Source organism: Hemicordylus capensis, chromosome 2 (genome assembly GCF_027244095.1).
Source record: "Hemicordylus capensis ecotype Gifberg chromosome 2, rHemCap1.1.pri, whole genome shotgun sequence".
Lineage (NCBI taxonomy): Eukaryota > Metazoa > Chordata > Lepidosauria > Squamata > Cordylidae > Hemicordylus > Hemicordylus capensis.
Window position 1 is genome coordinate 132,434,836 of NC_069658.1, and position 144,179 is coordinate 132,579,014.

Here is a 144,179-nt window from a genome sequence, read left to right on the forward strand (position 1 = left end):
AATTAAAACAACCAACCAACCAGTACAGGAACAATAATTGAAAAGTTCAGTTGGGAAGAGTAAAAATACAAAACAAACAAGCTTCCTAGCCTTCTCTTCCAAGCCCTAGCAGGTTCAAGTAGGACCAGCTCCCTCACTGCTATCTTTGCTAGCAGTTTCAGCTGGACTCCACCCTGCTGGTGTTCCAGTCTTCCAGCTCACACAAGGCTCAGCAGCACTCACAGAGCTCTTGTCTCCCTCCGATCTCCCCCCGCCCCCGCACTCCTAGTTGTTCAACCCTCCTTTTTATCCAGTTCCAAAGGGATAAATCAACCAGTCAAGGAGTTTTCCCCCTCAGGCAGCCAGTACCTTCTGTTTCTGCCTGGAGACAACCAATCACAACATATTGTAACTTTCCCTCCATAAGTCTACAGTCAACAACTTTTACCTCAGACTTGGCCTTACCTCTTTTACCTTAGAGGTTGCTACCTTTAACCCCTGCAGTGCAGAGCCTGGAGTAGACACAAAACAAACTAAAGAAACCATAACACATAATGGGAAGAAGTTATTCCTTCACACTTTGTTTTTTTGTTCTAAATGAGGTAACTTTTAATTGCGTCACAGTTGATGTGGTTGAAACGTGGTACATCCTGGAAGTCTTTTGAAATCTGGATGCAGCTCTTCCTGATCTTGCTATGTATATGTGACATGCAAAATATTCATATATCCATTTCTCATGCATGGTGGCTTCCCTACATGGGTTCCCAACGTAGCACTGTCCAAAGACAGTCAAAATGAATAGAAAAAATGAAGATGTGTAATGAATCCTCATAGGGATTCACTGAGGAAAAGTTATTATACACCAAAGAATCCAAACACTTGAAAAATAGTGACCACAGATTTTGCTCCATAACTCCACTTCTACAAGGCCTAGAGCTTAGCTTTTTTACAAAAAATGAAAGCTTGGAATCTGGGGAAATTAATAGGAGGAATCCAAATCTTGAATCAATTCTAATCGAATCTGGCACTATTCGATTTAGACCCAAATCACCTGAATCAGCTAGATTTGTACCTGAATCGATTCACACATCCCTAACCTTTTCACACAATGTATAATCAACCTATGGAAATCTCTGCCACAAGATGTGGTGACAACCAACAGCCTGGATTGCTTTAAGAGAGTTTTAGATAAATTCATGGAGGACAGGTCTATCAATGGCTACTAGTCTGAGGGCTATAGGTCACCTCCAGCCTCAGAAGCAATATGCCTCTAAATACCAATTGCAGGGGAGTAGCAGTAGGAGAGAGGGCATGCCCTCAGTTCTTGTCTGTGGGCTTTCCAGAGACATCTGGTGGGCCACAGTGTAAAGCAGTGTACAGGCTTCAAGGCCTACTCGGAGGTCTCTCTGGAAGTCCCATCAGCTGAGAGGCAGGGAGAGAAAGCTCTGTAGTTTGCAGGCCTTGCCGATCCTAGGCCTTGCCGATCAGCCGGAGCTGGAGGCAAGTGGCTGAGGGGCCCTGGGGCTGGGCAGGTGGGCAGTGGGGTGGGGTTGGCAGGAACTGGCGTGGCACCCCCACCTCAGTGGCGCCTAGGGCACGTGCCCTGCCTGCCCCCCCCCCAGTTCCGCCTATGCACAGCCTTGAGGTTATCTGAGGGAGTGGTAAGGTATGAGGCTACAACTGTAATTAAGAATGGAAGATGAAAACTAATGTGCTCGGCTTTTTGCCAGTCACTTGGCATTGTTGAAAACATGCCTGTGTCCCATGATTCCATTGACATTGTCAAGAGACAGCATAATCTGTATCCCCTTCTCTCTAGCTCAGCAAAGGAAATTATCCTTGATATAGAAGCTATGGAATCAGATTATGTACACCGTTGTTGGGTACCCTGCACATGGCAGGGCAAAACTGTAATCCACTATACTGCAGGAATTTAATTCCAAGTAGGCCCAAAATATTTCACTTCCAGCTAGTAGGTGGATATTGGAGGTGGAAATGATATGCCTAGTTTCAAGTCATCCAAGAGATACTGAGGACAATGGGACTACTCATGGGTATATGTATATTTTGCATTTTAATGGCAAAACTCCCATTAAATTTCAGATATTCATCAAACGTATCATTACAAAATATCTTTGCTGCACAAGCTATACAGAACCCATTGCTGTCACAGGCATTATATAAATCGATTTCCATTTCAAATACATCAGAACTCTGGGGCAACTTTATCATTACAAAGACCTGAGATAAATGTGACATTATTTTAGGTTGTTTTTCATTGATTTTGATGTCTTCAAAACCAAACTCATAGGCATGATAATTAACAGTTTGATAATATGTAATAAGCAGGAGTTGTGGGGCTATATGTGTATATGTCCATGTTTGGCACAATCATGTTCTGAGGCATCCTCTCTAATAAAACGCTTGGTGTCCGTCCGTGGACGGACACCAAGCGTGCGTTCGTGCCTGGCCTGTTCTGGGCATGCGCGAAGCGCATGGCCAAAACAGGGCAAGGGAGGCACGAAAGGCAGGACCCGGCGGCCATCTTGGGCGGCCAGAAGTGGCCGCCCCGAAGAAGCCGGAGAAGCGGTGGCGGGGGAAACTGACCGAGGCAGCGGCAGAGCCGCCGCCTCGGCTGAAAGAGACAGAGGTCGGGGGCGGAGCGGAGGCCATGCAACTTTTAAAAAAATCGCTCCCGCGGCCGACGCCGCCGACCGCCCACGCACCCTCCCAGCTGCCGAGTCCCCCTTACCCTGGCCGACTGCTGTCGGCCGAAGACAGCCCTTAATTTAAGAGGCAGAGAGGAGCTCGCAAGCAGAGCTCCTCTCCGTGCAAAGCCTCTTGCCGAACTGCCGCTTTGGGCGCTTGCCCTTGCGCCCAAAGCGGCAGTTCGGCAAGAGGCTTTGCACGGAGAGGAGCTCTGCTTGCGAGCTCCTCTCTGCCTCTTAAATTAAGGACTTCCTTCGGCCGACAGCAGCCGGCCAGGGTAAGGGGGACTCGGCAGCTGGGAGGGTGCGTGGGCGGTCGGCTGCGGAAGCAATTTTAAAAAAAGTTACATGGCCTCCGCTCCGCCCCCGGTCCCGGCCTCCGTCTCCCCAGCCTGGCGGGGGCAAGTCCCTGGGCCGATTTGGCCCTTAAAGGTAGGGCGGGGGACACAAAGGAGCTGGGAGGGCAGCCGGACGGCGGAGGGAGGGGGAATGGCGGCGGGGGGCCAGGAGTGCCGTTACTAGCGCCCGTTATTCAATGGGCCAAAATTCACTTGTTCAGTATAATTGACTCAAGTGTGAGGAATGGAGGCACTGCTTTGGAGTGGCTTCAGTCCTTTCTTATGGGGAGGATCCAGAAGGTGGTGCTGGGAGACTACTACTTGACTCCTTAGCATTGATCTGTGGGGTCCGGGAGGGTTCAGTTTTGTCTCCCATGCTGTTTAACATCTGTATGAAACTGCTGGGAGACGTTTCATCCAGGGACTTGGACTGAGTTGTCAGCAATATGCAGACGACTCTCTCTCTCTCTCTCTCCTTAACATGTGATGCTAAGGAGGCAGTGATGTTCTGAATTGGGGGCTGGAGGCAGAGATGGGCTGGATGTGGCCTAGTAAACTGAAATTTAATCCAGACAGGATGGAGGTGCTGTTAGTCAGTAGGAGAGCCAATCAGGATGAAGGGATTTGTCTGGTTCCGGATGGAGTTGCATTCCCCTTGAAAGAGCAAGTGCACAGCTTGGGAGTACTGCTGTACCCAACTCTACGTTTGGATGCTCAGGTGGAGGTGATGGCCAAAAGTGCCTTTGCACAGCTTTGGCTAGTGTGCCAGCTGCATCCCTTTCTCGAGAAGACCGGTCTGGCCACAGTTACCCATGCCTTAGTCACGTCGCTGCTAGATTACTGTAAAACACTCTATGTGGGACTGCCCTTGAAGAATATTCAGAAACTGCAGCTAGTGCAAAATGCGGCAGCTAGGATTTTATCCAGAGCTGCCCATTGGGACCATATTACGTCCATTCTGAAAGAGCTGCCCTGGCTACCAATTTTGTTTCTGGGTCCAGTTCAAGGTGCTGGTTTTGACCCTTGATGGTTTGGGCCCTGGATCTCTGAAGGACCACTTGCTCTCAAGGGTTTCTGCCTGCTTGACAAGATCATCGGAGGGGCTCTACTCTGCATGCCAACTGTGAGGGAGGCTTGGCTGTCAAGCATGTGGGACAAGGTCTTCTTGGTCATTACCCTCAGGCTTTGGAATGCTCTCCCAGTTGCCATCCACTTCTCAGTCGCCATCACAATTTTTCGAAAACAAGTAGAAATGTGACTCTTCCAATACCACAGTAAGCTTTTCAGATTTCAGATGGGTAATGTATTCTAATGTATTCTTGACTGACATATTTCAGCATCCATGCACATTTCGATACTGGGGTAAGCTTTTTGTATGGGTAACATTTTCCAATGTACAGGACTATAATTTCTCATTACTCTTTAAGATTTTAGTATTTTTCAGTAGTGTTTTTGGATGGACTGGGTCATAATTTTTCATTACACTTGTCAGATTTCAGTTTCTCCCCATGCTCATTCAAGCTTTTTAGATGGGTAATGTTTTATGATAGACAAGACTGAATTTTTTTATTAACCTGCCAGATTTCTGTACTGAGGTAAACTTTTCTGTTTGGTGTTGTTTTAGGATGTACTATACCATACATTTTCATTACTCTGTCAGATTCCCATACCAAGGTAAACTTTTCTGATGGGTACTGTTTTCTGATGCACTGGACTCTAACTTTTCATAAACCTGTCAGATTTAAATATTGGGATACATTTTTCTGATGGGTAATGTTTTCTAATGGACTGGACCATAATTTTCATTGCTCTGTCAGGGTAAGGGCAATGGAGAGACTGAGCATGCTCTTTTCTTGCCCGCTCTCCAGGCATTTCACAACACTTTAAATTTGCCTTAATAAACACATATTTCTTTTTAAAAACATATTAAAATAAATACATATTTCAGAGCTATTTGGGTGCCAAATAACACAAGCAACAACATCTGATGCTTTGCTATCCTAATTTACATATTATGTAATTTACATATTATGTAAATTATCTGGCAAATAATTTGCATACTATGAAATTATTTTGTGAATACTTTGCATGTTATGCAAATTAACTGAGGCACTGTTCAGTTTACTTGTGTCTGCTCTGGACATCTACCACAACAGTTGGTAAGGATCTTTCTACCTGACCATTTCATGCAGCATTAAACACTATATTCCTACACTTTCTATTATATCTGTTCAGTTTTTAATCTTGTGTGATTACCATGGCTGTGTGCAGTAATGTCATGGATTTTTCACCAACTGCAGACTGCCATATTTTCCAGTACCCAAATATGCTATTTATTGGGGAAGTTACCCAATTAAATCTAACTAGCTGGGCCGGGCGCAGAGCATCTGCACCTCTAGTTTACCACAACCATTTTTTCTCTTCCTCTCCCACCCACCTGCCGCTGCTTATTTTCCTGGCCGCCTGCCGTCCTGCCGGCTGCCTCCGCCCACTGGCTGGCCACCTCCCGCCAGCCGCCGCCTGCCTTCGCTGTTTTCTCCCCCGTCTGCATCGATATCCAGGCAGCTGCTTGCAAAATATTGTGAGAGCTGCCACACATGGGATTAATGACAGGTATGCCTTAGACAAAACTGATACTAGGAATCAAGGCTTTCAGTATGCTTAAGCCTTGTCACCATTTACATCCTGAAATGTAACACATAAAATGTAACACCAAAACAACTCATTTTGATTTAGAATACTTTAATGTCATTCACCCATAGCAAAACTTGAAAACTGTTACATAAAAATAACCCCCAACAACAGAACTCAAAAACATGGATTATGAACACCTAAGTACTCTTGAGAAGTGTACTTAATACTGTTTATTTTATTTTTATATTTATATAATTTATAATTTTATATTGATATAATTTATTTATCCAATTTCTACACCCCAAACTCATGTCTCTGGGCTGTTGAATATACTGAAGGAAATACAGCCTATTAGCAAACTCCCTGTCCTTTTCCCTGTGCAGAGGGGAGGGAGAATTAGGGATGTGCACGAATTGTCTTGGGCACCGGCGGGGGTAGTACTTTAAGGGCGGGGTAGGGTGTACTCACCCCCCCGCCGCGTTCTCCCACCAGTGCTCTGTAAATTTCAAGCCCCTCGGGGCGACAGCGTTCCTCCCTGCCACCCCGTTCCCCCCGTCGGCCGGAAGTGGCCGGAAGTGGCGAGAGCGCAGGGAGGAACGCTGCCGCCCCGAGGGGCTTGAAATTTACAGAGCGCCGGCGGGGAAAACGCAGGGGGGGGTGAGTACACCCTCCCCCACCCTTAAAGTACTACCCCCGCCGGTGCTGAAACACCGAAAACCGCCCCAGTGCCGAAACGTTTCAGAGGCTTTTACAATGGCCTCCGAAACGTTTCGGGCACATGCCTAGGGAGAATACATGGTGACTTACAACAAAAAATACATATGGAAAATACATGAGCACTGCACTGCTTGACATATTAATAGCAGCAATAGAATAAAATGTACTGAGCTTTTCAATTAAGTTTGCAATCTTATACCCACTTTCCTGGGATAAATTTTCATTAAAACTAATGGAGTAGGCATGTATATCGGATTGCAATACAGGAAGTTAGAAAGCTGTGGGGAAAGCGTAACAAATTACAATTTGTCCCTGTATTTGGGCCAACTTGGACTCCACTATTTCTGCAAAGTCTATGAAGGGGGTGTCCAGCAATCCCTCTTGCAATATTAGATTGGATCAGTTTCAATCTGATTCCTGAGGATGTGGACAAGCTGCTTGGGGCAGTGTGGCCTACCACTTGTTCTCTGGACCCTTGCCTGACTTGGCTGCTTTTATCTAGCACGGAGATTGTTGGAGGTGGCCTAAATATCATAAATACATCACTGAGGGTGGGTAGGTTGCCTTCTTGTTTGAAGGAGGCAATTGTTAGGCCGCTGCTTAAGAAGCCTACCATAGATCCTTTAGTGATGGATAGTTATAGGCAGTCTCCAATCTCCCTTGGTTGGGCAAGGTGATTGAGGGTGGTGGCTGACCAGCTTCAGGCAGTTTTGGAGGGAACTGATTATCTAGTCTCATTTCAAACTGGCTTTAGAGGGGCTATGGGGTTGAGTCCGCCTTGGTCAGCCTGATGGATGACCTTTAAGGGGAATTGACAGAGGGAGTGTGACTCGGGTCTTTTTTGGCTCTCTTGGCGGCGTTTGGTACCCTCGACCATGGTATCCTTCTGGATCACCTGGGGTAATTGGGGATAGGAGGCACTGCTTTGCAGTGGTTCCTCTCCTATCTCTCAGGCAGATTCCAGATGGTGGAGCTTGGTGACAGTTCCTCTTTAAAACAGGAGCTATTATATGGAGTCCCTCAGGGCTCCATTCTATCACCAATGCTTTTTAATACCTATGTGAAACCGCTGGGTGAGATCAACAGATTTGGTTCAGGGTGTTATCAGTATGTTGATGACACCCAAATCTACATCTCTTCATCATGAGGAAATGGAATACATTCCCTAAATGCCTGCCTACAGGCAGTAATGGGCTGGATGAGGGGTAGCAAATTGAAACTGAATCCAAGCAAGATGGAGGTGCTCATTGTAGGGCTCAATTCCTGTGCTGGATGGGGTTACACTCTCCAGGAAGGAACAGGTGCTGTACGCAGCTTGGGGGTACTCCTGGACCCAGGCCTCACCCTAATATCTCAGGTGGAGGCTATGGCCAGGAGTGCTTTCTGTGAGCTTTGGCTGATTCGAGAGCTGTGTCTATTCCTTGAAGAGGATGACCTCAAAATAGTGGTGCATGAGCTGTTAACCTCCAGGCTTGACTACTGCAATGCACTCTACATGGTGCTCCTTTTGTACGTAGTTCAGAAACTTCAGTTAGTTCAAAGTGTGGGAGCCAGATTGGTCTCAGGGGCAACCCGGAGAGACCATATTATGCCTGTTTTAAAACAGTTACACTGGCTGCCTATATGTTTCCATGCAAAATACAAAGTGATGGTTATTACCGTTAAAACCCTGAACGGCTTGGGTCCAGCCTGTCTTAGAGAGCACCTTCTTCTGTATGTTCCCCATCGCAGGTTAAGGTAATCTGGAGAGGTCCGTCCCCAGTTACCACCAGTATGTCTGGTGGCAACTCAGAACTGGGCCTTTTCTATGGCTTCTCCTGCCCTATGGAATGCACTCCCAGCAGAAATCTGTAGTTTGAGTTCATTGTTGGCTTTCAGGAAAACCCTTAAAACCTATCTGTTTGGCCTAGCCTTCAGCGTTTTTAAATTGTTTTAACTTTTTAAATTGTTAATGTTTTTATGCTGTTTTTAAATTGTTCTGTAATGATTGTTTTAAAACAGATTTTATGGTCTTTATATTGTTTCATAATGATAGTTTTTAAGGGGATTGATTTGTGGGTTTTGTTTTTGTTGTTGTGCACAGTCCAGAGCTGTTTGGATAAGGCAATAGATAAATAAATAATAAATACAATGCCGGTAATTAGTACTTGCTTTATCCTTTCGATGTAAATTAAAAGCAGCCTGCCTCCAGGCAACTCCTGCTTAAAAAAACCAAAACAAAACAACAAAACCTTTCAGCCTAGCTCGTCAGAAAATAGTGACTGCTTTCCTAACTGGAAAGGAGTTTTGCTCCTAACTCCACTTCTGGAAGGGCTAAAACTTAGCTTAAAATGAAGAAGTGGAAAGAAAGCTGGGAATCCAGGTGAAATTCCCAGCTATTCCAGGGATTTGGCAACTCTAGCACAGAGCATAGGAGAGAACACCTAGCTTCACCTAGCTCTCTGTTGGTTCCACCTTCATAGGTGCTGTATTACAATATTAGAGGCTTTAAAAAGCATATGTAATTCTTCTTGGGGAAATATTATTAAGTTTAATTATCAAAAGGAAGGCTGTGTGCCCAGGCGGCGAAGCCCCAAATATTTTAAGTACCTAGCAATGCCTCTGTTGTTTAGTATTGTGCCTCTATGAGTAGAAGGAAACTGACCCTGTGAAAATGGGTAAGATGCTGCCCCCTTCCTCTCTCCCCACTTCTTCATCCACATTTGACATTTACTTAACAGAAGTATCTTCTGAGATTCTGCTTATTTGTGTGAGCACAACTTGCACTGCACCACTGTAAATGCACTAAATCCCTATATGCCTGCCTACAGACATATTGCCTATTTACACTGGTACGGTGTAATCCGTCCAGTGTAATCCGTCCGTCCTTCCTTCCCGCTCGCGGTGACTCAATCCCTGGCTTGAACCCACCGCCCCGCTTCCAGTGTAAATAGGCAATATGTACAACTGTCCCATCTAGTTCTCTATATCCCCGATGAAAGATAAAATCGAGACATGGTGAAAGTGGCCCGAAGGAATGAACAAGTACACATGACGGAGTTCCGAAAAAAAGAAATAACCCATCCATATTTATCACGGAAGAGTAGTAATGTAACGTTAGAGAGCTGTGTCCTATTCTGCACAAAAGGTCGGGCGGGGTGCTTGGTTCGCGTTGCAATAGCCACTATGTAGCGATGAGGTTTCTGCTTTCTTGGGCACCGTGTGCGATAGATCTGTGACTGAAAGCTTTGGAGCGGGGGTGTTTTGCCTTGTGCTGTTGTAACCACAGATGGGGGACTTCTGTTACTGGTCTTATGATGGAGTACTCGTTGTAGAGAAACAGGCAGCCCCCAAGAGACTAATAGGAAAGGTCTTAGGAAAGCACGGAGGGAGTTTCTCCGACAATGGCCACATCAGAGAAAACTCTGTGGAGCTGCGTGTGGAGCGAGCTTGGCTAACACATCCCGAAAGGCGGGAAATCTTATCCCGCGCCCACCTCCACGGCTCCGGCTCGCTCGCTGCTGTGGTCCCGCCATCCATCGGCGCGCGCTGCCACCCCAGCCGCTCTGTCCCGCGAGGTGAAAGAGGATCGCCGCCGCCTCCCCTCTTTTCTTTCGATAATTAATGACATAATCGCTCTCTCGCTCCGTCCGTCCTTCCTTCCCGCTCGCGGTGACTCAATCCCTGGCTTGAACCCACCGCCCCGCTTCTCCTCCCCCGCACATCTTTTCACTTCTTTCGCCGCCCCCCAACACTCCCACACCTCGACCCCCTCAGAGTCGCCTCAGACAACCAAGGGGCGGGGCTTCCTGGCGGAGGATGTCGTCGTCAGAGGCAGCAGCGAAGGGAAACGGGGAGGGAGGAGGGAGGTGTGGCCTCAGAGGGTGACAGCCGCGGGGCGGGGCCCAGGGAGCTTGTCAGCGCGAGGCCAGGCCGTTTGGTTCATCAGTGAGTGGAGGAGTGCGCGCGGGACTGAGCGAGTGGCTGCAGCAACCGCGAGCTTCGGAATCCAGAGGAAGCACCAGCGAGAGGGCAGGAGCTGAAGAGAAGGAGAGCCCCCGCAGCCGCCGCCAAGCGAGGAGCGGCCTGGGCCGGCGGCGAGGAAAAAGGAGGGGGGGGGAAGGAAGGAAGGAAAGAAGGCGGGCGCCTGTGCGAGGGGCTACGTGAGGGCAGCCGGCGAGTGGGTGGGGCCTCGCTCGCTGTATCTTCGCCGCCGCGGCTGCTGGTTGGAGGAAGCCTCTTCCTTCTTCTCTCTCCTCCGCCCGCTGACGACCCCTTGCGCTTCTCCCTTCCCTGTGACCCGGCGGGGATGGCGGTGCTGGATCTGGCCCTGGAGGGACTCGCCATCTTCGGGCTCAGCCTCTTCGTGATGCTGTGGCTCATGCACTTCATGTCCATCATCTACACGTAAGTGAGGCCGCTCAGCCTGCTACCCCACCCTGACCCCCGCCCTCACACAACACACACACACACACACACAGGTGAGAAGGAAATGGGGGCGAGTCTCCTCCCCCTCTTCATCAGCTTCCCTGCTTTTTGGCCCTATTGCCCTCTGGCCCTCTGTGGGAGCTTTTAGGTGAGGCACCTGCCTTGCCTTGCCTTGCCCCACCCACAGCCCAGATAAGGTACGAATGCTGGCCCATTGCACCCAGAGGCTGACGCAGGCATGCCCCCCCCCATTGCCTCACCAGGCTTGTGTTTGTACACTGCCCTTCCTTCCTCCCCCGTGCCACCCTAACCAACAAGCACGCATATATATATACATACCAGCCAGCTTTCTGTCCTCCAGCCCCGCTACAGCCTCTGTACTGCACCGATTAACCTGCCCTCATGCTTAGTGTGGCTGCGAGCAAGGTGTCCAACCATGGTAAACACACCCTTTGCGAACAGACAGAAGGAACGAGTTGTGAAGCACTTTGCTCAGTGCTATAGCATTGATGATGATGGTAATGATCCTTGCTCCCCTCCCAACTTGTTTGTCATCTCATTCTGATGTTGTAATGCACATTTTTGGACCTGTCCCTTACAGCTTTCATCCAGATGTCTGGATAGTCCAGTACACTGCATCTTTCCTTCACTGGAATATTATTATTTTTATTGATTGATTGATTTGATTTGATTTGATTTGATTTCTATACCGCCCTTCCAAAAATGGCTCAGAGCAGTTTACACAGAGAAATAATAAATAAATAAAATGAATCCCTGTCCCCAAAGGGCTCACAATCTAAAAAGAATCATCAGATAGACCCCAGCAACAGTAACTGGAGGTACTGTGCTGTGGGTGGATAGGGCCAGTTATTCTCTCCCTGCTAAATAAAGAGAATCACCACATTAAAAGGTGCCTCTTTGCCAAGTTAGCAAGGGACAGGGTGTGTGTGTGGTTAGGGATCACAAACCTGAGCATAACATTGCAGCAAGGCTTATTCTTATGTGAATCTTGAACCGATGCTAAACTGTGTATGCTAAACTGTGTATGATCTTTACGTACTCACCTTTCATACATATGGGAGCCCATGTACTCTGTATTATATACCATCAGAACTCAACCTTAAGTCTGCCCCCCACCAATAATATATTGATGCATACACTGTTGTGCTATTTTATTTACTTTTTTTATCCGGTCCTTCCTCCAAGGAGCTTGGGATGGTGCACACATACCTCTCATCTTTGAAGTAAGGACTTTAGCTGGCTGATTACTTGTTTTTCCTTAGATTAGTATTTAGATTAATATTGCAGTGGGTATATGTTCCTCAGACAAAAATATAAAACTGCGTAATACAGAGTGAAGTGTACAAGGCATAGTGACATGATTACTACAGTTGTTTTTAAATCTTCAGTGGATTCATTGTGGGTGCTTTTAAGGAGACGCAGGTATCTGTGTCTTCTGGAACACAGGAATATGTTATCCTGATGTTCCTGCTTCAGTTTGTGCCAACAACATTTGACATGATGCATATGATTTTAAAGTAGGATAAAACATTACATACGTCTGGGTTTTGTTATAATGGATGGGAAAGTAAATGTTTGTTGAAATAATGATATTAAGCTCTTGGGAAGAGAGAAGATTTTCTAGGTAAGGTGTGTGTGCTCTTTGTCCTCTGGTACAGTGACTGTTGTTTGCTGCACAGTGCGTATGCAGACCTACCTGAAGTGGGGAGAGTGGATGCCCAGGGCCCCTCATGCTATAGCACAGCAACAGAAACGCTTCTGATTCTGGTGGGTTGAAACAGTAATGATTCATCATGAGGTGGGGGGAAACTCTGAGAAGGTGAAGGTATGTAGGAAAAAGAATTGAGAGCGCGACCACTCTTTGGTACAGTGTTTTTCCTCTTAAGAAATCTGGCTTCTCACTTATGCTGATCGCTGATAACTTCCTGAGTTACAAAGAACACAATGCAGAGTGTGATGAAACTAACTCAATGTCGGTAGACTTCTCTTTTTTTAAAAAAGTGTCATTTTGGTATCTTATTTAGAAACATTTCTATATGTACACGTTTACAAGAGAGAGGCAATAGTCTTATAACTTATCATATCAGTTGATAAGTGATTATGAAATACAGCTTTCCTACCACGATTCATTGTCATGAATCCTCCCAAGCATAGGTGTAGTACACCACACTCCTCTGCATCCTGTTGTCTTAACTATTCTGTCATAGCAGAATACTTCCTACTTGTAGAATAAAAACTGTCAAGCAATTTTGCATATTGGAAAAATGCTCTGAAAGACAGTAAGACTATAGTTGTAAAATGACTGTAGAGTGCCATTTAAGACTTTTAGACTAAACAATTTATGTTAACATACAGACAAAAGGAAATAATTCCTTCTCCTGTTAGTATTTATGTTAAACATAGCAGACTAAGTTATTACACTTTGAAAAGAAAAACCCCTTCAGATATCTTTGGGACCCAGTAGCATGCAATACGTGAATAAGGCCTTATTTCCACTACAGAAATAGGCATGAGTTGTCAAATCATCCACCACACAAGTGAGCATGCTGCTTGCTCCTCTCAGAGCTGCATGTTTGAGGTTTCATTGAGTGCTCTTTTTTAAAAAACATTTTATATCCCGCTCTTCCTCCAAGGAGCCCAGAGTGGTGTACTACATACTTAAGTTTTCTCTTCACAACAACCCTGTGAAGTAGGTTAGGCTAAGAGAGAAGTGACTAGCTCAGAGTCTATGTCTATAGCACAGACTTTTGTCTATATAGCAACTTAAGCCATACATGGTTGTTATACGAGGCACGTAACTACTAGCATGATAGGTGGACTGATTGTGCAAGATAGGAAAATAAGCATATACATGAGTATATATATATGCTGTTGTATGCCTGAGTATCTGTGTCCACCTTTTGTCTCTAATAATTGGCTTTCAAGAAATGTTAGCACTGTGGTCCTGTCAGACAGCAGTTTCATTGCAGAGTTTGTCATATGGCTTAAAATCAAACAAAGCTACTCCTACTCCTTTTTTTTTTTAAGTCCACAAAGAAGCAACTTGTGTACAATGTTTCAGGAAACAACTTGTTGCAGTGATGCTTATAGCCAGCTTCAGCCATCATAAAGATTGTATCTAATATGTAACTTGAATAGCGTCTGGATAATTCATAGCATAGCAGCCTGGAATGAGAAAGTAGATCTCTCTCTCTCTCTCATGGAGAGAGAGAGAGAGAGAGAGTTTTTATATTTATATCCCGCTTTTCCTCCAAGGAGCCCAGAGCAGTGTACTACATACTTGAGTTTCTCTTTCACAACAACCCTGTGAAGTAGGTTAGGCTGAGAGAGAAGTGACTGGCCCAGAGTCACCCAACTAGTATCATGGCTGAATGGGGATTTGAACTGGGGTTTCCCCGGTCCTAGTCTGGGGAAACACTCATATCCAATGTATAAGCCATATGGGCCACTTGAGCAAAATGGGTTTGTGCTTTACAGAGAAGTTGGCAACTAATGACTTTGGATGCTTTCTGCATATTTATTGTACAGTAGGCCTATTAGGGTTGTCGTAATCTATATATTTATATGCTTTCAGGTTTGACTTGATTTAAATCACTTCACAGGACTCAATTTTAATGATGTAAATCACTAGTCAGGAAGATTCTGTTTAATCATAATTTTCTAGTAAAAGCACATTGTTGTCTAATATAACTTTAATACATATTCAGAGATGTAGATTTCATTTTTAGAAAGTAGGTACACACTTCTCACAATGCTGTTTCATTTGGGCAACCAGGCCTTGCATTTCTTTGTTGCATTGTTTGCATTTTGCACACATGCCTGTCTTACGCACAAGTACAGGAACTTCACTAAATATTCCCAAGTGCATTCTCTCTTACGGCCTGCTGCCGTTATAGGGGTTTCCCTATAACAATGGAGGATACATTGGGGAAAGGTTCCTCAGGGCTGTATGAATATGTTCTGTTCACTTTTGGTTTCACTTTCTTTTCCCCTCCCTTATCCTCCTCTCCCTCGCGTCTATACCATCCCCCCAAATCCTCTTGACCTTCTTTGTCTTTGCACTTTTAGAGGCGTATGTGTAAGGGCTTGACAGTGTGCCTGTATGTGCTGTTTGTATACCACCTGCAGAATAAGATTGGCCAGGTCTGTTATCTCTCATCTGCATATATTGTTGTTAACAGGTTCATATAATAAGAAGTCATGTTTAATATTCATGATGTCTTTGAGCTAGATTCTTTTTTATGATGAATAAAATAAAATCTGATTTTTTTGACTTTTTAATAAAACCATCTATTTTTATCAACTCTGTGTCCTTTCCACTCACTTAATAAAACACTCATACTAAGTAAACTAGAGTATACTTAAGTGGGCAAAAATATGGCATATAACTACTAGCAAACAGCAAGTTATTCAGGATTTAAGATCCTGCCAACCAAGCCAGTTTGTTGTAAACCACCCAGAGACATGGGTTTTGTGCAGTATGTTGTACAAATATACTAGATAGATAAATAATAAAATGTCTTGGCATCAAACAAGAAGTTACTTTAAGTGCAGCTCTGGATGCTGTACTCCTTTTTTTTTTTTTTTTTTTGTAAAATGCATGTACCCGGGCATGCAAACCAGACTGGAACAATGGTAGGTGGGGTAAGGGGGGACTTTAACACTTTGCCCTCTGTGACCTCAATTCAAAACACAGCTTGTGTGCATGCAATTTCTTTTGGCTGGTTGGTGCCAGTGGAATTTTCCCCCAATGGAAATAGCATTTGTGGGGGTTCACAATCTGGATCTGGGCTGTGGTGGGGAAAGAATCTAAAGTACCCCTATCCCTGGTCCACGGTTCCAATTTGTTTTGCATGTCTCCATCTGCACTGTTTATAAAGAAAAAGAAAACTGCAGGATCATTAGATGCATTTAAAATAGCTTCTAGTTTAACTCTTGGTCTGGTGGCTAAAGGTCGTGGGGGAAAGAGACCAACTTTATATTTGGGGGCAGCAAGTTCTATAGGCTTGGGATCATGATAGGGAATATACTTTCCTGTGTGCCAGCCAATCATATCTCCAATGGTGATGTGATACAGAGCGGAGTATCTGTATCATTTTATTCCAATTACCTAAGTGGATCGGCAGAATAATTTAAATGAAGTAATCGGCATTTGTAATTGGTCAGGAAGCCCATGTGGCTGTTAGGCCTGTGCTGTAGCATGGCTGAATCTAAATAATTTGCACCACCCCCTTGGTACTAGGAGATAGCAGTTGCCTCTGTGCATTACTGTGTGAGGGCTCCTTTATGGACAGCGAAGTCACATACTACCCTAGTGATGGCTGGGGATGGTGTGTGCAGCCTGGCAATGGTATGGACTGGAAATTCTGAGGAGGGGGTTGTCCTTTCAAGCGCTTATCCCAAATTGTATTTCATCTTATTAGGATTCAACTGTGCCGAAGCACAGGCCTAGTGGGTGGAGTTTTATGGTTCAAACAGCTGGCTCTGATTAAAACTGTAGCTGCTGCATTTTGGATTAGTTGAAGTTTCTAAAAACTCTTCAAAAGCAGCCCTAAGTGCAGGGAGCTGATCCAGTTAGGGCCTTCATCCTGCTCCCCCCACTGCAAATGCTTTTAGTAGATAGCATAGTAATTTGTTCCCCTGGGCAGTCCCCCCACCACACACACACACACACACACACACACACACACACACACTCACTCGTCTTCCCCCTCTCCCTTCCCCTGAGTAATCCAATCTTTTATTAAGGCATGGGGTTGAAATGGCAAAGAAGTAAACTTAAGTTAGACATTGGAAGGAATGTGATCATGGCCAGATTCTTTTGCTGCAGGAATAGGCACACCTGGTGCATGAGCCTAAACTACACAAAAGCACTCCTGGCCACAGCTGCTACCTGATCATCCAAAAGTACTCCCAAGTCAAAAACCTGATTTTTCAGGTGGAGTGCAACTCTGTCCAAAACAGGGTGTATTACTATCCCAGAATTAGCTCTTACTGACCAGAAGCACACTTATCTTGTCTGGATGATGTATAGTTTTGATCTTGACATCTTACAAGTATCCATGTATTTGAGTCCTTTTAGTTTTAAATTAACATGTTTGAATGAATTGTTTTCTCTTTAAGCAGTGTGATAAGGACTCTGCTTGTTGGCAGCATAAATGCTTATCTGCAAGCCCAGTTTTTAAAAGCATGTTATCTTATACCACAGGATACTGTTCAATTTGAAATAGATTGTTCTTGTATGGAATTCATTCTGTGCTAAGAGGTAGCAAAATTGTACATTGTATGATAAACTAACTGATAATGGCTTGAGTAATGTCTAAATCAAGGCATTCGTGGCAGGTAAACCCAAAAGAAAGCTAAGGACTAAAGCCCTTAACAGATCCTTGGCAGAAGTGGACATGCTGCTTTGCACCAAGGTCTCTTTGTGCACACTGATTAGTATTGTGAGCTCTGCTCATCTGAGGTACAAGGGAGCAGGGATTGAACCCATCTCTCCCCCTTCAAACAAGTGAACATAGATGCTAGAACTGACTACACTGAATGTATGTGGGTGGGTGTGTAAATCTCATCCAGTGCGGATCTCTGTGAGCAAACCCCAACTTCTTTTAAATGAAAAGCAGTCACCAGAGGCTGCAGTCTTAAGTAGAATGTGTTGGGATGGAGTGGTTTTCCTAAAAACTACAGCGGGGATAACTTTGATACTAACCCTACTACAAGATTTGGGGCTGAGGATCACTTACAAACAGTTGAAGCTGAACCCCATATGAACATTACAATTTATAGGTGCAGTGCTCAGTACAGAGCACAAAAAATTGCTAAGAAAATCAGCCAGGATTGTATGAGTGATTTTTGGCTGCTGGGGGGAAATGGCCTGTCAGGAAATGGTTAAGCATACCCATTCCCTCCTCCATGAGGCTCTTCACAGTTGCTTTTAGTGGGGTGAGGGGAATTAGGAAAACATATATACAACTGCATGTAGTCTACGTATGGGTTGCTCTTACACTTTCTATTTATATTTGTTACTGTACAGTCAGTGTTGTGGGGTAACAGTTATTAATACCAAAAAGAGTGGATGTCCATATACATCTACAAGTGATCACTTATTTAAAGTATTTGAAAATAGGCTTAAGAATGGATCAAAATGTCAGAATGGCCTTTCTTTGAGTAGAACTCTGTACTAATTTCTAAGAGTTGGGAAAGACGATGGCTTTCTTCCGTGATTTATCATAATGTGCAGCTAGGCACACTTGTGCCATGTGAAATACATTTTTTTGTTCAGTTGGGCATGAGGTTTAATAGGAGTTAGACTGTTTCTTAAAAATAAATAGACGACTAAAAGGAAAAATACTATTTTCCCTTTTAATCTTCATAACCTTACCTAATAGTGTATTACTGGGCTAGTTTACTGATTGGCCAAAGGCATTTATTTGGAACTCTTCATGCAGTACATGTAGATGCACAACCATTGTATAGAAGTCCAAAACAAGCACAGAAAAGAACAATTTCTTATTTTCCTTTCCCTCTTTCCTGCTCTTCTTTCTGGTTACAGAAAGGGCAGCAGGCAGGGGATGGATGGTGTGCTGGTGGCAGTGTGTACTGTAGAATAACAACAAATACACTTAGAATAAACCCTAAGGCAACTGGGTTAAGCTTCCCAAATGTTTTAAAGCGTTTTAAAAATCTTCTTGTAATTAGACATTTGTTACATATTGAAAGAAGTATCCCATCAATAATTAAGCTTTCCTTTTTGTGTATGTGGGGGGTTGGGATTCATAAACCCTTTAATATACCTGTATCACAACTGTGCATATCTAGACAGAGATACTGTATGTTTGTGCATAATCTCTCTCTAAGGTGGAACTTGCAGATAACTCCCTGCTTTTACTCACAGTTACTTTTGAATCCTGCTTAACACAGCTGCTTGTATTGGGCTGCTTGTATAGCCGCCTAATAAGTAGCAATCTAGTAGAAACACACAAGGAATTTTCAGCCCAATTCTAGACTCATGGCATCTGATTTTAAATTGTTGCTCTTGGTGCTTATCCTGTGCAGCACCTGACCACAGAATTGGTTGCACATTTCCCAATGTGGTGGGATGCTTTGTCCGCATTTTGGGAGCTAATCTCTCCTTCTTTATTAGTGCAGTAGCAGCAATGGTGGTAGCTGGCACTGCTAATGCCAGGAAGAAGCTTTTTTTGGTAAAGAGGTGGTGAAGGAAGGTGGCTCTTCTGTAGTCTGCACTACACCATCGTAAGGTTTGGAAATATAGTCCTTCTCACCAACCTAAAGCATTGCTGAAAACCTCTAATACTTAACTGTTTCTAGCTCTTCATTGCCTTTCTGAAACTATGGTTCCTCAACCTAAATTGAGAGCCAACGTTGTATCGTGGTTAGAGTGCTGGACTAGGACTGGGGAGTCCCGAGTTCAAATCCCCATTCAGCCATGAAAACTAGCTGGGTGACTCTGGGCCAGTCACTTCTCTCTCAGCCTAACCTACTTCACAGGGTTGTTGTGAAAGAGAAACTCAAGTATGTAGTACACCGCTCTGGGCTCCTTGGAGGAAGATCGGGATATAATAATAATAATAATTTAATTACTGCACATGAGATCTTACTTGAGATGAATGTAAATAACTTGAGGTGAGTAAACACTACTTCCAGTCCAGGTGACCAACAAAGACAATTATGTGTTGTTTCCTTTGTAAGGGGGTTTCACTACCCTCTTTGCAGAAAAGGGGAAACAACCTGTTGGGCAGGCTTCCTAACAGAGTTCTGTTTTAGAGAGAGCTCTGTTCTGGAGGGGGTTGGTGGAGCTGTGTTTCATTTCCATAAGTGTGAAAGAAATAGTTAAGCAAGGCCTGTCTAGAACATTGTCCCTCAGTTCTAAAGGCTACCTCCTGAACACTTTAGTCTTGAAGGATTTGCCTCTCTTCCTTGTGGATGTTGGGGAGTAGTCCCACATGTTGCCTGCAGAACCGAACTGTTAACACAATGTGCTCACTGGCTGGACTTTTATGCCTTTTCTGTCCTTGTAATGGAAACATCAAAAGGGTGCAGAATGATCCTTTAAGATCCACTTGTTCATCTGACCAGGCAAATAGAGAGGGGCTGACTCTTTTGCTTATTTTTCCATCTCTCTCTCCCTGCTAGAATAAAAAGGGGTGTGGGGGAAAGGACTCCAGCAGGCCTGGATGACTGATTTTTGTGTCTCTGCCTGAGTAAAAGAATGGAAGCCTATACCCAGTCACCACAGCAATGTTCTTCACTAATGTTGGGTGCCCCTCCTTCCTGGATCATAGGGTCTAGTAAGAGGCATATTTCATGTTCTCTTGTACAGTTTCCATATCCTTCTGACAAGGGGAAGAGTATTAGGTTCTGCTCTGGGTGGTTTGGGCTGGGGTGGGGAGGCAAGGTGGGAAGGAATGCCAGTGTGGTGAGGGGAAAGAGTTGTTGGAAGCTCAGTGAATCCGGGAGTGGGAGAACAATTCTCCACTGTTTGCAAGGCTTCAGTAATTTTACTTTTTGGACTTGTTTATATAACTTAGATTATTGGCTTCTTGTATCACAAGATCCTATTATTGGCTGTTCAGGTAGCCATCCACTAGGTTTCCTTAAATCCATCTTTGAAATATTGCTGCTAGTCACTTATTCTCCCCTACTCCCATTTGTACTCAGGGCTTTATTTAAGATGAGGCTTAGTTATTGAAGTTATTAGAACTTCATAGAATGACTTTGAGCATATGCATTGTCTTTTCTTCTCATGGCCAAAGAACCAGAGGTAGCTGCCTCCATGACCCTGGAATTAGGGAGCAGAGTTTCCATGTTCAAGACTGGAGTTTCCAGGTGAATATCAAGTCTTGCACCTTTTAATCATGTGTGCTTGGGGCTAAAGTGCATGTGATGTAGAAGACTTGGGGCCGACTCTCTCAATATCTGTTTTGGGGTTTTTTTTAACACTTTAAAGCAGCTATGTTGGGCTCCAGTTTTGATCACAACAGTGGTCCTGGAGAGGGAATGGTTTTAGCCATTCAGACCTTAAGGAGTGAATTGCCTTAACCCCTGAAACTGATATTAGCTCCAGAGCAGGAAACATGCAGGCATGATAAGGGTACTTATTCCAATGTTGCTATAACCTGTCTGTCCTTCCACTTTCTGTAAGCCACCCCGCCCCCATTAAAAATACCCCAGTGCTAGCAGTGTTGAGTTTTATGATAATTATGACTATTATTATGACAATGTTGGGTTTTATGCTATTATTATTATGCTAGTATGACTTCATTAAAAAAAAACTTGCTATCTTTTTTAACCAATATATTTTAAATTATTACAATAAGCAGGGGGAGGTAAAAGGATTTCCTCCAGAAATTTGCTGTCTGGAGTTAGAAAAAGGGATTGAAAATGGAATGACCCTTTCAGGTTTCACACATGCCTTCCCCCAAATGGGAGCATAGGAAACTGCCTTATATCGCGTCAGACCATTGGTCCATCTAGCTTAGTATTGTCGACTACACTGGCTGGTAGTAGCTCATCTAGGTTTTAGGCAGGAGTATTTCCCAGCCCTACCTGAAGATGCCAGGAATTGAACCTGTGACCTTCTGCATGCAGGGCAGATGCTCTGTCACTGAGCTATGGCCCCATCCCCAACTCACCAGAATATCAGTAGGAAACACAGCATCTTGTGACCAATGTTTTTGAGATGGAGCACAAGTGGCGGAGAACAGGACACAGCATAGAGTCCATTTTAAGGTTTATGTGGAGGTGGTGCGTGCGGCAAAAAACAATTCTGGTCTGCCTGCATTGCTTCTGCAGGTTCACATCCAGCAGATCTGTCCTGGGTTGTGAGGAGTCTGATTCAGGCTCATTCCAATTCTAACCAACCCCCGGGGACTTTGTTCTGCTGCAATGCTTTTAATGGGTTCTTTGCAGACAAAATCTCTTGTATTCGGGCTGACTTGGACTCCACTGTTTCTGCAGAGCCTATTAAGGTGGTGTCCAGCAATCTTTCTTGCAATATTAGATTGGATCAGTTTCAACCTGTGATGCCTGATGACGTGGACAAGCTGCTTGGGGCAGTGCAGCCTACCACTTGTTCTCTGGACCCTTGCCCGACTTGGCTGCTTCTATCTAGTAGGGAAATTGTTGGAGATGGCCTAGTTAATATAGTTAACTCTTCGCTGAGGAACGGCACGATGCCTCCTTATTTGAAGGAGGCAATGATTAGACCACTTCTTAAGAAGATTTCCCTAGATCCTTCAGTGATGCATAGTTATAGGCCTGTCTCCAATCTCCCATGGTTGGGCATGGTGATTGACAGAGTGGTGGCTAACCAGCTTCAGGTAGTTTTGGAGGAAACCAGTTATCTAGACGCATTTCAAACTGGCTTTAGAGCGGGCTATGTGGTTGAGTCTGCCTTGGTCAGCCTGATGGATGACCTTTACCATGGAATCGACAGAGGGAGTGTGACTGTTGGTTCTTTTTAATCTCTCGGTGGCATTTGATATAATTGACCATTGTATTCTTCTGGATCGCCTGGGGGAAATGGGGATAGGAGGCACTGCTTTGCAGTGGTTCCGCTCCTATCTCTCAGGCAGATTCCAGATGGTGGAGTTTTGTGACATTTCCTCTTTAAAATGGGAGCTATTATATGTAGACTCTCAGGGCTCCATTCTGTCACCAATGCTTTTTAACATTTACATGAAACCGCTCGGTGAGATCAACAGGAGATTTGATGCAGGGTGTTATCAGTATCCTGATGACACTCAAATCTATTTCTTCTCATCATCATCATGATGAAATGGAATTCATTCCCTAAACGCCTGCTTATGGGCAGTAATGGGTTGGATGAGGGATAACAAACTGAAGCTGAATCCAAGCAAGACGGAGGTGCTCATTTTGGTGGATTGGAATTTAAGGGATGAATTAGATCTTACTATGCTGGATGGGGTTATACTCCTCTAGAAGGAACAGGTACGCAGCTTGGGAGTACTCTTGGATCCTGGCCTCACCCTAGCATCTCAGGTGGAGCCTATGGCCAGAAGCACATTCTATCAACTTCAGTTGATTCGACAGCTGCGTTCATTCCTTGAAGAGAATAAACTTGAAACAGTGGTGCATGAGCTGGTAACCTCCAGGCTCGACTACTGCAATGCGTTCTACATGGGTCTGCCTTTGTATGGAGTTTGGAAACTTCAGTTTGTTCGAAATGTGGCAGCCAGATTGGTCTCTGGGGCAACCTGGAGAGACCATATTATGCCTGTCTTAAAACAGTTGCACTGCCTGCCGATGTGTTTCCGGGAAAAATACAAAGTGCTGGTTATTACCTTTAAAGCACTGAACGGCTTGGATCCGGGCTACCTTAGAGTGCGCCTTCTTCGGTATGATTTCCATCGCTCGTTGAGGTAATCTGGAGAGGTCCGTCTCCAGTTACCACTGGTACGTCTGGTGGCGACTCGAAACCGGGCCTTTTCTGCAGCTGCTCCTGGCCTATGGAATGCACCCCCGGCAGATATCCACAGTTTAGACTCGCTGTCGGCCTTTAAGAGATCACTAAAAACTTACTTGTTTGGCCTGGCCTTCCAAAGTTTGTAAATTTTTTTTTTAACAGTTTTTAAATTGGTTTTAAATGGTGCTTTTAAATTGTTTTTATTTATATTGTTTTTAGCACTGTGTTTTAAATGGTTTGTGTTTTTAGGTCTTTTTAAATTTGTTGTACACCTCCCAGAGCCTTTGGATGGGACAGTTTATAAATGTAATAAATAAATGTGTTGCAGTCTTAGTCAGTTGTGTTGAGATTTTAAATTTTAAAAAAGCGATATCGACCACAGTATTGGGTAAGCAGTTTTGTCCCTTTACCTCCCCCTTTTTAATTGCTGATGAAGAGAGATTACTTTGCTGGTTAGGGGCTTGGGGCTATTCCCACTGATTCTTCCAGCTTGTCTTCTGGTAAACGTAGCTGATGACAACCACGAATTATATAAACACTCAAATAGAAGTATTTTTGATGCCTTTAGTCTTTTCTAAAGAGGAGTGAGTAGGCTAGTTTAGTACAGATAGCAACCTACCCATTAATATTGGGTACTTTGAAAACTATAGGCAGAATCCATACTAAGTTTCATTGAAATCAGTGGGATATGTTAATGACTAACATGTCTGCTTTATTTCACTGCTACTTGGTCCTTATTAACTTAGCCTGGATCCTGCCCACTGATTTCTTTTAAATGTGTGATTCTATTCTAAATTTGTTGACAATCATTGTTGAGATACTTTCCTTTCACATTTCTCTTGCAGTTTTAGAACTGTAAATCATCACTTTAATCCACTATGTCTCATGGCCTGTCATGCAAGACAAATTTGCTAGTAAGCAGCATTTAACAAAATGTATAACAACAGTATTCTAGTTAGGCAGTGGGAATAGAGTGCAGATAAGATGTGGTCACAAATTTTATTTTAAATTTATTCAACCTCTTCATCTATTCAAGCAGCTCACAAAAAATATAAACTGTAAAATAATAAAAACAAACCCAGTATTAAAGCCATACTTAACTGAAGGAACGTGAAGCAGACATGCACATCTTTTCAAAGCTCCACTTCAGTTTTCAAATGCCTACCCAGGCAAATGAGTCTTCTTTCTAAAATCTGCTTTAGTTCATCCTGGAGCTAATTCCAAAGGAAGCTACTATTGTAAAGGCTATGCTCCTCCCTGATGCAGCCCTGATTGTCTTGGGTATCAGAACTTTAATCAGGGCCTTACCTGATGATTGAAGGCTGTGAAATTGAGCCAGTACTTGTACTAAACAAGCGCTTCCTTCAAATACCTCTTCATTATTTTAAAATGTGAAGTATATTGTGAATATTAATGTGTGTTGCTCAACTGTCATTGTCCTTTATAATTTTCTTTTAAAAAAAGAAAGAAAGAAATCACCACACATTTAGTAAAGTGGGCCAAAATGAAACTTGGAACAAAAATAGTTGATATAATGATCTAATAAAAGTATGACTTGGATATCTGTTTTCTTTTCCATCTGTCTGCACCCAAATAAACAAAAATGTTTCTCTCTTACAGAAGAAAAATATCTGTCCTTGATGGTTTGATTTATTTTCTGTTTCATTTGAGGAAAAATGACAGGTATGCTATGTGAAGGATGGCATGATGGCTACTTTACAGAGTCATTTTAATGGTACTTCTCCATTGTGCTGGGTCATCAGCTGAGTACTACTGTTGCGGAACGGCTTAAAACAATGTCCAGGCAGTTGTGCAGCACTGCTTCCATTGGAAACAATGTAAGTAGTGCTGTGCAGCTGCCCAGAAGCTGTGTTAACTTTTCCACAGCTGCCCTGTCATGCAACACTGTCAGGGCTGCCTTTTGCATTGTGCAGCAGCCCCAGCTGGTCCCTTACACTGATGTGCTGTGCAGAATGTCAGCCAATACTGAGGTGCTACTAGAATGAGTCTTCAAAGAGTCTCAGGCTTGCATGCTCCTCTCTCACCTCACTTGCCTTCCTGGTTTGAGGGAAATTGTAGTTTGTCACTTTGTCCAGTCCAGCAAATCATGGTTTTTGCTCATCATGCAAACTAAGATTAGGAACGGTGGTTTGATTCTACTTCAGATTCTTATTTTCAGGGCAAGCACAGTTACAAGTTTGGAGAAAATGGCAGGTATTCCTTAAACCAGGATTCTCCACGTGGAAGTTGAGGAGGGTGTGTCTCAATTTTATAACATAGGGATGTGCGTGCGCACACACACATATGCATGTATGTGTAAGAATACTGTTGGTAGTACAGTATGTTGGTAGTATCCAGAGAAAGTTAGTCATGATTAAATCCTATTGATTTCAACGAGTTGTTAGTTGTGAACATGGTGGACTGATTTAGATAAAGGCAATTTTAAATCCCACCGTCCTAGTCCTGCTATGCTGCCTCATTGTGACAGGGCGGGGGGTGTTCCTGGGAGGGATGAGAGAAGTTAGCCAGGAGATATACTTGCAGTAGGGTCACCCAAGGCAGGAAGGTCATGCCAGCTGCCCAGCTAAAGAAAGCAAACTCCTATATTGGGCAGCAGCGATATAGGAAGGTGCTGGAGGTGGACGATCACTTCAGTGACAACAACAAAGGCATCATTTCATACTGTGTGGGAGAAGGCAATGGTAAACCACTTCTGTATTTTACCAAGAAAACCACATGGATAGACAAGATAGAATGATTGTCAATGTAGTGCCGAATGATGGGCCCTTCTGGTCGGATGGTACTCAACATAGAGCCCCTGGTGGCGCAGTGGTAAAACTGCCGCCCTGTAACCAGAAGGTTACAAGTTCGATCCTGACCAGGGGCTCAAGGTTGACTCAGCCTTCCATCCTTCCGAGGTCGGTAAAATGAGTACCCAGAATGTTGGGGGCAATATGCTAAATCATTGTAAACCGCTTAGAGAACTCCGGATATAGAGCTGTATATAAATGTAAGTGCTATTGCTATTGCTAACATGCTACTGAGGAAGAGCTGAAGATCTCTGAGTACCGATGGTGTTTATGACATGGTTAGATTAAAGCCTTTTGGACATCTAGCGACTGATGTTGTCATGCGGGAAAAGAAAATCTGAAGCTGCAAAGACCGAATTACAATGGGAACGTGGAACATAAGAAGCATGAATATGGGAAAGCTCGACACAGTGATAGATGAAATGAATCGACTACAGATTGACATCTTGGTCATCAGTGAATTAAAATGGACTAGAATAGAACACTTTCAGTCAGAAAATCATACCGTTTACTACTCACCAAAAACAAAGAAGGAATAGTGTTGCTTTCATAGTCAGGAAGGATATAGCAATGACAGTACTTGGATACAATGCGATCAGTGACCGACTAATATCAATTAGATTTCATGGACAACCCTTTTAACATGACAGTTTTTCAAGTCTATGTCCCAATGACTGATGCAGAAGAAGAGGAAGTTGATGAGTTTTATGCTCAAGTTCAGCCTGAAATTGACAGAACATGCAAGCAAGATGTGCTGCTGTTGGTTGGAGACTGGAATGCCAAAGTTGGAAATGGTAAGGAGAAAAACACAGCCTGACTGTATGGCCTAGGAAACAGAAATGAAGCAGGAGAATGACTTATTAGTTTCTGCCAAGCCAATAATCTGCTAACAGATTCTTCAACAACCAAAGTGGCGCCCAGATACATGGACATCACCAGATGGAGTACACAGAAATCAAATTGATTACATTATTGGTGCAAGGAGGTGGAAGAGCTCAGTTATAACAGAAAAGATGTTGCCGGGTGCCAACTGTGGAACAGATCACGAACTGCTCATGTGCAAGTTCCAAGTCAAGCTAAAGCAGAAAAACAAAGCTATCCAGCTTCCACAATACAATCTTGAGAATGTACCCACTATTTTCAAGGAGAACATGAGGAACCACTTTGAAGTTCTGAACCTCATTGATAGGGGACCAGAGGAACTGTGGAATGAAGTCAGAAGTTATTAAGGAGAAATGTGAAAAGAGACTGCCAATCCAAGAAACAGAAGAAAGCAAAATGGATGTCAGAACAGACAGTGGAAATTGCCAAGAAGAGGAGAGAAGCCAAAGTCAAGAAAGATAAATACTTCACAAAGGAACTTAATATGGAATTTCAGAAAGCTGTTAGAAGAGACGAGGAACACTACTACAATGATATCTGTAAAGACCTTGAGGATGGAAATAGACATGGAAAAACAAGGCAAGTTTTCCAAAAGATTTCTGAACTCAGAGGGAGGGTTCCAACCCCAAATTGGTATGTTAAGGGATGCCAAAGGACAGGAAGTAACTGATTCAGAGAAGATCAAACAGAGATGGAAGGAGTATACTGAAAATCTGTACAGCAGGGATGTCAACATCCAAGATACTCTAGAACAGGGATTCTCAACGTTGTGTCTCCAGATGTTATTGGACTTCAACTCCCACAATCCCCAGGCCCAGTGGCCTTTGGCTGGGGATTATGGGAGTTGAAGTCCAATAACATCTGGAGACACAACGTTGAGAATCCCTGCTCTAGAAGATATTCCCTACTTGCAATAACCTCTAGTTCTGGAAGATGAAGTCGGATCATTACCAAGTTGGAAGGCTACAGGAATTGATGGAATAGCTACAGAAATATGGCATTTATTGATTAAATCTGGAGAAAAACTAGATTTAAATCGAGTTTCACACTGACACTTCTTCACATATTCGGGCAAATCTGAACACTAAATATGCTCATTTACAATTCAGTTGTGCATTTGCAACATCTAGGGGCTATGCTTTGTGTAATTGTCCATATAACTTGATTTTTGCTTATTGAGGAAATACCTCGTTATTCAATTGGTACCTCCCAATAAGCAGTTTTCTTTATAAAGTTTCATTCCAGCTACTGGGGCCTGCATCTCCTTCTTATTGCACTGCTTACACTTGATACATTTTCTTTATATATATATTTTAAAAAAACAAAAACCAGGGAAAAATGTCTTCAAATTACTTCCTGCTAGGGTCTCTTTTGTGCCCAGGCATGACAACTTTTCTGTGGCAAAGTGTGTGGGGGCAATATAGGACATGTGAACTGAATACTTTTAATTGCACTGTTTCTACCACTCCATTTCCTTTATTATCCAGTCTCCTAACTCCTCTTACTGCTCTTGGCCCAGCTGCCTCACATAAGGACAATGCAGCAATCGTATCCAGGCTTTGTCTTTGCACATGTATCTTTAGTCTGCTTAGAAACAGAGTCTGAAAGCCCAGAATTTTCTAGAAGCAAGTGCAGGTAGTTACTAGGCAGTCTAAAGAGATTTTCATGAGATAAATGAATGCCCTTGTTTGATTGGTAGGTAACTCAATGTGTGTGGTAAAGAATCATTAATTCATTATAACTACAACTCTTTTACATGAGAATTTGAAATATTTTTAACATCTATTTTTATTCACTTTGCTTGTGAATACCATAAGTCCGATTAATTTCAATGGTAGTAAGCCATGACTGATATGATCCTATGGGATTAGCACAAGAACTAAAATCTACTGTATTTACATGAATCCAAGTTTAGATTTTCTCCCCAAGTTTTTAAATATTAGAAATCAGGAGGTCATATTAAATTCAGAGTCCTGTTGCTTTCCAGTAAATGCAGCTATAACTTGTTAATCTCTACTTTTTAAAGGGGGGAGCCTTAAATTCAGAATCTTCTTCAATTCAGGTAAATATGGTTCATTTCGTAGTTTTTTGCCATTGGACTGGTTTACCCATCATGACTGCTATGTTCATTTCAAGAGTGTGTAAGGTTGCTTATTGGCTCATAGCCAGGTTATGTTCACATTTGGGTAGAATAGTTCCCTTTTGTGCAGACTCTGAACATACTTTCTCCTTAGTTTTGAGCTCACAGTTGATACCTCAATACTAAAGCTATACATGTTGGAGAAAGAAGGGATTCACAGGTTTAGGCTTAGCTCACTAGACAGCCATTATTTGTGCCCTCCTCCAGTCCCCTCTCTTCTCTCAGATCTTTTCCTGGCACACAGGTAGAGGCCTTAGGAGAGAAGTGGGTCTTCTACCATTTGTAGTGGAATATGGAGACTAGGGATGTGAAAAACATTTTGAGCTTGAAACGGGCCATTCTAGTGCTCCTAGCTCGAAACAAAACACCCTTAAAACAAAGGGCCTGTTTTGAGCTTGAAATAAAGCAACCTCCTTTTCGAATCGAAACGTTTTGAGGGCAGTTGTTCCAGGGAGAGCTGGTCTACTGATTGGGGTCAGCGGGTAAACCAGTCCTCCAAGATGGGCTGACATGCTAAGTCCAGAGTGGAGGCCTGGTCTACCCACCATGTGAAGCAGGCGGACCAGGGCTGCATCCTGGACCTAGCAAGTTGGCCCACCTTGGAGGACTGGTCTACTAGGTAGACCAGTTGTCCGAGGCAGGCCAACGTACTAAGTCCATCAGAGGACTGGTCTACCTGCTGCGTGAGGCGGGTAGACCAGGCCTCCACTCTGGACTTAGCATGTCAGCTCACCTTGGAGAACTGGTTTACCTGCCAACCCCAATCAGTAGATCAGCTCTCCCTGGCAAAACAGCCCTCAAATGGCACTCAAAACATTCGAAATGATTTGATTTGAAATGGGGGTTGCTTTGTTTCAAGCTCGAAACAGGCCCTTTATTTTAAGGGCATTTTGTTTCAAGTACTGTATGTTATGGGCATCTCCCCATTTGAGGCACTTGCTGATTTTCAAAAGAAATATATTTCAACAAATAGAAATATCTGAGAGATATGTATACTTGCTAAGAAAGGTTACTAAAGTTCACATAGTATGCTGCCACGTGTGCAAAATAATTGGTTTGACTTTGGACTGTGGCTATCATAATATTTAGAATGGTGCAAAGTGCATGACTTTTTCAGTTAAGCAGTTAAAGAAGAGGGGAATCTGGATCCAGAATGCAGCATGGTGGGAAGATTTATTTAGTTCTTTGCTCCCATCACAGTCCCAGTTAGGATCTGCCCGATTCCTCGGCTGCTGTTTTATGGGAAGAAACACACACAAGCACACCAAGCCCAAACTAATATAAGGGAGGGCTTACGTAGGAACATAGGAAACTGCCATATACTGAGTCAGACCATTGGTCTATCTAGCTCAGTATTGTCTTCACAGACTGGCAGTGGCTTCTCCAAGGTTGCAGGCAGGAATCTCTCTCAGCCCTATCTTGGAGAAGCCAGGGAGGGAACTTGAAACTTGCTCTTCCCAGAGCAGCTTCATCCCCTGAGGGGAATATCTTGCAGTGCTCACACATCAAGTCTCCCATTCATATGCAACCAGGGTACACCCTGCTTAGCTATGGGGACAAGTCATGCTTGCTACCACAAGACCAGCTCTCCTCTCCTTGGGCTTGACAAATCATGGGGACTGGAAAGCCATGGTGCCTAGATTAGGATACTCAGAGGTAGAGTTATTTAATAAAATCATTTTGTCCCATGCAGCCCTCCTTCTGTTCCAAGTATGTTTCTTGTAAAGGAGATAAAGAGAAGCCCAAAGTCTGGTAATTTTTTCAAGTGTCCACTGTCTGGCTCCTAAATTTTTGAGCTAACTCCCTGATCCAAAGAAAATTCATCCAGGCCTAATGTAATGTGTGATTTGAACCTTTTATAATGGTACTAGTATTTTTCAGCCCGTTAAAAAAACGGGCGCTAGTTGCCTTCTCCGCCCTCCCACGCCGCCTCCTCCCGCCCGGGCCTTCCACCTCCCACTGTGGTTTTGGGTGGGGGGGGGGCCACCACGGTGGTTTTGGTTTGGGTGGGTGGGGGTCCTCCGCGGTGGTTTTGGTTTGGGTGGGGGGGTCCTCTTTCCCCCTCCCGGCTTCGGCGGCACTGCCAGGCCTCGGCCACGGCTTCGCTGCTGCCTCGGCCGGCTTCCTCCGCTGCCTCTTCCCCCTGCCCGGCTTCGGCAGTGTGGCCAGGCCTCAGCCATGGCTCCACCGCCGCCTCGGCAGCGCCGCATCTTTTGGCCGAGGCCGCGGCTCCGCCCGCGCATGCCCAGAACAGCCGAGGGAGACACGGACGCACGCCAGGCACTTTATTATATAGGATTATGACTTGTGTGCACAGTGAACTCCATATAGCTAAGAACTGTCTCATTACAACAGAAAGGTAGAAGTTTTCCTAATGCTTAGGTAATTCAAGCAGTCTCAATGAATCTTTCTGTGGACCTCATGGTCCTTGCAGTGCTTTGGATTGGGGTTATGATTGTTCAAATGGTGTGCAAAATGTGAAGTTGTAGTACTACAGAAAAGCACAGCAGAAGAGTATATTATTCCAAATAAGCAATCTTCATTATTACTCTGGTTTATCAGAAGTCTTGTTTGTTTTGCTTTTTGGTCAAAAGGCTCCCAAGGTGACTTACAAACATATATGAGAGAGAGGCGCACACAAAGACTGACATTGAAACTAACTCAGCACTGGTGCTACAAGGGAAGGGTGATTTTATTTATTTTTTGCTGCTTTCCTTTTTCCTCTGAAGCACAGAAAGACTGGAAATATCAGGCTTTGCCTAGCTCTACAGAGCTAGCAATGTATATAACTCTAGGTAGGCTGTGGAAACTTTAGGGTGGGGTGGGGGGAGTACAATTGTAAACTTCTTTTAATTGTATATACCATCTGCTTCACTAGTGTTCCATGCACCTCTGTACACAATAATGTTCTACTTCATGTTTTAAGGAAAATTCAATACTTGTTTTATGATGCAGTTAAAAACTGAAGGCATCTGATTCATGACCACTCCCAAAATGTGGTTGAGCTTGTTCTATAGGTTTACTGGCCTCTGTACTTGCAACTCAAATAGAGAGCCAGAACTTCATAGTCAGTTTTTTTATTTTGTAAAATCTGTGAATATGTTTGTTTTGGTATAAAATGCAGTATAGGTGTTAGATCAATTAAACGCATGCTTCGTATCTTCAGTGTTGTCACTTAATCACTCTCCCTCCACCAAAAGAAACAACACTGTGTTCATTTTACAAAGTATTTTACAAATCTAATCTCATGGATGTTCAGGCAGGGACTCTGATCTGCAGAATGCTGCCTGAGCAACTTAAACTGGAAAGCAAAAGCCTCCTTCATCACTGGTTTGTTCTCCAGGTTGGTAGCAGCTGGGGACAGAAGTATTTGGACCCATGCATTCATTCCTTTTATCACCCAGTCCTGAAGTGCAACCTGATGGGGGAGCGGAGGTACCAAGACACTGTTCCTCATGTGATCCGAAGTTACACAAGCAATGCATACTTATTGCATGTAGACCCCATGCAGCAGTTATTTTACCTCATCTACAGAAATACAGAAAGCTATTCGTGCATACTTATTAGATCCAGAAGAAGAAAACGTAACTGTAATATAATGCTACAGCAAGCAAACTGAAGAATTAAATATGAATATTTCATGATCGCAGTCTTGGTATTTTCTAAATAGTGTTTTTGTTTTCAGGCGTCTTCATCTCAACAAGAAAGCAACAGACAAACAACCATATAGCAAGCTTCCAGGTGTTTCACTTCTGAAGCCTCTAAAGGGTGTTGATCCGAATCTCATCAACAATTTGGAAACCTTCTTTGAGCTGGATTATCCAAAAGTATGTATCAACTTTTTAAAAAAAAGAATCTACTTAAGCTTGCCTCATGATCTTTCTCTCTTGCCTAACAGAATATTGTAGTGTCTCATATCAGAGGACATGTATATTGACTCCCCGCTGCCCACCGTAACTATTTTTTTGTATGCTGCTGTTGGTCACTGTACAAAAACAATAACAGATATGCTTAAATGTCCTCACTAGTTGCTAGTTCATTTCTGAGCACAGCTCAGGATGCTGGCTGCAACTTGTGAAGCTCTGTACATCTTGGGACCTGGGCATCTGAACGAACACACACTCTCACATGAACCTGCCCACATATTTAAATCACTTTCAGAGTTTCCTTTTTCAGGTTGCCCTGACTTCTTTGTAAGGCAGGTGATTGGAGATGAGATGATAAGCACTCTCTGAGGATTTTTTCCGACCGGTTATGAATCCACCTGTGATATTACTATCTAGCCCACGGTTTAACAGTCTGCTAACCAAAATATCATGAAGAACTTTTCCAAACATTTTTCTGAAATTGAGATAAACTACAGCCACAGCATTTTCACAATCCACTAAGCTAGTAACCAGGTGTTTTTGTGTGTGTTTGTTTTTAAAGACAAGACTAGTCTGGCAGGATTTATCCTTGACAAATCTATGCTGGCTTCTGCTAAATCACAGAGTTGTCAAAATCCTTACAACTAACTGCTGTATAAGTGTTATAGTATCTTCCCCTGTATCAAAATCTGATTGATTGGTCTGTAGTTTCGCACATCCTTTTCTTTCCCCGTTTTGAAGATTGGGAAAACATTAGCCTATCTCAGGCCTTGAGGCACCTTACCTATGTTCCAGGATTTCTCAAAGATGATAGACAGAGGTTCTGAGAGTACATCAGCAAAATCTTTTAGTGTCCTAGGATGCAGTTCTTTTGGGTCTAAAGACTTGGAACTCATTTAAAGTAGATTGGTGTCTCCTGATTAACTCCTTATGAGATTGCTTTTGTGAGATTGCATGCAGTACCCATTTTGGGAGAAGACTGGTGCAAAATAGGAGTTGAACAGTTTTGCCTTCTCTCTGCCATTGGTTAATGTTTCACCATCCTTACTGAGCATCGGCCCTAACATTTCCTTTTTCTTCTTCGGAACATACCTTAAAAAGCCCTTCTCATAATTTTGTTTCATAATTTAAAAACCCTTAACATTATGATGATTGATTAATTGTGGGTATCTTCCAGTCATTTTGAGCCCTGTAGGTCCGGATTGGGAAGAAAGTGTGATGGTTGGGCAAAATGTGTGATAGTTATAGCCCCGAACTCTTACATAGATCAGGTACATAGTTCAGTTTTAGGATTGATCCTTTAAATGTGTCCTACCAAAAAACCTTCAGGAAATGTTGCAGTAAACATTTAACTTGAGGACTGGAGGTTATTACCTACAAGAAAAAAATATGCACAGATTATGTAATTCCTGGGGTGCTGCTAGTTTTGCCTCAAGGCCCACTTGTTTCAATCTGTACAAGCCTTCAGTTCTCTGAAATCCTTGGAGGTAAACATAAAACGTTCATACTTTGAAGTTATTGACCTTTCAGAAATGGACTCTTGTTAGAGAAAGCAACTTGCTAGGATTTTTTTCAAGGCTACATTAGTGTGTTAAATTACAAGTTAGGGGTTTCGTATAATTAATGTTGTTCAGTTACTGTCACACAAACTTTACATGATGAAGAAGACGATGCATCGTTTAAGAGTTTAACTCGAAACAGTTACAGATAGTCCATATCATTGTGACTTGTTTGGCAGGAGGCAGGCAGTAGTGTTTTTCCAGAGAGTTAATAGCAGTTTGAAAGGGGATTGCCATTTGTGGTGTGTACACTTCTCTCACTATTGCTACCGAATGACCAAACAAAAGTTTCAGGTTTTTATATGCTTTCTTATCTTGCTGAATAATGCTGATATCCAGTATGGAGAGAGAACTGTTTCTAAGTTCCAGGTGATAAATTTCCTTTTGGTAGTTTTTCTTTTCAGCAACACCCCCTCACCCCACCCCCATTTTTTTTTTGCATCTGGCAGAAACTGAGATGTTCAAGTATCTTTGGCTGCAGCAGCTTGCTATCTGATCTCTAATATGGGGTATATGTGTTAAAATTATTTGAATAAAACTAAGGCATCTTCTGTGTGTGTGTATACAATTTTGTGTGTTCAGTTGTTCCCAATGCATTTACATACTCTTAAAGTCAAGCAAGTTTAGACTTTATAATAACATACATATTGCATATATTTCCAGAAACTTTACATCTCTTTGCCTGTTATATAGGCATTGTTTCTGGAAAGATCCTCTTCATGAGCACAATGAAAACTAATAGGAGTGTTGCAAGACTAACTTAAGTTCATTTCAGTGGGATTGACAAAGATGTTCAGTGAATTCTGTTTCTACAACCATAACTATATATGTATTTGTACACTTATAAAGAAATGAATATGTTAGATGAATCCCTGAGAAGTACATTAGTATGTAAACTCGTAGATGTGGAAAGTGACCTCCCAGAATTTCTGCATGTGTGTACATTGTTGTCTTACCATACTTTAACTCTGCCAACTTTTGAACTGTAGCTTGTTGGCCAAGTGCACTGATTCACATCCATAGTCTTGTTATGGTTTAAATCAATAAATCTGTTCTAAATGAACTCCACTCACTGGGAATTCCTCTGGACTTGCTAATTTATGCAGCATATATAGTGATAAAATGCTTCCTGGAATTTTAGGCATTACTTCACTAGACTTTAATTTTATTATCTGTGCTACAGATGCTTTATTCTCTTTGTTCCACATGGGAATTGCTTGTCGTTTTGCACTTCTTTTCTTTCTAATTTCGCTCTAGGGTCTTCTCTTTTTGTGTAAAGCTTGCAGGTGCAGAGACTGGCTTGTTTCCTAAGAGGAAAGGGGAAACGCTCTAGTGCAGTGAAGAACTAAGTTAAATGCCCAACATGGTAGCAGCAGCATCGTTGTAGAGAACTGGCAGTAGCTCTTCCAGTGTTGCTGTATTTATTCCCATTGTAATGAATAGGAAAAAAACTCTTGTTATACTGGTATCGCTAACCGGAAGGTTCACGACAGTGACTCTGCTGCTTCCAGGTCTGCAGAAGTGCCACTACAAGTTGTACCAGCTCATCTGGAACTGCTCATCATGTTGGCTGTTAAGTATAGTATGAGAAGCCCTAAATGCAGCCACTTCAGCAGCATTTTATGTAGCCAGAATTCTAGACGAAACACAACCATTTAGGCACAGTAATGCCTGTGTAGTTATGATGAGGTGTAAAAACTGCATTCTGCCATTGTAAGCCCTAAGCCCTCTGTTGGCCACAAAATCCAAACCCTTCTGCCCAGTCCATGTGACATTTTGGCAGGGAGCAGTTGTGTGAAAAGTGCCACCAAATTTCATACAGACTTGAGAAATTCCTTCTTAGGGTTGAAAATTGATTTCTAAGAAGTTTGTTTCACCTTTTGGCAATTGATATTCAACCAAGTAACCTACCTTTCTTATTCTCTCCTCTCTTTTTAAAAACATATTTTTAAAAAATCAGGTCAATAGTGAAATGCTTTTTTTGTGTGTGGGGTGGGGCGGGAATCTGTTGAGTTATGTCTTTGAAATTCCTGTTAAAACAGGGTAATCAACTTAGCATCCATATCACAGCACATGTCAAATGGCCTGGTTGATTCTTCCTGGCAGCAATCTTTCTTTCAATAAAAATGGCTACCTGCCTTTCTGCTTAACTGTGGACCAACTGAGCTACCATAGCAAGCTTAGCAGTGCATCTAATTTTGACTCTTGTTCAGAGCAGATATTTGTGTCTGCAGCAGCTGCCAAACAACATAGTCCTTTGAATGTTTACTCCACTGTAAGATCTATTGATCAACATGATGCACAGCCCTTTATCATTGGAAGGAGGACTGCAGGTCCCCAAGAAGCCTTCAGTGTCTCTGCATTGAAGGCTTCTTTCTGTGTGGACTGAATGGGGAGTAGGAGGGGGAACAATTTTCATGTCTCTTCCCTACCTCCAAATGCCTTCTCCAGTTGTATAAATCTGTTACTGAGGGCTGTGTGACATTGCAGTATAGCATTGCTACACTATTGATAGACTGCATTTATCTCAATCTCATAAACCCCGTGTCATGTTTTACTCTGACCACTCATATGCAAACCTTTGAGATGGAATACATTGTAGGATCATTGTAATGCTTTCCACATTGTATGTTCCCATCAGATATTGAGAGGTAGACTGCCTGTGCAGGTTGCATTTGGCTAATACCTCTTGGTGTCCCATGAATTCTATCTAAAGGATTAATCTCCATTTTCTAATAGATTATTTTATTTTATTTATTTATTTATCTATCAAATGTGTACACCACCCCAAACCTTCATCTCTGGGAGGTTAACAATAGCATAAAACAAGTTTAAAACATATACAAAAACTTAAAACAATTTAACAATTTAAAAATAAACCAGAGATTAAAACCTAAAAAATTTAGGAAACTGAGAAAGCTTGGGCGAAAAGATGGGTTTTCAGGTGTTTTTTGAAAATTGCCAGAGATGGGGAGAATCGTATCTCAGCAGGGAGCACATTCCACAATCTCGGGGCAGTGGCCGAGAAGGCCCATCTCTGTGTAGCCACCAAACAAGTTGACAGTAACTGGAGATGGACCTCCTCAGATGACCTCAGTGGGCAGTAGGGCTTGTAGTGAAGAAGACGCTCTTTTAGATACCCAGGGCCTAAGCCATTTAGGGCTTTGTAAGTTATAACTAGCACTTTGTATTTTCTCTGGAAACCTATTGGCAGCCAGTAAACTTTACTCCATCAGTAAAGGAGTAATGTGGTCTCTCCGAGATGACCCAGAGACCAACCTGGCTGCCGCATTCTGACCAACTGAAGTTTCCGGGCTATGTACAAAGGCAGCCCCACATAGAGCACATTACAGAAGTCAAGTCTGGCAGTCACTAACAGATTTGAGGTCACTGTTTTGAGGTCACTGATCTCGAGAAACGGGCTTAGCTGGCGTGTCAGCCAGAGCTGATAGAAAGCACCCCTGGCCACCACTGGAAGTACTCCCAGACTGCAAACCTGTTCCTTCTGGGGAAGTGTGACCCCATCTAAAACAGTTAGATCACAATCGTCTCCATAGAGTTCTGACTCCGCATAGTAAGTACCTCCGTCTTATCTGGATTCAGCTTCAGTTTATTCTCCCTAATCCAGCCCATTACTGCTTCCAGGCAGGCATTTAGGGAGGATATGCCAGCTCCTGAAGAGGTTGACATGGAGAAGTAGATCTGGGTGTCATCAGCATACTGGTAATACCCAGCTCCAAATCCCCTGATGATCTCTCCCAGCAGTTTCATGTAGATGTTAAAAAGCATTGGAGAAAGTGGGGCACCATACTTAAGCTCAGATTTCGAAGAGCAATAATTCCAATCAACACCATCTGGAATCTGTCTGAGAGGTAGGAGTGGAACCACTGTAAAACAGTGCCTCCCACCCCCAACACCCTCAGATGTACCAGAAGGATACTATGGTTGATAGTATTGAAAGCCTCTGAGAGATCCAAAAGGACCAACAGAGTCACCCTTCCTCTGTCAATTCCCAATTGGAGATCATCCATCAGGCTGACCAAGGCAGTCTCCACCCCAAAGCCCGCCCGAAAACCAGTTTGAAATGGGTCTAGATATTCAGTTTCCTCCAAGACTGCCTGGAGCTGAGAGGCCACCACCCTCTCAATTACCTTGCCCAGCCATGGGAGGTTGGAAACAGGCCTATAACTGCTCAACTCTGAGGGCTCTAATGCAGGCTTCTTTAGAAGAGGTCTGAAGATTGTCTCCTTAAGACAAGGAGGCATCCTGCCCTCCTTCAGAGAAGCATTTATGATTTCCACCAGGCCGCCTACAACAGCCTACTTGCTAGATAGAACAAGCCATGTTGGACAAGGGTCAAGAGAACAAGTGATAGGCCTCACTGCTCCAAGCAGCTTTTCCACATCCTCAGGAGTCACAAACTGAAACCGATCCAGTCAAATCACATAAGAGGAGTTGTTGGGCACCTCCAGTTCTGACATCAAATTAATTGTGGAGTCTCTATCTAGGTCAGCCCGAATCTGAGATATTTTATCTGCGAAAAACTCTTTAAACACATTGCAGCGGGTAACTGATGACTCCAAATTCTGGTTCAAGGGAGCGGGGGGCAAATACTAGTCCCCTCACAACCCTGAACAATTCTGGACGTGAACTCGCAGAGGCAATACGGACAGAAAAGATCCACCTCTTTGCCGCACGTATTGCCTGAGCATAGATCTTTAAATGTGCTCTATGTCACAATCTGTCGGATTCAAGTTGAGTCTTTTTCCACTTGTGCTCCAGTCGCCTACTTTGCCACTTCAGCCCCTGTAGATCTTCCGTATACCAAGGGGCCAATTTTGAAGCGGGTTGGAGGGGATGCTTGGGAGCAATTGTGTCTACTGCCCTCGTGAGCAAGTTGTTCCAATTCTCAACCAGGGCATCAACAGGATCACTGGCAAAGTCAACATTGAATCCCTCCAGTGCTTCTTGGAATCTTAGTGGATCCAACAACCTCTTCGGGTGGACCATTCTAATAGGCCCCTCGCCCCTGCAGAGGTGAGAAGTGGTTGTAAGTCCAACCTTAACCAGGTGGTGGTCTGTCCATGACAATGGGGAAATCACAAGAGTCCCCACCCACGGAACACCACCCTGATCAGAGTGAAAGACCAAATCAAGTGTGTGACCTGCAATATGCGTCAGTCCAGAGACTACGTGGGATAGGCCCATAGTTGTCATGGCACTATGAACTCCTGAGCTACCCTGGACAGATTGGTCCCGAAATGAACATTGAAGTCCCCCAGCACCAAGAGTCTGGGAGACTCCAACGCGAGTTCTGCGACCAAGTCCGTGAGCTCAGTAAGGGATTCCGCTGGGCAGTGGGGTGATTAGTACACCAACAGAAATCTCAGTCTATCCCTGGTCCCCAAACTCAAGTATACACATTCAATATGGTCCGATACCCGAACAGGGACCCTGGTACGGGAGCTGTTATCCTTATAGACCATAGCAACTCTACCTTCCCGCCCACATTCCCTCACCTGCTCCTCTGCAGAATATCCTGGAGGGAGAAGCTGGGACCAAACTGGACCACTAGCCTCCCGCAATGATGAATGGAATTGACCCACTTGTATCAATTGTTTAATTATGACAAATAACCTCCTGCCACACTTGTGTTCTACTTAACTCAATGGGCCAGTTTGGACATAACATCAAACTGCAGGTAGGTATACTTGAGGTTCAGCACTGAAACTGAGAATCATGTTGCACATGATCCAATAACTGCAGTTTGGTTACATCTGTGCACTGGCTAGCATCATCCCTCCCTCTTCCTTCCAGGCTCAGTCCCACCACTACGGCACTGCTTTCATTGCCAGACTGTGGGCATGACATCAGTGCACCACTCACCCAGCAGCCATTGGCTATGATCTGGGTGGGGTGTGCTCACCGTGCTTGTCATCTTCTCATCTGGTGGCCGTTTCTGTCAGGGCAAAGACAAATTAACCCTTTCCTCCCAACCATCACATGGCATATCTCCAAGGTTCAAACTGTCTCCCCCATGTTTTGAAGCTGGAAACTGAAAAGGGTACACAAAGTGTGAGGGAGGAAGAAAAACAACAACAACATGGCCCTGGTTTCATATGTGTATGTTCCAGGGATGGTGGAAAATCCAGTCTTCTATACCACAGAAGCATCCAAATTAAGTTTGGCATGACTAAGCACCATTGAAATTAAGAGGACAAGTTAGTTATGTCTGACTTGTCTAACTTCAGTGGTATTTAATCATGACTGACTAGTATGGATGCTGCCTGATGTTTAATATCCATGTTCTTAAATACTGCATGAAAGAATTCTTTCGGAAGTGGTTTTCTATATGCAGCTGCATATCAAGACATCGGGCAGCATCCAGACTAGTTAGTCATTGTTAAACAGGATTGAAATGAGAAAAGTTGATCATGACTAACTTCAGTTCTGTTAATTTCAATAGGACTGAGTCATTTATATATTTGAGAGTGGAGTTGCACGATAATCATTTTGTTATCCTTCAGGCATGTCAAATATGTTTAAAATTAAGTTGCTCTTGTTTTCATAGTAAAACAGTTGGCATTTCTCTATGATTGATTTATACAGAGCTGTGTGACTTGCTCTGTTCAGCCCACTCACTGATGTGATATCAGTAGAAATTCTGTTTTATTTATCTGATTTGATGTCTAGCTTACCCAATACCAAGGGCTCTTCAGGTAGCAATCTTGCCCTATTTCTAACTAAACATCTGAGTGTATGGTTGGTGTTGCAGATAAAGAAACCACAGGTAGTAAAATGTTCTGGTTTTTACACTTCCTCAACTAAATAGAACCCACCAGTTGAAAGTAAAATTCTTTGACATGGTCTCTGTCTCTTACACCTACTGGCTTCATGCATGCGTGGAGACCATGTCAGAATCTTCCAAGCTTCAATCCCTACTTTTTGGCAGGAACCCCACCTCCAACCGCTATATTTTATTTGTCTAGTTGCATTTTTGTCTTGGCATTTTTTGTTTCTTTCGGTTCCCTCCCCCTCCTCGTTCCCACTCCCGGACAGGATGGGACCAGTGGCCCCTCTAATTAAACTCATTCTGTGTGCAGAATGAGTTTTGTTCTGGGCGGCAGTATCAAGGCACTGTGTGCACACATGCATTCAAAGTGAGGCCTTCCTAATTCAACCTAAGTAGGATCTAAAATTAACTGAGTGCACATGCGCACTGTTGTAGATGGGATGCTGAGGCCTTTAGGCCTTCTCCTGCCTTATGCCAGGCATGCCAGATTTTAAGTGCCGATAAATTACTGTCAACGGAAACACATAGCAAGTGTATGTTGTGTCTCGGAGAGGCACACGTGGTGGAGATGCGCTCCCACTACCAACAATTTACGAAGCAAGCTAGGAAGATCAGAGCTTTACGACTCCATTCCATTTTATGGGAACAAGCCCTTTGCTCATCCCAAGACTCGTTGGCTAAAAATACCTCCCAAAATGTCAGGTGAAAAAGTCACTGCCTCAGAGCTGGACTCTGCCTTGGCGACTCCCTGCTTGCCTAAAGCCTCTTCGGTGCCTAAATCAGTGGTGATGAAAGATCCAATTGCTCCAGTGATGCCAGCACTGTCACCTCCAACCACCTCAATTCCATTGGGATCGGCATTGATAGCTTTGGTCCCGAATCGTTCAACTTCTTCCATTTCAAAGTCTTCAGCAGTGGTAATCCTGAAAAAGACAAAGACGACACTTCAGAAACAGCATCCAGCCTTGCCAGTGCATTCCAAAGAGTAAGCAAGCTGTAGAGATGGAGGCAGAAATGACCACACTTAAAAAGAAAAAGGCCTTGCTGCCAACTCTCTTATCTAAAACCCAGTACCTCAGAGCAACTGGTACTGAAGGTTTCTGAGGGTTTGGCTCCTGATAAAATTCCGGTGGATGCCTACCCGGAATATCAACCAACTTGGCCCCATCCACCAGGTCAGGATCTGGATGTTGATCCCAAATACCCCTTGTCCAACACAGAGTATGCTCTGGAGAATCAAAGCCGTGACTCACCACCACCTAAGCCTGTAAAGAAAGGACAGAACACCCTAGGCCTTCTGAACCCTATCCATGTCGGGATGAGAACCCATGCTTTCTGGAATGAGACCCTTCAAAAGTGTGTCACCACTCTAAAGACTGGGATCAATATGGCTGGTATTATGGTGAACGCTGTGCTAACAGCTCACAAAGGGATTTGCAATATTCTGATGGGATCAGAGGTGTGCTTAATCATGTATGGACTCAGGATAATGGAAATTTGATTCCTACCAATGGGATGAGAGCTATTGTCCCACACACTCTTGTTGATACTGAGAGGAACCTCGGTAACAGGACGAATGGTATGACTGGGGTTGTATGGATCACTACGGGAACTTACTTCACAGCCCATCAAGGTCTCAATCCCGAGATCGAACTCTGTCTCATACACCATGTCGGATGACCTGGAGCATCCTGCTGTTGTAAACCCGCCACACTCAATGAGCCGTCCATAATTTACAATGCACTGGCAGGCAAAGAGATGTCTGATTCCACTTCTTCCAGGCAGGCAAGCAGTCCAGCATCAGAGCCAGCGTGGTGTAGTGGTTAGAGTGCTGGACAAGGACCAGGGAGACCCGTGTTCAAATCCCCATTCAGCCATGATACTAGCTGGGTGACTCTGGGCCAGTCACTTCTCTCTTAGCCTCACAGGGTTGTTGTGAAAGAGAAACTCAAGGATGTAGTACACCGCTCTGGGCTCCTTGGAGGAAGAGCGGGATATAAATGTAAAAATAATAATAATAATCCCAAGGGTTCAGAGTCCGAGGTTCCAAGGTGTACGCCACTGCTATCACACAAAGAGGTATAGATGCTGTTGACGAGTTGTCTCCAGCAGCCCGTCCAGAGTGAAGCTGTAGAATTTATTGCAGATTGCCAGCTGGAATCAATCAGTGCTCTGCCCAGTTGGCCGCCCTTCATCAGTTGCATGCACTCTGCAAGCAGTTGCTGCATCTCAACTCCCTGACCTGATCACACTGCTTCTTGCATTTGCGTGCACTGGGAGATAATATTGCCAGCGAGAGTTCCTCCTGGGATTAATCACTCTGCTCTGCTGGCTCCTCCTGCACCAAGCCCTCCTTCTGGCCCATCCCAAGTGCCTCCTCCCTCCAATCACAGAGTGGGCCCTCAGGGTCCTCTGGTAAATGCACTGCCTCCCACTCCTCTTCTGAGTCCTCGAATGAAGGCATGGCATCTGTCTCAAGGTCAAGATCATAAGCAGCTGGAGGCTACAATCCCCAAACAGCAGTCCAAGCCTTCCTCTTCAACTCCTGGACTTGCCTCTATTATTCAACCAGTCTCAACACCTCTGAACCCTAGCACTCCCGGACAGCCAGATGAGGAACCAGTTGACCCTGTCCCTTCGCATTCGAGTGAAGGTGAGGAAAGAAGAAGAGGAGAAGCATTCCCCATACATCATTGGGTGCATCACCACAGGACCTTGTTACTGACAACAAGCCGATTTCTCCCTCTGTGGACCTAAAGTTATACTCCTGACTGCATTTCCAGAATGGCCACAGCTCTGGGAGTGAACCTGGATATGCAACAGAAGGGAGAACTGGACCCCTTGTTTGGGCTCACTGATGCTGATGTGAGAATTCCAGCATCCCTTCCTTTTGAGCATGGCAGTATTGGATATTGTTAGAAGCTACTGGAAAAAGCCTTCCTCATTGCCACAACCTACATTTGAGCACTTCTATAGGGTCCAAATGGACAAGGACAATTCAGCTTTCTTACAGAGACATCCAGCTCCTAATCCATTTGTGATAGAAGCTGCCCTAAACAAAACCAGAGGGTGTTCTACTAACAACCCTGGAGACAGGGACAGTCACATGTTGAATAACCTCTGTAGACACCTTTACTCAGCATCTGTCTTACATCTCAAAATTGTGAATTACCAGGCATATAATGCACATTGCAACCACTTCTTGTGGGGGAAAATTGCACCATTTATAGAATTGTTGCCACAAGACAAAGAACCAGCAAAGGTTTTTGAAAGAAGCTACTCAGCTGTCAAAACAAGAGCTGTATTCTGCTCATCATTCAGTTGAATGCCCAGCAAAAGTTATGGTTATCTCTGTGGCTTTATGGAGGCTCACAACAAGGAATCTAAATATTTCCATTTTTTGACAACTGGATGCGAGCACTAAAGTATCCACAAAAAGCACTAGACACCAGAGTCTTTGGGGCTTGAGATCAATTTTGAGAAATCACAGTTGATCCCTACAAGATAGATTCAATTCATTGGCCTCCTCTTTGATACTCAACTGGGCCGTGACTTGCTTCCCGACACACGGTTCTGTGCCATTGTTGCATTAGCAGAATGCAAGCTTCATGGGAGCACACAGCAGGTCAAGACCATTCAACATCTCTTAGGACACATTGCAACCACCTATGTACTGCCTTGCTCTCATCTCAGGATGTGTGTCTTGCAAAAGTGGTACCTTGACATCTTCAACCCATGTCAGGATCTGGTGAGCATGCTGCTCAAGCCTCCAGAGAACATATGTGAAGCTGTCACTTGTGGACTAACACTGTTCATCTCAACATTTGGTGCGCCTTTCCATCCACCACTCCCTATGGCAGTCATCACAACAGATGCATCAGACACATCAGGGAGCACATACTGGCCAATGAGTCAGTGGCCACTTTCGGAGTCAGTGGCCACTGGACTCCGAAAGAGCGCACCAAACACACAAACTACTTGGAGCTTGCAGCAACATTTCATGCTCTCAGCAGATTCCTCCCTCTTGTACGCAATCACCATTTCACCATGCAGATGGAATAACACTACAGCCTAGATATATGTGAATTGGCAGGGCTGCACAGGCTCCAGGTCGCTCCTGTCTCTGACAGTAGAACTCTGGCATTGGTGCATCCTGTACAATGCGACACCTCACATTGTTCATATACAGGGCACAGAAAATTGTCAGGGGGACAGCCTGGATAGAGACAGTTTCCCATGACTGCATGCTGGACCACAAAGTCCTCCTGTCAGTCTTCAACCACTGGGGGACTCCTTCTCTGGATTTTTTTTGCATCAGAGCAGAATGCTCAGTGTGCCCAGTACTGCTCCAGTACTGGTACCTAGACTACTTACCTGGAAGGTGGCTGCCTTGGTGGCCATTACTGCGGCTTGGAGGGTAAGCAAACTTTGTGCCTTGCTTGCAGATTCTCTGTACCTCAATTTCTATGCTGACAAAGTGGTCCTTAGGCCCATTGGGCAGTTCCTGCCCATGGCTGTTTCCACCTTTCACAGGTCTGAACCTATAAACTTACCTGTTTTCCTTCAAAAACCCTCTTCCCCAGCAGAACATAGGCTGCATAGATTGGATGTTTGCAGGGCCTTAGCTTTATACTGCAAAGGTCTACAGAGTGGAGACAATCAAATTGTTGGTTTGTGACTTATGAAGGACATAGCCATGGCTTACAAGTATATACCTAATAGCTGTCCAGGTGGATTGTGTCTACCATTGAACTTTGCTACAAGCTAGCATGGAAGGAGTTACTGCCTACTATCAAAGCCCATGCAACAAGGACTATCACAGCTTTGACAGCCTTTGAATGTTCGTTACCCCTTGAGACAATTTGTCAGGTGGCCAAGTGAGCGTCGCCACACTCCTTCATTCAACACTATGCCATTGACACCAGGGCACATAGAAACACTGCATTTAGCAGAGCTGTTCTCCCATCTATCTTCAGTTAAACCCACCACCAGGTAAGACAGCTTGTGATGCACCCATAGGTGTAAAAGACAGAGATCATGTCAAACTACAGGTTGCTTACCTGTAACTTTGGTTCTTTTAGTGGTCATCTGTTCTTTTACACACCCTTCCATCCTCCCCAATGGGTCTCCTGAAGATGGACTCCATGACTGAAGGGATGACGAGAGCCACAGCTGCATATATTGTGGTTGGGGTTGGAGTTCCTGCCTAAAAGCAGGGATTAAAGCTTCCAAGCTTTAACATGGTCTCCACACATGCGTGAAGCCCATAGGTGTAAAATAACAGATGACTACTAGAAGAACCAAAGTTACAGATAAGCAACCCATTGATCTTCAGTGGTTGCAACAACTTTCATCAATCCTATTCTTGTTAGCCACAAATCTTCAAAATGAATTGTTTCTGACTTACTACTCTGCTTGTGGTAGAGTAGTAAGTCAGACTTTCAGTCAGTAGTCAGTCAGTAGTAAGGTAGACTTTCCACTCACAGAAGGCCGCTTCCATGAGCATAATTCTCAATCTATTCATTCCTAGGATGTTTTCAAGTTGTGTTAGTTAAATGAGTTGTGTGTACATTGCATCAAAATGTTACAGAAAATGATAATGAAATACACACTTCTGAGAATTTATTGTATCTAGTTCTCAGCATATTCAGTATGTAGGATATGTGTATCCACTGCTTTACTCTTCCACTTTAAGCATAATTATTAGTGTGTTTTCCTGAAACTTGTTCTTTAGTTGAGCAGGTACCAGTGCCACATATATAAAATCTACGATATAATATTTAGCCCTACTTTGTTCTTGTGAGAATAGGTTCTGTTAGTAACTTTGGTCAGGATAAGTCTGGGTGGTTGTTCATATCACACAGCCAGTGTTCTCTCTAACTTGTTTTCATCTGTGAATGGAATGAGTTTTGTTCTGCGTGGCAGTATCAAGGCAGTGTGTGCACACGTGAATTCAGAAAAGGACCTTCCTGATTCAACTTGAGTGGGGACTAAAATTAACTGAGCGGACATCAAAAAATATGTGAGCGTGCGCACATGTGCATGCCTTAGAGAGAATACTGCCCCCAGCTTTCTGCCCTGATTGCTCCTCTTCTTGTTCCATATGAAAAGGAGTGAATGCATTCCTCTACTTTGTATTGGGTATGGAAAGAGCTTGGTGCCTCGGACAATAGCCCCACATGGCTACATTTGCAAAACCATAGGGTAGAATATTATTCACAAAGAAAAGAGAGTTGCTGCTTCATATCTTATGGAGCAGGTGGTTTTTTAAGAACTTATCTGAATGCTGCTGTGCTAGGATTTCTGTGGTGCAGCTCGTAAAGAAAACAGATGTTTGTAACTTCTTAACTACATGATCAGATCAGTTGCCACTGAATCTGGCACTGAAGGCCAAATTATGGCAGCATTCTGACAGACTATTCTGACATTCTGACAGACTATTTAAATGATTGTGGAGTTCCAGAAGAGTTCTTCTGTAGACTTTCTTGGAGCAAAAAAAATGGTTGGCTATTGTTGAACATGTGGCAAATCTTGGCTGTGACAATCTCGGTGGCAGCACCACCAAAAATAAAAATAAAAAATGAACAGGGGCACTGAATGGGGCAAAGTGCAATTCTGGGTGGGCAATCTGTTTCCCACCTTCTAGATTTCTGAAACAAATGGCAGGAGGCAGTTGAAAGGGCACTTGCCCACTCTTGTTTCCCCTGGTATCACCCTTGAACACTAAGTTGCAATAATCTAAACCCTTCCCACTTTTCCTATTTTGATTCTTGCCACTAAACCTTAGGCTAAAATGAGACACCTTTATTATAACCAAATAATTTTAACAATGTTCACTGCATTTGTTATTCGTAGTATGAAGTACTTCTTTGTGTACAAGACCATGATGATCCTGCCATCGATGTTTGTAAAAAGCTCCTTGGCAAATATCCCAATATTGACGCAAGACTATTTATAGGTAAGTGAAGGAAGATTTCTGTTTCTTTTGCCTTTTTAATATACTATAGATGGTTGGACCATTTGGCACAGAATCCAGACTTTAAAAAACACACAACCCCAATCTAGAAAACTGGGTTAAATAGTAGGCCTGTTCACATAGCCATTTGAGGGTGGGTTGGAGGGTCAAGAGAGCTCCTACCCCAGTAGCAGCACACAAGCAGAACTTCTGTTTGGGTCAACAAATGCAGGAAATACATGGTGTGGCATCCATTACTGAAATAGAGAGCTGATAATCCTCTGGGGCTTCCATACTTTCCCGGCATTCCCAGAACGGCCCCATCCCCTAAAGGGAATATCTTACATTACTCACACATGTAGTCTCCCATTCAGATGCAAAGCAGGGTAGACCCTGCTTAGCAAAAGTGACAATTCATGCTTGCTACCACAAATCCAGCTTTTCTCCCTAAGAAAGGTTGGGTGAAGCTGCATTGGCAGCTGTGCATGGTCTCAGATGGGCAAAGTCTTGCATGAATGTGAGTTCATCAGTACGGAAGTGCACAATTGCGGGCAATACTGGAATTTATTTCAGGGTCAATATAGGAAGCCTGAGGAGGACAACAATGATGAGACGGACATCTGGATCTCTGAGGAGTAGAGTGAGCTGCAGATCCGAAGGTGTAGAGGAGGAAGAGGGTGGCAATAAACCCCTTGCTTCTCTTGAGTACTGAGGCCTCCAATTTGGAATGGGGGGGGGGGAGAGAACAGAGCCAGAATATGAGCTAGTTGATGGGAGTCAGGGCCAGGAATGGGCATTTGGTCCCCTGAGCCCACTTTGCATCCAAACTACTCTTGTGCTCTGTCCCTTAAAAGGTAGAAGAATTGACTCTTATGTTGTGTCAGTTAGATAAAGTTGTAGTTTGGAACTCAGTCCAGTGGTTAAGCATCTTAATGTTGCTGAGCTGAGATTCCAAGATGGCATTAAAGTAACTTTTCATCTTGATTTTATTTGTAAAATGGTGCATTCTTATTATAATTATAATAATAATAAACAATTATTAATAACAATTGACAATAAAATTCAGCCATCCTAGGTCCTTGGGAAGGACTCGATGTCTGGATAAAACAAACCAGTCAATAACACCTGTCTGACTCTGTAAACAAGAAATAATAGACATAGTTTGTGCATGTAACCTAGATTTTGTTGTTTAACTGAGATTTGTTTTTTAAGGTGGTAAAAAGGTTGGGATTAATCCAAAGATCAACAATTTAATGCCTGCATATGAAGTTGCCAAGTATGACCTCATATGGATCTGTGACAGTGGCATTAGAGGTAAGTGTCCTCAGTGGCAATATAATAATACTGTCTAAATTCTTTTTGAACTCCAATAGCAATTGGACAGCATGCTCTTAAACTTAGTGGTGTTCTTAATATATTGTATTTGTTGTTTGTTTGATTGATATAATGCCATCAGTACAAGGTACTTTGGAGTAACATAAGCAGAAAAAGACAGGTCCCTGCCCAAGAGTTTAGAATCTACTTTCAGGGGAGTGATGGAAAGTAAAGAGGAGAGGCACAATAAGTGAGGTGAGGATAACATGTGAGCAAATAACTAAATGCAAAATTAACTGTTTAGTGATGTCCTTTACGTTTACAAGATTTCATCATGGCTTAATTACCCTACCTGCTTTGCTGCATGTATCATACTTGGTTGAAGCTTGGGCAATAAGACTAGATGCTCAACCCATCTTTCTCTTAAACTAAAGCCATGCATCTGTGTTTGCTGTAGCTGCTATGGTAGAAACAGCAGGTGAATGGCATCTACTGCCAACACTCTAGTAAGGCAATGTAGCTTCTGTTATGTCTGCTATAACTTTTGAAATAGTAAAAGTCACATCAGGACTTCATGGCAAGATTCTTCTTTTCCTACTGTTTATTCATTGCATTTATGTCCCACCCTTCCTCCAAGGAGCTCAGGGCTGGCATATATGGGGTCCTCTCCCTACAACTCCTTTCCCCCCTCATAACACTATGTAAAGTAGATTAGATTTAGATATAGCGATTGGCCCATAGCCCTCCGGTAAGCTTCCTGGCTGACTGGGGATTTGAACCTCATTCCTAGTCAAACACTCTAATCACTATACCATATTAACTCTCATTACTGATTCATACATTACCATCTAAACTTAAGACAGCAGAGCTCTAAATGAATAGCTTATCTCCTCACTTTAGTTCCTGTCAAAGCACTGGGAAATGCAGTACTCATTTATGTTTCTGCTATAGTGAGAAAAAAAGTGCAATGCTTGAGAGTAAAATTCCAATTCTGAATGACACTTGAGCAGTTGGATTTGGAAAGTAGAGTTTACCTCTCTCTTTTAAAACAGGAAGTATCTTTAATGGTTCAATTTTGTCTCTTTGCTATATTTTCAAAGTAAAATTTTAATTCTGAAAATAACATTAAAATTATGTTTCTTGTTAACAGTTTGCAAACAGTCCCTTCCTGCTTGATGACATGGGTGTAACTGAGAAATCTAATATTCCCCCATAGTCTTAAACTTGTGTGTGATGTATATTATTAATTGTTTTAAAAATGTTAGTCCATGGGTCTTAACCACAGTCCAGTTTTTATTTTTAGTAACGCCAGATACGCTAACTGATATGGCCAATCAAATGACAGAAAAAGTTGGACTGGTCCATGGCTTGCCCTATGTGGCAGATAGACAGGGCTTTGCTGCCACTCTAGAACAGGTGAGTGCCATTGTGGTCTCTGCTTCTTTCTCCAATTAAATTGTTGTCCTGACCCCCTGGTTTGTATATTAAAGTGCCTGGGAAAAGTGATATTTGAAGACTAGAAAAGCATAGAAGATCCACAACCATTTTGAGGGGGGAAATCTTGCAAGACTAAAAACTGGTTTTCCATTTTTAGCCTACTTTCCAGTAGGCTTATGAGATCACCCAGCATTCTGTGTGTCTGTCCGTGTGTCCTCCCCCACCCCATCAACTTCTCAATGCTTGGACCAATATGAACCAAATCAGGTACAGTTCTGGAGACACCTCAACAGTGTAGTTTGTGATTATGTCATCCATCCCGATCCAAGATCGTGGATGCTTAAATTTTTGATGCACAAGCACACTAACTTGTGGACAGTCTAACCGATTTGAACCAAATTTGCTACAGCTGAATGGACACATAGGGATGTCCCAATGGTGTAGTTTGTGATGATGTCACCCACCCCAATCCAAGATGGTGGATGCATAAACTTTTGAGGTGAAAGTGCACTAACTTGAGGACTGTCTAACCAATTTGAATCACATTTGGAACAGCTGTAGTGAGTGACACACAGGGAGACCTCAATGGTGCAGTTTGTAATGATGACATCTACTCTGATCCAAGATGGTGAGCACATGAACATTTAATGCGCAAGAGATCTAACTTGTTGTCCTCGATTTGCACCAAATTTAGTCCAGATGTAGAGACAGTGAAAGGAAAAGTAGGTTCATTAGTTCTTACTAGAACAAATTGTTCCTTTCTATCTTAACCAAAAGTGTTCTTCACCAGAGTTAAATAATCAAGAAGTTGCTATCTAATTACAGGGAACTGTCATCAAAACATTAATCTGAAATCTTAGAAGATTTCAGTTCTGCAACAGACATCCTAACACAGTGCATGTGTTGGGGTTTGTGGGGATGCAGCAGAAGCCCTTGCACAACTTGCCCCTTCCTCTCGTGCACACTCACTATTTCACAAGAGTGCTAATACTTCCAAGCTTTAGAAGCACTCTGTAAGAGCAGAAATATGGTACTGGCTGTCAGAGACATGTTTCCATTCTTAGGGAGGACTTCCAGAGTGCAGGGAGTGTACATCAGGATGTCAGCCATTGTTTTGCTGACAACTTCATATGATTAACTAGCAAGTTCTGAATTAATAGAGTGAACAACATGGCACAGAGAATCCTCCTGCCCCGAAGTTACTACTCTTGTATGCAGCAACTCGTATCGTTGAGTGAGAAACACATTTGAATTCTTTCTTTTTTCCTGATATGAGGGCAGGACCAAAGTCTATGGTTAATGTTATCCCCTAGTTTGTATTTTTAGTCATAAATACCACTGCTGCATCCTTTAATCAGCAGTTAGAGCTCAGCTCCTGAATTCTATCAAATGTTGAGTGTTGCAAAATCAGTAATGTTTCCTTTGGATGAATTATCATATTTGTGGCTAGTGACATAAGCCCAGATTTTTCCCCCAGTAGCCAGCATGCTGCTGCTCAACTTGTATTGCAGTGGCATAGAGCTGTAAAAATACAGAAGTCTTTAGAAAATCATTATATTAGCCACAAGGCAAATGTTTCTTGATTTGACATTCCATTGCTTTTTGTTATGCTTTCCTAACTTTAAGCCTTAACACTGAATGGAATGAGCTTTTGCCACTGACTTTTTGTGTGTAGACACTGATGCATCACATTACACAATACATAATGCAATCAAGTATTTCAGGAAACAAATGTTACCAAATAAAAACTTTGCTGTGGAGCAGTCTGTTTTTAGAAACATTCCTTTCCCCTTCTTATTCCCCACGTTGTCTGTTATGTGTCCCTTCCTCATTTCCATTCCCTCACATTTCTTTCTAGTATTAATGGTATTAATTCTGGTAAAAGAAATACCAGAAGCAGCAAAATAAATTTTGGTACTACAGTTTTATGGATTGTAGAATAGATTTCTGATTTCTGTCCTATCTACTGGCACAGTGCTTGATTTCTGTCCAAGCACTGGCATAGGTGGCTGCATAATAATAAAACACTTGTTTGCTATACAAGTATGATTTCCAGATTACATGCTGTTCAGCAGCAAAATTCTTCAGCTTGGCTGGATCATTTTGAAAATGTAAATAGCTTGTGCAACCCTCCTGGGAAAATACAGCTTATTCTTTTGTGACTCACGTGCAATGTTGTAGGACTAAAACACAATGGTAAAATCCAAAGGAAGGCATCAGAAATGTGAGTGGCACCTTGCTGACAGCACAGGGACTGTGATGTCAAAATGCAGGCAGTACTCAAGCACATTTAATGGACATGTAGTGACACTGTTGTAGTGTGTAATCTGGAAAGCGCCAAGATGAAGCAAGTGTTTACAAATGGCTTCAGGATTCTAATAGACTAAGTTATACACTTCTTTGTAATGATGCATATTAATACCTGTGCAGATGTTCACAGACAAGGATTTAAAGTTCATATGTCAAGTTCACTTAAGAAAACACGTATGTGGCAGAAGAATTTTTCATAATGTCAGCAACCCTTATCTAAAATTCTTAACACTTATAAATAAATACATCTCATAATGGAAAGAGACAATGGAATTGCTACTTCTAAACAATTCAGCTTAGTTGTTGTGCTTTCTTTAACAGGTATATTTTGGCACTTCCCATCCAAGAACATATATTTCTGCCCATGTAACTGGTTTCAAATGTGTAACGGGAATGTCTTGTTTGATGAGAAAAGATGTCTTGGACCAAGCTGGAGGACTTATAGGATTTGCACAGTACATTGCTGAGGATTACTTTATGGCCAAAGCAATAGCTGACAGGTAAGATGCATCGGATAACTTACATTTTTTGAAGCTTAGTCTATTCTGTGCTTAAAGCTTGTTGCATGCACAACCTGCCCCAGCCACGTCCTCACTATTCAAGATGTTGTGGTTCGGGGAAGTGTTAAAAAAGGTTTCTGCCCTGATTTAATCAGGGTAGCTGATATGCTACCATTGTATGTGGAGGAAGTCTTCTACATAGGTTGTATTCAAGCATGCAATGACCGTCTTGCACATGCAGTCAGAATTTGAGCTCTCTAGCTGCATCATGATCCCTTCTGATTGTGTAGGTTGACTCTTAAGGTAGCAACTTAGAGCTATTAACACAAGATCAATAATAAACATTCAGTATTTATCATAGCTTAGTGGTTAGAGTGTTGGACTAGGACTGGGAAGACCAGAGTTCGAAACTCACTGAAATGACTCCGGGCCAGTCATGTATCTCTCAGCCTAACCTACCTCACAGGCTTGTTTTGAGGATAAAAATAAGTATGTACACTGCTCTGAGCCTCCCCAGAGGAAGAGTGGGATATAAATCTTAAAAAATGAAATGAAAGATCTTTATGTATGCTAAGATAAAATGTTTAACTACCATCTTTGAACACAAGAACTGCCCCCTGTTTATCTTAGTTTCTCATGTTGTGCATCTATTTTCAGAGGCTGGAAATTTGCAATGGCCACACGAGTTGCGATGCAGAACTCTGGTTCCTATTCCATTTCCCAGTTTCAATCCAGAATGATCAGGTAAACATTTTAATTTTATTCTGTCATTTGTCATTGTATATTATTCTGTGTCATGAGAGCTTTAATGCAGTGCTCTAAAAACACAGTACATGTTTCATGGAGGAACTGGTAGTAATAAAAATTTAAAGAGATTGTTCAACACACTGATACATTGTAATGACAGGCAACCTTGAGGTTGTTGGTTTTTTTTAAAATTAGTAGTCATAGTGTAGACCGGGATGGGGAACCTTGGCCCTCCAGCTGTTTTTGAACTACAGCTCCCATCACCCCCAGTCTGGGGATGATGGGAGTTGTAGTTCAACAACAGCTGGAGGGCCAAGGTTCCCCACCCCGGTGTAGACCATGGGAGGCAGAAATCCTGTCCTATATGAATTATTTATACTGGCTGGCATCCTTCCTGACTAATGAAGAGCATATATAAGGGGGTGCATGCCAGGAGCCCTCATGCAACTCCCCCAGCCCCATGTACATGCACTGTTGTGCAGTAGTTGTTAGAGTTTAATGCACTGCCCTCATTTCAGAAGCACTCTGTAAGATTGAAAACAGGTTGCTGACTTCATTATCTTAATTATAAAAGATGTTTTTAAAAGATTGATAGACCATTAGATATATAATACTTCTAATACATGTTTTCCCTTTATTGCAAACAATAATATACATAAATAGTTGAGCAGAATTAGATTATAAGATTGCTACAACCACTAATCAAATATAAACTAGTGCATGTTTCAACTGAAAGAATTGGAATAGATGATATCAGTTTTGTTGTTAGCCAAGTTATCATAAGAGAGAAAATACAATTTTCTAAGTACACTAATCTTTCTAATTGATGACTGTCCCATCTACTCTCAATTTCTAAATTGTTCAGTTTTTCCTCTTGTCTATATTGGGCTAAAGAGAGTTGCTGACATTGAGCACAGCTAAACATGGATGGTGGAGTACCATGAAACGTGGGCAGATAAGTACCTTTGCTGGTGTGTGTCTCTAAACGCTGCCTGCACCGCGGTGGAACAAGGCAGTTCCACTGCTATTTAAAGTTGCACAATGCGACACTTGATGGAAGTCATGGGTGTTGTGTCATGCAACTGTGCTTGTACAATTTTAAATCAAGCAGAACTGCCCTGTTCTGCTGCAGTGTGGGCAGGGCCTAGACACATGCAGCAATACAGGCATTGAATCTTTATATCTTAGGAACATAGGAAGCTGCCATATACTGAGTCAGACCATAGGTCTATATTGCTCAATATTGTCTACACAGACTTGCAGTGGCTTCTCCAAGGTTGCAGGCAGGAATCTCTCTCAGCCCTATCTTGGAGATGCCAGGGAAGGAACTTGGAGCCTAGGTGCTCTTCCCAGAGTGGCTCCATCCCCTAAGGGGAATATCTTACAGTGCTCGCACTTCTGGTCTCCCTTTCGTATGCAACCAGGGCAGATCCTGCTTAGCTTAAGGGGACAAAATATGCTTGCTTCCACAAGACCAGCTCTCTTCTTTTATCTTGTTGAGATAAAAGTATGAAACTTTCCCCAATTGTTCCTTTTGGCTACTTGTTCAAAGAATATAAGGCAATATAAACATTCTGAGGGATGCGCAACCCTCAGGTATGTGTTTTTGGGTGGCACAGAGTGGTGCAGAGGGAGGGGAGATAGGTAAAAACCATCACCACCACCTTCATGTGATTTGAATCTGGGTCTCCCTGGTCCTAGTCCAGCACTCTAACCATTACACCACTCTGGCTCTTTGTAAATCCTGCAGCAACACTCTTTTGACTCTTGGTGGAAGCAAGCAAAATATGTCACATTTCTTGTAGTGGAAGAGACTTTATCAGCTAAATATGTTCTGTGGATATAGTAATCTCATCAATTTTCCTCAAAACTGGCAGAAGGCATTTAAATCTTGCATCTTGTGAGTGCAGATCCGCGCTCAGAGAGCCTACATTCATAACTAGGATTTCATGAATCTCTTGTAGCCACAGAGCCATAGATTAATGCAGTGGCAACCTCATGTAGCCATAGATAACTGAAAGCCATAGGTGAACAAAGTTCATGATGTTTTAAATTTTTTATTTATGGTAATTTTTAATCTGTGTTATATGATTTTTAGGCTTTAGTTGCTCTTTTTTAAAACTGTAAACCACCCTGAGGTTTTATATAGGGTGGTATATTAATGTGTTAGATAGATAGATTGGAATAAATAGATTGGAGCCTTAAATTATGAGAGAGCTTTCTCAAGAAATGGGTAGTTTTAATTGGACGTGTAGTTGTTCATTTTAAGCGGGGGTATTGTTTTGTTTTGTTTTAAATAATATGAAACATGGAGAGCATTTTAAAATGAACCCACAACAGCTTAATCTTTTGCCCTGCAAATACCTTTTCTTCTGGACTTCTCTTGCAGCTTGATATGTTTTTAATCTTAATTAACTGGCCCTATCCACCACCAGCACAGTACCTACAGTGACTGTTGCTGGTGTCTATCTTGTGTTTCTTTTTAGATTGTGAGCCCTCTGAGGACACGGCTCCATCTTACTTATTTATTATTTCTCTGTGTAAACCGCCCTGAGTCATTTTTGGAAGGGCAGTATAGAAATCGAATAAATAATAAATAAATTGAATAAAGAATAATAATAATCTTTAAATCTTCTTATAGCAGTCCTCAAATAGGTATCAAAACACTAAGCTTGTATTGCTCAGAAGCCTGAAAAAGGTCATCTTTGATGGATCCCAGAAGCAAAGTGCTAGTTACTGATTTGCCTCTGTGTGTGTGTAATCTTGAACCAAATTTATATGTTAATGCTGGAATTTGATTTGGGTCCTCTCTCAAGAGTGCAACTTTGTTGCTTAATGGTAAAACAATGATACTATGAATAAATTCATTAATTATTGCAAGTATATCAAGGTTTCTACAACTGCCCATCATTCTAGTCAATAAAGAAGCTACCAATACTTGCTGGGTTGGGGCAACCACATTTCTGTTTTGGGTTCTAGCAAAGCACAATACTGCTTGTGAAGCTTGCCTAACTTTTATCTTCTGTCTAAGAATAGAGACATGCATATTGCTAATATAGCTAGATGAATATTGTTTGGTTTAAAATAACCTTCCTTCAAATTCTAGATGGGCCAAGCTACGGATCAACATGCTTCCAGCTACAATAATCTGTGAGCCAATCGCAGAGTGCTTTGTTGCAAGTTTAATTATTGGATGGGCAGTTCACCATGTGTTCAAATGGGATATAATGGTATTTTTTATGTGTCACTGTTTGGCATGGTTTATCTTTGACTACATTCAACTCAGGGGTGTCCAGGTAGGTTGCCTTGATTACTGTCTCATATTTAATGTGTGTGCTGAAATGATTGACATTATTTTTTTTAAATCACGCAACATTTCTTTAATTTTCCCAAAGTTCAGCATGATGATTATAAATAGCTGTATACAGGTTTTTCTTCCTAACCCAATGTAACATCCTTATAGGGCTTGACGCAGCATAGTGCAACAAAACATTCTGTTTAATTAAATAAAAATTTTAAATTAAATGTATTTAATGTCATCAACTGTTATGAGCTGCAGTTAACATCTTCATTGAATTAACTGATTGGCTAACTCAAATTCTGTACCTAGTTTTGTTTTTTGGTGTGCCTGTTTCTAAGGTGGACAACTAACTTTCTGACAAGACTCTATTGAGATGGGGCTGAAAGGCCATGGCTAAATGCCCTTTCAGGGCCTGCTGACATAACCCTATCTCTTCCCTTTGCCCAAAGTTTGGCATTAGCTTTACTTGAAACTGTTCAAAACCTTTTAAACAGGTTTTAAAAATTGTTATTTCTAACAATGACTGACTGGCTCCAGTTAAAGAAATACGTTTTGTGTACCCAAAATTTGCTCTTGTTCTTTGGTAAATACAGCATCTTTCTAGACTTTATCCTGATAATTTCTTTAAGGTCCAAGTCAGGAAGTAGGACAAAAACAGGGAAGCTTTAATAATCTGTGAGCCAATCACAGAGTGCTTTGTTGCAAGTTTAATTACTGGATGGGCAGTTCAATAATGTTCATAATGGCTGCGCCAATACTGAAAGACTTTGTAGGCTGTAAGCTACTCTTGCTTCTCTCTCCTGACATGAGAGAGATTTGTGTCCAACTGCTTTCTCTTTGCTAACCTACATGGACAAAAAAAACTAACACTGGAATCCAGACAAACAGTAATTAACTGACTATTATCAGTTTAGTATGTTACAGCAATGTCCCTTTTTTATTAGGATGTATCATTTTAAACAAATACTTCCATCATTGGCATTAAACATAAGCATCTCTTTGTACACTCCCCAGGGTGGTGCTCCATGTTTTTCAAAACTTGACTATGCAGTAGCATGGTTCATCAGAGAATCTATGACGATATACATCTTCCTCTCAGCCTTGTGGGATCCTACTATTAGCTGGAGGACAGGACGCTACAGGTTACGTTGTGGAGGCACTGCAGAGGAGATCCTTGATGTATAGCTGTAGCGTTGTGACTGTGTATCAAGAAAAGAAACAAAAAAAGGAGAAAAAGTATTATAAATTATGTTTATATAAATGCTTTTAAAAGATCTACCTTCAATAGTTTTATTACCTGTATGTTTTCATATCTGTTCTTTAATTTATTTTGCATGACACTTGCATCTGTGAAAAATGTACATCTGTAGTCTTGGCCAAATGGTACCTTTATTTCGTATACAAAATCAAATCAAGAGAATTGGTTCCAAGATTCATTTTCCGTAGGAATGTTCTGCAGCAAACAGTTTTTCTTTCAGTATAGTAAAAGGCTCTCTGATATAGGTTGTCCATGTGAATTGTTAATCAAAGGATATAATTGACTGGGAACAACTTCTGGGAGGTACGCAAGGGCAGAGCTATGAATTTGTCCAAATAGCCTTCTGGTCATTGGATTGTATCTATTGAAAGACCAACAACTTTTAATAGAAGTACAGTTAGCTTTGGAAACCACAAGCGCTGGGGCACAAGGAGAGAAGCTTTCTAGATTATCTAAATGCCTACCTCTTGAGGTTGCTGCAGAGCAACTATAAATAAATAGGTGACTAGGCCATGTGCGCGTGCACACACGTACACACACAAACACGAAAGTGGGGTGTGTGTGTTTGTGTACACATATAAACAAACTAATTTTGGCCTCATTGCAGTGAGCCAAAAATGGACAGAGTTGATGTGGCTGTGGGAAGAATTAATGGTTAGGTATGCCTAGAGGGCATCTTTTGGCCAACTCTAATTGGTTCTGTCTTGAACCATTTTTAATCACTGTGCTGTAATTAGCTAGGCTAATCTCCTTCATTTTCATCTTTGTTTTTTTAAAGGGGTGTTTCTGTTTCCATGTGAGTGAATGTTTGATAGTTATAGGGGAGGGGGAATACATTTCAGAAACATTTCACACATTAACTATTTTCTTACACAGTCTGTTCTTAAGAATGTAATTTCATGATGCAGGTGTTTAGTATATTTTTAAGTGGGCATAGGTCTGTCTCTCCACTAGTCATCCTTAACTATCAAATTGCAATAGATACTTGTCAGTATATTAAAAAGGCAAGTTGAGTTTGCTGTTACTGATATTAAATTGTAAGCTTTAACTATCAAACTAGTTCTACTCTGCTTTTTTCCTTCTTCGGTTAATCTAGTCTTTCAACTGGGTTTTTGTATTCAAATTGTAATGGCTAAAAAAGACTAGATTATAACCAAGTTGTAAATGCATGCAGTCTCTTACCCTCTCTCTTCCTATTTCTTTTTTCTGCAACCTTGCTGTGGGATGGCTCTTAATGTGGTGAACTGGACTTGGTTAAAGCACACTGATCACAAAGCAAAACTGAGAAGGGCACTGCATAAGCCTTTTGTGTTTTTTATAATGTATTTTTGCTGCTTTTTCTTCCAAATGGGCATGGCATGTTATCACTATAACAGTCTCTTGCTAAGTGCATTGCCAATATGGCAGCTTTAAATTCTAAGTTATAACACTTCTGTGACAAAAAGCATAATGTGTAGCATATTAGCAATAACTATGAGTATTTACAGAAAAGGACAGTTTTCCAGTTTACTGAGCCAGTCCATTGTCTGGTGTACACACACAATGTAAAGTAATAGTGTGCATGCAGACACATCCAATGAAACATTACCCCAGACTCAAATCCTTCATACCATGTCCACTTTGTTTGCCTTATGACATTACAGAATTTGTTTTGAAGGGCATCTTTCTTCATGAACAAAGGCAATGCGTGTTCCATTCTTCATATGTGAATCAGGAAGAACTGCTTTTTGGGGAAAGTTACACAGTGCAAACCTGTCTGGTTATGACCCACTCAAGCTTATTTTTTATCTTCATTGCTGTTTAATTTTGCTTATAATGTTTGTATTTTTATTTTGTGGAGTTTGGTTGATGCCATCTGTTGCACTGCTAAAGTGAAGCTTTGCTGTATAGCTTGATGCTGATCACCATGTGAGCAGTGTAACAGAAAAACCAAAGGCTGGACAGACTTCAGTGTGTGTGTGTATGTGTGGTTTTTTTTAATGTGTCGTAGCTATGAAGAATTACTTAAATATATATATATATTGCATTAGTGAAACCTTTATCATTAAAGGAAACTGATGCTTCACTTAAGTGAGCAACTTGATTTCTTATATAAGAAGTCTGGGTTGATTATGAAATGGAAATAAATACTTTGCAAATATTGTAGGAGGGTACTGTGACAGAGCAGAACAAAGGTTCAAAATGGCTAATTTAAAATTTGTCTATCAACATGTCAAGTATACCATGTTTATTTAAAATCATTGTCTTGTTTTTGTTTAAAAATAAATTTTGAATACAATCAATGTTTTGGGAAAGTAAATCTGTTTATTGCGTTTCTCCCTATATGACATGCCTTTAAGTGCTTTAACATGCAACACTTGTGTGACCATCTCACTAGAAATGAAAACTATATCAAAGCATTTTTCATCTTGTATCATTTTAATTGTTTTCACTGCACTCGCTCTCTCTCTCCCCCCTCTCTCTCCACATAATTACATATACACTTTCAAATAGACTTTTAATATTTGAATACATGTAGTTGCCCCTAAAACTTGGAAACTCCTTGAGGAAACTTAGCAACTGGGATGCTCATAAATATTTTGCTATTAGTATCTTGAACCTTGTTTGGGATGTTTTGCTGAACATGGTAATCTTTCATCTCAGTTGTTGAGTGGATGGACCTGTACAGATTTGCTTATAACCATGTCATGTTGTGTTATCTGAGACTAGCCCAGCATGCCTTGTCTAGCGGGTGCTTTCTAATAGGTACATCTTCAATTAGTAATCCAAACCTGTTTTGTTAGCCTATTTTCCAGTAGGCTTATGAGATCACCCGGCATTCTGTGTGTGTGTGTGTGTGTGTGTGTGTCCGTCTGTGTGTCCCCCCCCCTCCCCTCAACTTCACAACGCCTGGACCAATATGAGCCAAAACGGGTACAGTTGTATGGATATCTCAGTGGTTTAGTTTGTGATGTCATCCACCCCGATCCGAGATGGCGGATGCATGAACATTTGAGGTACACGAGATCTAACTTGTGGACCTCAATTTGAACCAAATTTAGTGCAGTTGTAGAGACAGTGAAAGGAAAGTAGGCTGATTAGTTGTTACTACAACAATTTGTTTAAATATATTTACATATTATGATTGATATTGGATGACTTTTCATTGCTTAAATATAGTATTTGTATGCTGTAGTGTTCTAATTCTGTGTCCTTCCATAATTTGGAATTTATTTAATGTCTGATTAGGTCTTGCCCAAAAATACTGGGGAGGTTTTGTGCTGTCACATCTCAAGGAAGTTGCACAATAACTTTGGTAGTATTCAGAGGAGCAAGACCAGTTTTATTTTTAAGAGTATACAATACACAAGTAAAGGCTGAAGACAAGATGGTTATCTTTGAAGAGAAAAAGAGTGTTTGAAAAGTATTCTAACTTTCAGGCTTGACACAAGGAGAAGAAAGTAAACAAATTTAGTCTTCGTGTGGCACCAAGCAATTTTTTTTAAGGTACATCCTGAATAAAAAATATCATGACAACTTTCTTAAAGCCATTCATTAACTGCTACAATTCAATGGGGATTTGATCCTCAGGTACAGTAAAGACATCTATATATTTAATTCTCGTAGATGTGCCTCAGCCTCTGTGGGGATGCGTCCCGGCAACCCACCTGATTGGCTGGGCAGCGGAGTGGAGGGACGCACCTGATTGGCTGAGGCGTGTCTCAGTGGTGGAGGACAGAGGCGGCGGCGGGCCTTGCTGGGCCATGGAGGCGGGGGCCCTGGCCCAGCTGGGGAGGCTGGTGGTGGTGGCGGCGGGCCCGGCTGCGGAGGCTGGCGGCGGCAGGCCCGGCCCGAACACTTTTCAACCAGTGGTATGTTAGGGTAGGTGCTGCTTGGCCAATGCTTGCCGGACTTTAGTGGCCATAAAACCATTTGTTCAAGTGAGGTGTCTATTGGAAAAGACTTCAAAATACTCAAGTGTTAGAAGAAACTACTTAACCAGTGTGTTGGTTTTCTGTTTTGCCTCTGATGCAGTTGACAGTCAAATTCGCTATAACTGTTCATCCTATGGAAATATATATATTTTTAAGCTGTATAAATACTAACCTATTGAGCCCAATAATATGAAGGGATATTTTACATACTTGAAGCTACCTGCTATAGAAGAATGATCTTATTTACCTCATGTATTTATATGATCTCTTAACCTGCCTTAGCGCACATCACAGAGCACAGGAAGCAAGAGAGCAGTGGGAAATGACTTGACTAGCAAGCCAGAGGTTGCCGGTTCGAATCCATGCTGGTATGTTTCCCTGTCTATGGGAAACGCCCAGAGGCCTATCTAGGAAAAATAGCGTCCACTGAAATTGCACCCCCTGTCCAAACATCTGACACCCATCTTTCAGATAACTTTACCATAATATCAGCTGAAAAATACAAGTAAAGCTCATTAATCTTTTGAGATTTCAAAAACTATTTAGCAGTGGACATAGCCAGACTAAAAAATGCTGGAAAACTACAAATTTCAGTATGCTGGGCCTCATGAAATACCCAAATACTATGTGGAGGTGTACTTGGAAAACTAAACAGAAGTGCCTGTCTAATTCTCTACTTTGCATTGTAGCATCACAATTACATAAGTTTTAAAAATAAATGGAGAATTTGACTTTTCCCAGATACTCTGAAAATAATTAAAGGATATGCAGAGTAAACTGTGTCACTGCTTGGAATATACTCTAGTATTTTAGACAGACAGTTAAAATGAGAGAAAGAGAGCAAGAAACTCCCAGTGGGCTTTAATACTAAGGATTTCACACTGATTCAAAGACAAACTCACCATTAATAGCCATATTATTAAGACATCACGTTTAACTCACTTATCACAAGAAGCAAAGTAAGAGAAATGAATACAATCCTAGCTCATAAGCTTCAGCTCAGTATTCACAAGCCCTGATTTTCTGTACATAGTGCCAAACTGAATATGTGTACAGTGACTTATATTAATTTTTTAAAAAGATATTTACCTGTAGCCCCTTCGAGGGGCTTCCTAAAGGCCATGGGGGGGTGTCTGCAAAGGTTCCCCCTCCCCCCGCTGGCCTCTATGGCCTTGCAGGGACCATTTGAGCATGTGCGGTGGCCATCTTTAAAAAAAATGGCCGCTGAAAACAAAATGGCTTCTGCGCATGCTCAAATAGCCTCTGTGAGGCCTGGCATGGCCTAGGGCCTCACAGAGGCCATTTGAGCATGCGCTGTGGCCATTTTGTTTTTGGTGACCTTTTTTTTTTTTTTAAATAACTTTAAAAAATGGTGTTCCCCCTTCAAATGGCACCCAGGGCACGTGCCCCGCCTGCCCTACCCTAGATATGCCCCTGGAAATGCCTATATCTGGCAGCAGTGTTATAGGAAAATGCTGAAAGGCATAAACTCATACTGCACCAGAGATGGCAATGGTAAGCTCCTCCTGTATTTTCTACCAAAGACAGCCACAGGGCTCTGTGGTCACCAGGAATCAACACAGACCTGACGGTACACTACCTATTCCAATGGTATTGGAATAAATAGGTGAGATTTTCAGGAGCTGACTTAATCCTGGTGGTGTTTGTCTTTAAAAAAAAACACAAAAAACCCGAATATGAATATATGAAGATCTTAACAGTGCTTTCCCAAATTCTCCAGCATTTGTGGATCTGGGGGATAGGAGTAAGGCCCACAATTGTGGGAAAGCTACTGAGCACAGCTCACTATGTCCTTTTGCAGTCCTAATTTAGAGACAATTCTCCCTTTGCACTCATAAGTGCATACCAGAGTACAAAATGATGACTGCACTGCCAAGTGTGAAGGTTGCATATGTAGAGAATTAGGTACATCCATTTAAAACGTGAAGTAATGACCAATTCTTTTACCGAGTATTGCTTCAGAGGTTTGTGGGTTTTTAAAACTATGCCTCTCCTTGGGGCATCTTTTTGTGCCCAAGTGCAACATAAGGTAAGCCTTATTAAAATCCACTAGAAGTACTAATCTGTTCAAAGGTCAAAGTATGTTGTTATTACAGAGAGGTCCCCTGCTCTTGAGTAAAAGGATTTGACTCTGATACTTTGAACTTCCATTTGTGAAAGAGTTTTTTAATGGCCTTTTACGGGGAGTGAGTGCGGAAGGGCACTGGTGTGATTTGATACTTGGGTACAGTGTCCATGCTTGTATAACTTCTGAATGGGGCAAATGTCATTTTATGACATTAACTGTATCCTTTACCTGGATACAAGCACCCATATTTACCAGAGCAATTGAACAGAGCTATTGTAAACATTAAATCTATTTTAAAAACACATACACTCCTAGTCCCAAGTGCAGTGGTATTGATAGTGTTTTTAGAGCTCTTCCAAGGAGGTAGATAGATGTTAATCCACTGATCCTGGAAAGCTCCTCTAGTAGCAACGCCAACAGTCAATGGCAATTATTGGAGAAGGTGCTGCAGAACATACTGGAATGGGTAGGGGATAGAACACCATCCTCAGAAGTGTTCTTACCCCTGGACTTTCAGACCGAAGTCCAGGGGCTCCATAGTCCCTGGAGTGCCCAAATCCTCTTTAGTCTGTTCCATGTGGTGTGGTTACCCAGCCTAGCATCATGATGCTTACCTTGCAGGGAAGCGGGGCGGGGGGGGGAGGGGGCTCCAAAGGCCTTTAGGTCCAGGCTCCAAAATCACCTAGGTGCACCTCTGTTTATCCTAGATGTGAAGGATCTCTATCCAGGAAGTAAGTAGATGTTATCTCACAGGGTAAGTAGTAAAGTTTTTTTTAAAAAAACAACAACAACACACACAACTGTTCACGGTCATCCTGTGAAGTTTGTTACTGTTGTTCTCATCTTCCATATGAAGGTCTGAAACTTGCCACTATTTGTTGCTAGCAATGAGGCCATGTCGCAGGAGAGGCTTAGAGACTAGTTCAAAGCCCAACTCTGCCTTCTGGACTCCTCTAGCAGTCTTACCAGAACTGCAAATTTTATTTACTTTGTCTTGGAACCATCAATGTCCTGCATGAGCAGAAAAACACTTTTGCTCATTGCAAGGTGTGCCTCCATAACAAGCTCCCCTCTCTCCACAGCTGCATCATATTGCATGCTGTTTGACGATCTAGAGCAGAGATTCTCAACGTGTGGGTCCCCAGATGTAATTGGACTTCAACTCCCATAATTCTCATCCAAAGGCCACTGGGGCTGGGGATTATGGGAGTTGAAGTCCAATAACATCTGGGGACCCACACGTTGAGAAACCCTGATCTAGAGCATCTCTTTGAGGAGCATAGGGTACTGCAGTGGAGAGGAGGGGAGGGGGGTGGAAAGTCTTGTTTTAAAGAAGACCCTTCTTTAGAACGAAGCCGTTTAGTTGTTCAGATCACTTTCCCAAAAGCTCAAAATGGTGCTCAGATAAAGCCTTATAAAGATCACCTCTGAAAACTATAAATAGAGCAATCTGCAACAAGCAACCGAAAATAGAACCAAGCAGCCATTTGGACCACCCAATCCTGCCCCTGATCAAAAGCCCACATAGATGGGCAATGGTGTCCAACATTTAAACAATATCATGGGAGGGATCTGTTCTGCTGGGCATGAGTAGAGCCTGCTTCCACTTTGGGTTTCAAAAAAAAATTTTGGCAGTTGGTTGGGCTTCATGGAAAGCTGCTCCTAAGTACCCTGTGGGGGAAGGGGGTCTGAAAAGCCATTGCAGGTGAATAGAAGCCTCCAATACTTCGATGCTGCCCGATGCGAGGAACACACATGACTTGGAGGATCGAACTGCAATAAACAATCATTTTAAAGGATCAAAACAAAATTGGCTAAAGTAATCACAAGGAGAATAAATAACATAGGAAGCTACCTTGTATTGAGTTGGACCATTGGCCCATCTAGCTCAGTCCTGTCCACTCTGACTGGCAGCAGCTCTCTAAGGTTACAGGTAGGAGTCTTGTAGATGCCAGGGAGAGACTGAACTTCGGTATGCAAAGCAGATGCTCTACCACTGAGCTACAGTCCCGTCCCCTAAGGGGAAAAGCAAGCCCTGCTTAGCAAAGGAGATAATTCAGGTTTGCTACCACAAGACTGGCTCTCCATCCCCATAATACAAGAACTGGCAGCAATAGCCATCCAGGGAGTGCTTTTTTTTTTTGTAAAATAAAATGTCATCAGTACCAACCTAGTTTTGTGCTCTCTGAATGGAAGTTCATGGAGTACAATGTAAGAATACACAGCCCCACATTTTTTAGGATGTCATGTTTTTTAACATAAAGTTCTAAAGTACATGTAAATTTAGAACTTTGGCTTCTCAGAACCTTGGGGTTAAACAAAAACCGACATCAATAACCAAACAAAAAACAACAAAAGTAAGACTTCTGTTAGTGAAAGTGGGGAGTGAGGATGTAGTCTGACAAGACTCCCAAAGCAGGGAATGCCAGAGCGTAGGTGCTAATAAAGAGAGAGATCTAAGCACCTCTGGCTATTGGATGGCTGTCCCCTTACAGGTTTCTTCCCCTTCCCTGTTGAAAGACATTGGCCAATGTCCCTTGCTCATGGCTCTAATCTGCAAAAATTCTGGCCCAATAAAACTGTTGCTCTTTAAGCGGTCACAGGTCCCCGCCTCCTGAAATCTGTCCAATCTACATGCTAGCTACGATTAAGTGATCTCTTGTGACAACTTTTACATTCTGCTAGCAAGAGAGTGAATTACAGAGTTCAGGCTTCCATTGCAATGGCCATTCAACAAGCCAAATGCATTTATTGGAAGCACAAAGTAAGAGCTGTCAGAAGAAATGTTTTCCCTCAAGCTTTGAAGTAAAGCAAAGTATTGTTCTTCATGTTGGATGTTTTGATTTTGTACTTCTGAACTGCTTTTAAACTATACATTGCTGAGGGGACTTAAGAGCCCCGGAGAAAGGGAAGAAACACAGCTGGCAGTTAAGCTTTCTTTTTCAAAATGTGGGTTTGAGCATCACATCTGGTTCTAATACCTGCCAGCTTCTGAGATGCTTTTCTTCCTTTTTCTCATACTCTTCAATGAATGTTTTCAATGGCATGTGTTTTCTCAGCTGAGCCTAGAAAGCTGTGAGCTGCCTGGGGCACAGAGGCCCCCAAGAGAGAGAACCAGTATTGTATGTTTGGCACAAGTTTTGCTAAAAGTTTTGCTAAAAGGTCCCTGGCTTTGCATGGCTGTTGGTCTCTCTTAATGCTGCCTCTTCAGGAATTTACAAGTTTCAGAAAACCTCTGAAAGGTTTCTGTTGTCCTCTGCAGTGATTGCAAGGAGCACAATTGGGGCGGGTGTGTGCGCGCACACACTCTTATGAACTTTAACTTACATTTTAACTCCTCATCATCATCAATAGCCCCCGGTGGCGCAGTGGTAAAACTGCCGTCCTGTAACCAGAAGGTTACAAGTTTGATCCTGACCAGGGGCTCAAGGTTGACTCAGCCTTCCGAGGTTGGTAAAATGAGTACCCAGAATGTTGGGGGCAATATGCTAAATCATTGTAAACCGCTTAGAGAGCTCCGGCTATAAAGTGGTATATAAATGTTATTGCTATTGCTAATAATCTTATTATAAATGTATAATTTGACTTTTCGTTAAAATGCTCTAGATGTCTTAGACATGGTTTACTTTATGATTTACTTTAAAAAAACAACACCAAACTTACTTACTAATAATGGGAAAATGCATTTTACGGCTCTGGTATGGGGATGGACAGTCACAGTTCAAAAGTCATCTGTGATAGCCAGGCCTTTGGAGCAATGGCGTACCCTCATGGGAAGCTCTTTCCATGAATGGACAAAGAGTTCTGCTTGTGCAAGGACCCCTTGAATGAACTCTTGGATGCATGCAGGGGTATAGCTATAATTGAAGGGGGTTGGGGGATGAATGTCCCTGCCCTGCCCGCTGAGTGACAGTTGCTCTTTACTCTTTCCCCTCTTGCCTCTCCAGAGAAGATAGTGCCAGGCGAGGGTGTTTTTATCACACTGGGATCATTCAGACTACCAAGGCCTTGGACATACAGTGGCTCCCCTCCCCCCACATATTCAGGTGTTGGGGTCTGTACTTGGTGAAATAGTCAAATTAAAAGCATAAGCTTAGGGGCAGAGAGACTGAAACGTTTAGAGCAATTGGCTCACTGTTAAAGAATGCATCAGCTATGAAATAGCACATATCAGGGGGATTATATGAGTTTGGTAAACTTGTAGTCTAATCAGTGGCACAACCCACAAGTAGGAAGGCACTTTTGTACAAACTCAGAGGTACCTTGCTATCTAAGCTCATTTGATACTTGTTTTTCTTTTTCCTGAAAAGAGGAGTATAGCCAAATATGGGAAGGGGTTATGCTGTTTGTGTAGGGGAAGAATGGCAGGCCAGTCCCCAAACAGCAAAGCAAAACCAGTTTGATAAAGCAGCAAAGCAAGAGGTCTTAAGAAAGTTCTTTAGTACTGAAGAACTACAAGGATTTATTTAAAGAAAAGGTATTTTTAATACCTATTTAAAGAGATAAAACAAAACCATGGGCAGTGCATGTTAAAGAACAACATCAAGGCAGAGTAGTGAATACAAAGATATGCACCTTGGCTGTGGAGACAGATGTGAAGAAATGAAAAAATCAGAGAAGATACACACACACACACACACACACACACAAACACACACACACACACACAGAGTTGCACCCAACTATAAATGTTAAAGAGGAAATGAGGGAAGCAATGAAATGCATTGGTTATTGAGCTTTATCATGCTTTTGTGTTATTTTCCATCCTTCCATGGTTTTTTTCTTTTTTCTCCCCCCACCCCATATGTGATATTGGGAGCTGCACAGGGTTGGATGATTGCCTTCAGTTCTTTAGCTGAATCATGGTGTGGAGTTTTATTTAAGAACAAACTACTCAGCCACCTTTGTATAGCACTGTGGATGATGTCTTACATCGAAACATCTGCTATTTTGTTACACCTGTGGTTTAGTTTTTAAGTTAGTACACTTTGTAACTTTGATTGCACATTATTTGGGCATAGTTTGAGGTGGCACTGTTAGTCTATAAGAATAAAACCAACAGCACCTGCAAGATTGTTTCCCCCTTCTTATCCCAAGGTTCCCCACACCCTCCTTTCAGTGTTTGGTCATGTGAATACATGTGACAAGTAGTTAACAATGCCAGTGGTATAATCATCACAAGGTTTAAACAACTGAAAGATTATTAACTAACAGTATGTGATGCAAAGTGAGCCAAGGGAAGCAGGTACAGGGGCCACTGGGGTGTGTGTGTGCGCACACTCATACTCATAGTTTTATATATATATATATATATATATATATATATATATATATATATATATCTCTTAAGTAATTGAGAGCACTGACATGAGCACTGATGCTATCTGAAAGAGCTTATTCGGAATGGTGAACTGCAACAATGGATTCTTTGACTGTAGAGATTATGAGCTGCAGAGAGGATGGGGTTATAACCTTGAAATTCCTGGCCAAATATCAGATGCTAATTTTAACAGTTAGATGAGATACTCCAAAAGAAAAAAATTAAGTGCCAGATAAGCCATACCAGCTGTTATGCTATGAACAGGCTAAGCATAACGAGAAGTACAATGTTCTGGGTATCTAAAACACAAGTCCATCCATTACTAGCAACACATTTTGTTGTTGTGAAGGGTTGGATGTGTGTCTGGTGGAGGGGGGAGCAAGGCTTGAATATTACAAAGGCTCTGAGGGGTGCAGAAATTCAATCATGCAATAAATGTGATAAATACATGCATACATCTGTGAGCACACACGTGCTGGTTCTCAGTCAACCCTTCACCATAAACTCTGTTGCTATTGTTAATCACTATTGAAATTCCTGTCATTATGCCAAGTAGTGTGAATGTGAAGGCAAGGCTTATATATTACAAAAACCTGGGAAGTGAAGGCCTCTATATTCTGCATATAGAGATACCCTGGGCATGTGTGTTTGTGCACACTCCCCAACCCCAACACCTTTACAGCCTTGAGGGATCTGTTCAATGAGAGCCAGACCCAACCACTGTCAAGAATCAAAGGCAGGTGTTGCATCCACTATATTCTCCAAATGCAGTGCTTTACTATTTCCAGCAGGACTAAGTGCCAATCGCTTTCGTATATGTGATGATGCAAAGGGGACGTTCTCGGGGACACAATTAGAGATAAACCTGTTCCTTGCCCCTTGTGACCCAATCCATTAAGAATCCTGCTGCCTTAGTCCTATGCAGTTTAACCAGGTACAGTGGCTGATATCCAGACTGTCAGAGCTGGCACAGAACGTGAGCTGCATGCCCACTGCAAAGAACCCAAAGTAACTGTGCATTGCCCAGCATGCAGTGTGGAGGGTGAATTTTGGGGATCCTACCTTCCCTTCAAAGTGCCTTGTGCCTGGTAGAAATATGTTCCTGAGGGCTGTACAGCCTTCAGGGACCTACTCTTTTGTGGTGCCAGGTGCTTCTGAGGGAAGCAGCGGTGTGGGTGAGTGCTGAATGTCACCCATTGCTCCTTCCCCAGAAGCGCTCTGCACACATGAAAGTATGTGGTGCTTGGAAGGGAAGCAAGCCCATAGCTCATCTAAAAACTAATGGGGCACCAAAAAGTGTGTGTGTGGGGTGGGGTGGGTGGGGGGGAGACAGCTTTCAGCCTGCAGCACATCAATTATTTGTTTAAAAAATAATAATAAGTGGGAAGAGACAAATCTGGATGCTTCCTCTGGCTATGGGCCTGAAGGGAAGGTAGAATCCCTGAAGTTCACCCTCCCCACTGCACACTGGGCACTGCCTGCATTAGGAAGCCTGATACTGTGGATGTGCAGCAATCAGTTCCATGCCTGCTTTGGTAGTCTGGATGTCAGCCTGCATATACGGGTGCCAGGGAAATGGGAGCATGTGGGCCAGTGCCAATACACTCTAAAGTCATGGCCCCTGTTCTCCCTGTCTTCAGAGCTTGTCCACAGCATTTGGAACCTCAAGAGGTACAGTATGGTGCATTCCTTTGTAGAGCAGAAGATATAGCTACAGAGCTATTTGGTACTACAGAGCATGGCTAGCTGCTGGAGCATTCCCCCTATAGCTGGGCCCACTTGAATAATGTCTTCATAGAGCTCCCTTTCCCACCACCCATCCTCAGTTGTGTTTCTTGGTGATGTTAAAGTTGGAAGGGCAAGGCAGAATCCTGGAACTGGTGTTGATAGAAGGAAGAAATAAATATAGTGAACACTTGTGGGAATGGTGGTTCAGCTGTTATTGGAGGGAGAGTATAGCTATGCTGCAAACCAGGATTGCTATTGAATGGCAAAGGCTATATCAAATTAATGTAGCTCATTTTAACTGCATTGATTTCACCACACTGCTAATGATCCAGGGCTCTGCTAAACAAACAGCAGGCAACAGACATTGAAAGTAAAGGACTGCTGAAAGGCTGAAGCAGAGGTGCCCCACAATTATGGGGCAAAACTGGTTTTAACTGTTGTGCTCTGTCTGGTAGAGGATCGTAGAGGCAGGCTGTTGTGGCAAAGCATGACACTTCTGTTGTGTACAATAAAATAATAATAATCTGCATAAGTGCTGTGCTAAGATTAGTCTCAATGACTCTAACTGGCAGGGAATCCAACTGATGAACCTGAACCCAAAAACTGCTTCAGAGAGAGTTTTTTTCCATGAGCAGGAAATGAACCTGAATGTAAAATCTCTTGGTTGCCTTGAACTGAATATCTAAATATAAAGGAGTAACTGCTTCAAAATAAGTGGTTCAGTAATCAGATTTGGCTTTCAGTTATCAATGGGTTATTTCTTCTGGTTTTCATCCTGTTTAAAATGTTTACAAACGTAAGCAAATCCATATGTAAATAGTTAAACAATGTTTTTAAGTATGAACAGCTGAACAGTTATCCTCGTACTTGACAACAAATGTAGGCTAAAATTAGTGAGTTACAGTAGATGCATTGGATTAGGTTTTTAGACAAATAAATAGATGGTTGTACTAGAATAGCTATTTTATAAGCTGATTTAGAAGATAGTTATTAGGTAAGAACTGTATACATATTGGCTGAACAGCACTGTATTTTGGTATGGTGATGTATACATGTACAGGTGGCCCTCATCACCTGCGGTTTCTGCAACCATGGTTTTGGGTATCTGCAGACAGGTCCTAGAGACCCGGTTCCTTTACCCATTGTGTGAAAATAGGCAAAAATTCACCTATTTTTAGTTGCAGAGTGGCCAGAAATGATTTGTGGTGTTGTTTCCAGCTGCAATTTTAGAGAACGGAGCCATTTTGAGGCTTGCTTACACACACACACACACACACACACACACACACACACACACACACACACACAAAATTTTATTTCCACATAGGATTTGGCTGATTTGTGGGGGTGGGGGAGATTTCTGGAGCTCTGGAGAGCAAGGTACTGTGCAGTTCTACCCTTATTTCTCCCCCGCTTTGCACTCTCTAGGCATTTTTTCCTGTTCGGAACCTAAGCCCCTAATTCTCATACTGTTAAGGTTTCGTTATTCATGGTTTCTGTATATTTATTTATTTATTTATTTATTTATTTTATTGTTAAATTTATATACTGCCTTTCATTAAAACAATCCCAAGGCGGTTTACAGCAAAATTTAAAAACAAGATTGTAAAGAAGACACAATTAAAATATTAAGCTAAAAATATAAAACAAATCTGATTGAAAATTGAAAACACAACCATAAAAGCAATACAGAGTACAAAGAGCAGCAGCAGAGACAATCAAATAAAAGCCTGGGTAAAAAGCCACGATTTAACATGCTTTCTAAAAGCTGTGATGGAGACCGGGGAGCAAATAGCCACCGGGAGAGCATTTGCGCCCATAGGCAAGAACAGCATCCCCATGAATAACGAGGGCCACCTATATTGTTATATACTTGTATTAATGTTGGTCTGGGACCATAATACATATCTTATCTATCAGTTATCATTGTATAAAGTTACATTAAAGACATGTATTATTCTGCATGAGCAACTGGATCTAAACCAAAATTATTGATTACTGAGCCACTTTTTCAAGTTTAGTCTCTGAACCAGGGGGTTTAAAAATACTGATGTTCCTGAAATGGAAATAAACTCAGATTTTGAATGGTTTTACTCCCCATTGATTGGACAAATTTGGTAGTCGAAAAGGAATTGTTAGCTTATACTTCTTCCCATCAGGGGCAGATTAAGCATTTTGCCATAGGTAACCCATTCCCTCCCCGGCAACTAAACCTTTCCTGACTGTGGTGATAGTAACAGCTGCTGCTGCTGTGGCAGGGGGTAGAGCAGAATGGGGTAAAGGGAGGAAGAAGAAAAGGTGCTTGTGCCCTTGTGGCGTATCCAAAGCCTTCCAGATGCTGGCGAAGAGGGGCCAAAAAGACTAACACAGGCTGAGCAATGCATGCATCAAGGATCTTTTGCAAAAGAAAACGAAGCCAAATAAATTGGTGTGTGTGCTTTCTGTAGCATTCAAAAAAAGAAAGAAAGAAAAAAGGAGGTTTTGCATCACCAGCTTTTAAAAAAATAAAATGCTGCACTCCTCTCCCTTCATCTCCAGGGTCTTTGGAAAGAAATGTGCACTGGGCACTTCTGGTCCAATGTGTACCAGGGTGGCAAGGAGGTACGCTGCTGGCCCACAGGACCATTTTTAATCACAGTGCTGGCAGGGGAAACACAGCGGGGGGCAGAGCACCCTCCCTGCTCCTTAAAGGTAACTCCGCCCACCATCAAACTGGCTGAACTGCCAGACCTTTGAACCAGTTCCGTAAAATGGCCTCCGAACCGGTTCATGTACATCCCTAGTTCCAAGTTCTCTCCCAGCATCTCCAAGACAGGGCTGAGAGAGACTCCTGCCTGCAATCTTGGAGAAGCCGCTGCCAGTCTGTGTAGACAATACTGAGCTAGATGGCCCAATAGTCTGACTCGGTATATGGCAGCTTTCTAAGTTCCTATATCTCTCCCAGCCCTTTCTTGGGAGGTGCCAGGGAGGGAACCTGGGACCTTCTGCATGCAAGCATGCAGAGGCTCTTTCCAGAGCAGCCCTACCCACTAAGATGAATATCTGACAGTTCTCACACATGTAGTCTCCCGTTGAGATGCAATCAGGGCAGATCCTTTTTAACAAAGGGGACAATTCATGATTGCTACCAAAAGTTGTGCCATATTGAGGGGGGAGTCTATCACTGTTCCAAGAAGAGGGACTGATGAAAATGTTTGGGTGGTCTGGTGATTTGCTGAGCAACAACAAAATGTTTCTCTAGGCTTTCTGGCTTCATTTGGAAGCATTAGGGTGAACCAAGCACAGTTGCTAGGCAACCATGCAACATCAGTTTCCCCTTCTTCTCTGCAGCAGACCTATACAGCTGGGAATATTTATTCCAGGCTGCTGTGTGGAAAGGAGAAGGGGAAGGGGAGGGCTCAGGGGAAAGGAAGCAGCAGAAGAAAAGCCCCTAAATTAAGTCTTGTCATCTATTAGCATAGGCTGCTGCAGCCTCTTGCTTTCGTTACTCTAAAGAGCTTCAGACCCATTTAGATTATCAACAACTTGGGCACGTAACAGTATCTCATTTTATTCTGTGTCAGCCCTAGACATCTGTGTGCAGTTCACAACCTTATCTGCAAAGTATTTGTTGGCTAATATGGATAAAAGAAAACTTGTTTCACTTGCTCGAAGCAGGGTAGCAGGTTGTAATGTATGCTTAGGAAAACAGCGGTGGAGAGAGTGACTTTCAGTGGGAAAACAGGGTAGAGAAAAAGGGCTAAGGTAGGGGTGTGTATGTGTGTGTACACACACACACACACACACACACACACACACAGAGCTATAATTGAGTGGATGGGTTCAGAGAACCCAGGTCCCCCAGTTCCACCCCTCGCTATATTCTTCATTATCTCTCTCACTCTGAGGGGCCGCTGGGGAGAGGAACAAACACCGGCCTCCTCTCCCCTAGCTACACCTCACCCCCCCCCCACACACCCTGCTCTTCCATTCTCAATCATAGCTTCCTGAAATTGCTTTTTGTTTAGAAGAAGTTGGAATAATGTTGCACACCACTGTGTCTGAGGCTGAGTTTGGGCCTTAGTCAGATTACTTGGACTTTCCAGAAAGTCAATATCCTTTGAAGTGCAGACTTAGAAGTTGCGGCAGCAATTGTAAGATACCGAACACAGTGCGTGTCCTCATTTGACTGGTGTTCATTCCTGCTTTGATTCCTTGCTGATTGAATCGGGTCTGCCTCTTGCCTCTGTGATATGTGTGGATATACTGTAGAAACTCATGTTCTAACTTTGATAATAATAATAATAATTAATTATTATTAATTCGATTACTATACCACCCTTCCAAAAATGGCTCAGGGCGGTTTACACAGAGAAATAATAAATAAATAAGATGGCTCCCTGTCCCCAAAGGGCTCACGTTCTAAAAACAAAAAGCAAGATAGACACCAGCAACAGTCGCTGGAAGTACTGCGCTGGGGGTGGATAGGGCCAGTTACTCTCCCCCTGCCAAATAAAGAGAATCACCATGGTAAAAGGTGCCTCTTTGCCCAGTTAGCAGGGGCAATGTGTTTGAGTCCTAGAAATGCATGTTCACCACATGCTGATTACATGTGTGCATGCAAATAGGCCATCACAGATAAAAACACCATGGGGAAAACCTTCAGACGGTGCCACATGCAATGCTCTTTTGGGGGGAGTCACTTCATACATTCCTCTGTCAGTCGTCAAAGTACAGTCATCAAACAATGTACATGTACTGTAGATATGAACCAGCCCATGTATTGGAAAGAATGGGTTGGAAATTCTTACCCAGTTTGTCAGCCAGTCCTTTTTCTCCACTGTGTTCATTCTCTTAGGTTGTCTCTCTAGTCACTTCTCTCTGCACTTCCCTCCCCTGGTTCCTGCAGCTGAGCTAGCAGCTGCACCAGAAGTGTACTTTTGCCTAGAAAACAGTCTTATGTTATGGGGCCAGCTGTGCATAGACTCTGGAGCCAATGCTACAGTTTCTCTCTGCAGCTGATGCTTTTGGCAAAGTCCTTCAAGGGATGCAGCAATTCAACTCTGAGCCGTACTGCAGCAGCAGATGTTGTGTTTATTCTCAAGAGCAGAAGTGTGAAGACTCATGGCAAATTAAGGCATTTCGTGGGTAGGCAGGAGATGATTAATTTACTTATTCTTTCCTGCCTATCCTGTGGGAAACATGGAGAAAGGCCCATAACAGACTGCAGATGGGGCGTGCAGTCATTTGGGAGGGAGGAGGGGAGATGGAAGGAGCTCTCCCTCACTGTCCGTGCCACCTGTGTAGTGGCATTGCTAAAAGGGGGAACTTTCCCCTCAGTAAACTACCATCCTGCCTGCTGCTGCAGTTGCCGCCACCCCATCACCTGTGTGGCTTTTTAAAGGCTAAAGGGAGGGACTTTCCCCTCGTTCCCTCCCTGCAGCCGCCACTATTTGGCCTTTGCTGACTGTGCACAGTGGTGGTTTTTAAGGAGAAAAAAGGGGGCTTTCTACCCCCACCCCTATCCTCGCTGCAGTGTTGGGGGCAGCAAATGCTTAGCTGCCTACAGGCAGCAAAAGGCTTAATCCACCTCTGCTTCTAGATCATTTATGAACAAGTTAAAGAGCACTGGTCTCAGTACAGATCAGGGATCCTCAACGTTGGGCCCCTAGATGTTATTGGACTTCAACTCCCATAATCCCCAACCAAAGGCCACTGGGGCTTGGGATTATGGGAGTTGAAGTCCACTAACATCTGGGGGCCCAACGTTGAGGATCCCTGGTATAGATCCTTGGGAGACCCCACTTCTTACTTCCCTCCATTGTGAAAACTGTCCATTTATTTTTACTCTCTGTTTCCTGTCCTTCATCCAGTTACCAATCCACACATGAACCTGTCCCCTTATCCCATGACTGCAAAGTTTACTCAAGAGCATTTGGTGGGTAACTGTGTCAACCGGATCACCTTTATCTACATGCCTGTTGACACTCTCAAAGAACTCCAAAAGGTTAGTGAGGCAAGACTTACCTTGAAGAAGCCATGCTGGTTCTCTTTCAGCAAAGACTGTTCTATATGTTTAACAACTTTGTCTTTAAGTATGTTTTCCATCAATTTACCCACCACAGAAGTTAAGCCTGTAGTTTCCTGGACCTCTCTAGATCCCTTTTTGAAAATCAAGATTACATTAGCTACTTTCCAGTCCTGGTACAGAGCCTGATTGTAGGGACAAATTACACATGTTGGCTATATCAGCAATTTCACATCTGAGTTCCTTCAGAACTCGGGTGGATGCCATCTGGCCCTGGCGATTTGTTCATTTTTAGTTTTTCAAGACAGTTTAGAACATCCTCTCTCATCACCTTAAATTGGCCCAAATCTTCAGCCTCCAAGCCTGAGAAGCTCAGTTCTGGAGTGGGTGTATTGTCAGTATCCTCTGCCGTGAAGATGGATGCAAATAACTCATTCAGCTTCTCTGCAATCTCCCTTATCCTCTTTAATAATCCGTTTCATGCCCTCATCATCTAAGGGTCCAACCACCTCCATGTCATATTTTCTGCTTCTGGTTTTATTTATTTACTTATTTATTTGAAGCATTTAACATAACGCCCACTCCAAAGACTCCAGGTGGTGTACAATGACATGATTCTCAAAAATCAGAGACCGACAAAAGGGCCATCTGAAGTGATCTAACAGGATGGTATGTTTAAAGAAATTATTTCCCTTGACACTTCTAGCTATATGCTCCTCAAACTCTCTTTTTGCATCCCTTATTGTCTCCTTGCATTGCTTTTGCCAGAGTTTATGTTCCTTCCTGTACTCTTCATTTGGGCAGGACTTTCATTTTCTGAAGGAAGTCTTCTTATGATTGATACATTTCTATACTGCCTGATATAGACATCTCTAGACAGTGTATAAAGTTAAAAACATAGCGAATATAAAAACCATATTAAAACAGTTAAAATTCAGAAAACAATTAAAAACAATCTCAAAAGATAAATGTGTTTTTTAAAAATTAAATTTCCTTCAAAAGCCTGAGAAAACAGGTACATTTTGAGGGTTTCCTTAAAGCAAATGGAGAAGGAGACAGAGGTTCTTATTTCGACAAGGAGCATATTCCAGAGCCCCAGGGCAGCCAGAGAGAAGACCTAACGAGCCAGCGGCAACCGTAATCTCTCCAGATGGCATTAATAGGAGACAGGGTCCACGACAAAGAAGGTGCTCTCTTAAGTACCCTGGACCGAAGCCACTGAGGGCTTTATATAACCAGCACTTTGTATTTCGCTAGGAAGCATATTGGAAGCCTCCCTTTTTATAGCTACCCTGACTCTGCTTTTAGCCATGCTAGTGTCCCCCTGAACTTGGTGGTATCTTTCTTCCTTTTTGGTATGCATTCCAACTGAGCTTCTATTATTGTAGTTTGTTGTTGTTAATTCGATTTCTATACCGCCCTTCCAAAAATGGCTCAGGGCGGTTTACACAGAGAAATAACAAATAAAGAAGATGGATCCCTGACCCCAAAGGGCTCACAATCTAAAAATAAACACAAGATAGATACCAGCAACAGTCACTGGAGGTACTGTGCTGGGGGTGGATAGGGCCAGTTACTCTCCCCCTTGCTAAATAAAAAGAATCACCATGTTAAAAGATGCCTCTTTGCCAAGTTAGCAGGGGCCGTTTAATTCCACCATTTCTGGAGTGATTTGACCCTCCTGACTTTCCCTTTCAGCTTCCATTTTACCAGTCCCCTCTCATTTTTGAGAAGTTTCCTCTTCTGAAGGGAGGAGAGCTGGTCTTGTGGTAGCAAGCATGACTTGTTCCCTTAGCTAAGCAGGGTCTGCCCTGGTTGCATATGAATGGGAGACTTGATGTGTGAGCACTGCAAGATATTCCCCTCAGGGGATGAAACCGCTCTGGGAAGAGCAGAAGGTTTCAAGTTCCCTCCCTGGCTCCTCCAAGATAGGGCTGAGAGAGATGCCTGCCTCCAACCTTGGAGAAGCCGCTGCCAGTCTGTGAAGACAATACTGAGCTAGATAGACCAATGGTCTGACTCAGTATATGGCAGCTTCCTATGTTCCTATGTTCCTAAGTCGAGCGCATCTGTGTTGGGCTTCCTTGGCAGTATTCCACTCATACATAAGCTGAATTGGATCACACTATGGTCACTGTTCTCCGATGGTTCTACAATTCTAAAATCTTGCACCATCGCAAGGTTGCAGAGAAATGAAAAGGCATATGTACTGTAAGGCAGTCAATATATAAAAGCATTCTGAGAGAGCACAGAGACTAAAAATAGGCATTGAAAATTAAGTTCTAATTCCAGTGTAGCCATTTTCCCCCAGCAAGTGGAAACTATAGAAATGATTGCTAGGTCATTGCATCTTCAGGCCAGCAAACATTAAATGAGAATATGTAGTTGCATGCACAATTGCATGGAGCAATTTAGCAATCCAGAAGACTGAAGAACTCAGTCGTCCCATAGAATAAATGGGAGGGCAAACTGGTTTGCCATGCTTCACACATAATCTATCTGGGTTTCATTGGCTGCTGTCTAGCCCACCAGATTCTTACCTGGCTCTGCCTCAACTTTTGTCTGCTCTGACTTCATCAGAAGAGATCAACATTCAAAGAGGAGTGAGACAGGGATGTGTTCTTTCACCTGCATGTATTCTGAAGCGATATTTACCAAAGCACTTTTTGAACAAGGTGATATTATTATCAATGGCAAAATATTCATTTTGCAGATGATACTGTTGTGCTAGCAGACAACATAACCAATCTGCAAAATCTTTTGGAATGCATAAATGGAGTCAGTATAGAACATGGGTTGAGGAAGAATTTGAGAAAAACTAAGTACATGGTCATCAGCAAAGGACCTCCCATTGCAAGAAACCTAATAATCAACAACACCCAAAGTGAAAGTGTTTCGCATTATAAATACTTGGGAACATGGTTAAATGAACACAATGACAGTACACAAGAAATAAACACCAGGAATGAAATGGCAAGAGCGGCTTTTGTAAAAATGAAACATCTGCTCTGTGATAGAGATTTCAGTATAGAACTGAAAATTCATATGGTGAGGTGTAACATCTATTCAGTCTTGCTTTACGGAATGGAAGCTTGGACATCTAAAAAACAGAATATGAACAGAATATGAATCTTTTGAGCTCTGGATATATCTATGTATATTAAGAATATCATGGGTAGACAAAATTACTAATGAGGAAGTTTTGAGAAGAATGGCAAAAGAGAAAGAGCTAATTATCATTAACAGAAGGAAACTTGAATATCTTGGCCATGTTATTAGAGGGGGGAAATACTCCTTACTGCAGTTAATCATACAGGGAAAGATTAAATGAAGAAGAAGAAGTGTTGGAAGACAAAGAATATTCTGGCTGAAAAATTTGCAAGAATGGTTTGGATGCACTCCTTGCAACTTTTTAAATTAATAATTTTTAAAATGTAAATTTTAGAGGAGTGGCATCCAAAGTCAGAATAGCCTTTATTGATAGCTAACCTTTGGTAGGAGATAGCACCTGAAGAAGTGCTGCTTTGAGTGTCCGTTCTGGGTTGGATAAACCAACTCAGATGTTGGATAGACTGAAAACTCGAAAGCGATACAGTAGAGTATTAAGGAACCGCATTATTAGCCTTCTCCTCACAGTATCTCCTTCTACAAGTTACTGGAGCAGTTGGGATTGCAACATGGGGAAATAGCTGCTGTGCCACTGCATATATGAATTGGTTCCATGTACTATTATGAGGAGCAGGAACAGGAGCATAGAGAAGCTAAGGACCATGGAGGCTGGGCGGCAAGAAATTCAGGCAAGGGGCTGAATTCATGTGTTTGTTTGTTTGTTTATCTGTTTATCATGTGCATCCCTAGGCGGTGTATATAAGTTAAAATACAACAAATATAAACAGGATGACATGTTTAAAATTTTATTATATAAAACAGACCATTTAAAATTAATTAAAGAAGAAAAAAGATGCGCGAGAAAAGAGATGTATCTTAAGCATCTTTTAAAAAACAGCCAGAGATGGAGAAGCTCTGACTTAAAAACAACAACAAATGCACACATTTATATCCTGCTCTTCTTCCAAGGAGCCCAGAGAGGTGTACATGGTTATGTTTATAACCATATACATCGCTGTGTGGAAGGTTAGGCTGAGAGATTCCTGTGTAGTACAATATGCTTATCCAACACAGCACACCATCTGAATGACTTGGGCTCCTCCCACTTTGTCTTAGCTCTTTTAGTAATGTAGTCTTGTAGTATTCATTATTTAATAGTTTAGTAATTAGGCATTTAGGCAATCATGCCTTTTATTCCTTTTACCCTCTTTATACTTTTTATGCCTATTTAGGTCTTTTAATGCTATTTTTATGTCCTATTTTGTGCCTAAATGCTTTTAAATGTCTCCATGTGTCTTTTAATGTATCACTATGCATCATTCTGCATTACACTTTGTATTGTAATCCTGCATCTTATAATGGTTTCAAGATGATTGATTGGTCATAGCTAATGGGGATTTGAACTCAGGTTTATGTGGTCATAGTCCAACACTCTAACCACTACACCACGCTGACTTTGACAGTGAATGCATTCCAGAGCCTCAGGGCAACCACAGAGAAAGCCTGGTCCCAAGTACAAGCTGGTGGTGACTGTAACCGGACATCCCCAGATGACCTTAGTAGGTGGAAGAGATCATGACAAAGGAGGTGCTATTTTAAATAACCTGGACCCAAGCCGTTCGGGGGATTTATAGGTAACTAGTATCTTTCAGCCCATTGAAATAACGGGCGCTAGTAGCCTTCTCCCCGCACCTTCCGCCCCAGTATCCGGGCTCCTCAGAAGCTGAAGAGAAGGTAGAGGAGGAGCAGGAGGTGCTTGAGCAGCTGGCCGCACAATATAGGTCTGAGGCGGCAGCAGGCAGGTTTGGAGATGGTAGCTTGCGGGGATGAATGTGGGCTGCCGGCTGTTCTGGGCTTGGAGGCAGTTAGTATTTTCCTCCTTTCCCCGTTCGTCAGCAGCGGCTCTGCTGCTGCCTCGCCCAGCTTCTTCGTTTGCCTCCTTCCTCTGCGCGGCGGCGCCTTGGCCGGCTTCCCCTGCCAGCTCCTCCCTCCGTCCGTTGGCGGCGGCGGCCCCGGTCCCTTTTCCCGCTGCCTCCTCACCCTGTTAGTCGCCGTCGCCGTCTCTCCTCCCCCGCGGTTGGGTCGGACCCCCCGCCGCCATCTTTCCCTGCCCCGCGGTCGGTCCGAACCCGCCGCCGCCTCTGTCCCTTTCAGTGGCAGGGCCGGTCCCGCCGTTGCCACCTCTGCCCTCCCAGTAGGCCTTTTTCGGCCCGCCGCTTCTCCTCCTCCAACATGGCAGCCGGGTGCCTGCGGCCGTATCTTTCTCGGATGTTCTGGGCATGCGCTCTGCGCATGCCCAGAACAGCCGAGAAAGACACGGGCAGGGACACGGGCGCACACTCAACCTCTTTATTATAGAGGATAACCAGCACTTTGTGTTTTGCTCGGAAACATATCAGCAGCCAGTTCTAGGGGTGTGCAAACAGGTTTGAATCTGATATTGAACCAGTTCGGTTCCAAGGTTCAGGATCAAGCTGAACCACCCCCAGTTTGGCTCAACCCTGGACTGAACACGAAAACACACACACACACACACACACACACACACACACACACACACACACACACACACACACAGTGTTTGGGGGGTTTGTCTGACATTTTTTGAAACCTCCCCCCTTTTAAAACTTAACCCCTTGGGGAGCTTCTCTAAGGTGGTGGTGGTGGTGGTGGTGGGGGTCCTGTGGAAGTTCCCCCTCCACTGCCAGCCTTCCTTTTTCTAAAAATCACCTGGTTTGGGCGTCTTCAGCCCTTTCTGGGCCTATTCCCCAGTGCGGTGGCCATTTTGGAGGCTGCCACACCTGCGCAGTGGGACCCTGTGTGGCCGGGTCATGATGACCCAGTTTGAAAATAATGGCAATCTATGGTATAAGAGGGAACTGGAGTGGATGAGGGGAGGAGCGAGAAAGCTGCAAGTGAGCCTGGGGCTTGCTCATATAACATCAAACCATGGCTTGGTGTGTTATGTGAATCATGCCATTCTGTTTTACAAAAAATTATTTACTAGAAGGATAAGATAGAGTAACTTTGTTCCTTGGCTGTTTTATTAGTGGGGTGGTGTCATCTAAGGAGAGAGAAGATTTTTGTGGTCAATTCAACTACCACATTCACTAATGTGCCACCAATCTTATGAAGCACATACACCACACTCCTTTAAGTCTCATGCCCTCTTTCCAGAGAAATCCTTGCAGTGTGTGTAGAAGGTCAATTCAGATGAAAACTCCCTCATGCAAATAAAGGATGCCCCAAGAGTGCAACAGGATGATCTGTGATGTGAGGGCAGGCAGGTGTGCTCTCAGTGGTCCCCAGCCTTATTGTGTGTGACAGATGGTGCTTGTCTGAATGGGCCCACAGTAAAAGGGATATAGGTTTGTAGTGTAATTTCCCCCCCTTGACATTTATGGTAGGTTGTATCCAAATAAAGTTAGTCATAATTAAATTTAAATGAAGGGGACTTAGCAATGACTAACTTGTTCCATTGATTTCAATGGTGCTTAGTCATGCATCACTAACTTTTGGGGGATATAAGTGGTGTGTTCATCTAATTCAACTGAATTCTATTCTGTATGAGCTGATCACAGGGCTGCCACAGGTGCCTTTTCTTTCAGCAAATCAAAAGTAAACTCCACCCATAACCATAGTTTTCAGTTTATACACTTCTGCTGCTTAAGTATCAAATGCAAATTAAAAAATATTGAGCAAGCTAGGAAGACCAGCCCAACAAAACCGATCACCAAGACAAAACACAACCTTGGGTTTTCACATGTTCTGTGTGTGGTGGCAAATAGCACTCCAGAACTATTGTGACTTGCAGGCAAAAGTGTAAGCAAATAGATTTTATTTGGATCTGTGGTAGCTACTTGGGATATAGGTAAAGGTGTGCATCAGGATTTGGAAGTTGCCCAGCCAGGGATGTAGCTATAATTGAGCAAATGGTTTCAAATAACCCGGGGGCCCCAGCTCCACCCCTCCCTATTTTCTTCATGACCTCCCTCACTCTGAGGGGCTGCCAGGGAGAGGGGTGAACATGGCCCCCTCTCTCCTAGCTACACCCACACCCCACACACACCTCAGAAGCACCACCTTTGCCCAGAATGTATGGCCGAATCCCTGAACCCAGACTGACTGAACAAAGGGGAGAGTAGGAAACCAGGGGGCAATATTAACTGGACCATCCTGAAGTTGCAAGGAGGATATTTGTCTGGCTGGGGAGTGGATAGAGGAATTTTGACAGGGGAATTTTGACAGGGGAAACAGTGCAAGGAGAAATGGTTAATCCTCCATTATCTCCATCTTAAGAGTGAAATGTGCCTCCAGTTTTAAACTAGAAAAAACCTGTGCACCAGCTATCAAAAGGTTGGGAAACAAAGCTATAAAACCCTTTTCTCAGAGGACAAACTAGATGCCTGCTGTCTGATTCAAGGGCGATTGTTTCATCCATGCTAAATTGCATGCATTTTAATGATGTCTTCAAGCAGGCAATGTCAAAAAGAGAACACTTTCCAAAAAAAAAAAAAAAATCTGTAAGGATGCCAACATGAAAATTAAAAGGGAAATCATGTGCCAAAGCAACACCATAAATTTACAGGACTCTTTAAAAACCAAGAGTTTTATTTCTTATTCCCAAGTGTGAATTAGGATGGGAAAAATAGAGGAAAATATTTTTGCAGATTCTTTTGCCTGTCTGGAAGCATTGTATGTATAGACCAAATTTACCCCACTTCACATATGGTATTTGAAAATCTGAATTTTCGATGTTTTATACAACAAATATATTTATATACCGCTTCTCAACAAATGCCCCCCAAAGTAGTTTACATAGATATAAACAATTTTTTAAAATGGCTCCCTGTCCCCAAAGGGCTCACAATTTTTTTTTTTTAAAAAAAAATCAAAACCATAAGATAGACACCAGCAACAGCCACGGGAGGGATGCTGTGCTGGGACTGAATAGGGCCAGTTGCTCTCTCCCTGCTAAACAGAGGCGTAACTAGGGAAAACGGCGCCCAGGGCAAACACTGAAATTGCACCCCCCACCCCCCGCCGCCTTTTTAAAGCACTGACATCTTGTCTCACAATGATTAGGCAATGATATGCAGATGAAAATTTCTCCGGAGAAATGAGAGAGATTTCCCCTCAAAGCTGTTGTGGCATTAAACCTAATCAAGCACTATTAGAAACCCAACAACTGTACACACATAAGAGGAGAGGAAGCGGGAAGAGGGACACACCATGTGAGCCACTAGACAGAGAACAACTTAAACTTAAACTATTTGAAAGTGGTCACACATTTCCCATAGTGGGCACACATTTCTTTTGTCTTGCTGTTAACAAGTTCTGAAAGCTTTTGAAAGAAAAACTTGCAAGAGCTGTTTATGAGAGTCAAAAGTGGGATGCACACACACACACCCCATGAACGGCAATCCCTCTTTCAAAGCACTTTCAGTTCGTGTGTGTGTGTGGGGGGGAGTCCATAATCCATCTCCAGCCTTAGTCCGTAACTGCAGCTATGTCCCCCAGTTCCCACTCAAGTTACTAAAATGTTAAAATTAACTAGACCATTAGCCTGAATCAGGAGCAGCTTCTGGTCCATTCCAGTTCACTCTTAAGGAAAATGCATATTGTTCTTGAAAGGCAAGGCTCATTGCTGATCCCCTTGGCGTTGTTCACACGGGGCTTTTTTTCCCTTCCATGTTATTATACCACTTGATACGTACATCTCTAGGTGGTGTACAAAATTTAAAATATTTAAAAGTCAGAAATTAAAACACATAACAATAAAAACAATAGAATAAAATAATTATTAAAACAGGTTTTTAAAATTATTAAAAATTAATTCTAGTTAAAAGCCTGAGAAAACAGTAGTCTTGAGAGTCTTCCTGAAAAACAAACAGAGAAGGAGATGCTCTTATCTCAGCAGGGAGAATATTCCCAAGCCCTGGGGCAGCCACAAAGGAAAACCGGTCCTGGGTCGCCACCAAACAAGCCGGTGGCAACCGTAACAGGACCTCTCCAGAAGATTGTAACAGGTGGCAGGGATTACGACAAAGGAGGCACTCTCTCAAATAGCCTGGATCCAAACCATTAAAGGGCTTCATCGGTAATAACCAGCACTTTGTATTTAACCCGGAAACACTGGCAGCCAGTGCAGTTCTCACATCAACTCCGGAGCGGAGGATGTGCATTCACAGACCTGCTAGACTTACCCCAAAGTCCCTGCACACTATCACGGAGCACTTCACACATGATTTGAGTTTTTCACTGCATGTTAAGAGTGTAGCTTATATTATATATTACCTGGATATTTATATTATATATAAATATCCAGGTTAAAAAAAATCCACTTTTTGCTTCGGGGGGGGGGGGGGCAACTATGAATGCACAGTAAAGCCTCGCAGTAAACTCACAGTTAAGCCTGCTGTGTGAAAAACGCCCTGATTCACTTTAAAGGGCTACATGGACAGATATGTGGATATGCACTCACATGTACCTAAACATTTTAGAGCCAGTTCCAGAACAGTTGGGAGTGGAGGCAGAGATAATGAAGTACTCATCACAGGAACTATACAATAGGTATTCAATAGCTATATCAAAAAGGTACACATACATAAAAGGTACAAAGGTACTGCAGTAAGGCCAGCCACACTACTGGGAGTTCAATTTGGCTTTTCACTATTTTCTTTCCAATTTACTGGCTGACACACTACAGAAACTTGAAAACCCATTTTGAGCAGAGACCATCACAGTCACGAGACAGAAAAAATGGACCTATGGTAATGACAGCAGTACAGTGCACATTCTGTACTCTGGAAAGCTCTCGTTTGAACACAGCTTGAATTAATTTCCCAGCTCGTCTGTTTCAGAGGGCCACACTAGATACAACGATGGCAAACCTGTGTCTCGCACAACTGGGGTGCAACCAGTGCACTATAAGTGCTTGGGGCAGGGGAGAGATTTTAGAGTACAGCATAGGCAGGCAAATGAACGCTTTTCCAACCCGTATTCTCACCTAAAGTGTTTCTCTCCAGCTACTTTTCTCCCATTGGGAGTCCATGAGGTTATCCCTTCCAAGAGAAAAACTACAGGAGAGAAGTTGGGAGTGGGGGAAGTATGGGAGAGGAAAGGGTTCCGTTTCTCCCACTCCTTCAACTCTTTAAATCTCGTACTCTAGGCCCCTTTGCTCTACAGGGAACCAGAACAACCTGGGTTGGATTAAGCCATATTACCCTCACACTATCATAGATGCAAGGCTTAAGGTGCCATTGGGGAGGCCCTGGAGGCAAGCAGGAAAGCCCTTTGCCTTCACTGCCCTAGGGACAAATAGCAGGTTCACTCACAGTCACTCCCTTGCAATCATCTCTTTAGATCTATATGCACACACCGTGCAGAAGCTGCAAAGGAAAGTAGGTGCTGCAACCAATTAAACCACTAAGACAAGGGAAAAGCACGCACAGAGAAACCTCAATCAAGATAGCAAAAGAACCTGTTTTTTAATGACAATGCAGCTTGCCTCACCAACCCAAGGTCTGAATCCAAACTGTGATTTTGTAAACTACAGGAGCACTGCTGGAAAGGCACAAACATGCGGTTGGTGACAGCCAAAGTTTCACCCATGAAATACCCGTTTGTAACCATAAGGAAATCTACTGCTATCCTTGTGAGTGCAGTGTTTATATGGGGAAATGGGGGGGGGGGCTAATTTGGTCATATGTGCTCGCCTTAGCAGATTCCCACTCCTCTTGGAAAGAGAGGGGAAGAAAAGACTCAACCCCACCTTTGAAAAACACCCCCTTAATTAAAAAAAAAAAAAAGGAAGAGAGAAATGCATTTCAGGCAAGATGTATGGATGCATTTACACCCCAATCCTCTCCCTCCCCAGATCTGCATTAAATTTCAAGATACTGTATGCAAAGAGATGAAGGGTTTTGCTTGACAGCTTTGGAGAAAATTGGTTGGGGGTGGGTGGGCGGAGGGCTTGAAAGCAGCGAGGGAAAAGAACTGGCAAGTGCATCAAGGTAACCCTACACTTTCCCCTAAAAATACCCACGACGAGGATCAAAGCGGAGTCTGTTGCGTTTCCTGGGCAGCCCCCACCCCGTGACGGAGGAATCCGAGAAAGGTGTGCGGTGGGCGGGCGGCAGGAAGAAGAAGAAGAAGCGCCGAGAGAGACTGTAGCGCCTGCAAACCTGGCCAAGGCAGACACACGCGGCCGACCGCCGCGTCGCCCCAGCACCGGCCGGGCTCCCTGTTCCTTAGCCAAACGCCACAACTTACCCAAACTCTGAGGTGCAACAGCAGCACTCTCGGGCAGAGGGATGCAGGAGCCTTGCCCAGCCCCGCCCCCAGCCTGGCCCGCACCACCGGACTTGCAAGGGCTCCTGGGAGTTGTAGTTCGCAGCGGGAAAGCAGGTTTGGGAAGAAAAACTGTTTTAATTGGGCTTCACTGCAATTGCAAGCCTGCTCCTTCCTCTCTCTCTTCTCTTCCAGAGCAGGAAGGCCTCCGTGCTCGCTCAAGCCGCGTGAGCTGTCTGCAATAATCAGATCGCGCCGCCGCTTCCAGGGGCTGGGGCGGTGAGGCGAGTGGCATGTCCTGCCTTTCCCCCTCCTCCTTCCTTCCCTTCCTCCTGTAGGAAGCAGCCAGGCGGCGTGCAAGGCCGGCCCCCCAGAGGCAGAGCAAGCCCCAGTGCCCAGTGCCAGCGGAGAATGGAGATGAGCAATGGGGGGGGGGGCGCGCCGGGACCGGGGGAGGGGGGGAGGGGGACTGCTCCTTGCGGACTGCTGCGCACACACACACACACACACACACACACACTCACACAAAATAAAAATAAATTTCGGCAAAGGCAGGGGATTGGGGGCAGAGGCGTATCTAGGGAAAATAGCGTCTAGGGCAAGCACTGAAATTGCACCCCTTGTCCAAACATCCGACACCCATCTTTCAGATAACTTTACCATAATATCAGCTCAAAAATACAAGTCAAGCTTGTTAATCTTTTAATATTTCAAAAACTATTTAGCAGTGGACATAGCCAGACCAAAACATGCTGGAAAACTACAAATTTCAGTATGGAATATATTCTAGTATTTCAGAAAGACAGTTAAAATGAGAGAAAGAGCAAGAAACTCCCAGTGGGCCTTAATACTAAGGATTTCACACTGATTCAAAGACAAACTCACCATTAATAGCCATATTATTAAGACATCACATTTAACTCACTTATCGCAAGAAGCAAAGTAAGAGCAAATGAATACAATCCTAGCTCATAAACTTCAGCTCAGTATTCACAAGCCCCGATTCTCTGTACATAGTTCCAGTCTGAATATGTGTACAGTGAATTACGGTATATTATAATTTTTTTTAAAAAAAATTACCTGTCGCCCATTAGGGGGACTTCCTAAAGGTTGTGGGGGGTCTGCAAAGTTTTCCCCTCCTCCCACTGGCCTCTAGGGCCTCACAGGCACCATTTGAGCATTTGCAGTGGTCATTTTAAAAAAATATATATATATTAAAAAAATTCACCACTGAAAACAAAATGGCCACCAAGCTTGCTCAAATGGCCTCTGCGATGCCCAGTGGCCATTTTGTTTTTGGTGGTCATTTTTTTAAAAAAATTTAATTTTAAGAAATGGCGCCCCCCCTTCAAGTGGCGCCCGGGGCATGTGCCCTGCCTGCCCCCACCCTAGATATGCCCCTGATTGGGGGGCACTCTTTGGCACCCCCCACGTGACCAAACGAGGTGGCGCCCAGGGCACATGCCCCCCCTGCCCCCCTATCGTTACGCCCCTGCTGCTAAATAAAGAGAAAGACCGCTTTTAAAAGGTGCCTCTTTGCTCAGTTAGCACTTGCCGCTTCATAAAGTACACACAACAGATACCATAGAGATACGTGCCCACCACCAAAATTATCTGCATGAGTTGAGGTCTGTGCACCCATCAGTGTGGAATCATAGCCATCTTCTCAGAGGTTTTCAAACTGTCTTCTGTTCCAGAAAACCCTGGAGTTTCTAGAAGCTTCTCAGGGGTTCTGTAATGAGAAGATCAGTCACCATGAACACATTTCCTTGAGAGCATCTTGCTTAGTACTACCAATTTTCTCCTGTAATGTGGAAGTTATGCTTTCAGAATCCCCCTCATCAGGTCACTACAGTGAGAAGTATTTCCCTCTGACAAGCTCCCTCCTCCACCTGAGTTCTCCATGAGTTGTAAAGACTGCAAAAGTGGGGGAAGTGTCCATTTCCCTTCGCAAGCTATTGCTGCTCAACATTTTGAGAGCAAATGTGTTGGAACATCAAGGTCCAGCAGCAGGGAGATCCAATCCTCATCTGAGGGCTTTTCAGATAAGCAGAGTGATCTTACCTTTGATTTCAGCTTCTCAGTAACTGAATAATTTGGCAGGGGCTGGCATCCTGACTAATGAAGTACCAGAGCACTGGTACTTCTGAAAAGTTCAACTAACTCAATTATACTGCTGGCTCAGCAAATAGGGCAAATTGTGATGATCCTTCCTTCCCCAGAAAACAGTCTGTGCCACCCATAAATATGCTCCTGAGAGTCACACAGCTTTCAGGGATATATTTTCCGGTGACCTAGAGGGTTTCTGGAGGAAAGAGAGGTTGTTGAAAATCTCTCTCTCTCATGCACTCACGCGTGCACACACACACACTCACACACTCTAGCACCAGTGCAGCATCAGTCTGGAACTCTTCAGAAGCTCTGGTGCTTCTTCCATTATACCAGTGCTTCATTAGTTAGGATGTCAGCCAGAGGATTTAGTCTGGGATTGTCACACTTTAACTGGACCAGGGTGGGAGTGGGAGTTGGGGTTCATATGAGGTTGTTCTTTACAGGGGGTTCACATGAGGTTGTCATCCTTTCATCAACCTGTACTTTTCTTGCACTTAAATAATCACATTTAGTAACAGAGAAACGGTGTCCCTTTTATTTATTTATTTTTAGAACAGTGGTATAGCATGTGTGGATTGTTGTTAGCATTACTGTTCCATCTTTTCTGCAACAGACATGCCCAAATACAACAGAAACTGAAGGGTTATAAGAGGAAGGATCAGTCACCTGTGTCCAGTGTTCCCTCTAACAGGGATTTCCAGATGTTGTTGACTACAACTCCCATAATGGCTTGCCTTTGGCAGGAGTTGGACTCCAATTGCACAGGATCCGATGAAGTGACAGAGACTTTGTCTTATGATGTCAGCTGACATACTTCTGAGCTTGTTGAGGCTGAGGATGTGGACAGGATTCTCTCTGGTATGGGTGCTGTGATCTGTAGCCTCGACCCCTGCCCCTCCTGGCTTATTAGAGCAGCCGGCGGGAATGTAAGATCCTGGCTTCAGGAGTTAGTGAATTCTTCTCTCTGTAAGAATTCTGTAAGTCTGTGCTAGCAGACTTAAAAGAGGTTGCGGTGCACCCTTTTTTGAAGAAGACTTCTCTCGATCCTGAGGTCCTTGATAATTATAGACCAATCTCCAACCTTTCTTTTCTTGCGAAGGTTTTGGAGAAGGTTGCATGTGCCCAACTTGAGAGAGTTCTGGATGAAGCTGATTTTCTAGATCCTTGCCAGTCGGGTTTCAGGCCACAGCATAGCACGGAAACAGCACTGGTTGCTCTGGTTGATGACTTGTATCGTGACCGTATGAGGGTAGTGCCCCTCTCTTGGTCCATTTAGATTTCTCAGCAGCTTTCAGTACCATCGACCATGGTATTGGGGGCACTGTCTTGCAGTGGTTCCGTTCCTTCCTCAGCAGGCATTTTCAGTCGGTGTGCATTGGTGGCAAGTGGTCTGCCCCGTGGCCACTCCTTTATGGGGTCCCTCAGGGCTCAGTTCTCACAACCATTCTTTTAAAAATCTACATGAAACTGCTGGGATAGGTCATCCATCGGTTTGGGGTGACATTCCATCAATATGCCGATGATACTCAGCTGTATATTGCCACTTCAGGTCTCTCCAGAGATGCTGTCTTTGTGCTTGTCCAGTGTCTGGAGGCTGTCAGGGTCTGGATGGGCCAAAGCAAGCTCGGACTTAATCCCACCAAGACTGAGTTGCTTTTGCTTACTTCTCTACCTGGCCAATTGACGAATTTGAGTCTCTCTTTGGACAAGGTTGTGCTGCCCCTGAAAGAGGTGGTCTGTGACTTGGGGTCCTCTTAGACTCGCGGCTCCTGATCAAGCAGCAGGTGGGGGTTGTGGCCAGAGGTTCCTTTGCCCAGCTTCGGCTGATCCGCCAGTTGCGGCTCTATCTCGACCGGCAGGCCCTGGCAACAGTAACTCATGCCCTCATCATCTCTCGTCTGGATTACTGTAATGCACTCTACCTGAGGTTACCTTTGAAGACGACTCAGAAGCTTCAGTTGGTCCAGAATGAGGAGGCTCGCCTGCTTATGGGCGCTAGGAGATATGAAAGTGTGACACCTCTCTTGCAGTCACTGCACTGGTTACCTCTTTGCTTCCGGGTCCAATTCAAAGTGCTGGTTCTCACCTTTAAAACCCTTCAGGGCTTAGTGCCTGTTTACCTTCAGGATCACCTCTCCCGGCCAGTCCTGTCTCATTCTGTGAGATCCTCTCAGGTTGCCCTTCTTTCAGTCCCTGGTCTTAGAGAGGTCTATAGTACTTGGGCCCGTGGAAGAGCTTTCTCTGTTGCTGCCCCTTCACTCTGGAACTCTCCCCACCCCCGGATTCGGTCTGTCTCCTCCTTTTCAGCCTATACATCTTTATTGAAGACATTTCTTTTCTGCCAGGCATTTGCCCTTTAAGTTTAAAAATAAATAAATCTCGGATGCTGTTCTTGCTTTGTACACTGCCCTGAGTCTGCGGAAGGTGTCAGGCGCGTAACAATGATAGGGCAAGGGGAGACAGTTGTCTGGGGGCCCCACTGCCTGGAGGGGCACCCCAGAGGCACCTCATGTGACTCCCCATTGCCCCCTGCCCAGCCCCAAGGCCCCTTAGCCACTTGCCCTGTTCGCCGTCTCTCCAGCTTGTTCTCCTGGCCGGCAATCGAGGCAGCAGACAAGCTGCAAAGAGCTCCTTTTCTCCCGCCTCTCAGCTGATCGGCGGGTGGGCGGGGCTTCCACGGAGGCCTCGTGTAGGCCTCTGTGAAGCCTGAACTCCAGTAGGGCCCAAGCAAGCCAGGAAGGAGGAGGCAGCCAGAGAGGCCTCCACTGTTCTCTGCAGCAGAAGACCCCCTGCTGCCAGGTAGAGTGTGAACTCCTTTTTGTGGTTACCTTTCCCGCCCCGCCCCCTTTTATAGGGATCTGCTTGCCATAGGGCTTGGATATGGGGGTGGGGGAGGAGGGACCGAGAAGTCTCTGAATATTTATTTTGAAACAGCTTGGAAAATTTGCTGACTTAAAAAAACTATCTAAAAAGTCCTATAAGTGGCTTGTTTCATGGCAGAAAATTGCAAAAACTTCTGGAACAGTATTTTATTAATTTTATTCATTCATTCATTCATTTATAAATGCACTTATGTTCAAGTTGTTTTGCAACCCAGAAGGTCTGAGTGAGAACTGTGAAGCATGTGTGGTGCTTTTATTTTATTTTTCTTGTGTGTGAACTGCTCCCCAATAACTTGCAGGGACTTCAGGGTCAATCTGGCCAACATGTGAATGCAGCACCTCCATTCCAGAGGAGATGTGTCTTAAAGGGCTTTAAAAGCCTCCTGTGAAAAACCTCCTGCAATCAAACTTGACTGAATTTGTTCAGAATTCTGAGAAAACAAACATAGGTTCACCCTGCATGGTTGAAAGTCTCCTTTGCTAATCTGCAGCGAGGGGCCCATTTTAATAATTCATCTTTCTAGTGTGTTCTAGGCATTAAAAGTAATACAAATGTATAGTACTCAGTGTATATCACTATATATTGTGACGTGTGTGTGTGTATTCAGTGAAATGTATTTGCAGGCAGCATACTTATTTTGGAATATCAGACTTAAATCCTTGGGGGCCTGGGGTGTGCGGAGGCCCTGGACTTTGGGGGGGGGGGCCCATTTTAAAATCTTGTCTCTGGGCCCACTCCAACCTTGCTACGCCCCTGGAAGGTGTATTACATCTTTTAATAAATAAATAAATAAACAATCCCCAAGCAAAGGCTATTGCATCTGGGGATGCTGGGAGTTGTAGTCAACAACATCTGGGAATACCTGCTAGAGGGAACACTGCCTGTGTCCTAAAACTGCATGATGTCAACGGCAGCATCAGTCACAATGCAATTCCACATGCAACTTGTTTTTATAGCTGGTGCTCTCACACAAACAAAGAAAACTAAGTAGATTTAACTCAGGCACACAGGGAGGCCAGCGGTGGCCCTGGTTTAGCCCGCCACCAGTGGCCCCCTAGCCATGTCCCCTGCATCTGATGTCAGACATCAGCGTCAGAGGCAGAGGCAGGGAGAGCCACTCCCAGCCGTGCTGCGAACATGGTGCTGGCCGGATTTTGCTCGCAAATGGGAGCTCGCATTTGAGAGCTAAACCACGCCCCCTGTGTCTGATGTCAGGTGCAGGGGGTATGGATGGGGCACAAGGCATGGCCCCTGAGTGCAGCAACCTGGGTTCTTTGAACCAGTTTGTGCTATGGTGGCTCTGCCACAATTTAACTAGATTTATTCAGCAACAACTCCATTTTCTCCTTCTCCTCCCTTTTCCTTTCTGACTCCATCCCCCACACTCTCTACAGGATCTCTACATAAACAATTACTAGATAGAATACAACATGACTCAAAGCAGAAAAAGACAGGATGGTGCTACGAGAAGCACATCGGCTGATACATTAGTGACACTGATTTCCAGAGGTAAATGATATTAAAACTGGTAACCTTCGATCTAGTTTCATAATCATATCTAATTCCATTACTAGTACAGCTCCTGCTCATGTATATCAAATCAATATTTATTTCGGTCTTTGACCAGCACAAGGCAACCAGAACATAGAAACTGGAGATTTTGAGGGGGTGGTTTTTCTCTAAGGGATAAGTCCTAGTCTGTGTATGTGTTATTTGCCAGGGCTAACAAACTTCTATGTTTTTGTTTGTCCCTGCCTGTAGGGGGTGGAGTTAGCTAGGGCTGTGGGAGACCCCACCTTCCTTTGAGCCACATCCTGTGTCTCAGTTTGAAGCCTACTCTCTACATAAGAGATGAAGGCCCGAGAGCATAGCTAACAGAGCATAGCCAACAAGGATAGCAAACAGGACATTGGAATTTAGCGGAAAGTGTGCGGGGAAGCCTGGAACAAGCCCCAGTGATCACAAGGAGCCTGGTGGAGAAGAGAAGGTAAGTACAAATCCCTTTCTCATATAATTACTGATCTCTCCCTCATATTCTTGAGAAAGGCTATTTGGACAGTTAAATAGCTGACCATTACAACTGAGACCTCTCCTCCTATCTCTGAATACTGTAAACAGTCAACAAAACCAGTATGAAGATAGAAAGTCAGCAGGAGAGGGGGCACTTCCCAGTGTATTGCACAGAGTGCCACATGTATTTGCTCTATGGCCAGAAGCTATGGGTGTGTGCTCGGTGCAAGGTGCTCCTGGCTCTCACGGAACAAATTTGTTCCCTAGAGACCAAGGTGGCGAGTCTGGAGAAGCTCAGAGAGACAGAGAAGCATGTGGACAAGACCTTGAGGGATGTGGTAGAGGCATCTCACTCCAGGGCTGATAGCTCCTCTGCTGTCAGGGAGAATGAAGGTCTCAGGGAAGGAGGGCATTGGTCTAAGGAAGAGGGAAATGCTCCTTTAGAAGGGACCCCTTCTGTGGAAAATGAACCCATATCATCTCACACAGGGGATACTCCTACAGGGGTGGGGGCCTCCTTGTAGTGAGTGATTCGATCATTAGAGGTATAGAGAGATGGGTTTGTGGCCCGCGTGTTGACCACACGATGACTTGCCTGCCTGGTGCAAAAGTTGTGGATATCACACAGTGTCTAGATAGGCTGTTAGGCAGTGCTGGCGAGGAGACAGCTGTTGTGGTGCACGCCGGCACCAACGGTGTGGGGAAATGTAGTTGGGAGGTCCTGGAAGCCAAATTTAGGCTGATAGCATATTGAAGTCCAGGACTGCCAAGGTGGCATTCTCAGAAATGATACCTGTTCCATGCACAGGTACAGTGAGACAGGCAGAGCTGAGAGGTTTCAATGAGTGGATGAGACGTTGGTGCTGGGAGGAGGGGTTTCGATTTGTTAGGCACTGGGATACATTTTGGGGCAAGCAGGGCCTGTATAAAAGGGATGGGCTGCACTTGAACCAGACTGCTGGCACTTAAAATCAAAAAGGTTGCAGAGCAGCTTTTAAAATGATGCCTGGGGAATAGCTGACAGGAGCTGGGCAGTATCCGGTTCAGCAAATGCCATCCTTTAAAGTGTGAGGGTGCAAAGGATTAAGATAAAACAGAAGGGGACAGAGCAGAACCACATAAAGAGCAGACAGAAGGCTGTGCCAGCTGGTCAAAAAAAGAAAGACAGCATACACCAGGTAAGAGATTCAGTGTATAGGTGCTTATATGCCAATGCCAGAAGCCTCTGAGCCAAGATGAGTGAGCTGGAGTGCTTGGTTGCTAACATAGAAATAGATATAGTGGGTATTACAGAAACATGATAGAACAGTGAGAACCAATGGGACACTGTTATCCCTGGATATAAACTCTATAGAAAGGACAGGGAGGGGCACCTTGGAGGTGGAGTAGCACTGTATGTTAAAGAAGGGATAGTATCTAACAAGCTGGAAAACCTAGGTGAACCGGAGTCCTCCACAGAAACTCTGTGGGTGATAATAAAAGCCCTGAAAGGAAATGTGCTACTGGGAACATGCTATTGCCCTCTGGATAAAAATGCTGACAGTGACTGGGAGTTGCAGGAGGAAATCAGGGAAGCGTCAAGGAGAGGCAGGACAGTAATAATGGGTGACTCCAATTACCCACACACAGACTGGGTAAATTCAGTCAGGTAATGACAAAGAGGTCACATTTCTAGATACGCTGAGTGTCCTAGAACAGCTGGTCTTGGAACTCACCAGAATGAAGGCAACCTTGGACTTACAGTAATTCTGAGTGGCACCCAGGGGGTGGGTGATGTCAGTGTCATCGACCCTTTAGGGAGCAGTGACTACAGTGCGATCAAATTCAGAATACATGCTGGGAGAAAATCACCAAGGAAGTCTAACGCACACTTTGAATGTCAGAAGAGGAAACTTCTCCAAAATGAGGAGTATGGTGAAAAGAAAGCTGAAAGGGAAAATCAGGAGAGTCACTTCGCTTGAGAGTACATGGAGTTTACTCAAAACCACAATACTAGAAGCCCAGTTAGACTGTATACCTTTTGGGTAAAAGGAGGAAAGGTACCACTAAGCCCAGGAAGATGCCAGCATGGCTAACAGGTAACATCAAGGAAGCCATAAAGGGGAATAAGACTTCCTTCTGAAATTGGAAGGCCTGTCTAAATGAAGAGAACAGAAAGGAACACAAACTATGGCAAAAGAAATGCAAGGTGGCAATAAGGGAGATGAAAAGAGAGTTTGAGGAACATTTAGATAAAAGCATGAAGGGGAATAACAAAATTTTTTTAAAGTACATCAGAAGCAGGAAACTTGACAGGGAGGCAGAGGCGTAACTAGGGAAAACGGTGCCCGGGGCAAGCACTGAGATTGCCCCCCCCCCCCACCGCCGCCCCCCCAACATACATCTGACTGACACACATGTTTCAGAAAACTTTTATTTTAAAAATTACAAAAATTACCAAAAATTACCAAAAATTTCAAAATGCAATAAATAACCAAAAATGCAATAAAGCTGGTGATGCCCTTTGAAGACAGTTCAGAAACTTCCTTTGGCCCAGAGTATAACCATCAGACTGATGACAGGAGCAAGATGATCTGTGCATATTGTGCCTAGCTGTGTTTATTTCTGGTTGCAGTGTGCTAGCTATTAACTTGTAAGCTCAATATAGCCTAGGACCGTCTGTGCCTATATGAACCTATCCAGCTCAGATCCTGAAAATCTGCAAAATGAAGGTTTGTTTGGCAGGGACCAGGAACATGACCATTTTGGTGATGGTACCATGCTTGTGGAACTCATTTCCCAGGGTTTTATCTACCGGGCCCCAACATTAGCTGTTTTAGAAAGGGCTGTGAAGACGTTCCATCTTGCTTTGGATGCTTGATTCCTGACTTTTAATGTTGGTTTCATTTTCAACATTATCTTATTTGGACTTATCTTGCTGAAAATTGTCTGCTGTTTTATGTTGCTTTGCTTTGGGACAAGTGAGATATCATGAGTAACTTGTCCTATTAATTTCAATGGGACTTCCCTTCAGTAATTTAGTCAGGATATCAGCCATAGTTATTATGTATTTAACCATGTTGTGAATTGCTTTGTGAAAAACCAGCATAGAAATAAGGAAAGGAGTTAAAGGGGAGATTGTTGGTAAGGGAGGAGAAAGAGAGAAAAAGAAGATTGTTTGGGGGAGAGCTTGTTCAAGAAGTGGGCTTTAAAGAGGAAAACCAGCAATATAAAATTATACTAAATATAGTCTGTCCCGGCTGGTATGGTTGCCCGGCCGAACATGAGGATGCTTAATTTGCAGGGCAATGGGGGTCTCCAAAGCCGTTAGGGCCAGGCTCCAAAACTACCTCAGTGCATGTCTGCTTCCTTCCCCCCTTCGCCCATTCCCTTTGCTGGGTGTCCGTTCTCTGACCCTGGGAAGCTGCGCACTCATCCCTGGGGGCATCTACCCCACTCCTCAGTTTTCAGCACCTCCCTGCTGCGAGGTCCCGCTCGGCGCCAACCGCATACAAGTCGAAATACGCTCCTCAGTGGCCCAGTCTGGCCACTGCGCCACATCCACGACGTCTGGTCTGCCCAGCCCCGCGCAAACCACCTGCCACACCCGCCGCCGGGCTCTCCATGCCAGCCTCACGGGAGAGAGCTCATGGGATCCACAACTAGAAGGGGCAGCCGAGGATGGCGAGAGAAGGTGCCTAAGAACCCTAGGCCTAACCCGGTGGCACGCAGAAAGCCGAGATGCCCAACTCCTGAGAGCCTCCAAAAGCCCTTCCAAGCGCAAGCGCACCCCCTAGGAAGAAGCGCAGATGAGATGCTCCGCAGGGGACCCCGGTGCCTCCCCCAGCCAGCCTGCAGCCTGGATCGCACCCCCTCAGTCGGGGCACCCGTCGCCACTTCCTGCCGTGGCCCTCACCTGTGTTGTAGGCCGCCAGGTCGGTGCCGGGCCCCGGGCTCTTCCTCTTCCTGGGCCGGCCCTTCTGCACGGTGCCCACGCCGTTGTAGTAAGGCAGTCCCAGTGCGGCCGAGGCGCCCAGCGCGGCAGGGATGCCTTTGCCGGCCGCCCCCTCGGCGTGGTTGAAGTGCAGCTGGTACTCGCCCTGCAGGAGTGCCTCGAAGTGCAGCCGGCAGTAGACCAGGCTGTCCTTCATGCCGAAGTGGTCGCCCGTGGTCAGCATCTTGGCGCACGTGGAGCAGGCGAAGCAGTTCAGGTGGTAGACCAGGTCCCGCGCCCGCATCACCATCTCCGAGGCCGAGATGCCCAGGTGGCAGCGGGCGCAGCACTGGACGGAGAACCGCCTGCGAGCCCAGAAGGAGAGAGGCTCGGTCGGCGGGCGGGCGGGCAGGGCAGGTGCGGGGCGCCGCCGGGCAAACACACTGAGGGCCTCTTTCTGGCTGGCCTGATAAGTTCCAGAGCGAGCCTCAGCCAAGGCACAAGCAGTGAGCATGAAAGGCGCCCACCGCGGCGCCCGCTGCCAAGCCAGGCCACTGGCCAGCAAAGCAATGGGGGGCGTGGGTGCGGAAGGGACCGCTCATGGGGGAGGGGGCACCGATGCACTCCCTTGACTGCTGCAGCGCTGCTGCTGAGCCGGAGAAATTTGTATTTAAATAAATAAATAAATAAATAAATAAATAAATAAATAAGGGATCGGTGGGGGTCATGGCGGCGCCCCCCACATGACCCGAAAAGATGGTGCCTGGGGCACGTGCCCCCCCTGCCCCCCTATCGTTATGCCTCTGCAGGGAGGCAGTTGGGGCCATTAGACAATGGGTAAGTGAAAGGGATTATTAAGGAGGATATGGAGGTTGCAGAGAAGCTAAATGAGTTCTTTGCATCCACCTTCATGGCAGAGGATACTGAACATAGACCTGTTCCTGAACCTGGCTTTTTGGGGATGGAGACTAAAGAACTGAGTCAGATAGAAGTGACAAGATATGATGTTCTAAACTGTCTAGAAAAACCTAAAACTAGCAAATTGCCAGGGCCAGATGGCATCCATTCAAGAGTCCTCAAATAATTCAAATGTGAAATTGCTGGCCTCCTTGCTAAAATATATAACTTACCCCTGCAATCAAGCTCTGTACCGGAGGACTGGAAAGTAGCAAATGTAACACCGATTTTCAAAACGGGATCCAGGGGCAACCTGGGAAACTACAGGCTGGTTAGCTTAACATCCGTTCCAGGCAAATTGATGGAAAGCATCCTCAAGGATAAAATTGTAAAGCACATAGAAGAACAGGCCCTGCTGGGAGAGAACCAGTATGGCTTCTGCAAAGGTAAATCTTTCCTCACAAACCTCTTGAAGTTCTTTGAGAGTGTCAACAAAGCACTCTTCTTCGTCATGAACCCCACCACTCACCGAGATCAGCTGGAGAGGTCCGTCTGCATTTGCCACTGGCTCATCTGGTGGCCACTCAGGGACCTTCTCCACTGTTGCCCCGAGGTTTTGGAATGCGCTTCCTAGTGAAATAAGAGCCTCCTCATCTCTGACAGGTTTTTAAAAGTCTTTAAAGACACATCTGTTCAACCAGGCTTTTAATTAATATTGTTTTAATGGTTTTAAATGCTGTTTTATAATATTTTTTAAAAAGTTTTAAATTGTTGTAATGTTTTTTAAAAAATTGTTTTTTGTTTTAACTAATTTTTACTTGCTGTTTTTATTTTGCTGTAAACTGCCCAGAGACATAAGTTTTAGGTGGTATAAAAATATGTTAAATAAAAATAAAAATATAATAAAACAAGTGTGTGGATAAAGGTGATCCAGTTGACATAATATACCTGGACGTCCAAAAAGCTTTCGACAAAGTTCCTCATCAAAGATTCCTGAGAAAACTTAGCAGTCATGGGATAAGGAGACAGGTACATGTGTGGATTGCTAATTGGTTGAAGGACAGGAAACAGAGGGTAGGTATAAATGGAGAGTTTTCACAATGGAGGGGAGTAAGAAGTGGTGGTTTATAAGAAGTGGAGTTCCCCAGGGATCTGAATTGGGACCAGTACTTTTAAATTATTTATTAATAAATAATCTAGAAGTTGGAGTAAGCAGTGATGTGGCCAGATTTGCAGATGATACCAAACTCTTTCAGGTAGTGAAATGCAAAATGGATTGTGAGGAGCTCCAAAAGGATCTCTCTAAACTGGGTGAGTGGGCGTCAAAAAGGCAAATGTGGTTCAATGTTGACAAGTGTAAAGTGATGCACATTGGGACAAAAAACCCCAACTTCAAGTATACGCTGATGGGATCTGAGCTGTTGGTGACTGACCAGGAGAGGGATCTTGGGGTCGTGGTGAACAGCTTGTTGAAAGTGTCGACTCAATGTGCGGCAGCTGTGAAAAATGATCATGCTAGGGATAATTAGGAAAGAGACTGAAAAATAAAACTGCTAATATTATAATGCCCTTATACAAAACTATGGTGCAGCCACACCTGGAGTACTGCATACAATACTGTTCACCACATCTAAAGAAAGACATTGTAGAACTGGAAAAGGTGCAGAAGAGGGCAACCAAGATAATCAGGGGCCTAGAGCACCTTTCTTGTGAGGCAAGGCTACAACACCTGGGGGCTATTTAGTTTAGAAAAAAAGATGACTATGGGGAGACATGATAGATGTCTATAAAACCATGCATGGTGTGGAGAAAGTGGATAGAGAGAAATTCTTCTCCCTCTCACATAACACTAGAACCAGGGGTCATCCCATGAATAAAATGGCTCCCTGTCCCCAAAGGACTCACAATCTAAAAAAGAAACATAAGATAGACACTGGCAACAGTCACTGGAGGGATGCTATGCTGGGGATGGATAGGGCTAGTTGCTCTCCCCCTGCTAAATAAAACGTATCACCACTTTTAAAAGGAGCCTCTTTGCTCAGTTAGCAGGGGGCAGGATTGCAGTGAGAGAATAGCAGGGAGGTGTATAATTGGTCTGTGTGGCCAAGCAACCTAGTTGAGATGTGGGAGAATGAGGGTCTAGCGGATGTCTCTATAGGCAATGGAAATGAACGTGCTCTGTGGTTCTGATGTGCCTAGAACCGCATGAGCGCAGACATTCTGAGAAGGGGGTCTTCCTGTAACTTCCATCTAGCACAGCTGAGGAGAGGGCACCAAAGCAGGTTAAGGTGAAGGCCCTCCTGTGATTTGGAACCTCTAGCTGTTTGAGATATACAGCAGTCTCTGCTATAAATCTTTGACTTTCAGTGATGAGGAAGTTCAGGACCCTGTCTAAATCAATTTGGTGCTCTATATCCATTATGCACTGTTTGAGTAGTGTCTGTACAGGAAATGATTCATTCTGAACCACACTCTTTACCTCAGGGAGAACTGTGGGTATTAGTTAAACAAATGTTTAAATTAACCAGCTCAAAGCCAAATTATTTATTGGGGATCAGCAGCATTTGTTCAGGCAAAGTAGCAACAAAAAGGTCACGGAGAGAACTCAAGGCAGACCTTTCTGTTATGTAGTTTGCTTTACTACACTTAGGACATCATGCAACTCTCTAGCTCCTGTACTTTGATTTTTAATTTTAATTAAAATTAAGTGCAGTTAGAAAGTTGTGTAATAAAGGTGGAACCATAAGTTAAGAATTTGCTCACTTGAGCAATCATTGTTGTCATTTGATATCAATGATATAAAACGGGTTGCACCATTGGTTTTAGACATGCACGGACTACTTTTTCCTGCCCACTATTTCTATTGTGAAATGCTGCATTCATATTTTTGTAGGCGTGGCACTGTCAGTGTTTGGGATATTTTAACAGGCAAGGCCTCTGTTGGTTAAATAGATTTTCTCTTCATTATATGAAGCTCCATCTACCCCATGTATAGAGGTTGTTTACCTTTGTCTATCATATGCTGGAGACAAGAAGGAAGCCATCATCTCATGTCTTGTTGGTGAATACCCCAGAGATATCTGGTGGGCCATTGTTGGACCTCAGTCTGATCCAGTGAGACAGTTTTTATCTTGCTGATATAATTAGTACACAGCATCCAACTGTGCCTATTTACCAGGTACAGTCCCTTTTTTCTGGTATCTGTACCAGGTAAAATCCCTGAGCAGTACCCAGACTAATGCTGCCCTTGTTAACACAAGGTGCCTATGTACAACAATTTCCCCCCGTCCTGAAGATATTTCCCGGAGGGCTGGGGGAACCTCATTAACATACTTTTGTGGGGGGGGGGTTGTTAGGGGGTCTGAAGGATAGCGGAGGGAAGAGGGAGTTGGTGAGAACCACCATTCTCCCTTTGGATGAGTAGAACATCTTCCACTCATAGAACATCTTCTACTCATGGAATTACTAGTTGGGATAACGCAGTGTATGATAATGAAGGGTGTGTGGCTCATGAAGTGATCCTTGGGGTACTGATAGAGATTTGCAAGCATGTCCCCTTTTCCACTGCTTAAATGTTGCAGGGTGTGTATTTCACCTGACATTTTTAGACACCGTACTAAGGAAACACAAACAGACCCTGACCACAGGCTTACAATTTAAGAATAAAGACAAGACACATTAGGCAGGAGAGAAAAATAAACTAAATAAGAAAGGAGGGTTATGTCCTTAGTTACTATTATTCCTTACCTGGCTGTATTTTGTTCATTATTTAGACTCCAATGCTTCTATACACGCAAGCTACAATGTAGGTCACAAATGATGTCTGACTATATCTGATGCAAAAGCACCTTGTGAGCTGTCCCCATATAAGTCCTAATCATGTTATTGCCTTCACATCAATCGGTGCTGGCTGCTAAATCGTTATCAAGGAGAATAGAATATGTTACTCTCATATTTTTTTAATGTAAGTCTGTAGGTAATGCCATTGTCTAGTTAATCCATTTTATTAGGTATGTGATTAACATTCTTATTAATGCTTAACGTTATTAACATTCTTATTAATGCCACCCCTGCTAACTGGGCAAAGAGGCACCTTTTAACATGGTGATTCTCTTTATTTAGCAGGGGGAGAGTAACTGGCCCTATCCACCCCCAGAACAGTACCTTCAGTGACTGTTGCTGGTGTCTATCTTATGTTTCTTTTTAGATTGTGAGCCCTTTGGGGACAGGGATCCATCTTATTTATTTATTATTTCTCTGTGTTTATTTATTTATTTATTATTTCTCTGTGTAAACCACCCTGAGCCATTTTTGGAAGGGCGGTATAGAAATCGAATTAATAATAATAATAATAATAATAATAATAATAATAGATAATTATTATCCCAGGTCCTTGGGAAGGACTTGATGTCTGGATAAAACAAACCAGACAATAACACCTGTCTGACTGTGTAAACAAGAAATAAATAATAATCCTATATAATAAAAGGCTAAGTGAGTGGCCGTGGCTTTGGAATGTTGGGGATCTGCGTCCCTGCCTCCCTGGGCTGTTCTGGGCCTGCGCGAAGCGCAGGCCCAGAAGAGCCCAAGGGACACAGGACTGCAGACACCAGTGTCCCACAGCCACGGGCGGCCATTAGCCGGTGTGTGGCGGCGGGGGAAAGTGGCCGAGGCGGCGGCAGAGCCGCCGCCTCGGCCATGAGCTGCGGCACGGCGAGAGGAGGCCGAGGCAACCAGAAGTGGCCGCCCTGAAAAAGGCGAGGGCAATGGCGGAGGGGGAAGACCGAGACGGGGGACAGGGAAGCTGGGCGAGGTGGCGGCGAAGCCGCCAACGAGGCCCCCGCCCGCTCACAGCCGTCGCCCCCGCCTGCTCACCCTCCCTCCCAGCTGCCCAAAATCACTTTCCCCGCTCCCCCCAAAAAAAGATTAAGGGCCAAAATGGCCCATGAGAAGGTCGCCGCCCCCGCCTATCGCCCTCCCGCCCACCCAGCTGCCGAAGACCACCTTACCCGCTCCAGCCCGAGGGAAAAGAGAGGAGCTCACGAGCAGAGCTCCTCTCTGTGCTAAGTCACTGCTCAAACTGCCGCTATGGACGCAAAGGACGCCTATTGCGTCCATTGCGACAGTATGGGCAGCAGCTTAACACAGAGAGTAGCTCTGTTCCCGAGTTCCTCTCTTCTCCTTCGGGCTGGAGTGGGTAAGGTGGGCTCCGGCAGCTAGGTGCGCGGGAGGGCGATAGGCGGGGGCGGCCACCTTCTCATGGGCCATTTTGGCCGTTATTCATCCACACAACCCCCCCCCCCCAAAAGTATAAGCAAAATAAGGAAGAACAAAAACAGAGACAACAACAACAACAAAAAACAAAAAGAGAGAGGGGACAAGGGGGGGAAAAGAGACAGAAAGAGAGAGAGAGAGACAGAAAAGACGGGATAGAAAGCTAGCGCCCGTTATCATAACGGGCTTAAAAATACTAGTAATAATAATAATAAATCCCCCAGTGAGGCACTACCTTGGCGTGGTTTTGGGGCTTGCATGCTCTGAGGAAGGTGAGAGCTATGCCAGAGGTCCAACCATACTGGACAGGTCTCACCAGAGGAGCCAGACAAAGAGTGCCTCTCCCATCAACAATATGGTGAGACGTAACTTTAATAAATCTATACCGGATCGGTTGTCGCCCGGGTCAACAAGGACCATGCCTGGTGCTGGAGTCCCTGGACATCTGGTGGCAAGTGGGCTACAGGACTCAGGATCTTCAGTTGAGCAACCAGGGCTGGAGACTGCAAGGTTACTGGAAGAAACTTCGCTTAACCGAAAAAATATATACGAAAAATGCCAAAAAGGAAATAATGATCTGCTATTACAAGTCTAGTTCAACTAGAAGAGGTTATTTAAAAAGAATGTACCAGATTTGGAAAGAGAAGCATCCAGATACAGAAATAACAGAACAAAGGCTAGCAGACCAGAGAAGATTCATAATAAGAAATAAAGTATTCACAGGAGTTGAGCTGGAAGAACTGCAAAGAGCTCAAGATATGGAAGAAGAATTACCACCAACTGAAGAAGTTGCTCAGGCGCAGGTGGAGGAGGTGTTGGAAATCGAGGATGCCACTGTTGCTGAACTGTTTCAAAACTCAAAACCAGGCAAACTCCCCTTTGCCATCACCTCAAAAACCCAAATGCCGTTTAACAGAAAAGCAACAAGAACTAAAGCAAAAAATAACTGAATACATGAACCAAATAACCACCAGGGTTCGACTTCAGAGCTAAAATCAGTTGCCAAAAAACAACTTGCTCAGGCATTAAAAGATGTCAATGCTGCACTTGCAGAAATAACAACCAAGAATTTGCAAGAAACAAACCAACTAATGTACAGTGCAGCAACAATAACAACACAAGAGCTCGGATATAAGATCAATGGACCTGTCAAAAAAGAAAGTAGTACATCACCTAAATGGAAGATTAGATTAGAAAATAAAATCGCCAGGTTTAGATCAGATGCTAGTAAATTGAAAGATATGAAAGACAAGAAGCTGAAGAATGAAAACACCAAACAGTATCTGACCCCAAAATGCCATCTAGATTCAAGGAAAATTAGAGAAGTCCTGGAAATAATAAAGCAGCAAATAACAGCAGTGTCAAAGAAGATTAGCAGATACGAAGCCAGAATTACACAACACAGGCAGAATCTCCAATTCCAGTCAAATCAGAGATGTTTCTACCAAAGCATAGAAGGAGAAACTGCAGGAAATGTAGAAATACCAAATAAAGAAGAAACAGTGCAATTCTGGGGGAAACTATGGGATAATCCAATAGATTATAATAAAAAAGCAGGCTGGGTGAAAGAGGTCGAAAAATGTAACCAAGAAATGCAAGATCTAATAATAACACCAGAATTAATAAGTGAAAGAGCAAAGAAAATTAAAAATTGGACTGCCCCAGGCGACAATCAACTGCATGGCTTTTGGCTTAAACACCTAACAAGCCTTCATAAACAACTATCAAAACAGTTCAATCACATTTTGCAAGGAGGTGATATTGAACAATGGCTAACAACTGGGAAAACTCATCTCATCATGAAAGACCCAGCAAAAGGTGCACTTCCAAGTAATTATAGACTGAGAACCTGCCTGCCAACCATAGTGATGGGTCTGGACCGGTCTGGAGGCCATTGTAAAGGCCTCCGGACTGTCCGGACCGGTTCGGACCTGGCCGGTCCGGTCCGGGTGGAGGGGGTTCCTTTAAGGGTGGGGAGGGTTTACTTACCCCTCCCGCCGCTTTGCCCCCTCCAGCGCCCATAGTTCCTGTAGAAATTGGGGCGGCAGGATACCTTCCCGCCGCCTCTTCTGCCTCCTCCTCATTGCAAAAGGCTGCGACAAGACTTCTGCGCACGCGGCGCACGAGCTTCATGTATCCCCGATGCGACGGGTAGACCGGGCCTCCGATCGCCGGAGGCCCGGTCTACCCGGCCTTGTCCCGGCGGGTAGACCGGGCCTCCGGCGATCGGAGGCCCGGTCTACCCGTCGTGTCGGGGAGACGTGAAGCCCACGCTCCACGTACGCGTGCGCAGAAGGCTTGTCGCAGCCTTTTGCAATGAAGAGGAGGCAGAAGGGGTGGCGGGGAGGTATCCTGCCACCCCAATTTCTACAGTAACTACAGGCGCTGGAGGGGGCAAAGCGGCAGGAGGGGTAAGTAAACCCTCCCCACCCTTAAAGGAACCCCCTCCACAGTGCCGGACCGCAGCTGTGCGGTTCTGTGCACACCCCTAGCCTACCATGTTCATATTATTAACTGGAATAATAGCAGATGAAGTAATGCAACACTTATTAACTAACAAACCGCTTCCAGTTGAACAGAAAGGAAATTGTCCGAACACCAGAGGCACAAAAGACCAGCTGCTGATTGACAAAATGATTTTAGAGAATTGCAAGAGAAGAAAAACAAATCTAAGTGTTACATGGATTGATTACAAGAAAACCTTTGACTCATTGCCTCATACATGGATACTAAAATGTTTAGAAACAACTGGTGTCAGCAAAAACATCCAGATATTTATTTTAAAAGCAATGAGCATTTGGAGTACACAGTTAACAATCAATGGCGAGACACTTGGACAGGTTAGCATTAGAAGAGGTATTTTCCAAGGGGACTCACTATGCCCTCTGTTGTTTGTAATTGCCATGAATCCACTTTCACAAATACTAAACAAAACAGGCCTCAGATACCAAACATCTAAAACATCAAGTAAAACCAACCATCTGCTGTACATGGACAATCTGAAGTTGTATGGAAAGTCCCAGTCAGAAATCGAATCACTGCTAAACACTGTCCGTATATTCAGTAGCGATATAGCAATGGAGTTTGGACTAGACAAGTGTGCTGCATTAATAATGAACATAGGAAAAATAAGAAAAACAGAAGGAATAGAACTGCCCAATGGACGCAAGATCAAGAACCTGGAAGAGAAAGAACCTTACAAATACTTGGGCATTCTCCAGGCTGATAACATTGCACACACTGAAGTACAAAGAAAAATTGGAAGTGAATACATCAGGAGAGTTAGAAAAATCCTCAAGTCCAAACTCAATGGCGGGAACACCATACAAGCCATAAACATCTGGGCTATACATGTTATCAGATACAGTGCAGGAATAATAGACTGGAACCAGGCAGAGCTAGAGATGCTAGGTCGTAAGACCAGGAAAATAATGACCATCAATCATGCTCTGCACCCCCGCAGTGATGTAGATAGGCGATACCTCCCTCACAGTTCAGGTGGAAGAGGAATGCTTAAATTCCATCAAACAGTAGAGGAGGAGAAAAGAGGCCTTGCAGAATATATCAAGGACAGTGAAGAAGATGCACTTCAAATGGTCAATAATGCGAAACTATTCAACACCAATGAAACAAAGCAGGCCTACAAGAAAGAACAAGTCAAGAACCGAACAGAAAAATGGGAAAAGAAGCCACTGCGTGGTCAATATTTGCACAATATAAGTGGAAAATCAGACATCACCAAGACCTGGCAATGGCTTAAGAATGGCAACTTGAACAAAGAAACAGAGGGTTTAATACTGGCTGCACAAGAACAGGCACTAAGAACAAATGCAATAAGAGCAAAAGTCGAAAAGTCAACAACAAACAGCAAGTGCCGCCTTTGTAAAGAAGCAGATGAAACAGTGGACCACCTAATCAGCTGTTGTAAAAAGATCACACAGACTGACTACAAACAAAGGCATGACAAGGTAGCAGGGATGATACACTGGAACATCTGCAAAAAACACAAGCTACCTGTAGCCAAAAATTGGTGGGACCATAAAATTGAAAAAGTTGAAGAAAATGAAGATGCAAAAATATTATGGGACTTCCGACTACAAACAGACAAACATCTGCCACACAATAAACCAGATATCACTGTAGTCGAGAAGAAAGAAAAACAAGTCAAAATAATCGACATAGCAATACCATGGGATAGCAGAATAGAAGAAAAAGAAATAGAAAAAATCACCAAATACAAAGATCTACAAATTGAAATTGAAAGGCTGTGGCAGAAGAAGACCAAGATAATCCCCGTGGTAATTGGCGCCCTGGGTGCAGTTCCAAAAGACCTTGAAGAGCACCTCAGCACCACAGGGGCCACAGAAATCACCATCAGCCAATTACAAAAAGCATCTTTACTGGGAACAGCCTATATTCTGCGGCGATATCTATAACAACTGACAATAAAATTCTTCCATCCCAGGTCCTTGGGAAGGACTCGATGTCTGGATAAAACAAACCAGTCAATAACACCTGTCTGGCTGTGTAAACAAGAAATAATAATATCACTCTTATCAGTCTGCTGCTGTATACAGTATCTATTTTCTCATTATGGGTACTGTTTGCAGAACACATGGACTGGTGCAATGCCATCTTTGGGAACATCTTTGGGAACTAATCTCTCCACCTTGCTAGTAGACACTGTGGCGATTCTCACAAACACCAAGAGCAGGCGGGGAGAGCATGCAGCAGGCGGGGGGGGGGGGGGGAGACTTCCCCCCATACGACCAAGCTGTCCATCTTTGGTGTGCCTCCTGTGAGCCCACATGTTCCACATGCCACGAAGGAGCATGGAGGGATCTCTGACTGGAACTAGTTGTTCTAGCCCCCATGTATTCCACGATATACTCTGCTACATCCTCAGTGTCTTTGGGGATGCGCCCGTCTCTGTGTGAGGCCAGCCGGAAGCAGCACATGCTCACACATGAGCAGTTAGCCCAGGGTAAGAGAGCTCTTGCTCCCTTAACCTCAGCTAACAGCCGGGATAAACAGTGGGACCAGGCCTGTTCCCAGCGGTTCTCATGCGCAGCCTAACCCGGGCTGGGCATCCTTAAACTGGGTTAGGCTATGCATGAGAACAGCCTGACTGAATTCTGACTCCTACCTTGTTTCAGAAGGTAAGAGTTCTGAGATCATAGCAATGGATCTGTTTGTAGCATGTAAACATGTGAGTTATGGTGCTGGTTTATGCATGCCTTTCATCACTTGATAACTGTAAGTAGGCAAGACTTGACTAAGACTATAGGACAGCATGTTTTCTTGGTCTAGGACAGCCTGTAGGAACCCTCCTAGTGGTGTCTAGAAGATAAAATGTGTTCCTAGCAGGACCATAGTAAGTCTAGTGGTACATGCTTTCATGCACCAGTCCCAGGCTTAGTTTCAAGCATTTCAAAGCACTGCAAGTAGCAGGTCTGGGGAATACCTCTGCCTGAAGCCATGGAGAAGCCGAGTTATGAGCCTGTCAGAACAGACAACAGTGAGCAAGATGAGCTAATAGTATGATTTAGTTTAAGGCACCTTCACATATTCATATGAAGACCTGAATGTATGATTGAGCTATCACAGACAGAATGTTCATATCACTTCAGCACTAAACCACCAATGAAAGATCCATACCTTTAAATGAAGGACTGCCTATGTTGAGTATGTCCATTAGTGTGTGGAGGAAGGGAAATTTAAAAGCGCATACAAGTCCACATTGGGTGGAAGTTTGTTTGTCACAAATCAAGGTAAAGTAGACAGGGTCTCTGCAAAGTCACTTTCATTGGTCACTTTCCATAAAACACGTCTACTGTTGTAAAGTGCTAGAAATGAAATTGCTCCATAGATATGTTTAGCTCATATTGCCTCTCACTGATTCACCCATAACCAGAATGTTTTCTCAGCTGTTGCAGACCAGCTGCGAAAATGTGAAAAGGAGAACATGCATAGCAAAGCCATTGCTCCTGTTCTTGCTGTATTCCAGTAACTGTGGCCCAGGAAACTGACAGCACTGGAAAGGACTCTGGGTGTTTTCCACAGCTGTGTGGAAAAGTGTTTCAGATCTGACAGAGATTATTTTATGGTGTCAGTTACATTTCCCAATGGATCAGAGGGGAACAAAATGCTGGGAACAGATGTCATATTCCTTTTCTGCTTGCTTTACTAATTCCATTGCCTTTTCCTTAATTCACCATGTCCAAATCCTCACACAAACAATTGTCTTATAAAAAACCCCTGCTAACTTGGCAAAGAGGCACCTTTTAATGTGGTGATTCTCTTTATTTAGCAGGGGAGGAGTAACTGGCTCTATCCACCCCCAGCACAGTACCTCTAGTGACTGTTGCTGGTGTCTATCTTATGTTTCTTTTTAGATTGTGAGCCCTTTGGGGACAGATATCCATCTTATTATTTCTCTGTGTAAACCGCCCTGAGCCATTTTTGGAAGGGCGGTACAGAAACGGAATAAATAAACAAACAAACAAATAATAAAAAGCTGTTGTATAATTCTTTGAGTCAAACAATTTCATCAGGTTCCCTGTGGAATGTTTAGAGAGTCAGCCACCATAACAGTCATTAGTGGAAGGTACTGCTAGCAAGTATTATTTGCAAGTAAAGGTAAAAAGGTGAAGTTGTGTCGTCAACTTGGTGTCGACTTCTGGTGACCACAGCGCAATGTGGTTTTCTTGGAAGAATATAGGAGGGGTTTACCATTGCCATCTCCCACACAGTATGAGATTATGCCTTTCAGCATCTTCCTATATCACTGCTGTCTGATATAGGTGTTTCCCATAGTCTGGGAAACATACCAGTGGGGTTTTGAACTGGTAACTTCTTGCGCCCTAGACAAGTTACTTCTCTGCTGCACCATTAGGTACAAAGGCAATAATGATACTTAATGACTGACATGACATGCAGCATTACAGAGCCATAATGCTGTGCCTCGCAGCAAAGGCAGCCCTGATGTTGTTTTGAAGCAGCAATGTTTCCAGAGGTTTCCCTATTCATCCTAATGGGGAAACTTCTAGAAATGCTGCTTCCACAATTGTTGCTTCAAAATAGCATTGGGACTGCCTTTGAAGTCCACAGTAGCCCTTGAGGTTCATTATTCGTTACAGCTCCATAACGCTGCACATCATGTCAGCTAGCATTTCATTCATTCATTCATTCATATACCTCCCTTCCTGAAGCGGCTCAGGGTGGTTTACATTAAAAAACAAAACACCACAGAATAAAACAATTAAAATCAAACATTTAAACTAGATTAAATCTAATTAATCTAGCTATCATTAAAAGCCAGGCTGAAGAGGTGGGTCTTTAAGGCTCTCCTGAAAGCCTCCAAAGAAGACAGTTCCCTTATATCCATGGGTAGCACATTCCACAACCTAGGGGCATCAACTGAGAATGCTCAATCCCAGGTTGCCACTAGATGAACTGGTAGCACCTAAAGATGGTTCCCTCCTGGTGAACTTAATGAGCAGTGGGAATCTTGTAGAGTAAGGTGCTCTCTCAGGTAACCTGGTCCTAAGCCATTTAAGGCTTTAAAGGTAACAACCAGCACTTTGTCTGGAAACATATTAGCAGCCAGTACAACAGTTTAAGAACAGGCTTAATGTGGTCTCTCCAGGATACCCCAGAGACCAATCTGAACTACTCACAAAGGCAGCCCTATATAGAGCGCATTGCAGTAGTCAACCTGGAAAACACCAACTGGAGTACCACTATTTTCAGGTCATTCTCCTCAAGGAATGGATGAAGTTGTCGAATCAATCACAGCTGGTAAAAAGCACTCCAGGCCACAACCTCAACCTGAGACAGCAGGTTGAGACCCTGATCCAAGAGCACTCCCAAGCTACAGATGTGTTCTTTCTGGGGGAGTGTAATCTAATCCAGAACAGGAAATTCTAACCCATCTTGCAGATTATTACCCCCAACAATGAGCACCTCCGTCTTGCTTGGATTTAGCTTCAGTTTATTATTCCTCATCCAGCCCATTACTACCTGTAGGCAGGCATATAAGAGGCTAATGAGATTTTCTGATATCAATGACAGCTGGGCTCTGACCTCCAGCAAGAACTAACTTCTTCAATCATTCAGCCCTACTGCTTTTAAAGTCTTATCTTATCTTCTAATATTTTGTAGATATTGTCTTACAGGTTTTAGCATTGCAGCAATTTTATAGCTTATAGCATGTAATTTTTAACAGCATCTCATAGACTTTATCCCTATGTTTAGCTCGTAGTCACATACTAATGTTTTTAAAATTTTACAGCTCCTTTATCACTTTTACAGACTTCCATAGTTTTTAGCCTTATAGTACTCTATCATTTTTATCTGCTATTAATTACTTTTAATATCACCTATTACATGCTCCTTTTAGCTGGTGTTGGTCTAAGCCCATAATAAATATGGACTGATATCACTGACAAGGAGAAATAGATTTGGGTGTCATCAGCATATTGATAACACCCAGCACCAAATCCCCTGATGGTCCAGCGGTTTCATGTAGATGTTAAAAAGCATTGGTGACAGAATGGAGAACTGAAGGACACATATTGCAGCTCCTGTTTCGAAGAGTAACTGTCACCAAGTGCCACTATCTGAAATCTACCTGAGATATAGGAGCAGAAACACTGTAAAACAGTGTCTCCTATCCCCAAATCCCTCAGATAATCCAGAAGGATACCATGGTCGATGGTACTGAAAGCCGCTCAGAGATCTAAAAGAACAAGTAGAGTTACACTCCCTCTGTCAATTCCCTGGTGAAAGTCATCTATCAAGCCCACCAAGACTATCTCAGCCCCGTAGCCCTCCCTAAAGCCAATTTGAAAAGACTGGTTGGAGCTGGTCAGCCACCACCCTCCCAATCATCATACCCAACCATGGGAGGTTGGAGACTGGCCTATAATTATCCATCACCAGGGAATCCAGAGCAGGCTTCTTAAGAGGAGGCCTAACCATTGCCTCCTTCAAAAAAGGGGGCATCCTGCCCTCCCTCAGTGAGGTATTAATAATATCAGTTAGGCCAGTACCAACAACCTCCCTGCAAGATGATATCAGCCATGTTGGGCAAGGATGCAAAGAACAGGTGGTAGGCTGTACCATTCAATAGTCCCAAAGTGGTTATTGATATCATCCAGGACCAAAAGCCTGGGTGACTCCAGCACCAGTTCTGTGACCAGCTCCATCAGCTCAGTTAGGCATCATGGTGGATGGTACACCAACAGACTCCCCAATCTATCCTGGCAAAACTTACAACACTAATAAGAGACCAAAATTTGGAATGATTCAAAGAAGATTGGAAACCATTCTTGTTATATCTAAAGAACTATTTTCCTACTATGGACTTTACAGCAGGGTTCGAAATTTAGTAAAAAACTGCAGGTTGGGTAGATTAGCTGTGTTTGTAAGGGTTTAAATTTATGTTTTGAACTATTATTATAGCAAGGGTAAACTTTATAGCTGATGATTCACGAAGAGATGTGTGCGGGAAGTCCACTTTTGTTTATTTGTAATCAATGACAATATTATTATTGTTAAAATTAATAAAAATTGAATTTGAAAAAAGAAAAAAAAAGAATCCCCAATCTATCCTGAGTTCCCAACCTAAGGTAAAATAAAGTAAATTGTGCTGTCAAGTTGGTGTCAACTCCTAGCAAGCGCAGAGCCCTGTGGTTGTCTTTACACTCAATATAAGTGAATTCTCACAGTGATCCATCTTATTTATTTTTTATTTCTCTGTGTAAACCGCCCTGAGCCATTTTTGGAAGGGCAGTATAGAAAATAAATAAATAAATAAATAAATATAGTAAGGGAGATGCTATTCTTATGGACCACAGCCACCCCCCCCCCCACACACACTCACTCACTCTTACCCTAACCTGCTCAACAACAGAGTAAACTGGGGGAAGAAGTTGGGCCCACACAGGACCACTAGCCTCCCCCAACCAGGTCTCAGTTATATAGGCCAGGTTGGCTCCTTCATCCACGATCAAATCATGGGCAATTTCAAACATTTTGAGCTGATCTGGCATTACAAAGGAGCATGGTTAAGTTCAGTCGGGAGCTGGGGCCTCCTCGAGGCCTGAGAGCTGACAGGCAAGCCAGAAGGGGAAAGAGTAATTAAATTACTGGATTCCCTTCCGCTGTAATGGCCTGCTGGCCTGCCAGTGCCCGATCCTCTATTTCTCACCACTACTGATACAGCTGCCTCAACTTTATCGAATGTGCCCCCTGTTCCATCCTTAACAAGAGACCCCAGACACATCCCTGTAACAATCAGAAATGGGCAAAATACTCAGTAAACGTATTTTAGATATAAAATACCCGAGAAAATATATTTTAGATACAAAATACTTGCTAAACAACCAATCAAATACAAAATAGTATTTTAAAATACATCTTAAAATACAAAATACAATGCCTGAAAAATGAAACAATTTTGAGATGTTCGTTACTTATCCAAACTTGTTTCCATTTCCTTTAAGCGATGCAAGTTTTTCAAAGATAATATCACTCAGGTTGTGTCTCCTGGAGCAGTTAATCATATTGCTTTCAACAGATTTCTAACATTCAATCAGATCAATAATTCCAAAGCAACAACATAATGCCCTGTTTCTTTTTGCTATGTTTATCCATTCCCACCAACCTCATCCCATTTTCACAGGGACATTTTAGTTAGATCTTTAGAACTCAAATCTCTCAGATACTATGTGATTCAGATAAATTTATGCTTGGGGACATCTCTAAGTAATTGGGGGGGATTTAAAGCAGAAATTCTTAATAATCATATTTTGTTATTGCTCTCAACAGATTTCTAACACTCAATCAGATCAATAATTCCAAAACCAGAGGCACAGACGTCTCAATTTTTTGGTGAGGGGGACACATGGGAGGAGAGGTCTTGTGGTAGCAAGCATGAATTCTCCCTTTTGCTAAGCAGGGTCCACCCTGGTTTACATTTGAATGGGAGACTACATGTGTGAGCACTGCAAAATATTCCCTTAGGGCAGGCCTGCTCAACAAGTGCCCCAGCTGTTTTTGGATTAAAACTCCCATAATAACCAGCCATAGTAGCCAATAGCCAGGAATTATTGGAGTTGTAAGCCAACATCTGCAGGAGGGCTGAAATTGAGCATGCCTGCCTTAGGGGATGGGACTGCTCTGGGAAGAGCACTTGCATGCAGAAGGTTCCAGGTGCCCTCCCCTCTCTGGCAGCAACAGGGCTGAGAGGGACTCTTGCCTGCAATTTTAGAAAAGCTGCTGCTAGTCTGTGTAGAAAATACTGAGCTAGATGGATCAAGGGTTTGACTCCATACAGTGCAGCGTCCTATGTTCCTTCCTATGCTCCTATGGCTAAACCCAGTCCCCAGGACAGGCACAGGTGTATTTATCTATATGTATTCATTATTTATATTTCTAGAAATCACTCTTCATGATCACATAATTTTAAAAATGGAATATATATTTCACTTTGTAAACTGAAGCCCACAATCTAAAATAAAAATCAAGTAACTTTTTACATGAATTAAATGAATCCTCTGGTAGAGCTGCCACCAGTCTCCTATAAGACAAAACTAACATCAAAACCTTCCCTGTTCTTTCGAGAACCAGAGTAAACACAAGATATAGCCAAAATGCCTAAAACCTCTTTAAAGAGTGTGTAGCCAGAGCAGGGAGACAGAATGGAGCACATTTCCAGCCAGATCAAGTTTAGAACAACCAAAAGCTAGTTTAAGTAGATATAAAAAATAGGACAGTTCACAGGCAACAAAAGCCAAGTGGTAAAAATGCACAAGGGAGATACCTTTCTTCCTGTCTGGTGTAAGCTTGGCTGCTCTTTGGTCTCAAATTGCAGTTCAGAAAACAGCAACCTCAAGAGTCACTCCCCTCAAGTTAACCTGACTTGAGGTTAACTATCCCCTCTTGGAGATAGGCAAAACAATCAAAAGCTTAAAGTTTCTCCTTCAAGGTAGAGTTTTCTAAACAATAGGAGCAAGATTCCTGACAAACAAGTGAGAGGCAAGATATCTACAAAGGAACAGGAAGAGGCAGGCCCAGGCCAAAATTGGATTTTGGTATTGAGGGAAGTTCTAATATGAAACGGGAATGTGTTTTTAAGCCAAACAAAGGCCCATTTTGTCACATCCTCCTCCCCACCCTGACCCGTTCTAGTAGGAAAAGTGTTCTGCTGCTGGACACTGCTGAAAATGGGACAACATCCAAAAGGTCAGGGTGGCTTAACATCACCAGTGAGTTTTGGGGAATACTAGACTCTTAGCTCATCATGTAGCCTACATAACCTATGGTGCATACTAGGAATAGCACAACCAAGTACAGAACATACAGGGGATCAAAACAAACATGGTCCCCAAACACTTCCCATAAAATAAACACGCAAAAAGCATAGCAAAGCATTTGCAGCAATCTAGCATGACAGATATAAGCATTTCTATGATTCCTACAAGGTTGTGTGCAGCCAGCTCCAGGCACCTCAGAGGCAAGCTGCCTCCAAATACCAGTTGCAGGAGAGCAAAGGAGAGAGAGAGGGCATGCCCTCCGCTCTTGCCTGTAGTCTTCTCAGAGGCATCTGATGGGCCACTGTGTGAAACAGGATGCTGGACTGGATGGGCACAGGAGCCTGCACATAGGAAACACAGGACCTTTTTCCCAGCCACACAAACTGAAGGATTCTCAGTTTTTCTCACCTCTTTGCAACTAGGAAGCAAATGAGAATCTCCCACTCTCTCCCCCACCACAACCTTACAAAAGAAGGTACTGTTCTACCCAGTACCCAGGGTAGAACAGCCTCCCCACCACCCAAATACCTAATAAACAGGGTAGCTGCTGGCTGAGAATCAGACTTTGATTCCCAGCCAGCCCAGAGCCCAAAGTGTTTTTTGAAAAGATAAAATAATTATTTATCTCATGCTCTCCTAACTGTGCCTTGCTATACTGTAGACAGGGAAGGACGATGTGTAGGCCAATCTCAGTTAATCCACATGTCTGCAAACCCTCCCACCTTCCAGGGGCATGGGTGTGGAATTTGCATCCCAGTATGGGTGTCCACTGATCACTGAAAGACATTAGCCTGGTCATTTCAAACTAGTCAAGCCAGTTACTACTAGCATTTCACCTTGTTATACTATGTCTAATCAGAGAATTATAGAGTGAAAGGGCCCTGAGAGGCAGCTGTGCCTCCTAAGAACTTGCTGAGTTGCTACACAGACAACTCAGGTCTGACTGGGTTGTTCAGCTGACTGATGAACTTGAGCCTGCGAGCTTGTTGATGCTACCTGGCAGTTGGGGGTGGTGGTGGGCATTGCCTCCCCCACGAAATCCAGAGGGGGGGGGTTACGCTATGCTGCCCCCATAAAGTTTACATCCTTGTCAAAAAAAACCCCAACATAATACCCTGTTTCTTTTTGCTATGTTTCTCCATTCCCACCACCCTCACCCCACTTTCCATTTTACTCACAGGAACATTTTAGTTAAATCTTTAGAACTCAAATCTCTCAGCTACCATGTGATTCAGACAAATTTCCAGTTGGTGTATACTGGAATATGTTTGGGGACATGTTTAAATCATTTGGGGGGAGCTTTAAAGCAAAAGTTCTGCATAATCATATTTCGTTATTGCTCTCAACAGATTTCTAACACTCAGTCAGATCAATAATTCCAAAAAAGCCATAAGAACATAATGCCCAGTTTCTTTTTTTCTACTGTATGTTTGTCCCAATCACGCACTCCCATTTCCCCATTTTACTCTCAGCAACAGTCTCTCTTTTTCCTCCCACTTTTATTTTCAAACTTGGCTGGCTGACCAGGCCTGGCAGAATAAGCTATTCAAAGTTCAGGGGGCAGAAGGGGAGGAACAGAACACATGCACAAGGATGATAGGTAGCCAATGGGCTGCTTGCTTGCAATAAAAAGGCAACTCCTGAATCAAAAAACCTGAACAATGATTGGCTGATATATTTTGGTTTCGGCAATGTATTTTTTAAAATACAAAATACCAGAACAAATCTACTTTAGAGACAAAATACTGTTCTGAAAAGTATTTTAGAGACAAAATACAAAAGTATTGAAAATGTGTGTTTTAAAATACATGTATTTTAGATACTGCCCATCTCGGGGGCAAATCCACTAAAACAACAAACAAAGGCTAACAAATCACCAGGGCCGGATGGCATCCATCCAAGAGTCCTCAAAGAACTCAAACATGAAATTGCCGACCTCCTTGCTGAAATTTTCAACTTATCCCTGAAATTGGGTTCTGTACCAGAGGACTGGAGAGTAGCAAATGTAACACCGATTTTCAAAAAGGGACTCAGGAGCGATATGGGAAATTACAGGCCAGTTAGGCTAATGTCTATTCCAGGCAAATTGATGGAAAGCATCCTCAAGGATAAAATTGTAAAGCACCTAGAAGAATGGGCCCTGCTGGGAGTGAGTCAGCATGGCTTCCACAAAGGTAAATCTTGCTTCACCAACCTTTTGGACTTCTTTGAGGGTGTCAACGAGTGTGTGGATCAAGGTGATCCAGTTGACATAGTATACCTGGACTTCCAAAAGCTTTTGACAAAGTTCCTCATCAAAGACTCCTGAGGAAACTTAGCAGTCATGGGATAAGGGGACAGGTACATGTGTGGATTGCTAACTGGCTGAAAGACAGGAAACAAGGTAGGGATAAATGGAGAGTTTTCACAATGGAGGGAAGTAAGAAGTGGGGTCCCCCAGGGATCTGTACTGGGACCGGTGCTTTTTAATTTATTCGTAAATGATCTAGAAGCAGGGGTAAGTAGCGAGGTGGCCAAATTTGCAGAAGATACCAAACTCTTCCTGGTAGTGAAATCCAAAACGGATTGTGAGCAGCTCCAAAAGGATCTCTCCAAACTGGGGGAGTGGGCGACAAAATGGCAAATGCAGTTCAATGTTAGCAAGTGTAAAGTGATGCACATTGGGACGAAAACCCCCAACTTCAAGTATATGCTGATGGGATCCGAGCTGTCGGTGACTGACCAGGAGAGGGAACTTGGGGTCGTGGTGGACAGCTCGTTGAAAGTGTCAATTCAATGTGCGGCAGCTGTGAAAAAGGCAAATTCAATGCTAGGGATCATTAGAAAGGGGACTGAAAATAAAACGGCTAATATTATAATGCCCTTATACAAAACTATGGTGCCACCACACTTGGAGTACTGCGTACAATTCTGGTCACCACATCTTAAAAAGGACATTGTTGAACTGGAAAAGGTGCAGAAGAAGGCAACCAAGATGATCAGGGACCTAGAGCACCTTTCTTATGAGGCAAGACTACAACACCTGGGGCTTTTTAGCTTAGAAAAAAGACGACTGCGGGGAGACCTGATAAAGGTCTATAGAATCATACATGGTTTGGAGAATTTGGAGAGAGAAATTCTTTTCCCTCTCACACAACACTAGAACCAGGGGTCACTCCATGAAATTGATTGCCAGGAGGTGTAGGACCAACAAACGGAAGTACTTTTTCACACAGCGCGTGATCCACTTGTGGAACTCTGCCACAGGATGTAGTGACAGCCAACAACCTGGATGGCTTTAAGAGGGGTTTGGATAACTTCATGGAGGAGAGGTCCATCAATGGCTACTAGTCGGAGGGCTGTGGGCCACCTCCAGTCTCAAAAGGCAAGATGGCTCTGAGAACCAGTTGCAGGGGAGTAATGGCAGGAGAGGGAGCATGCCCTCAACTCCTGCCTGTGGCTTCCAGCAGCATCTGGTGTGCCATTGTGAGAAACAGGATGCTGGACTAGATGGGCCTTGGGCTTGATCCAGCAGGGCTGTTCTTATGTTTAAAAATATCGTGCTTTTCAGTATAAGAAAAAACTTTCACAGACACTAACTCAGTAATCCTTACAATAGCCCTGTAAAACAGGCCAATACTTTTGCCTCTGCATTGCATGTGGGTGTCTAAAGAATAGTGGCTTGCCTAAGGTGAGTCAGTCTGTGGTAATGCTGGGAGATGAACAAGGGACATCCCACATCACAGCTCACACACATTGCTATTCCTACACCAGGTGTTAAGCCAAATCCAGCGTCAGTAATTAAATTCTCCCTACTCAAATTCTCTCTGAAATTTCAATTAGGTAGGAGAATCTTTATTCCCTCCACCCTGCATCTGTGCATCAGACAGCTGGTACATTCTAGGAGGGAACTGATACTTGCATATGGCAAGCCATTTGGTATGCCAGGCCCTGTCAACAATCATTATTTTTTATTAAAGCCTGAGTCAAAACTGCACAATAAGAATAGTAAATGGGCTGAACTGCCCCACCTCCACCAGGCTAGTTTTCATAGAGTTGGTTATCAGTTTTGACTAATTTATCAGAAACAGATTAAAACATCTTTTCAGGTAAAATGGCCTTTCTGAGGGTCATTTCCCCAGCAAGGGATTAGTCTTTTGCTTCCTAGATAGCTGCATGCAAGGTAAAAGAGCCACCCAATTATAACTAATGAGCCAAACCAAGGAGAGTGTTGCATGCAAAAATAAAATCTATGAAAATGACTTGTTTAATAAAAGCATCTTGGAAACTGAGTGAAGTAAGTTGTCCTTTATTTGTTTTGCAGATGGAGAGCTATTGTTTGGACAGGGCTAACATTGATCTTTTCTAAGGTGATGTGCAGGTAAAATTCAAATCAAATTATATGAATATGAATATGAATATGACAAACATTTATATACCGCTTTTCAACAAAAGTTCCCAAAGCAGTTTACATAGATATTAATTAATTAATTAATTAATTAATTAATTAAATGGCTATAAAAATTGTGTGCACTAGAAGAACTAATTTTTAAAAATTATGGATCACAGCTATGAACAAGAGATGATGTTTGAGATAAGGTCCTCTGCCACTTAAGGAGAAAAATACAAACTTTTAAAAGGTAGAGTGGCATTCCTTAGCCAGAGAAAAGCAATTCCATATAGTCTAGTGAAACTGTGAGCCATACAGTCTAGTGAAAATGCATGTTGCATCATTTAATAAGTTTCTTGATTACATTCCTGTCTGGAGACGTAATTCAGCTAATGGGCATGTGAAACATTCTGTAAAGATGGGAAATGTTTCTCAAGCATAAAACAGTAATTAGAACAGCTTGGGATATTGAAAATGCTCCCATTCTGCAGCAATAATAATTAGTGCTGAGATTCACTAGCACCATTGTGGAGGTAAGTTGCAAACAGATAGATGCTGTATAATTTCCACCAAAGAGGTCTTACCTGCATGCATCGATGTCACACACCTTGTGTACATTATGCGGCCTTCATTCTTCTCTTACCCTGCTTTGGTAGGAAGGCTCTGATGCACATACATAGCTCAAGCACTAGCTGGAATATTTATTTATATCTCACTCTCATTCTTCTTCCAAGCAGCAGAGAATAGCATATGTGGTTATTTTTATCCTCACAACAACACAACACGGCATGTTGGTTTGAGGGAGATGCCATTGGCTCAAAATCATCCCTTAAGATTGATGGCTGAATGGGGATTTGAACCTGGGACTAGGCCAGGTTGGACCAGTCCTACTCCAACACCCTAACCACGATGCCATCATGCTGGCTATCTATATGGCAGTGGTTTAACCATGCAAAACCAATTCACAATGCCCCACAGGGATTTGTTTTCTGAAGCTTCATAGGAGGTTCTTTGCCCCACTGTGTGGGATGCTATTGAGCAAAAAAGTCTAGGCTGAGAGCTGTTGGTGAGTGCTTTCTGGTCCATCCAGGGTTGTTTTGATTTGCATTACAAAGCCAGTTGGGGCAAAAGCTACTTTAAACCAGATGTGAAAATGTGCTCAGCCTATGAGCAGATTTATGTTAACCTGGCATACTCATATTCCCAAACCTTCACTCATCAAGGCAATGCAGAGATGGGAGTGGGGTAGAAGCCGCCATGGGTGAGAGGGTGGTTGCTTTACTCCTTCTCTGCTCAATGATTCTTCCCTGCAATCCTCCACCAACCCATTCCCCCCCACTTCCACCTGAACTTTCTGCTGGTTTAGGAACCCTCTGTGGGGATTCCCCCACACCCCAGGACTTGGGAGGGTATTCGCAAGGTGGAATTGGTGGGTGGAGGAAAGGTTAACTAACCCATAGTAATCCATCCTACCCATTAGTGATAATAGTACTGGGGCTCATTTATGGCCAGGCAGGTTGATTGGCGTTATTAGTTGTTTAGTAATAGTTATTACTAGTTAGTAATAACTATTACTAATAACTATTAACTAGTATTACTAGGTAGTAATAACTAGTACTAATAACTATTAATAACTAATAACTAACTAATAACTATTACTTAGTTATTTATTTTAAAATAGTTATATAGTTGTTAGACAGTAATAGGTAAGGCGATTGGTTGTTATAAAAATTATAAGTGTTGAAAGAATTATTGCAAGTGTTAATAGTGGGATACCAAAGATCTTTCAGGTTAAAAACTGGTCAAAAAAATTTAAGATAATGTTCCAATTGATATCATAGCCCGTACTATGCCTATATAGCCAAAGGGCTACTTTTTGCCCGCATAATATGTAACAATGTGGGAAATTATTCTAAATCCAGGAAGAATCAGAATATAGACTTCATGGCCAAAGAATCAAAATAGATGTTGGTATAATGCTGGGTCTCCTCCTCCAGTAGAATAAAAAAAATGAAGTGTTTAAATTTAGGTCTGTAAATAATATAGCAATGCGCGCGGCAAGTACAGGTAGGGATAGTAATAGAAGTATGGCTGTAATTAAGACAGATCAGACAAATAAGGGTGTTTGGTATTGTGTTTATGGTTAGGGTTTTTATGTTAATGCAGGTAGTGATGAAATTGTTTGCTCCTAGAATTGATGAGTCACCTGCTAAATGTAGGGGGAAAATTGATAGGTCTACAGATGTGCTTGCATGAGCAAGGTTTCCAGTGAGTGGTGGGGGGGTGGGGGTAGTAGACTGTTCATCTGGTACCTGCCCCAGCCTCCATGCCAGAAGAGGCGAGTAGGAATAGAAGCGATGGGGAGAGTAGTCAAAAGCTCATGTTATTCATGTGGGGAAATGCTATGTCTGGGGCCCCTATTATTAAAGGGACATGTCAGTTTCCACAGCCTCCAATCATAACTGGTATGACTATAAAGAAAATTATGACAAATGCATGTGCAGTAATGACATTGTCAATTTGATTGTCTCCAATGAATGTGCCAGGCTGGTTTAGTTCAGTTCGAATTAAGAGATGTAGGGGTGTACCCACTATTCCTGCTCAAGCTCCAAAGATTAGGTAGTAGGTGCGATGTCTTTATGGTAGGGGTGTGCACGAAACGATTTTTTGTGATTTGATTTGTACCCAAATCGAAACACCCCTGTTTCGATTTGTGTCTGAATCTGACCCATCTGAATCAGCCCAGATTTGATTTGGATTAAAATTTATCCGAATCCGAATCGATTTGGATCGGAAAAATGGGTCATGGGGTCAAAAGAGTGGGGTGGGGTGGTAGTGCCTAATGGGTGGAGGCTACCACCCCAATTTCCCCCCAAAATGGGCAAAGGGTTGATTTAAATTTTTTTTGAAGTTTATGTGTCTTTAAGATTTATTTATTTTTTGCTATTAGCAGTAGCAAATGAGAGTGGATTCATGGTTTCTCATTGAAAATCTCATATGCAACAGAGAATCTACACTCAGAACACTTCCAAAACAACAGAACCCAGTACACCATGGGTTATCAAGCCATGGGGGTGGTTGGCACCCTATGTTCACTATGCCACCACTCTCTCTGGGCCAACCAAGTGCCCCACATGTGCAATTCTGGGGCTGCTGAAACCTCCATTCTTCACTATGGGGGAAAAGAGTAAACTTCACTTCAAAAATCAAATAATATTGAGCCCTTTGCCCAATCACTCTGAAACCTAGGTGGTAGCAGGCACCCATTGGGGCACTACCACCCAACCCACTCTTTCCCCTCCAAAATAACATCAACATCACACATCTACAACACCTGCAGAGCTTTGCAAAGAACAAGTTTTGGTCACGCACATTCACATCCCCCACAGAAATGCAATTTATCCACACAAAAGAGTGTGGAAACAACAACTAACAACAAACACCACACATAAATTTTTAAATTCAATTGCTGCAACCCCAAAGCCCATGCTCCACTGCTGCAACCCCAAAGCCCATGCTCCACTGCTGCAACCCCAGACCCTGTGCTCCACTGCTGCAACCCCAAAGCCCCGTGCACCCCTGCTGCAACCCCAAAGCCCCGCGCTCCCCTGCTGCCACCCCAGACCCCGCGCTGCACTCCCCAACCCCAGACCCCGCGCTCCCCTGCTGGCCAATCTGCAGGCTGGAAGGGCCAGAAATTCAAACAGATGTCAACACTCAAAATGGAGACTGAAGGAGAAAGATTTTTTGTGATTGCAAAATGGAGTTCCAAAACAGCCAAAACAACAAAACGTTTTGTATCCGAAACAGGGACATTTTGTTTTGGCTACAAAATTTTCTGTTTTGTGCATTGGGTGTTTTGCTTTGGCTACAAAACAGCCGAAATGGCCTGTTTTGTGCACAAAACGTTTTGTATCCGAAACAAAATGCACATCCCTACTTTATGGTTAGTTGAGAAAAATCAGTGATTAAGGGTCACAGGTAAGATGAATGGATATTTTAGCTGCAGGCTGTAGTCCTGTGTACGTGGGTTTGATTCCCGTTCTTATCAAACTCTGAGGTGATACCAGCCAAATTGCAAATGTGGAGAAGCATTTTCAGGACGTCAGGGCTTCTCCCATTTTCATATAACAGACGTTAGATAGAAGTCTGCTGGATTGGGCAATTAGCAGGTAATTGTTTGTAGGATAAAAGCCTACCTATTTAGAAAGGCTTTAGCTTAATTAAAGTATTTGAGTTGCAATCAGAAGATGTGGATTAGTATTCTACAAGTTTTATAGAAAACTAAGAAGATTTCACTCTTATTTAGGGTTTTGAAGGTTCTTGGTTTAAAATGTTATCCTAAGTTTCTTATAATATTGTTGGAGTGATGGGTAATATAAGTATCAAGGAAATGAGTGGAATTATTGTAAGTAGTGTTTGAGTATTTGGCTTGAATCGCTATTTATATGGTATTGGTGTTGTGTTTGGAGGTAAAGTTAGAGTGGCGGTATATGATAATCAGAGATAAAAGAAGAGGCTGAGTAGGGTTGAAATAGACATAATAGATGCTATTAGTGTTATGTGTTGGGTTACAAGTTCTTGTAAAATTAGTCATTTTGGCATAAATCCTGTTGGGGTGGTAGTCCTCCTAGTGATAGAAGGATTATTATTGTAATAATTGATAGTGATGGTGAGCTTGTTCAGGTTATTATTATGTTTTGAATTGGTTTTGATTTGGTGGTAGTTAATAGAAATATTTAGTGTTATAATAATGTTTTTTAAATTAAAAAATTAAAAACATTATTTATTTATTAAATTTATATATTGCCAGACTCCAAAGGCTCTAGGCAGTTGCAGTTTATCCTAGGTGGGCGATTGACAAAAATGCTATGGTTTTTTGTAGTTGTGTTTGGTTTAGTCCTCCTCACCTGCCTGTGAGAACTGATATAATACCTATAGTCATTAGTACTGTAGGGCTTACTTTATCGTGTGTTAATAGTAGCAAGGCTATTGGTGCTAGTTTTTGTCAGTTTGCAATAATTATTGCCGCTTTGTTTGTTGTACCTTATAATACTTCTGGCAATCAAAAGTTGGGGGGGGGGCAGAAGCCCCATCCACACACATTGGTGGCTAAAGGTATCTTTTCGCAGTTCTCAGTGGGGCAGGGGTGGGCATGGGGTGGCGGCAGAAGCCGCCCCAAAATGCGGGGGGGGGGGGCCATGGCGGGGGGCTCATGGTGGGGGCAGTCTGGGCACCAGTTTCGCCTAGGTGTGCCACTGCTTGAGTGAGGAAATATTTGGTTAAGTCTTCTGTGGCTCAGAGATGATGTTTTTGTGCTATGAGTGGGATGATTGCTAGTGTATTAATTTCTAGTTTGGTTCAAGCCATTAGTCAGTGGTAGCTAGATATTGTAATGATTGTACCTGTGGCTTACCTTGATAAAATAATATTTATTTTTATTTATTTATTGTTGCATTTATATACTGCCTTTCGTTAAAAGACAACCCCAAGGCGGTTTACAAAAAGTTAAAACATACAATAAAAGACAATAAAAATATTAAGCTAAATATATATATATAAAAACAGACCAAATTTAAAATCTATAAAACAATTGATAGTACAATAGGGCTCATTCGTATAGGAAGGGTTTAAACCAACATTTTGGGTTTTTTTTAATGATTGTCTGTTAGTTTTTTGTTTTGTTGTACAGAGCATCTGAATAGGGAGGCATTAAAATAAATAAATAAATAAATAGAATCACAAAAAATGATTCACGTACAACTCCATTATGCAGTTAGACACCATTATGCAGGTCTGAATTTTCCTTAAAGAAAAAAATGAAAAAAACAAGGCCCTGCAGTATTTCCTTTCCCATTTTTTCTTATATTCTAGGCTTCTCGAAGTCCCTTCACTGAGGATTCATTAGTACTTTTAGACTCTTTAACTGTTTCTTAGCGGCCAAAGGCAGGATTGGCTCCAAGTCTCAGGGGCCCCTGCGCTTCCCTGCATCCACCTCCTATGCTGCTGTCTCCTTCTGGACATCCCATCTGCAAGTGGAAATGATGCAGGACCCTATGGGGGGAAGCTCCATTTGCAGATGAGACCCCCCAGGAGAAGACAGCAGTGATTAGGCTGAGAGAGACACTCAGTGGCTACAGGTAGGCTATGGGTACTTTAGGGATTGGCAGTGGACCCTCTGAGGATCTGGGGCCTTGACTAAATCAACACTGCATTTCAGAAATAAAGCCTTCTTCTTGGGGATGCATTTCCCAGATTATTTTCTTGTTCCATTAACAGTTTCCCCTCAGTTTTATTTGGCTTCATTTCCTTTTTTTTCCAAACCCTTTTTTTATTCTATGCTTTTAGATTGTAAGGCTGTGTTCTTTCTACTGTATTTTTTTTTTAATTGTACAGCACCTAGGGGGTTGAGGTGCTTAATACATATTAAATAACTATAATGATGATTTTGATGTTTAGTCAATGTCTTGCTTTGCATCAAGACAGGAGTCCACCATGACCTGTGAAAAATTCTCAGTGCATTTTCCACCCAGAATACTGGGATATGGTAGAAGCCAATCAGAGTATGCCATTCATAATTTCCCCAGCATTAATATTAAGCAAGAGCTCAGCAAGGTGTACTGAACAAGCAAGTCACTGAACAGTTTGAATACGAAGAACCATAATGCCAAGCTCCAAGAATTAGGGATGTGGGGGCGGGAAGAATTAGGAGAAGACAGAGATGCATAATGACATACCTCAGCATTCTCATCCTGTGTGGGAGGATAGTAGCCACAGGGGGTTCTGATCTGGATTGGGGTCACAGTGTGTGAGAGAAGGGATTTAAACCCTTTCCTGTCACATTGTGGTCTCTGCAGAAATCGCCCATCTGCTGTTGCTCTCCCCAGGAAGGGAAGCTATTGTTGCTAAATTTGGACTATGGTTTCCCCTGTGACACTCTATGGATGCAAAAGCTGGACTTTGAAGAAGCAAGACAGAAAAAGCATTGACACTTTTGAACTCTGGTGCTGGAGAAGACTTTTGAGGATACCATGGACAGCCAGGAAAACAAACAAATGGATCATAGAACAAATCGATCCAGATGTTTCACTCAAGGCACAAATGACCAGGCTCAAACTATCATACATGGGGCAGATTATGCGAAGATCCAGCTCCCTTGAGAGGTCCATAATGCTGGGAAAAGTAGAAGGAAAGAGAAGAAGTGGATGACCAGCAGCAAGGTGGATGGACTCGATTACAACAGCAATGAATGGACCACTGAGAGACCTTAAAGGTCAAGTTGAAGAAAGATCATCCTAGAGAGAATCTATCTATGTGGTCACTAAGAGTCAACACCGACTTGATGGCAGTTAATCTCTATCTCTATCTCTATCTCTATCTCTCTATGAATGAATATAAAAGTAGTCTCTCCTCTCATTGGAAACTCCACTTTGCATAAGAAAACAAACCCTGTAAAGGGCTGCCTTGGGAATATCCCACTCATTCAGGAAAGTGGAGACTGCAAAACTATCATGTTTCCTCTCAAGGGTGTCAGAAGAGGAAGGCTCTGTGACAGAGATGCAGTTAAGCAATGGATGAAGTGGAAGGAATCAGGGAGAGAGGGAGAAGGATAGAGTTTGCTCCCTTGGGCGGGGGGAGCAGAGACATTGGGACAGATGTTTTGAAAAGACAGCAGAAAAACAAGCATATCATAGTCTCAATTGTTTGTTTCTCAGTGGCAACCTTTTCTTTTCTTTTTCCTGCTCTAGAAAACAAACCAGTTTTACAAGTCTTTGTCCAACTTGGCTCTCATTGAATCTTGCAGGGTTTTATTACATGGTGAAGAATCTCCCCACCACACAGCCAACAGCATGACAAAAAAACAAGCCTTGTTTTGTGGCCAGGGGGTGATGCGGCTCCAGGAAGGCAGCTGCCGCCTGAGCTACAGAGCAGCAAGGAGGCTGGTTGCCTGACAAGTCCAATTACATCCGTGGACACCTCTCTGCCTTCCCTTCATGTGCCACACAGTTGGTGCCAGGGCAGTCAACCAGCACTGATGACGGTACTGCCTTGCGGCTGTCTGACAGGAAATCAGACTGATGGACTGAAACAACTAATTTCCATGTGCATAGAGTTGCCATGACCCTCCAAATTCCGTGTTTTGCTCTGATTTTAAGCATCTCACCCAGATTGCTTAGCCCACTCAGATTCACCCGGATTTCAGCTTTCCTTCTAAAAATTGAAAATTTAAAAAGCTGCATAAGAACAACCCTGTTGGATCAGGCCCAAGGCCCATCTAGTCCAGCATCCTATTTCACACAGTGGCCCACCAGATGCCGCTGGAAGCCCACAGGCAGAAGTTGAGGGCATGCCCTCCCTTCTGCTGTTACTCCTCTGCAACTGGTACTCAGAGGCATCCTGCCTCTGAGGCTGGAGGTAGCCTATAGCCCTCCAACTAGTAGCTGTTGATAGACCTCTCCTCCATGAAGTTATCCAAATCCTCTTAAAGCCATCCAGGTTGTTGGCTGTCACCACATCTTGTGGCAGAGAATTCCACAAGTTGATTATGCATTGTGTGAAACAGTATCTCCATTTCTTGGTCCTAAATTTTCTGGCAATCAATTTCATGGGATGGCACCTGGTTCTAGTGTTATGTGAGAGGGAGAAGAAATTTCTCTCTATCCACTTTCTCCACACCATGCATGATTTTATAGACCTCTATCATGTCTCCCCGCAGTTGTTTTTTTTCTAAACTAAACAGCCCTAGGTGTTGTAGCCTTGCCTCATAAGAAAGGTGCTCTAGGCTCCTGATCATCTTGGTTGCCCTCTTCTGCACCTTTTCCAGTTCTACAATGTCCTTTTTTAGATGTGGTGACCATCTAAAAAAGCTAAGTTCTAGCCCATGTAGAAGTGGAGTTATGGAGCAAAACGTGCAGTCACTATTCTGCTCAAAAATTATTTTCAAGCCAATTTGCCTAATATGCAGATTAGGCACCTAGATTTGAAAAGCCAGGATATGGCAACCCTACGACGTGGACCTCCCCCTTTCTTTCAAACTGTCACCAAAATGGACTTGGCCACTGGCTTTTGTTAGGGGCAAGACTAAGGCTGGAACAAACAGGGGGCATCACTGAACAGCTGTAAAGAGCAGACATGGAGGCACAGTCGCAAGCTGAAAAGTAAAGGGAGGGGTGCTGAGTAAAAGTAAAAGTAAAGGGTGCAAGAGAGGGGTGCTGAAGCCTTCTTCCAGCCATCACTTTCTTCCCACCACTGTGGCAACCCCTCCCTTCAGGCAAACTATTGGGGGTTGTAATTTTTACCCCCCTCCCAGTTAATTAGCCGAGCACTAAAGAAGCTACCCACTCCAATTACAGTGTTTAGTTGTTGCAGTTATTTAGAGAAGACACATGGAGATTCTTGAAGAACTAAATACTAAGTATTTATTGGTGAAGTACACCTTTGAATAGGAAAGACCTAATCCATAATCTAAAGAACTACATAATGAATGGGTAGGGAGAGAGAAATATGTTTCCATACAGTATGTTCTCTAAGAGGAAAGGAAGGGAATCTGACTCTCACAGGAAATATCTGAAGAGTCATATCAGGAGTCATAGAGTAGAGACAGGTAGATCAGCTAGGGAGACCCATACTCACTATCTCTACTCCTGACACCCCTAGTGGTCATTAGGATAGTTGGTGCAAAAGGTTGATGCACTGGAACTCCATCTCCAACACAAACTCCAGCACTGGAAAGCAATCCCAGTTAGAGGGGGGGAGCATGAAGGAGGGGCAAACCCTCCCTCTTAGTTGTCCCCCTCCCCAGTTGGTCTTTTCTTTCCCAGTCTTGGAGTTTGGCCAAAGGGAGGGATTGTAGAGTGGTGAAGAAATTGGCAGGCGGAGGAAGGGCTTAGCAAGTGCTCCAGCCAACCACCCATTCCCTTGAAGTCACTCCTGCTCACCCACAGAAGTGAATGGTCACTGCAAACCACTGCTGAGCACTACAGATGTCCAGTAGTTTGAAGACACAAGTACATGCATCCTTTGTGGTACATACAAATTATCTCAAGAACTGCCTTCTCCTGGTCAAGCTGGCCTGTGACTTTAATTCCTCTGCAGAGGCCCTCCTTCCTCAGCATCAGAGGTACGGTGAATATCCATGAGGGTTGTGGCAGCCACCCTATGGAATGGCTGCCCTTAGGGTTGCCAACATTATGTTCTCTGAATGCGGGTCATAAGGGGCGGGGAGGCTCAGGGGTGGGGTTGTGCCATTTTGAAAACTGACACAAATGCTGAGGACAGTGTTGTAAGTAACATACTAAAAGTCCTGAATATTCTGAGTTGAGCTTTGGCCACTATCCTGGGATAATGGTAGCCAAAATCATCTCTCTCTCTCTCTCTCTCTCTCTCTCTCTCTCTCTCTCTCTCTCTCTCTCTCTCTGTCACACACACACACACACACACACACACACACACACACACACACACACATCCTTGCTCCAATGGGAAAATATTAAATATGGAAATTGTAGAGTATCAAATTCTCAATATAAATGTGAAATTCAATGACCTCCAACATTTCTGTTTAGATGAAGGAATGTTTCACTACCTGCATATACTTTCTCCTCGGTTTGCAGTACAATATGAACCTGCTCCTTTCCCACTTTCTCTTTTAAATGAAGTGGTCATACATTAAACAAATAAAACCCCATTGTACGATTTTTTAAAATTCTACAACAGTGATCAATGATGGTGATGCATCGTACGATGCTGTTGCTTTGGCACGAGAGCATTTCCTTTTAGTCTTGTACGGTGCACCAGAAAAAGAAATCTCTGTTCATTTATAACAACTGCTTTACAAGGTTTGCCACAAGAAATAAACTTCTACTTGCTGCATTACTGCATACTGAAACTGCATCCCACCAGCATGCTTTCTGAGTATACCAACAAGTCTAGCAGTGTCTGTTTGCTAAAAATGAGCCAAAAACTACTGTGCTGTTCAACATTTTCATAAATGACTTGGAGGAGGGAGTAGAGGGAATGTGTATGAAATCTGCAGAAGACATGAAATGGGGGGGGGGGGTAGTTAACACCTTAGAAGACAGAATCAAGATTCAATCTGATCTGGACAGGCTCTAATACTGGGCCAAAACCCATAAGATGAAGTTCAACACGTGCTCACAAACAGAGTCCTTTCTCATGATCAGTGGGAAAGGGATCTGATTTGCAGGGGAGGGAGCTTTAAAATGCTTACCTCCACAGCAGATGATCAAGGGCTCCTTCCTGGGCAGGAGGATCACCCGCCCAGATGATTGCTGGCAACTGCCGGCAGCATGGAGGGTTGGGGACTGGGATGCGCGAGAGCATAGCGGATTATAGGGATCCTCCTAGCACTGGCTGGGAGGCTTCTTGTTTGCAGGTGCTGTTGGAGATGGAGTTCCAGTGCATCGATCTTTTGTACCAACTTTCTTAATGACCACTAGGGGCATTGGGAGTAGAGGTCACTAGTGAGGGTCTCCTTACCTGTCCGTGCTTGCCTCTTCTCTATGACCCTTGTCTTGACTCCTCAGGTATTTCCAGTGGGGAGTCAGTCCACTTCCTTTCCTCTTGGAGAGTAGATGGAAACATATCTCTCTCCCCTCACCTATCATTCATTCATTGCATTTCTATACCACCTAGTATAGAAATCTCTAGGCAGAGAGATTATGTAGCCTTTAAACAGGACTAGGTCTTTACTATACAGAATGTACTTCACCAACAAACCTATTTAGTATAGATTGTACTACAATCTCCATGTGTGTTCTTTAGATGACTGCAACAATGGGCATATTCAGAGTATGGATTCCATTAATATATGAGCAGTTGGAAATGTGGTGAATGATTCATGTAACTGCATGGTAAGTGTGAGTTGCAAGCTCAGAGCATAATGATGGGGCCACACAATGCTTTGCCTCATGAAAAAGCTATGTAAAAATCCACTCCATCTAGTTTTCAAACCTGGAACTTGTCCGGCTCTTCTGCTCCAAAGGTCCTACTATAAACAAATGCGGTGATTGCCATTCTCCATCCTAAAGGGTCATTCATCCCAAAATAAAGGGCAAATTGAATGGTTAGCAGACAAGGCAATGAGCCATATAAGGTGATAAGGTGACGTTAGTGGATCAAGCCCTTATGCCAGTCAAGAGTGTACTCCTATATGACTGTGCCCTAGAACAGTTGGTCTTGGAACCAACCAGAGAGAAGGCGACCTTGGACTTAATCCTGAGTGGCACCTAGGACCTGGTGTGCCATTATCATCGACCCTTTAGGGAACAGTGACCACAGTGCAATCAAAATATACATGTGGGGAGAGAATCAGCAAAGAAGTCTAACACAGACACTTTGAATTCAGCAGAGAAAACTTATCCAAAATGAGGCGTATGGTGAAAAGAAAGCTGAAAGGGAAAATCAGGAGGGTCACTTCACTCCAGAGTACATGGAGTTTACTCAAAACCACAATACTAGAAGCCCAGTTAGATTGTATACACAAAAGGAGGAAAGGTACCACTAAGTCCAGGAGGATGCCAGCATGACTAACAGGTAACATCAAGGAAGCCATAAAGTGGAATAAGACTTCCTTCCGAAATTGGAAGGCCTGTCCAAATGAAGAGAACAGAAAGGAACACAAACAATGGCAAAAGAAATGCAAGGTGACAATAAGGGAGGTGAAAAGAGAGTTTGAGGAACATTTAGCTAAAAGCATCAAGGGGAAAAACAAAAACTTATTTAAATGCATCAGAAGCAGGAAACCTGACAGAGATACATTTAGACCATTAGACAATGAGGGAGTGAAAGGGATTATTAAGAAGGATATGGAGGTTGCAGAGAAGCTAAATTAGTTCTTTATGTCCGTCTTCATGGCAGAGGATACTGAGCATATACTTGTTCCTGAACCTGGCTTTTTGGGGATAGAGGCTAGAGAACTGAGTCAGATAAAAGTGACAAGAGATGATGTTCTAAACTGTCTGGAAAAATTAAAAACCAGCAAATCACCAGGGCCAAATGGCATCCATCCAAGAGTCCTCAAAGAACTCAAATGTGAAATTGCTGACCCCCTTGCAAAAATATATAAATTACCCCTGCAATCTGGCTCTGTACCGGAGGACTGGAAAGTAGCAAATGTAACACCGATTTCCAGAAAGGGATCTGGGGCAATCTGGGAAATTACAGGCTGGTTAGTTTTTACAGAGTTTTAGAGTTTTCACAATGGAGGGAAGTAAGAAGTGGGGTCCCTCAGGGGTCTGTACTGGGACCAGTCCTTTTTAATTTATTAATAAATGATCTAGAAGTTGGGGTAAGCAGCGAGGTGGCCAGATTTGCAGATGATACCAAACTATTTAGGGTAGTGAAATCCAAAACAGATTATGAGGAGCTCCAAAAGGATCTCTCCAAACTGGGTGAATGGGCGACAAAATGGCAAATGTGGTTCATTGTTGGCAAGTGAAAAGTGATGCACATTGGGATGAAAAAACCCAACTTCAAGTATATGTTGATGGGATCTGAGCTGTTGTTGACTGACCAGGCGGCTTTACACACATGGCTTCTACCTCGAATCTCCTCCGAGAGTGAGTGAGTGTGTGTGTGTGTTCACACACCAGCCAAACTTACCCCAAGGTCCTTCTGACATCCTTGGACCCACTGCACACACAAATCAGGCTTTTTCTTGCAAATTCTAGCTTTTCTTGAGCTATCTCCAGCTTTTTAAAATGCTGGTTTTAATCTACTTTTTCTGACAACACTTTTTCTGAAAAGGAGTAAATAGAGAGAGGCACTAACATAGAATCATTAGCATGATAAGAAGTATACTCTCTTTACAAATGCAGATGTAGCTCTTCAGTACTCTTTCCCTCTCCCCCCCACCATTGGCTAGAAGGAAAACACAAAGGAAAACATGTGAATTTGCATCAAAAGCAAACCCAAGAGCAGAGGGGAGGGGCTGCTTCCCTCAATGACGCTAGTGTACTTCGAAGTGGCTTCACTCAACATTTACCCTGCAGCATGAAGCCATGTGCAAATAACCCCCTGGAGAGGGATCTTGGCATTGTGGTGGACACCTTGTTGAAAGTGTCGACTCAAAGTGCGGCAGCTGTGAAAAAGTCCACTTCCATGCTAGGAATCATTAGGAAGGGGGTTGAAAATAAAATTGCTAATATTATAATGCCCTTATTCAAAACTATGGTGTGGCCACACCCTGGAGTACTGCATACAATACTGGTCACCACATCTAAAAAAGGACATTGTAGAGCTGGAAAAGGTGCAGAAGAAAGCAACCAAGATTATCAGGGGCCTAGAGCACCTTCCTTATGTGGCGAGGCTACAATTCCTGGGGCTTTTTAATTTAGAAAAAAGATGACTGTGGGGAGACATGATAGAGGTCTATAAAATTGAGAGATTTCTCTCTCACACACATAACACTAGAACCAGGTGTCATCCCATGAAATTGATTGCCAAGAAATTTAGGATTTTTCACACAATGCATATAGGTTGAGACAGCCTTGGTCAGCCTGATGGATGACCTTTACCAGCAGAAGCGTAGCTGGGGAAAACGGCGCCCAGGGCAAGCTCTGCCCCTGAAATTGCGCCCCCCGCCCCCCCCATACCTGTGCCCTGGCCGGAGTGAGCGCGGCGGCGGCAGATCGCGCGGCGGGCGGCGGCGGATCATCATCGTGTGCCCTTCATGGCTTGTGGCGGCGTGGGAGTGAGCGCGGCGGTGGCGGGCGGCGGCGGATCGTGCGGCAGCGGGTGGCGCCTGTGAAGTTGGGAAGCGACGCCGGGCCAGACGGCAGGCCTCAGCGTCGCTCTGCTGCACTCGGCGATCCGCCGCCGCCCGCCACCGCCGCGCTCACTCCCGCCGCTGCCGCCCGACACCGCTGCGCTCACCATGAGCGGCACACGATGACGATCCGCCACCGCCCGCCACCGCCGTGCGATCCAGGGGGGGATCGGGGGGGGTCGTGGCACTTCTTGGCACCCCCCCCACGTGACCCCCCACGTGACCCACCCCCCCACGTGTCCTGCCTGCCCCCCCATCGTTACGCCCCTGTTTACTGAGGAATCAACAGAGGGAGTGTGACTCTGCTGGTTCTTCTGGATCTCTTGGCGGCATTCGATACCATCAACCATGGTATCCTTCTGGATCACCTGGGGGAGTTGGGGATAGGGGGCACTGCTTTGCAGTGGTTCCGCTCCTATCTCTCGGGTAGATTCCAGATGGTGGAGCTTGGTGACAGTTGCTCCTCAAAACGAGAGCTGTTATATGGAGACCCCCAGGGCTCCATTCTGTCACCAATGCTTTTTAATATATACATGAAACCGCTGGGTGAGGTCATCAGGAGATTTGGTGCTGGGTGCTCTCAGTATGCTGATGACACCCAAATCTACTTCTCCTTTTCATCTTCAGGAAATGGCACTCATTCTCTAAATGCCTGCCTACAGGCCGTAATGGGCTGGACGAGGGAGAACAAATTGAAGCTGAATCCAAGCAAGACGGAGGTGCTCATTGTGGGGGCTCAGAATCTGAGGGATGAGTTAGATCTCCCTGTGCTGGATGGGGTTACACTCCCCCAGAAGGAGCAGGTACACAGCTTGGGAGTACTCCTGGACCCAGGCCTCACCTTGGTATCTCAGGTGGAGGCCATGGCCAGGAGTGCTTTCTATCAGCTTCGGCTGATTCGACAGCTGTGTCCATTCCTCGGAGAGGATGACCTCAAAACAGTGGTGCATCAGCTGGTAACCTCCCGGCTCAACTACTGCAATGCGCTCTACGTGGGGCTGCCTTTGTACATAGTCTGGAAACTTCAGTTAGTTCAGAATGCAGCAGCCAGATTGGTCTCTGGGGCAGAGACCCAATTGGTCTCTGGGGTAGATTGGTCTCTGCTCGGTGGGCCTTCTCTGTAGCTGCTCCTGGGCTATGGAATGCACTCCCGGCAGAAATTCATAATTTGAGATCATTGCTGTCCTTCAAGAGAGCCCTTAAAACGTACTTATTTGGCCTGGCCTTCCAGAGTTTTAAATGATTAATTGTTTTAAACTGTTTTAAACTGTTGCCCTGATTTTCAGGGCTTTTAGCTGTTTTATTGGTTTTATTGTGTTTTAATAGTTTGATTTTAATTGTTAATTTGTTTTAATTGTTTTTATCATGTTGTGAACTGCCTGGAGCCATTTTGGAAGGGCGGTATATAAATCTAATAAATAAATAAATAACTAAATAAATAAAACTTGTGGAATTCTCTGACAGCCAACAACCTGGATGGCTTTAAGAGGGGTTTGGATAACTTCATGGAGGAGAGGTCTATCAATGGCTTCTAGTCGGAGGGCTGTGGGCCACCTCCAGCCTCAAAGGCAGGATGCCTCTGAGTACCAGTTGCAGGGGAGTAACAGCAGGAGAGAGGGCATGCCCTCAACTCCTGCCTGTAGGCTCCTGGTGGTGGCATCTGGTGGGCCACTGTGTGAAACAGGATGCGGGACTATATGGGCCTGATCCAGCAGGGCTGGATAAATAAATATGTCCAGAGTATGTGAGATTCCTGAGATTCTCTTACTTCCATGGTTACCTGGCTCCTTGGCACTGCTTATTCAACAGAGATTGATATAGCAGATGTTTACCAAGACAAGAATTCCCTCCCCTTATGCTTGATCATGATTTTATCTTGGGTGTATTGTGTGGATGGTGCCCTCAATGTGTTGGTGTTAGGGACTTGCATGGAAAAAAGGAAGGGATTGCTTGCTGATTGGCCGTTTTACTCAGAGCCTCAACCAGCTGATATATGCAGATATACAGGTGTACACAGCTTCCATTCAGAATCTACCTGTGATACAGAGCCAGATAAATGTTCTTCAGTTGCTGCCAGAGCCTTCAGGAAACATCCAGACAGCATTTTTATTTATTTTCCCAGTGCTTGATTGGCTGAGCCCTGGAGCAACTCTCTATGATATGCTCTAGCCTGAAAGAGGGCCTGAATATTGGAGTGCCTGCTAAGGGTAGGTGCAAATAATAATAATTAATAATTAGTAATTAATAAACTTTATTTGTTAGCTGCTCCATAACAATTGTTCTCTGGGTGACTCACAACAGAGGATTAAAACATACAATAAAAACACATCACATTAAATAATAGCAGACAAAAAAGGTGAAAATAAAATACAAAAGACAATACAAAGCAGCATTAAAAACTCATTTTAAAATTAGTTTAAAATTAGATAAAATCTGAAAAGCCGAATTTAAAAACTCAAATTTAAAAAGCCTGAGTGAACAAAAAGATCTTTACCTGGCATCTAAAAGAACAAAGTGATGAAGCCAGGCGAACCTCACTGGGGAGGCTGTTCCATTAACGGGGTGCACTTTGTCACTCTGTGCTCTTTGGCATAGCCAATTGCACCTACATACGGTAGCTCACATACCATGCAGCATTTCGTGACTATTTTGCGTACTGTGGGCACAGCTGCATCTTCCAAATGCAAGCTGCACTAGAGCACACTTGAGCCAATGCTGAAATCGTGCAAGGGAGTTCCATGACTGAATGGCCATTTGAAATAAGAGGGGTGTTTGTGTGTGTGTGTGTTTGAAGTGTTGTTTGTATTGTTTTATTTTGAAGGTTTATAGTTCTTTAAGCTACCCTGAGATGGTAACACTGAAGAACAAGATATACATTTTACAAATCAATAAAATAAAATAAAAATAATTGAGCACTGGGGTGCACACCATGATCCATCCACATTAACATTCCTGAACAAGGATTCACCTTTAATCTTCACTTGCAATCTGCAATCCATTTTTAAACACTCAGAAAAATGCACCCTAAATCTGTGTGCTTGGTTTACCAATGCAAGCCCCTGAGCTTTCTAAAGTGAGGGCTAGGAACAACATATGTCTACCTAGATGATCTGCCCTTCTCTCTCTTTATTCTCACCCTTCCTTGTCTTTCTCCTTCCCTCTCTTCTATCATCCCCTTCTCTCTAAAAGATTTCTGGCACTGTTGGTACAGCTCATGTTAGGTCATCACAATCTTGCTGTAAGTCACAAACTACAAGTTGGCCAAAGTCTAGATTATACCTGTTCGTTCCATCAGGGACAAAGATTCCCCCAAGCACTTGAGGAGTCCTCCAAAATGTATTTCTATCCCCCCAACATATTTTCTCTGCCCAAAAGTGTCTTCCCTCCCTCACCCCCCCAAATGTAAGTGAGGAGTTGTTCGTCAAGCAGGTGTGTAGGGAGACTGGGAGCAGCCTGTGTTCGGCCATCACCGTGGCCCCCTGCCCCCCCCCCCCGTGGCTGACATCAGACACGGGGCCAGCTAGCCATGCCCTGCATCTGACTTCAGATGCAGGGGCATGGTTACCCTCCCAAATGGGGCTGCACGGCCCCGTTTGAAAGGGAGATCAGCCCGTGCTGCGTTGGGCAGTGTGGAAGAGCCATTCCAGCCACGCTGCCAATGCAGCGCGGGCTGATCTTGCTCCCAAACGGGGCCATGTGGCCCCGTTTGGGAGTGAAATACCTCCCCCCCCCGCATCTGACATCAGACTTAAAAGGCAGGGAGAGTCATTCCGGCCACACTGCCAATGCAGCATGGGCCGATTTCGGTCCCAAACGGGGTCACATGGCCCCATTTGGGAGCGAAATAATGCCCCTCACGTCTGACATCAGATGCGGGGGCATGTCTGGGACTGCACTTGTGGCCCCTGGGAGTGGCGGCACAGGTTCTTTGAACCCATCCACCCAGTGGTGGCTCCGCCCCTGCCCTCAAGCTTTTCCTCTGTCAGCATCCCTGCAAAAACCCTGGTTTTCTCCTGCATCCCAAAACTAGAAGCTTAGACTCCTAATAAATGAAAGAGGAACTAAGCGAGCTGCCAGAACCTGCAGAAAAGATCCAGAGAGCATTTTTCATTTCTTCCCCATGCTTGTTCAGCTGTACTTGCAAACAGATCTGAACCTCAGTGGCTCTGTGATAAGCTTATCCTTTTCACTGAAAGCTCCCAGATGACAGCGTGTGAAGTCTTCTCACATTGTTTGCTCCTTTTTTGTAAACAAGGACCCAAAACAGATGGCTGCAAGATAATAATTTTGATTAAGGGGCATTTGTGGCTTTAGCTGAGAAATCAAGGGACAAAGAGTGCTAAATATAGGGACAGAAATGGGGATAGTGCAAATTGACCCTGCACCAGTGACACTCACAACATGTATTCCGATGGATGTACAATCCCTGTAAGATGACTCATACAGGCTCTTTTTTAAAAATGCAGTTTTCTGTCCTTTTACTGACTTTTACTTCTTCACCTCTGTTGAATGTGGATGTGATGAAACAGTCGTTTAAGTGCTTTCCTTGATCTCCACTGAGTGTGCAACTGCAAGTACTTCAAAAACACCATTCAACTTATGAGAGACTACCACTATTAAGTGGCGCAGCGGGGAAATGCTTGACGAACAAGCAGAAGATTGCTGGTTCAAATCCCCACTGGTACTATAGCGGGCAGCAGCAATATAGGAAGATGCTGAAAGGCATCATCTCATCCTGCGAGGGAGGAGGCAATGGTAAACCCCTCCTTGCTAAATATGAAGGAATCACCACTTTAAAAGCTGTCTCTCTCTTTGCTCAGTTAGCAGGGGCATAGACTAACAAGCAGCAACCACATGGGTGGACGCAATATGATTGCCAACTGCGTCTTTAGCAGCAGCTTGATCTGCTGCAGACATTCACATGCCATAATGCTTTCCTCCAGGTTGTGACAAGCTTCACTTGGTTATTTCTGCAGCTCAAGCTGCTGCAAAAGGCACAAGAGCAAGCTAAGCCAGGTTTTTCCTCCTCAGTTGGCAACCCTAGGCCAAACTGCGGACTCGCATCCCACTCACACATCCTTTCTCCAGCATCCATGTTGCAGTTGTGACTGAAACAAAGCAACACATCTGGGCACTGCACAGCATCCCAAGGCCTAGTAAGGCATGAAATATTTCTGACTCAAACTGGATTTACAGTGCTTGATTTTCATCTGTGAACAATGATTTTATAAAATAATGCCCCTTGTTATTCAAATAAGGACCTATCTGTATGACTTACGCCACTGTACAACTCTATACATTTCAGTGAAAGTTTTGCTCTTTACATTCTTATAAACAGCGATTTCAAAAATAAAAGGCAAACGAAACAGTTAGGGGTGAAATGTGATCCCCGCAAGTGTGCATGAAATGCGATCCCTGCAAGTGTGCTTGAATTTTTCACGGCTGAAAAGCTGTAGCATAGGAAGAGCAAAACTGTGCCCATAAATCCCCCACAGGGTAGAGTTTAGGAGAGAGTAAAAGAGACGCTTCTATGATGCCACAATGCAATTCCAGAGGGAAATAAATAAATACATAAGATATGTAGTGGCCTATTTAGCTTTCCCCCTCTGGCTCAGTACTCCTGACCTGACTCACATCAGAGGTAAGCCAAAGTGTCTTTGCCCAGTGGCTGCTCAGTGGCCTGTATTAAATGGATTCAATAGCTAGTCTAAGCGTGGTATTTTCTGCACTGTAAATCACAGGTGTTTGTGCTTTTAAAATTAGCATTTTCGGCAGAATACCAGCTTCACTACAGCACTAGACTATGCTGCTTTCCTGCTTTGTAGCCCATAGTAAGGCTTCTGTTGGTTATGTGAGAATAGTAGCACATGCTAAGGTAAAGGTAAAGTGTGCCGTCAAGTCAATTTCGACTCTTGGTGCCCACAGAGCCCTCTGGTTGTGTTTGGTGGAATACAGGAGGGGTTTACCATTCCCTCCTCCCGCGCAGTCTGAGATGATGCCTTTCAGCCTCTTTCTATATCGCTGCTGCCCAATA

General features: G+C 43.6%; 2 protein-coding genes and 1 pseudogene across 3 annotated transcripts; 1 reads left to right on the top strand and 2 right to left on the bottom strand.

Moving 5' to 3' along the window:
• Positions 1-561: 561 nt before the first annotated feature.
• Positions 562-61,403, top strand: UGCG (UDP-glucose ceramide glucosyltransferase). Of its 2 annotated transcripts, none has more exons than XM_053301048.1 (9): positions 562-581; positions 32,767-32,908; positions 48,155-48,257; positions 49,467-49,568; positions 50,872-50,984; positions 53,637-53,815; positions 54,473-54,559; positions 57,669-57,858; positions 58,878-61,403. In XM_053301048.1, the coding sequence occupies exons 1-9, from the start codon at positions 577-579 to the stop codon at positions 59,046-59,048; spliced, it is 1,092 nt and encodes a 363-aa protein (XP_053157023.1). In that variant the 5' UTR covers positions 562-576; the 3' UTR covers positions 59,049-61,403. The 2 variants fall into 2 exon arrangements, with proteins under 2 accessions (XP_053157023.1, XP_053157022.1); XM_053301047.1 differs by lacking the exon at positions 562-581 and adding an exon at positions 10,192-10,762.
• A 38,873-nt stretch (positions 61,404-100,276) lies between these two features.
• Positions 100,277-100,807, bottom strand: LOC128343662 (LIM/homeobox protein Lhx2-like). Its single transcript, XM_053293090.1, has one exon. It carries the CDS (start codon positions 100,805-100,807, stop codon positions 100,277-100,279), a length of 531 nt encoding a protein of 176 aa, XP_053149065.1.
• Positions 100,808-127,797: 26,990 nt separating this feature from the next.
• LOC128343663 (NADH-ubiquinone oxidoreductase chain 2-like) lies at positions 127,798-136,999 on the bottom strand (annotated as a pseudogene).
• Positions 137,000-144,179: the final 7,180 nt, after the last annotated feature.

What these genes read in the sequence shown, in the direction of transcription:
- UGCG (XM_053301047.1), top strand. Translation starts at nt 10,665, where the DNA reads ATGGCGGTGCTGGATCTGGCCCTGGAGGGACTCGCCATCTTCGGGCTC. An exon ending in TGACGCAAGACTATTTATAG is followed by an intron (nt 48,258 to 49,466) that starts GTAAGTGAAGGA and finishes TTGTTTTTTAAG; the next exon opens with GTGGTAAAAAGGTTGGGATT. An exon ending in TTGCTGCCACTCTAGAACAG is followed by an intron (nt 50,985 to 53,636) that starts GTGAGTGCCATT and finishes TTTCTTTAACAG; the next exon opens with GTATATTTTGGCACTTCCCA.
- LOC128343662 (XM_053293090.1), bottom strand. Translation starts at nt 100,807, where the DNA reads ATGGTGATGCGGGCGCGGGACCTGGTCTACCACCTGAACTGCTTCGCC.